Raw genomic sequence first — 137,385 nt, 5'->3', positions numbered from 1 at the left:
AAAGCCACAGGACGTAACAGCCTCAGACACGCTCAAGAGGTTCCAAGAGCTTCAGACAGAAGCGGGTTTCCACCAGCAGCAATTCCTGGGCAGAGGCAAGAGGGTTTTGTGGTTCGGGCTGCGGACGGAGGCGCAGGAGACCTGGCTGAGCCCAGATGCCGTGGTGGCCCCGGCTGTGCTGTGCCACGAGGGCTGCACGGGCCACAGCCCCGTCGTGGGGATGCAGGTCAGGTGCCCACAGGCAGCAGCCATGCCAGAGGGAGCCAGGCTGCATCCCCAGGGCACTGCCCAGCCAAGCCCCACCTGCCCGGGCAGAACATGGCCCCAGCCTGGTCCTCACCCAAGCATCGGCCTCGCACCCACCTCCCTCCCCTGCTCTGATCCCACCGGATCCTGCACCAACAGCTTTTCCCTGCCTCCCTCCCCCTGGATTTTCTTCTTTACAAATCAAGGAGCAATAACTAAAAATGTCTCTTTCAGCTTGGAGCTAGAGGTCTCTGACCAGTAGCTGGGTTTAAAGCAGCTCCTCTATCTGCCAGACCCTATGGAGTACCCAGATCTTTGAGAGTCCTACCAAAGCCGGGGCACATAAAAGCGAGTTTAGTCACAGAAACAAATGTTTCCTTGGGATTCCTGAGCCCAGACACAACCAAGTTCCTTGAGGGTTTTAGGCCTGGCAGGACTCCTCCCTGCATTTCACATCTTTGAATCATAATATCCCACTGCTTTGATTCCTCGGTGGGTTTCCAGCACCCGCCGGGGCCGGGAGCACTCGCAGAAAGGCACTGCCATTTCTCCTGTAGTTTTGCAGAAGCTGCTGCCTTTCCAGAACCAGCACCCTGCACCCACATCACGGAGCCCCCGAGTTCGGTCTTCCCTTGCATCGGCTTTGTCTCTGCACAGCGACACGGGGACACACAACCCTCCTCGCCGAGGGGAGCTCGGCTCCGGGTCTGCTCCAGCTGTTCCCATTTCAGCCAGACAGCCTGCAAGGTGGCACATGCTCTCAAGCTGCTGGAAACCCTGCCCCGTCTGAAGACCCTTCTCCTCGTTTCCCTTTGGTACCTGCACCCCAGAGCCGGCGGCAGCTGTCCTCAGCCCCCGGGCGAGTGTGACCAGCCCCCGGGGCACCCCAGGGTCCGTGTCGCAAGGCAGCGATGCTGGGCTGCCCCAGAAACACACCCTCGAACCCCCAGATGCATTTGGGATCATCCAAAGGGCTGCCGTTGGCACAAAGCCGGGCAGTTTGGCAGATACAGCTCTAAAGAAAAAGGAGGGGGGGGAACTGGTGGAAAAATGTCCCCTCCAGCCCTCTTGTTGAATTAAACCACATGTATATTTTTAAAATACAGAGGAAAGGAACGGCTCTCCAGCACATGTTCGAGAGCAGAGTCTTATTTCAGAGATTTCAAAAAATTAGTGGCTGAATGCTGAAACAATATAGCCTTTAGATGAGGGCATTTGGAAGTGATTAACGAGCCTGAACTCATGCGTTCAAAATAAAAAGTTAGTGCCTCACGCTGGTAACAACTGTCAGCTACTAAAAATCCGAGGAGGGGGGAAGAAATCAAACTCAATCCCGCACAATCTAATGCTCCAAATCAGCAGGAGACCCCGAGCAAGCCCACCCGCCCGCTCCCATCGCCTCCAGACCTCGTGCTCGGCCCCGTTCTGAGGAGGGGGCTCAGGGAGCAGAAACAAACTTCCCCACGTCTCATGTCCGAGATATTAAAGAAAAATAGATGTTTTGAATTTGCTTCCGTAAAAAGAGATGTTGGTAACATGACCACCATCTGGGAGCTTAAAATGAAACCAGGCTGTTCCTCCTCTGCGAGGAGCAAACCCGGGGGGCTGGCAGCCCCCGTCACACACCGCTGGGCCCAGAGGTGCCCCAGTGATGGCAGCCCCGGGCTGAGCAGCCGCTGTCCTGTCATGGGACGAGGCCCCGGCCTCTGCCTGCGTCCCTCGCCGTACATTCTCTCCCTGCCTTAGTGAAGACTTGCCTGTTTCCACAGCACCCAGAAATTCATGGCATTTAGAAATCAGCCCAGGATTTTCCACCCTTCTCATTGTTCTGTTCTCGACTCTGGATCACACGCTGCTGCGCTGGTTTTTCCTGGCTGGGCGATAGTCCGGAGCGAGCGACAGCGCGCTCACACATGTGCACTGGCAGTGCCATGAGCTGGGGAGTCCAGGGTACGTGTCACATCCCCGGAGCAGACCAGATGCTCTGGCAGAACAATCCCAAGCCCTCACCAGCTCAGCCAGACCCAGCTCCCTGAAATCCCCACCTGCCCCCATCCCCAAGAGCCCCTCTGTGCTGCACAGCCTCCCCTGCCGCTGGAGGGGGAGAGAAGGGGCTGCAAGGGACCCCTCAAGGTCCACGTCCAAGCAGAAGAGTGTACAGTAGGGAGCAGGAGTTGGTGCTGCCAGGAGGAGAGAGCACAGCGAGCTCTCAGAGCCGGGGGATGCAGCCCCTGTTAATCTGCTAAGGCTGAGGCACGAACAGCTTGCTTAGCCGAAAGGCACCAAATGCCATTCTGACTGCACTCGGGAGCATTCCTGAGCACGGATCATTATTATTATTATTTTCTTGTTTCTTTAATGACATTGAACATGCTCCAAGACCCTTAATCACAGAGGAGATTACAGCAGGCTCCCGGGGGGCTGATGAATGGACTGAGGAAGGCCAAGAATAGCTGCGCTGACGGCCGTCCTGCCAGGAGCGGCCTTCGAGGGGAGCAGAGGGGGCAGCCCCTTCCCTGTACCCCAGGCAGGAGGGACTGCGGAGGGAGCAGCCCCATCCCCACACCCCAGGGAAAGCGACAACGGAGCATTTTGGTCCCACGGCTGTTCCTGTCACCGAGGACACGCCGGGGTGCCGCAAGGGCTGCCCCGCCAGCTGGGGAGAGGTGCAGGTCCACGGCAGCTCGTCCACAGCCGCTTGCCCCGTCTAAAACATTTTGGTGCTTTGAGCACTGTGTTGGGGACAATTTTCATGTTTTGGAGCACGCTGTAAAGCCAGCAGCAAGTCACTTCCAACAGGGTTAGAAGGCAGCGAGGGAACAGCTTCAGAGCCCCCCTGCTCCCCAGACCAGCCCTCACCCGCTCGTGTGGGAACGCAGGACTCGCTCTGCGCAGAGCACGCGGCGTTTTCCCTTGATATCAATCTCATGGTTTATCCCTTAATTTTGTAAAATAAAAAAAGATGAATATTTTAAATGAAATATATTCCTTTGTATGACACAAGGAATTATGAATTGATAAAGATTTCCTGTTATCTTATAAAATCTACCACACCAATCCTTCAGCGAGGCCGTGCCCGTAATTGCAAGCAGATGTCTTTCTCTGCTGACACATTAAATAGAAGCAGAAAGACCCGCTGCTATCTCCCATCAACAATTTGCACTAAAGCAGAGAACAGATTTCCACAGAACAGGGCTGCTGGAGGAGAAGGGAGATTAAGTTCCCGAAGACCGGGCGTCTAAGCATTACACTGGAACAAGGCAGCTCGGGAAAACAATGAACTGTAAACAGTCCCTAATCCCAAAGTAACCAAAGGCTTTTGTGAGGGAAAATGAATGTGCTGAAACTAATACTGCCCGAGCCCGGGAGAGCTCGGAGACTGAGGCGAGATCATCTCGCTGACAAGTCCTCTCGTTGGCTCTCCCCGAACGCCGTACGTGCCATACCGGCTTTGGAGCACATGCGGAGCCGGGCGGGAGAGCACCGCGGCCCCGAGGACAGCGCGGCCGAGCCTCCTCCTGCCGGGACGCTCGCCGGGTCCCCGACCGCCCAGCGCGGACCCCGGGATCCCTCGTCACAGGCGGTCACACTCCCACGAGCCCACCGTGCTGCTGGCCCGGGGTCTGGCTGCTCCAGCCTCCCCGTTAGCTCCGTTCCCGGTGACCGATGCGGCTCCCGGGCCCACGGGATGGGGACACGGGGCCGGAGGCTGCCCCGTCCCGCGGCACGGCTTCGGGCAGAGCACAGAGCCCGGCTGCTCTGCTGCAGCCCAGGAATTATCCACAGAAGTGGAAGTGACAGGGTGTTTAGCAAACATTAAACCCAGGAAGCTTAAAAGGTCTTCCAGGATTATTAAATAAACATTTGGGGTGAGCGAGAGGAAAGAATACAAAATGGTGAAGGAATTGTAAACACCGTGGAGCAGGCGGTGAGGGGCTACACTGATTCAGCTGGGCAGCACAAGGCTTAATAATTAAAGTAGTATCACCCATAATTATGTGTCTGCTCTCCAGCAAGCATTAATTCAAGGGGAGGGACTTTTATAAACATTTAGCCTGATATTAACATTTTATTAAGATCATTTAACATGCAGCTTTACACTCACCATCCCAGCCTGCCCGCAGCGTGCCAGCTCAGCAGAGCGGGGTCAGCAGCAGCCCCCGGGTTCTCCCCGCTGTCCCGGGATGGGAACGCTGTCATTGAACCCATGCTCAGCCCCGGCAGCCCCCGCACACAGGGTCAGAGGTTCCTGTCCCACACACAACCACACATTAAATTACCTCGGAGCTTCCACAAACAAGCTCAGCTTTCTCCAAATCAGTTATTTACCCTTGTACAATAACAACAGACACTGTCTGGGCTGGGTGTGATCACCCACCCTTGAGGACGACTGATTTAAAGGCATCACATTTGCCTTTGCCTAAAGAGGTTGCTGTTCATTATTTGAGGGGTTTAATGTAGTTCTGAGGACCGTTCATGGGAGACTGCGCACGTGCTCGCTAGCCTGCCAAAGACAAATGCCCTGATCACTTCTTTTCAAGTAACAGCTGAGATACTCTCCATCATCCTTCTGGGGCTATAATTTATTTATACACAACACTACGCCTCCTAGTAAATTAAGCTCTCGGCCACATCAGTAACTCAAGAGTTGGAGAAAGTCAGACTGAGGTAGTGAACTGCAAAAGCAGAGGTTGCTAATAGTGTAATGGGCCCCAAGCTGAACTGAGCAAAAGCAGCAGAACAGATTTAGTAACCGTACCGAGGTACCTTCACATTTAGGGTTCCTGGTGACGGCTCCACCAGGGAGCACCCGCTTGCCAGCAGCAATGGACCCAAACACGCACACGAGCACCTAGACAATCACCTCTGGTTTTACCACCTCTCCTTCCTACTACTGCTTGTGAAACACCCCGCACCGGGGCACAGAGTGCCCTCTCTGTATCTGCTCTGTGGCACGTGCCCCTACCCAGGACATGGGCTGCGGTCTCAGAGCAGCCCATCCTGGCCATAAAAATGCGTAAACTTTGATTTGTACAGACCAGAGCCCATAGAAAAGGTCAGCAGCTTGGTCCTCCAAAGCACAAGTCAGGCCTGGCACCGAGACGAGCTGCAGGAGGGATATTGTCGCTGTAGGTGCCGCCTCCCTGCAGCCAGAGGCACATCCCCTGCCTCAGCCCCAGCACTGCATGAGGGACAGGTCACCATCTAGGAAGCAGCCCGCGATATGGCCATCTCACTTTTTGCCCACGTTGCAGGGAACGATCACAAGGTCTCACAAATGCAGCTGGGACAGGCAAGGCAGAACATCTTCCCCAGGTACACGCTGGACCAAGGCAGAGTGCACCCACAGACATCACTTGTGCGATGTCCCACCCACCAGATCACCAGACTACCTTCTATTGCCCCCAACAGACCTTCCTGCTGTAAATTGGGTCTAACGAGCACAAAGCCGGGGGTCTCAGACAGAGCCGCTCCCTGCACCCCAAGGGTGGGAGCGGGGAGCTGGATCCCAGGGACCGCAGGCAGCCCCAGCCCGCGCTGGCTGCGTCAGGTACAGCTCCTTCCAGCCACGTCCTGGCTCTCCTCCTCCTCCCTTCTAGAGGAAATGCTTGGCAAACATCTCCTGTTTGTCTCTGAAGGAAAAACCTCACAGGCAGCAGCGGGTTTCCCGGCTGCGCACATTTCTGCAGAACAGTGGGACTGTTTGCCGACCGCTCGCGGCTCTGGGGATCTTGGCAGGCTGCGAGCGAAGCCGTGGCGCGGCACAGTGCCGATGCCCCCGCGCTGGCGAGCGGAGACAGACCCATCGCTCTGCTGTGCCGAGAGGAGACGGGGCCAGGTGTCCCCCGGCGCTCGCGGTCCCTGGCACGCCCCGCACCGGTGGCAGGGGCACAGCAGACCCTGCTCCCACCACGCAGACAGCGTTCTTGTGGCAGGCTGCCGGGCCAGAGGAGATTCCAGCCTCCGGAGGGAAGGTCTGGAAACAAAGTCCTCATTTTCCAAAGGCTGGGAGGCATCCGCGGAGCGGCCAGCCACCCTGGCAGGTTGGTCTGCGTGGCTCTGCTCCCTCCCTCGCAGCTCCCCAGGACGTGGCTTTTCTTCGGGAAGCCACATGCTGCAGGGTCCGGGAGCGGAGCGAGCACAGAGCAGCGCTTCCCACGTCCACGTGCCCTCCTGCGGCTCAGGGCTCGCTTTGCCACTGGTGGGACCTTTGCATCCATCTGTTCGTGACGGATCTTTTTTCCACAGAAGTGTCTGAAAGGAAAGGAACCATTTCTCTCTCGTTTCCTGCTCTGTTCATCATCTCAGGGCATTACAAGCTCCCTGTTCGTGCTCTGTACGTCTCTCCTGGCCTGTGCTTTGCGTGGCCACACGCAGAAAGATGTTCCCTGCTTTGCAGGGGTTTGTCTCCATATTAGAGCATAAACATCTCCCCTGTTTGCGAAAATGAACTCTCTGCCACTCCTGGAGGCCGTTAGATCCTCGGTCAGGAGTGTGAAAAGGGAGAGTCGGCGTTTCGCAACGCCAGCGTGTGCCCTAGCAGGGGCTGAGGGTCCCCAGAAGGGAGGAGCGCTGATGCGAGTCCCTGCGGATGGGGCAGCAGCTCCGCGCCGGGGCCAGCCAGCCCCAGGAGTCATTTTCCCTTCCAGACACTGTCACCAGGCTGGCCAGAGCAGCTGGGCTGCGTCACCCTCTCATCCTGCACAACGTTAATACGGCTCCACATCAGACACACCGGGCTGGTATCTGCTCTTCTCCAGGAGAAGAATCCTCCCTCATTGCTCAACTGTTCTTTCCAGCCTTGCATTTCCCAGCAGGGGTCAAAGCAGAACGCAGACTGCCAGCAACGTAAAAAATTAATGGAGGGAGGGAAGATGACTTTTGTATAGCATGAAAGAAAACCATATTTGTTTATAACTTAACTACAAACCGGAGGCCAGAAACTCAATTAACAGGCAGTACTGAACAGAAGGAATGCTGGAGCAAACAAGATAAATATTATTGGGAGGATAAATTGAGTCACAAGAGGAGGATATTTTATTTTATGCAGGATTCATACTTCAGACAAGCCCAGGCTGCTAGCAAGCCTGAGCATCCTTGTCCTCCCAGGTTAGCTCCTGCAACCCTCACACAAGTCAGAAGCAGTTTTCCATGGGGGACAACCCAAAGACACGATACATGTGCTGCTGAGCATCCCGGTGCCCTGGGAAGCAGCCCAGCAAGACCCAAGCATCACCAAGTCTCATTCTCAGCCTCCTCAAATAGTGAAACTTGTTTCAGAGTCAGGCCTTGCTCCCACTGAGCATGGGAGCCTAAAACAAAGTATATTCAGGCTTCAGATGCAGATCAGCAAGGAGTTGAAGCTCTTCCCTAACGTGAGGCATTTCTTTCCAACCCAGGAGTTCAGCAGGACCTGAGCAGGCACCGTGCTTTGCACGGCCATAACATCCCTGAAAGTATTCACACAGACAGTGGGTACATAATATAAGCATTAAATTCAGCCCCCATTTATTATACAGCAGAGCTTCAAAAAGCAGCAGGTGCACCCAAGATGGCACAATCACATCCCACAGTTCCCACTCTCAGAACAGCCTACAGCCCCCAGCAAGGCAAAAGGGGAGGTTGTCTCCCAGCAAAAAAGGCATGGCTTAGTTTAGACTGAGCACTTACGCAAATGCTTGTAACTTAAACTAGAACTCGCTATAACAGTCGCTATTTGAACTATTTATAATGTGAAATGTACCCATGAACTGCACAAACACCAGCCTCTCTGCTCCCAGGGCATGCCGAGTCCGCAGACACACAATTTCTGATTTAAGCAGCCTCTCATGCATTCATATTTCAGTAAATGTCTGCTTGCCCCTCCGTGCAGCCCTGCACAAGCATCGCTCCAGTCTCAGGTGCTTTCCCCGGAGTTTACACTTACACATTTCAGGTTTCAGTACACTTTTCTCATCAGAGAGCAAAACAACAAACACAAGGGCAGCAAACGCACCCACATGCAATAGTTGACTGTGAGACTCACTTTCTACACAACCTAAAGATACTTCAAGAACTGCCAGTTTCCTTTTCTAGGCAGATGTTACTAGAAGCTAGTAAAAGAACAGAGTTTGTAGATTTTCAGTAAACTGGCTGCCTGCATCATTTCAAACCCACCTGATGCTCATGCTTCGGTTAGTAACTACAGAAGACCCAGCAGTAAAACACAGCAGCAGGAAAGCACAAAGCAGAGAGCCAGCCTTCACCCCAACTTCTGAACTACCCCAGACACCAGCTCCGGACTGGGAAAAGAAGGAAGCCCCACGCAGCAGACCCGAGGTGCTGACCTTACCTGCTCTCACGGCGATAATGCTGCTGCAGCCATCATCTCTGGTCCGAAGTGCTGCTGGAAGAGGGCTTGCTGCTTCCCCTCAGCTATTTAACCTCCCACGTGCACCTGGGACCGCAGGGCATTCGCACCACCTGGCCATTCCTCACCTGGTGGGTGGGTAATTACCTTGATCAAAATAACCTGAGAGCCGAAGCCAGCACTGGCTGGAGAGGGCAGGAGGTGTCCGGGTGTAGCAGCCAGCTACAGCCACAGCAAACTTTCTCGGAGGTCACAGGGAGGCAATTCCTGCAGACAATGCTCTTTGCTACCAGGGCGTCACTGCTTTCCTTTCCTGGCATCCGTGTAAGCTAAAATGAGCCTCAGCTAGTTGGTGTACAACAGGGGTATTTAGTGGGGAACAGCTACGTAGATAAAACACTGTAATCCAGCAGTACTAATTCAACAGGAGACTTTTCTGTCTCTGACATTGTGGATCTCAGATTTAAACCTTTACATCCTCCCTTGCTAGACAAGATGCCGTGTCTCACAAGGAGCCAACGCACCGGGGCCCGGGGATGTCAGCACCACCTCGAATGAGTAACGCAATTGATACGGAAAAGGCAATAACAAAAACAGCAAGGCTGCCAAGGGCTGAAGTGGCTCTGAGCACACGTGAACTGGTTTGCTCTTTGATTTGACGCTTCCCGCTGAAATATGTATTTTTAAAATAGTAAATCAACAGCCCGTTAGGCAGCAGGTTTCTAGAGGTGGCCAACGGGACACCCACCAGCAGCCTGGGCAACAGCATGAAAACCCCAGCGCAATTACACGTTTAAGCATCTCTTTCAGGCAAAATCAACCCCTCCTCCGCGTTGCCGCTGGCTGCGGAGGAAAGCCCGTGGGGGTGGAGGGTCCTGCCCCGGGCGCCGTCGCTGTCGGTGCTCCAGACAACCGGCCTCTCAGCCCAGCGCGTCCCGACTCTGGGCCACGACCCGTTTCTGACCAGGCCGGATTTGTCAGCCATCCCCATCGTTTCACCTCATCGATCTGTGATGTTAAAGCCTATGGTTTATTTATTTCTTTAACTCACTGATAAAGCACATTATCTACAATGATTAATTTTGCATCAAAGAAAAAACACTACTACAAATGGTGGTCTAAGACAACCTAGTGGGACTTTCTACAGAGTTCACGTCCTAAATCCATCTCTCTGTTAGCTGTGAAACATCATTCCTCAGCGCGCTTGGCTTCTTCACAGAGTTCTTCCACAATCCAGTCCGCAGCTCTGTCCCCACGTGGGGAATAAACAGCACTCCCAGGCTAAAGAATAATTAATTTACCAGCTTTGAGTGGGGTTGGTTTAAATCTCAAAAATGAGGATTTGTTATTTCACTTAACTGCAACACAACAGGATTATCCCAGATTGCAAGATACGCATTCTCTCAGAGTGATCATGATTGATGGGAACACTGAATGGAAGCAGGATAGTACAATTAATGTGGAGCAATGTGGTCTATGGAAAAGAGAACTTGTCCAATTAACGGAATAATGAATTTCAGCTTGGTCGATAAATGTAATCATTTGGATACAATATTCTTTGTCTTTCATAAACTATTTGACCTCACACTAATATGACATTTTGATTAAGGAAAAAAAAAACCAGAATGGTACAAAGCCAAGTTGTCACACATCAAACAGACAAAAACCTAGAAACTGATGGGTCCCGCAGGGCTGCAAAGAGGGGAAGGCAGAGACGGTGCATGTCCCGCGGCACTCCCCGGGGGCCAGCTCTCGGCCCTGTGCAGGCTGGTGCTTCGCCAGCAGCCCCAAGGAACTGCCAACACATCACCGGTGAAGCCAGGGAGCGACCTGAGCTGGAGGAGCCGGCCGGCTGCCGGGCTGGCCAGTGAGCGGGTCGCCTTTCCCGTGGCTAAAACCGAATCAGGGGTCCGGGCACGGGCAGCACCGGCCGCGCGTGCACGGGAACTCTGCGGCGCAAGGCTGAGGCGGGAGGGTGGGGGACGCCCAGCCCAACGCCGCGGGGGCCGGGGCACGGCTGGAGGCATCCCCCCTCTGCCGCCACCCCGCTGGGGCTGCTGCCCATGGCACCGGGCAGGGCACGGGGGCTCACGGGCTGCGGAAGGGGCAGCACGGCGCCGGGCTCAGGGGGCTTGGCAGAGGCCAGGGCAGGCGTCCCGGGGGAAAGGGATCCAGCCGATCAGGGTATCACAAGGACCCCGGGGTTAAGGCTTAAACTAAGCAGGTTTAGACTACAATGGGATTTTTTTACAGTGAGGGCAATTAGCTATTAGGAGGTTTTATCAGAGGCTGTAACAGGTTCTCCACTACTCGTTTATTAACTTTTATCATGAGGATGGGATGTTTTCCTAATTGGCCGGCTCTGGTTCAAACAGGAACTAATTTAGGGAGATCCTGCAGCCATGGAGACAGGAGTAACATGGTCACAAGGGTCCCTTCTGCAATCGTGTAATCTCGACATAACTGCACACCCCTCCGCTTGCCCTCTTTACCTGGCAGCTGCTATTTAAATGATGTACATATCGTACAGCAACAGGTCTTTGGATATCGTGGATGTAAATCACATGTGACCTCAGCGACCGTTTGGTGCACACGTGTCACACTCGCACGCCCGGGCAGCGGGGAGGTGGGAGGGCTGGGGTCGGCGAGGGAAGCTCCGAGGAGCACGAGGGAGGAGCAGGAGGGCTCGGCGCCAGCATCCCCGCTGCGGAGGAGCGAGACCGAGCCGCCGCGCCAGGCTGCACAAGGTCCAGGCAGCGGCTCTCCCGCCGCCCACCCCATCACTTGAAGACGGACGGAAACGTCGGGCAGTCGGGAGACTTCATCTTCTTCATGAACTTCTTGAACTCTTTGTTCTTCTTGTCCCACTTGTAGATGGCCGTCAGCAGGTACTGGGTCTTCACCTGGCGGCCCATGATGAGGAAGTAGTGGCCGAGGTTGTCCAGCTGGTGGCACGGGCAGTCGGCCCCGTTCTTCAGGAACAGCACCAGCTTCTTCAGGTTCTTCTTCCGGATGGGGCCCAGCTTCAGCGCCTTCCTCTTCCGCGGGACGATCATCTTGTCCCCGTTCTCCTTCTTCACCTCCTTTATGGTCATCTTCAGAGCTGGAAAACAAGACAGAGAGAGGGGAAAAACAAAAGGACTCCTGAGCAGCCTTTGCTGGCACGAAGCCTCCGCTGAGCGAGGCTGGGGGCGAGGGGCACCGGCGCCCCTGGATGGCAGCAGCGCCCTGCCCAGCCGCAGACGCCCAGCGACCCGCTCCGCTCCCCCGTCCCCCCGCTCCCCTCTCTGCGCATCGCCCCAGCAGTGGCTCGGCTCGCTGACTGCGACACGAAAACCCTCATACCCCAAGCGGCCCCATCCCCGCACCCAGGAGAGCATCGAGGTAAAACCCCGACGTCTCCGCCCCCCGGCCCCAGCAAAGCACGCCGGGCGCTTTTCATTCGAGAGGGAGACTCGTCCGGCCAGCGACACGCTCTGTGCTACCAGAAACTGAGCAAACCAGGTGATTTCCCTGCTCTAGACGCACGGAGAGACTCTTGAAAGGGCCATTTAAAAGGTCAGCTTGGCTTCTCAAGCATTTGTTTGCAGTCACTCCCGGCCCTCAGGTGCCTGTGAAACACGTTCCCAAGCTGACCATCTCCGCGTTCGAGCCGTGAAGCCCCCGGCAGACAGCGGCGCCGGCGGGACCCGCGCAGGGGGCAGAGCCGCGCGGAGCAGCCACACGCCTGCGCCTTCCCCGCAGAACGGGAGTTAACCCGATACAACTTCCACGGAAAATATTTTCCTATTTAGGTTCAGCATTTTCCCAAGTTAATCGCAACCCAAATAAAAATAAAAAAATTAATGTTCCTTTGCCACAACCATGAAAAGGAATTCAGTATACATGGGAAAACTGATGGAAATGTGTTGTACATTAAAGCATCGCTTCTGTGCCATTTGGCTCTGCCTCATTTTCGGGGAAAAGCACATATGGCCAAAAATTACTAACATATTTCCATCATTGGGGAGTTTACTTCAGAGCTGCAGATAAATAGTGCTCGGATAGGTGATTAATTGTCTGCTGTCCCTGCTCACTGGGTCCACACAGCAGACGGCATCGGAAGCCTCCAGCTCTGCCAGGGATACGGGTCCCCGCAGCATCGTTCCCTGAAGTCTCGCTCTGCTGGGACCTGCAGCCACGAACACACGTCGCTTTCTGGAGGGCAGCTCTGCTCACGAACAGCAGCAGGACAGGGCCACGGCAGCCTTGGGAAGGCGGCGGAGCCTCTGCATCACCTCGCGCTCCCAGCCACCGCACTGGTAACAGGAGCAACGGCATCTACCTGCCCGTGTGCCAAGAGCCCTGTCGTGTTATACTGTTACTGTACGAGAAAGTAATCCAGGGCTGGAAACCTGAGTGAAATCTTCATTCCATCTGTTTTCCAAATTCAGGATGTCGAAGGAGCTAAAGAGACACAAGCTTTAAGGAGCTAAAGATGCCGAACCAGATCAATTTGCAACAAAACTGGAAAATTGAGCAAGCGGTTTTCAGGCAGCTCAAGCTCCACGACATTGACTGGGCAGCAGCAGCAGCATCCCTCAATATGAGCCCCAGTTTCTTTGCCCATTCTGACTTTGAACTCTTGCCCTAAGCACAGCGGTTGCCAGCGCAGGAGGAACGGTATAATACCAGTAATAAGAGACTTCTTCAAAATGTCTTGTTTGCAAATTGCTTTGCTGTGTTGCTGCAAGTTTAGATCCTTGTTGCTAGAGGAAGAAAGCAATTTGGCAGCTGGTGGAGCTGCTGTTCTGCTCCAAGTACTGTAGCCTACGGAAGACAAAGGGAGGACACGCGAGAGGGACAGCGGCAGCTCTGGACGCGCAGCTTAGCTTCTCGTCCCCCCCTGAGCAGAGGGGCAGATCCCAGCCCGGGGCGGTGCACCCCCGTCAGACCGAGGCAGGAATTTGGCCCTGGCTACAAACGGCTCATATCAGATGGCAGCACAGCTCTGCTATCTCCAATGCAGAGAGAGTGGGGAGCGCTGGAGATATAAAAATGTCTTTTTTTATTTCTACTAATATGAAACAGGGTATATGAAAGTATTTGCACACTCGGAGTGAAATTACTCTTGGCAGCAGCAGCTCCGAGAGCAGCAAAGGCCCCGCAGAGCTGGTTGGGGTCCAGCCTGACAAAGCACAACTCACGTTTCATCGCTTGAAACAATTCTTATTGACATCCCTGCAGCTCCAGCTTTCCAGTCCCACCCCAGCGCAGGGGAAGAGGGATCCCAGTCTCCCCGGCAAACTGGGAGCGCCACGTTCATACCTCCTGCGAGCAAAGCACCCTCCTTCCCCAGCACCAGCACCGGGGCTCCGGGCGCCGCCCCGCGTCTCTGAGGACCGCGCAGCACCGGGGGCTGCCGCAGGCCGGGACGTGCGAGCCCCCGCGCCCCGCTCACCGTGCCACCGCCGCCACTGTGCCCCACGGCCACCTCCGGCCCCTCGTTCAGCACGCGGGGGCCCGGGACCGGGACAGGCAGGGGCCCCGCTCGCGCACCGCAGGGGCAGGGAAGGGAACGCGAGAGCAGGGAAAGCTCTGCTGTTCCTTCAGCCTCATTGCTCCTTCCTTTGGAAATCACTCAGCAGGAGGAAACCTGCCAGAAGACACATTAGGGCTGTAATGGGAGAAGGCTGCAGGCAAGGAGCTGTCAGTCACGGGAAAAAACAAACAGCACGTATTGATGGTACTGCAGCCTCCAGTGCCGAGAGCGCCCGTTCAGCAGGATCCCCTCGGAGCCCGGGGAGAGGGCAGGAACAATAAATAAAATCACCAAGAGAAACAGAGAGAGGAATGAACTCCAGGGCCAGCCCAGCCTGCACGAGAGTAAGAAATAAGCCCTGGCTGCAGCCCAGGGAGGCTGGGGGAGGCAGCTGCAGGGGCACCGGAGGGCCATCGCCCTCCTTCATCCACCCATCGCTGCCCCCAGCACACCAGAGCGGCACCAACATCCGAACTGCCGCTAGCCCCCGCGCAGCTGGCCCAGCCCCCAGCGAGGGTCCCCGCATCACCCTCTGCTCCGAGCCATGGGCGATGCTTCTGCCGCCAGCTCCCCCTCGGCAGCCGGGCAGCCGCGGAGCAGCACTGGCACGCAGGCAGCGGCGCGGCAGCGTACCCCCTGCGTGCCGCGGGGACGGGGCACTGCCGCTGCGGCGAGTAACCGAGCAGCAAACCAGGAGCAGCGCTGGGAGCTGCATGCAGAGGTGCTGGGTCAGAAACGTTCCCCCTTTCCTGGAGGTACTTGGCTGGTGCTTCCAAGGAGAGAGCTCGGGCGGAGAAGAGGAGGCAGCCCCTGCGTGCTGCTGAGACAAAGAAAGGAGAAGCTGATCTCCAAGTGCCTCCGGCAGTGCCGACCCAGGTCCCCTCCACCGCAGCAGCAGGCAGTGCCGAGCGCTTTGCCAGGGCACAGCAGCACACACATCGCTCCCACCGTGTGGCTGCAGCTCGGCGAGCCCCAGCCGGAGCCGTAGGGACGCCGAGACAGCCATGGTGCTGCCGCCCCAGAGGCACCCTGCCCTCGCGGGAGCTGCCCGGCTGCTGGCTCCGGCACGGAGCGGAGCTGCCTCGCACCAGCGCTCGGGAGCCCAGTCACTGCTGCTCAAACCAGCGCACACCCACAGTCCTGCGGCCCACGAGGCTGGCCGTCCCCTGGCACTGCTCCGAGCCCCAGCACCTCGTCCAAGGCCCAGGGAAGAAAGGTCCCTTTTCTTCACAGTCTTGCTGCGTTCACCGCTGGATGCAGCTCTCTTCCTTCGCTGTCCTCGAGACCGACATCGCTGCCAGGGCTGTTACAGGGCCACCTCCCACCCTGGCACACAGCAGTGGTGGGCGAAGGGCTCCTCGCGTCTTGCCTGTAACAAGGCACTGGGGTGTAAGCAAAACCCACGTAAGGTCACTGCGGGAATCAGCGCAGGACCCGCCAAGAGCTGCCCTGCGCAGCACACGCTAGTTTAAACATTTATGGTACATGTCTGGCTTTGATGCGGATCTGTAACCTGTCAGCTGCCAGTGTTTACCTTGGTGGATGTGCATGAGAAATCCCAGTCTGAAGGGCTGGGAGTTTAGTTTAGTGCCGGATAAACAGCTCTCCTTGAGAAATCGCCCCATGACAGTAACTCCCCCAAGACTAAACAAAGATCCAAGGGCCATGCACTGTGCTTTGAGAAACTTCCTGAAGCCGATGCCTCCTCCGCTGGCTCCTCTCCACTGCTGGGACATCCCCAGGAGCCCCCGGCGCTGCCCTCCCTTGCAGGCTACAGGTAAGCCCTGTATCACATCTCTTCCCTTGCTCCAGCTCCCCAGCTGGCTACAGACCAGGCACATCTGGAGGCAGCACTACGTGACCCAGGACCCTCCTGGATGGGGAGGAAAAACACAGCGACAGGAGGAAGAAAACACCAAATGCAGCTGCATGAAACCTACACCACAGAAAACCCACACAGGTGAGCTTCCCCCGTGACTGGGTCCGGTGCCAGGGAGGAGCAGGGTAACATGTCCAAGACACAACCAACTTTCCGTTGTGAAGACCGAGTGACGGTTCACACGCAGCAGACACCAGCTGTGTCCTGCTCAGCTGCCTTTGGACTTCTCTACCGTTCTGGACCGACTCGGGGTAGGCAGGGGAGCTGAGGTCTCCTCCGCTCACTGCTCGTGGTGCACAGTAACACTATGTCTGGCCACTCGCCGCAGCCCTACCCAGGGAGCCGCCTGCCAAGAAATATTTCCATCCTCTGGACGCTGTCACCACAAAATTTCCCAATAACCAGCTTACTCTGTGTGCAAGTCAATGTCTCAAGCCGCTCCACCAAGGCCGTGAATACTTCTGGTTTGGCCTCTGCTCCCCGTTGTGTAACTGTCCCAGAGCACGGCGAGCATGTTTAGCAGCAGCGGCTGATGACAAGCATGCGGTTAAACTTGTATTTCCCTTCCCAGCACTTGCCCACCAGCAGGATGCCACCTCGGCTCTCTCCTCGCATGCCTCTGGGGAGGGGACAGGTATCGCAGCGACCCACCAACAACAGAGCCGCAGCTGCCACCCGGCAGCACCGCTCGCTCCTCCTCCGGGAAGGAGGTCCCCAACCAGAGCCCCTGGAGCGCGGCAATGCCTCTGCAGCACTGCAAGCCCAGGCACACAGCCCCTGCCCAGACCAGGGGTGCTGGTCCCAGAGGCCGCCTGCTCCCTCCCCGCAGCTCGGAAGCTCCCTCCAGTCTCTCCCCACGGATGCAGTGGGGCAGAGGCAGCTCCTCTTCACCTCTCACCCCACACCTGCCCGGGGCAGAGCTCAGAGCTCCGGCTCACCCACCTCGCTCAGCCCACCAGTGAGCAGCCCACCCCGCTCCCCAGCCGGGCTGCCGCGCCGAACGCGCACCTCTGGTACCCAACCCGCCTCGAAGCACGTGTGTTCCTGGGAAACTATTACATGAGCGCTCCTGTGGATGCTTTTCCCTGTCAGAAAAAGCCTGCGCTGAACTAAGGACTTTCGGCATTTCAGATCTGAGGAGAGCTGAGGACTCATTTCCAGAAGAGCCAGCGATACACCAAGGTGCAGAGCGGGTTTGGGTTCGCACAGCGCGCTCCGCACAGGGCACGTTCCAGCGCTAATCCCCGAGGAATGCACACCTTGTTCAATACGCCTTCAATAACCTTCCCGGAAAGTTACATACACCAGCGAGGATGTCAAAACCAGTTAATTCTGGGTTTGATCTGAGAAAGCTAATATTTTTCTCTGCGATACTTTTTTTTTCAAATGCAGTTCTGTTTACCTATGATTGTCTGACTCACTCAGTCATAATATACTTAGGACACATCTTTCAAGTAGTTCTGCATTTTATAAGCTCACTGCTTGGCCCTAGCTAGACAAGGACTGGCTTGAGGTTTTTACACCTAGACTTGACAAGAGCAGCATGACTTTGCTAAAAAGAAACCCAGCAGCACAAGCAATCTGGGGAAGGAGGAAGGTGGCTTGCTCCTTCATGACTGCAAGCGGAATAAGGGTCCATCCTACACATCACTCCTGTAAGCACACCAGAGCACAGAAGCACCAGGGTTGGGTTACGGACCCCATGGAGTTCACCAAAGAACAGGCACTGCCAGTCCTGCCCCATCCCCAGAACCACCAGCTGGTTCTCTGCCAGCAGCGGGGCCTCACAGCCTGCAGCACCATTGCTTTGGTGGGCGATCCGTGCTTGGGGGGCCTGTCCCGCACTTGGGGGGCTCGTCCCGCACTTGGGGGGCCATCCCGCATGGCGTTTCGCCAGGCAGGGCAGGAGAGACGCTCAGCACCGCAGCCGGCGCAATGCAGGAGCACAGGCACTGCTGTCTGGACCCCACTGTCCTGGTCCCCAACATCCCAGTCCCCCAGTGTGCTCGGCCCCAGGAGCCGGACACTTCCCAGACACATCCCATCCCATCCCATCCCGCCCCGCCGCCCGGCTCTGCGCGCCGACACTGACATCTAGAGGCACGCTCTCCCGGCCTCGGGGAAGGACCACGGCTGCCCGCGGGCGACACGGCCACACCGGCCACACAAGCCACACCGCTGGCCACACCGCTCTCAGGGTGGGCAGGGAAACACAGTGGTCCAGGCTCCAGCCCACGCAGGAGCCGCGCTGCCCGGCGCCCTCCAAAAAAGCCTCCCCGTGCCCCCAGCGCTCCCCCTCACCGAACTCGCTGGCACACAGGTGCTCCACAATGGCCTCCGACTTCATCTCGTTGTCGCAAGGGGGACACACAGTCGTTCCTGGCAAGAGAAGAGAGGAGGTGGTGAGCTCAGGAAGCGCCGTAGAGCCGGCCTGCCCGTGCTGCCAGGTCACTGCCCTCGAGGGGGGCATGGGCTCAGGCACCCTGCCACAGGGTCCCAGGTCCCAGCCCCGCGTGATGACACCGGGCCGGGGTCAGGAGCCACCCGCCAGCTCGCAGGGCAGCGCTGGCCGCAGGAGCCTCCTGCCAGCCCCGCTCTGGCGCTGCCAGCGGCCCCAGGGCCGGGCACGGGCAGGGGCGAGCAGCTGCCAAGAGCCGGAGGACAGCGCTGGCAAGCAGAGGGGTTTTCAGGGCCAGGCGCTCAGCTGAGGTCAGCCGCTCGCCACGGGGCATGGCCTACAGCCCACTGACGTTCCCTCCCAGCGGCATGCCAAGGGAGGCACACAGTGCCCAAACCCCAGCGCGGCAGGAGGACGGTGCCCAAGGACGGCTCACGCGCCGAGGGGCTGCCCTGGAGCCAGGCAGCGGGTTCGGGACTGGCACAGCCCAGCTCAGTGCAGGCAACCACCCCGCAGGCTGCCCAGGCACCGCACCGCAAGCCCCTCACCTCCCTCCCTGCCCCAGAGCGGCACTGGGTGGTGATGGACCCGCACACCTCTGACTGTGCCGCCCCCCGCCTCCAGCACACCCGAGAGCAGACGTCTTCTCTTTTTTGTTTTCGGCCCGGCTACACCCCGCAGCTCCCGCGGAGGAGAGCCGGCCCCGCGCGCCAGCACTGGCAGTGGCCGACATCCTCCTCTTGGGAAACGCCAGCCCAGGACATCTCACCGGGACCTATCCTGGGAGGGAAGCTCGCTTCACCCAGAGAACAAAAATCTTTCCAGGTTCCCGTCTCCAGCCGGAGCAGAGACCACCCGGCAGCACAGACGCACATTTGTGCTACTGGCAGATGAATTTATTGAGCCGGGAGATGCTGCTTCTGTTCCTGGTCCAGCGGAACGGAGGGCTCCTTCCCACACAAGGGAGTTATTCTCGGGGACGGTGCTGCAGCGAAACATCTGCCGGTCCCTGCGTGCAGACGGAGCACCCGCCGCCTTCCAGCCCTCAGCCAGGCCAGCAAAACCCACAGCGTTGCTGGGCAGAAGGGAGAGATCTCCCAGCAAGAGGGGTGCGGAGCCAGAAGGGCTGGCGAGGGAGCACGGCCACAACCCGCGCCGACCGCAGAGTCGAGCCTCCCCAGTCACAGATGCCCCGCGGAGTTTCAGGCGAGACATTTGTTTTCTGTGGCTTGTTCTTTCCCTCTCACCCCCTCAAATGTGTTCTGTGCCAAACGCTAACGCCGGGGTCACGCACCACGTCTTTATTAATCACACGTGCAGAGCAAGTGGCCCTCCAATCGCCCCGATGTGCAAGTCACAAGGCAACCTTGGCAGCACCCAACAGCTGACTTAGTCCCGCTCCCGGCACCTGCGAGAGCCACCATCGCCCGGGTAACTTCCTCTTCCAAAATCCTCACCTGCAATTGCCAACTTTACCATCCTAACTTAGAGCGACACAGGCAGAAGCCAGCCTTTGGGGACATGATGATGTCCCCAATGTTTTATTTTTAACATCAGCAGTCAGAATATTTCCATCCAGGCTGCGTATTTAACAAGCTCATGACGAGGGACAGGGGATTGCTGTCTGTCTCTGCTGCGGTGCCAAGAGTTAGTTACTGTGCTGGGACCACACCAGGAACGACAGCGGGTACCTGCCGTGCACTAGCTCATCTCCGCGCACTCCAGCGTGCAAAGCACTTCTGTGCCTCAGCAGCCAAAGTGCCTGCTAGGAGCCTGGCCGAGCCTACACGGGCCAGAAAACAATGTGAAAACCACCTCTGCATCCCCGCTATGAGCCTCCCACACAACCAAAGGAAAAAAAAAGAAAACAAAAAATGGAAAATAAGACTCATTGTTCCCTGGTGAAAACACAGGCTTTGTTTTAGCTGTGCTACAGCAGCCCCTGGGAATGCTCTGGCACAGCCAGGACGGCAGGGACGCCTGCATGGCAGGGACCCCCCTCGCTGCGGCCATCGCGCGTGGGCTGGAGGGGCTGCGGCCACGCTGGGCAGCCTCTGCCATGGGGCAGCGCGTCCACCCCCCCTTCCCACCGGCATCACAGCGCCCATCTGCCAGCCACGCTGCAGGCGCTCCTGCCATCGCTCCTCCGATGCTTCCCTGCAGCTCTGCTGACGCCCCGGGCAGGGCGAGCACTGCCAGCATCCTCACCCATGCACACAGCCTGCTGCCAGGCTGCCACATCCCTGCACCCGGGCCGAGCCCCCGGCACGCCGTCCCGTGCCGGCAGGACCCCCACGGCCTGGCGAGCAGCGGCGGGCAGCTGGTGCTCACCCCATCTGTGTGCCGGGCGGCTCCACACGAAGGGACCATCCTCCAGCCCAGCCCCACGGCAGCACGGACGTGCCTGCAGGGCTGCCAGTCTGCTTCCAGCTCGCTTTTTCCCTGCTGACCATTTCCTAACGCCGGGCTTCAGAGCCAGCTTACTCCAGGGGCAGGAGAAGGAATGTGTAATGCTATATTAATCTGCAACTCCCCTGATGCATCCTGTGGGCCCGCAGGCTTTACCGCCTCATGCTTAAGGAGAAAGGAATTCAGCAGGTCAGCTCTTTGAGAGGCAGAAACAAATTCCAATTTCGAGGTGTTAATAGGGAAAAATACTGAAAGGGCTCGTTCTTATTAGTGCCCAGAGAAAAGGGGGGACACTGCTGGGTTCTGACCCTCTTTGAATCCACAGGAAACGCACCCCAGTGCCCGAGACCGAAGGGGCTCCGGGAGCCGGCGCCAGGCACACAAACTGCGGGCAGGGTCCCCGGTGGCAGAGCCCTGGGCGGAGGGAAGGGCCTGGCACGCACAGCGACGAGGGCTGAACCGCAGCGGCTCGCCCGGACGCACCCTCACCTGCACGAGGCACCGGGCGCATCACCGGGTCCGGCCCCCCGACACTGCCGGGCGCGGGAGCAGCAGCACCAGCGCAGGAGACCCCCAAAACATCGGTTTACATTACAGCAGTGGTGGCAATTAGCTTTAAGCTTGCTCTGCTCACTCTAAGCTGTTCGGGGCAGGAGCATCCCAGCACACGGCGTACGCGGCACACGGAGCTTCACCGACCAAAGGTGACTCGGAGCAGGACGCACGCCAGATCCCTCTGCCGCAAACGAGCGCTGACGCCAGGATAGCCGGCACAGCCGAGGGCAGCGGGTCCAGCCCAGCAGATCACCGGGGGCCTGGCCTTCTCACCTTGAAGAAGCGTTTTCTAGCGAGATTGCTCGTCCGCTCACAATGAAATGCCCCAGCCGGTGCGACAGGCGCAGGGAGCTCAGCCTGGCACCGCCGGAGCTGCTGGGGCTCAGCTACAGCACGGGCAAGGGTTTCCCTTGAAACACTCCCAAGCAGCCAGGGGATGTGAAGAGGCTGCTTATACTTCTCCACCAAACGCTGAAGAGAGCTCACATTTGCACGACGATTTTAAAGACTTACTTTCTGTAAACATCCTTGCGAACAAATCGCTCGTTTAAAAGTGCTTGGGACGTAAGTTTTGCGAAGCCGTTTAGCAGGCAGGTTTATCTGAGGGGCTGCAACACTTCCTTGCAATACTCACCCAGCTCCGATTTACAGTTCGCTCGAAGAACAAAATCCACCCTAAAGCTTGCGCAGAATGAGGCCCTTCTGCACGCCAAGCAGGACCAGCAATAGGTCCACAAAGGACTCAAACCTGAGCTCATGTAATTCCTCGTAATAAAGTCGTTTCAGCAATGCCTGTGAACGACAGCGTGGTGCCCAAACGGTGCCCAAAGACTGTGCTGATGGGCACGTCAGCAGCACCGAAAGAAAGCAGTAATGTCCCACCCCAGTGCTGCTGTCAAGACAGGTCTGAAAGGTGATCAGAAAGTTAGTTGTTAAACTACACAAGGGAAAACTTAGCAGACGTTGCTCACCTAGAAGCCTGTTCCCAGGTCTTGGGTCACTAATGTCTCTAAAATGAATGACGTGCGAACAGCTCAAGCTCCGTTTCAGACCTGGGAAGGGGCAGCTCTGCAATGAGCAGCTCAGACCCAGCTGCCCCAGGAGCATGCTTGGCTGCAAGTCCCCGGGGAATAAAAGCAACCTTTGTACTCGCAACACGGGACATGACTGCGGTCTTGACCAAGGGTCTAGGTTCACACAGGACGGATGATTTTAGAGCCTTCCTGGAAAACAAAGAGCTTCCTCCAGCAATCGCATCAGGAAGCGCAAGCCACAGCCAGGCAGCCAGCGCAGCTGTGCTGCCGTCGGCGCCGCTCGGGGAGAGCCTGGGTCCCCGGGAGCGAGAGCAGCCAAACCTCACCCCTCGGCGCGGGCACACCCCACCTGCCCCTGGATGCCACCGCCAAGACACCACGGAGTTCCCCTGTACAGCTCCGGCGGGTGTCGAGCGCAGGCGTCCCCGTCCCACCCAAGCCATCGCTCCCCGCTTCCTTCTGCGTGCCCCCGTGCTGGCGCCTGGGGACACCCCCAGGGTGTCACCCCTCGGCTGCAGGATGCACCCCCTTCCCGCCCCGTAACTGAAGGGCTCCCTGAAGCACGAGTCCCGCTGGGACAAGTGGGGTAACACCGTGCAGTCCCCGGACGGCTGGGCAAGGGCTCCCAGCTGAGCACAGCGTAAAGCCTTTGTCTGTAAAGGTAACGGCGGCCGCTGCGAAGGGCGACCTTCCCTCCGATGAGCTCCGGACACAGCGCAGAAGCCACGGCAATCGCTCCGGGATCCCCCGCCCCTCAGCTCCCCTCAAGTGCCTGCACGACCCCCCCATGAAATCGGGAGTGCCCATCCCTTTCTACGAAGCTCCAGACGCAGGAAAGCACTGCACTCTTCTATAGCCCTCTGCCTTCTCCCTCTACAAATATCCCTCCTGCCAGCCCTTCAAAGCACTCTGATGCAGAATGCTGAAGCACACGAGAATATTTATTTATTTTAGAAGTTTTCAGCAACAAGCCAGACTCATTGCAACTGACACAAACAAGCCCATCTGGCACCAAACAGTGTAATGAAAACAAACATCACATCTACTTTCCCTGGTCCTTTCTTGGTAACTTTCTTGCCCCTCGACAGCACACAGCCCACCTGAGCGCAGGGGTGGATTCCACTGCACAGCAGCCACCAGCTGCCCAGCGCCTCACCCCAGGGCTGCTCGGGACGCGAGGCACCCGCCACGATTACTGTCACCATTTACTCCAGTCAGGCAGCGCTTCCTGCCGTGCGGGACCACACGTCCTATTGCTGCCAAGAACAGCCCCGCAGCAGTCGGGCTTGGCAGAGAAACTGCTGCCGGGCGATGCAGCACCTGCGGGATGGAGGGTCAGAGCCCTGGGCCATCGGGGGCCGCAGCCCGCCCCCGCTGCCTGTGCAGGGAGCAGAGCAGCCATGCACCCGCTGTGCCCCGGCACCATCTGTCCCTGGGCTTGGCATCGGGACAGAGGCGAGGAGCTGGCAGGACATCCCGCCTTCCTTGGGACAGGAGCCCTCACAGAGTGCCCTGAGGCTGGAGGAGGACTGCTGCGGAGAAGCGGAGCTCAGGTGAGCCTCCTCCTGCCGCAAGACCCCCTTCAGTCCCACACAGCCCCTCCTGGGCTAACGCCTGCCCCATCAGCTCAGAGAAAAGCACCAGGAGCGGGGCTGGAGCACTGGTCACACCTTACCTTTGGGCCTGGAGACCTCAGTGGCATTGGGAGCTGTCATGGCAATGCAGACGTCGTCCTGGGGAAACTGGTCACACTTGAGCATCTCGGGCCAGAAGAAGCCAAAGAACTGCATGACGGGCTCGCAGGAGTCGCGCACGGCCTCGCAGAGCCAGCGGCACGGGTAGACCGGCCGGTCCAGGCAGACGGGGGCAAAGAGGGAGCAGAGGAAGACCTGCGTGCCCATGTGGCAGTTCTTGTTGAGCAGCGGCACCCAGCTGCTCGCCTGGTGCTTCACCTCGGCCATGGTCTCGTGGTCCAGCAGGTTGGGCAGCACCATCTTGTCGTAGCCCACGCTGTGGCAGAGCCGCAGGTCGGCGGGGATGGCCACGCACTGGTGGGGCTTGGCGTAGAAGCGCCCGCCCGGGTAAGGGCCCAGGTCGGACTGGTAGCTCACGTAGTCGTACTCGCTGGCCCCGCCGCTCGCCAGCAGCCCGGCGGCCAGCGACAGCAGCGCCCGCAGCGCGGCCCCGCGGGGCCCCCGTACGCTGCCCATCGCCAGCCCACCGACGGCGGCCCCGACGCTGCCGCCCGCCGCTCCCCGCCGGGCGCCCGCTGCCGCCGGCCGCCCCCGGGGATCGTCCCCGGGACCCTCCCCGCGCCCCCGCCGCCGGCCCCCGCCGCTGCGCCCTGCTCGGGGCCCCCCACCCCTGACCGGGGCGCCGGCCCGCCGCCCCCCGCCCGATGCCCGCCGCCGGCAGCGGCCCCCCGTCGGAAGCCGGGCGCACGGAGCCGAGCCGAGCCGAGCCGAGCCGAGCCGAGCCGAGCCCCCCGCTCTCTCCGCCCCGGCCCCGGCCCCGGTCTGGCCCCGCCGCGCCGCGCCGCGGGTTTGTGAGCCCCCGGCAGCCAATCAGGGCGGCACCGCCCGCCGCGCGCTCGCCCGCCGGTGTCAATCAGCGGCCCCGGGAGCCAATCCCGCGCCCGCCCGGCCCGGCCCGCCCCGCCCCGCTCCGCCCGGGCGGGCCCCGACGGCGCCTCCGCGCCCGGCCGGGACCTCCGCGCCCCGGGGGCGGCCCGGGCCGGGCACCGGCGGCCGCGGCGGCCCCGCAGGCTGCGGGACAGCGCCCGGCGCGGCCCCCACGGCGCTGCGCAGCGGGGCTCGCCCCGGCGCCGGATCGGGCGCTTCCCCGGCCCCACCTGCGGCGCGGGCCGCGGGCGGGAGCGGGGCCGGGAAGGTGCCGTGGGCGGGGCTCGGGGGCACCGGGAGACCCCGGGAACGGGCGCGTGAGCGCACCCCACAGCCCCGCGCTGCTGCTTCCCCCGTGGGCACCCCGAGCCCGGCGGGGCCGTGCCGGGGACCCCGCCGCCGCTGGCACCGCGGGCGGCAGAGCCGGGGCAGCTCTGGGGGGCCCAGGCGCTCCTGAGCGGCTTTTCCAAGGTTGCAGATGTTTCTGAGAACCTGGACTGGACCGTGCAGACCTCATTTCCCTGTGGACAAATTCCAACAAAAACTATGGTATTTGCAGAAAAAAAAAACACACGGGAGAGAGAAAGAGTCGGTCTGTTTCTTAAAGGGGAATCGCGCCTGGGAAACCTGGCTCCAGTCCCGCCAGGAAAGCAGAAGCTGTGCAACAGCAGCACCCGCTGTGCCCACCCCCAGCAGTGGCAGTCCCTCACCCCCCACATCACTGCCAGCCCCTCACCACCCCTTGCAAGAAAAGGGCACGTGTAAAGGGGACCAGCAGCACTGCCTGCCCCGGGCCCAGAGCCCCGTGGAGGGGCTGCTCCCGGCAGCTCCTCGGAGCGGGAGCGAGGCCACGGCAACGTGACAGCCTGCAGCCACAGCTGCGCGTCCTGCTCGGAGACAAGCGGGAGACGCTCGGCACAGCGCAGCTCTGCTGGGGAGACGGGACAGGAGCGCAGGCCAGCCCTACTCCCCGCAGCAGGCAGGCACAGGCCCCCCAGGGCCTGCAAAGACTTGCTGCCCTCCAAAGCCGGGAGCTGGACACGTTGAGGTTGGTGGCCATGAACCCACCTGGGTGTCAGCACAGGCGCGGAGTCCTGCGGCCACTCCGTGGGCAGAGCAGGGTGCCCCTCGGTGCAAGCCAGGCAGAAGCAGCTGTCTGAGTCCCCACGTGCACAAGATCTGGCCATTGAGCAGCCCTGCTCGCCACACGTCCCCATCCAAGGAAGCTCTCCTGAGCTCTCCCTCCTCCAGACTCATACAAAGCTCCTGTTACTGCTGCTGCCTTTTGCTTAAACAGCTTGTGCTCTTTAATACAGGAACTACACCTCATTGAGAGGCGAATGGAAGAGGCTCTGCAGCCTGGAAGCGTGAAAGAGCCACTTTCACCTGAGGGCCAACAGAAGAGAGAAGCCAGTTAGCACCGCTAATGAAGTGGAGAATTCAGCAGTAAACAAGAGAAATCTTCACCATAAGGTGAATGAAAGAGGCAATTGGATGGAGCAGGCCCTCTCCTGCTGCCTGGGCTCAGGAAATGGTAGCAAAGCACTAATCACTGCACCAAGAAACAGCTGCAAAACGGACTTCTCATCCCTTAGGAAATTCTGACACCCTAGAATTTGCTTTTACCAAAATCAGTTTAGCAGCGCTAAAAAAATCTCGTTTTGAGAACGTAGAACATAGAGCAGTGTCCCAGTAGCGTGCTATAGTGTGGTACACAGAACGGGGCACTGATCTGCTGGAGAGCTGTTGGGCTGAATTTCTCTCAAGAATCTTTATTTTCGCCCAAGTGTTACATCCTCAGGTATGAGTCGCTGGTCCAGAAGATGATCCCTGCTCATCTGGGGCACTCGGAACTCTCCATTTTCGATTGTAAGAAAGACTCAGAGCCTCTCCGTTTTCAGAGTGGGCGTGTTGTACTTGGCAGTGCTGTAATCTTTCTGTTCCAGGCTGAGTAGTGTGATAGAAACATCACAGCTAGGCAGGCAAGACAGGGACTGGGGAAACTCTTGTTCGAAAGTTGGGGAGCTCTCCAAAGGCAACAGCAGTAACACTGCGATAAAACCACAGTCCGGATTCTGGTTACCCCCAGCTCAGCAAATACGACACGGGGCAAGGCCAATGTCCTGTCATGGTCACTCCAGAGCTGTGTGCCACCACAGACCTGCAGCATCCCACGCGGATTGCTGGGCCGGCTGCAGCCCTGACACACCGTACAGCAGCCGCTGAGCTCCAAGGGCTGCCCGCCACCGTTCAGCGCTCTTCATCTGAGCGGGGACGCTACCAGACATGAATCCATCCACGCTCAGAGCACGGGCGGTTCCTGAGCTCAGCCCAGGGAAGGTCTTTGCTGGCTCCCTTCTCTTCTGTATCTGATACCCACACGCACAGCAGCAGCACCTGTATGGGAACCCGAGAGTGAATCGCAAACCGAAACAGAATTGCCCAGAAAACCATTTTTTCTTTGTAAAAGGAGAGAGGGGGAAAAAAAAGAAATAAGCCAACAGCTCTGGTCTAGACCACTAAATTGCTTAATACACAGTATAAGGCCTCTTAAATAGCAGCTGGCCAAGAAAGGCTGCTCTTCCAACAAACCCCTTCCAAATTGGGCATTAACTTTTCTGAGCGAAGCCTGTGCAGCCATTTCCGTTCATAATTACGTAGCCCGCTGCTTCTTAAATCTCTGCACAGTCTCTAATGTCATCATTTAACTTTGCTTTACAGCCCTTTATTGCTGCCTCTCCCACAGGGGCTAACATACTCTTATTGAATAATGAGATGCTTTGCAACATGCACCGTTTTGGCTATCCCCAGCCCTCTCCTGCTCATTGAAAAGCCCAGCCCAATTAACAGTGCTTATTTCTGGCTCCATTGTTCGTCCCTGCAGCCTGCGGGACCACGGGCTCTGTCCCCCACCACAGCTCCGCTCACTGCAGCCGCTCTCCTCCACATCCACCCACGGCGGCCGCTCGGCGTTGAAGGGACGGCTGGAGGCTGAACGCCCCCGTGACACCCCCCTCGCCCGCTCACAGGTGCCCTCCGGCCCCTTCCCAGCCCCCCCAGGCCGCGTCGCCCGCTGGGCAGCACTGGGGGCTGGCAGGGCACGCTCTGCCCATTCAGCCCCGCGCTGGAATGTGCGTTTCCCTCCACGCCACCCTGGGGAAACAGGCAGGCGTGGGATAATAGAATATATTAGCCCTGAGCCCATTCAGCCCCGGGCTCTTTACGAACAATGGCTGCTAACTGAGCTGATTTTTGCCAAATGACTGCCTTTCGTGCATGAGCAGCAACGTGGAGCCCCCAAATAGTCCCACGCAACAATCCAGCAAGCGCTATTGCCCAGGGCCCATTGTTTTACTGCTGCGTTTGAGGGCATGGAGGAGTCACGGCCTTGCCTGCCCTGGCATTTCTTCCCCGGTTTCCCACCGCGGCACTAGTCCCATCTCAGCCCCAACAGAGGAGGCAGTGATGGAGGAGCCGAGACCGGCCGGCCACAGGCATCCGCCGTCCCTGCTTCAAGCGGGATGACGCGAAAACCACCAACAGCTGCTCCGCGCCAGGGCTTGCGCTGCCCCTCGGAGCCTGTGCCCCTGCCATGGAGGGGACGGAGGGCAGCCCACCCGCCACGTCCCCACACGGGGAGCCCGCCGTGCCACCCCTGCAGCAGGACAGCTCCCGGACACCCCCAGGGAATATTTGCTTTAGATTAGACACCCCCTCAGCCAGCGGAGAGCCGACAGCCGCTGCTGAGGAGGATGTTAGTTTTGCCGTGTTTGTTTTCCGGGTTTCTCAGGGGATGTCTCCGTGGTTCCAATAACACTGATGCAGCCAGGAAGGCTCCCTCGCCCCTTGACACAGGGATCTGTGTGGGGAGGTTTCGCAGCTGTGGCGACCCGCTGTGCTACCCCAGCCTGGTGCCCGGCACCGCCGGGGCTGCGGAGGATGCTTACACCGAGAGCCAGCCCGCGGTGGGGCCAGGATCAAGGCACACAACGATTCCAGCCAATGTCTCCCGTTAGTGTGAAATTAGCACCATTAAATGCTATAGCTAAACACAATCAACAAAGGGTTTACTAGCTGAGATAACATATAAAGAACTACAACAGCTAATGCCTTCAGCACTGCTGAAACTGACCGTCTGCCCTGCTCCCAGGAGGGAACTGATGGCAAATATTTACAGGGGCTTATAAATATTTATCCTGTAATAACTTGCTGCATTACAGCACATTCTTCTCTATGAGGCTCAGCTTTGCCCTGGACCAGGTGCAGGCTGCTGAGAGGGTCTGTAGCGTATATAAAGTTTGTCTGAATAACATACAGCGAGTGCTGGCGTTCAATAAAATAGCCAGCAGCTGAGCTGCCTGCGTGAAACGCGCTGCAAGTCATTCCTTACCCAACAAAAGAAAAATGTGGCTGGGGCGCACAGGTGTGCAGGCACCTCGGTGTGGGTGCAAACGCCTTCTGTGTTGCCAGAGTAACCTGGGGAAGTGCTGCGAGTCACCGGGGAGCTGTAAATCACACCGCCGGGCCGGTGTGACTGGGGCCTCAGCCCAGGAGCAGCCCCGCGGTGACCCAGCACACAGGGACCCTTGGCTGCTTTGGTGAGGACCCCAAAGGAAGGGAGCTGGAGATCTGCCCACCGCGAGGAAACATCTCACGCTTCTCACTCTGTGGTAATCCTCTGTCCAAGGTTTCTGGGGGTTCTTCGGACCCTCCATAACAAAAACCAGAAAATAAATGGGTTTGTAATTTTTCCCTGACTTTCCCCAAACAAAAGACCCTCTCTGCTTCTTCCCAGCCCTCCTCTGTGCTGCGTGATGAGGTGCGGATGGCTCTGGCGCAGGTGTCCCAGAGGGGCTGGGTGCCCGTGCCAGGCGCTGCCTGACCAGCGCTGCCTAACAGCACCACACGGCATCCCTTCCCCAGCCTCCAGGGATGATTTCTAGCCCTGCCACGAGCAGTGAACTCTCTTCATCTGCTGCCTGGTGCAATCCTGACTTGCTCAGCAGTGAAGAGTTGTGGTGGTGTTTCATTTGCTTGAAGGCCAGATATTTATCTTGCCTCTAATAATTTTCTGAGACATCCATCCACTTTATTTATCTTTCTCATGCTTAGTGATCTACAGAAGCATAAGCAGCCTTTGGTTTGGGAACCATGCAGCAATCCCCAAGCAGCACCAGAGATGGAGTCCTGAACTACTTCCCAACATGAATGAACAGCGTGGAAAGGCTCCATTGTGTATATTCTAGGTTGCTATTTTCTTAACCCTGTCTCATTAAGATGGATGGAGTTTCTGCTTATTAGTAATTTGGCAAGTTCCTCTTTGTGTACACCGTGCACTTCTCACTAATGACGCTTTGCTTCAGTGGTTAACAAAAGAGACTCCCAACACAGCCAGTGAAAACACAGCCACGCACTTGGGGCGCTGGGACGGAAACCCGATGTCCTGGAGATGCCGTTTGTGGAAGACAAGAAGCTGCCGGGGAACCCAGAAAAGGAAGAGCTGCTGGTCATAAAACCTTCCCTGACATACAAATAATTTTGGCCTAAGGACATTGGTTCTTTTTGATTTACACGTACAATTGCAGAGCTGACAGAGCCTATAACAGAGTGATTCAGAGCCCTTACACTGTTGTTCCTAAAACACGTCCGATGGAGATGAAGCTGGCACTGCTACTGCCTGGATTTACAGCTGGCCATTAAAGTATGTTTACAAGCCTTTAGTACAGTGTACACATCTGGTAAATCATTGATTGAACAAATAGCTCCTGGTGTCATGCTCCCTCTGTCAACTTTTTCCACTACTATGTTACTCAGCACAGAATCCTCTGCTCCAGACCCTGTTTTCCGCAGCGGGCGTGTGCGCGTGCCCGAGCGAGTGGCCGTGCGCGTACCTGGGCTGTGGCTGCGATCCAGACGCCGTCGGACACACACCTACACACAAACACCCACACAGGTCCCTGGCACAGCCAGCTGATCTACGCCTTACCCACACGCAGGGAAGCGGTACCACCTGCGCAGGACAGAGTCCCTGCTAGCTGTGTGATGGGCGAGGGATGAGAGAGGAGGCTGCGAGTGAAGAGAAGGCAATCAGCACTGTCTTTGCCAGGCTGTCGGCGCCCACCCGCCCGACACACGCAGCTCCTCGGCACTGGCCGGTGCCCCAGCCGGCTTCGGGCTGGGCTGGGCTGGCGGGCAGAGCTCAGCAGGGCACAGGGGATGCGAAAAGCATCCAGAGAGTGATCCTGCAACTGGAGACAAGACCCTGGGCCCTCACCAGCAGGCAAGATAAAGGTCCTGGATGAAGCCAGACCTAAGAGGACAGCTCTTCGCCTGCAGCCGAGCCAAGCGACACACACAAACGTCCCCCCAGAGCCAGGCTGCACGGGCAGCACAGGCACCGTCCCCCCACGCCGGCTGGGAGCTGCCAGATCCACCCTGGCGCCAAGGGCTCACACTGAGGAGCGACAGCCAGTGCTGGCGGGGCCCGGTTTGCTGCATCAGCACAGGCACAGTGGAAGGAAAGCAGGACGGAGGTGGGGAGCCGCGCCAAGAACGTGGTGGGAAGCAGCATCCATCTCCCCGGCACCGGGGCGGCACGGCGCCCAGCCCACACACAGGACCCACGCTGAAGTCTTCCTCGCAGCAGGAGAAAAATGCTGTGTTGGGTGTTTTACCAGGCACGCTGGTGCCCGGGGCTGGGGAGCAGGAGGAGCTGCGAGCCCCCGCCACGGCTCATTGTGCTCCTGTGGGAGCATCTGGCCAGCTGTGCAGTGATCTGTGGCCAAACCCTCGCTCCCCTGGCCACGGCGCTGGGCAAAGGCCAAAGGGTAAAGGGCAAGCCACAGGAGCAGAAACAAAGCTCGATCAGCTCATTCATGCAAACCTTTTCAGGAGCTTTTGGGTGGCTGGACAGACAGACATGGGAAAGCAGGACTCGCTGGCGTCTGCCAGGGCTCGGGCAGGTACCCACAGCGGAAACCCCGTGAGGGAAGGGGAATCGCCACAGAGGAGGGCAGGAGGGGAGGGGGGTCCACGAGCGCAGCTTGGGGAAGGCGATGCGGAAGGCAAGCAGGGGAGGGCTCCCTGCTGCCATCCCACTGCGAGCAGCGACCCGGGGGACGCAGCCTGGGGAAGCGCTGAGCCAGCTTCCACCCTGCCCGGGTTGCTCCTGCAGCAAAGAATCCGTTCCCCATCCCAGTCCGTGCTCGCGGGCACTGAGTGACATGGGGACCGGGAAAAGCCAGCTCAGAGAACCAAGGCAGATTCTCTCCTGGGCTTGTTGAAATTACATACGGGACAAGGACAGCTGTTACAAACAATTTTAAAACAGCAACCAAAAATGCAGTCAGATTTAATTGTTAGCAATAACCTCCTAAAACAGCAGCTGATTAGCCCGAGTGCAAACAGCTTAAAAGTGTCGGCGTGGTTTGTGGGATCCCGTGGGGTCTTCTGTGATTTTCTGGGGTTCCTGTAAAACTAATGCAAAGAAGAAACACATCCCCTGAGTCCTGAAGAGAAAAAATCTATTTCACTTCCCAGGCCCTGGCCATGGAGGAGCTGCCCCAGGAGGGCAGAGCACGGTGCTTTCGGCTCCTCTCTGCAGCCAGGCGGAAGCACGAGGACCACGGACCACCTGGGTCACCACCCCCTGTGCCCACGCTTGCCCTCCACCCTGTGAGCCCCCCTTCCCCGGGCAGAGCCACGGGACCTGTCCCGCTTCCCACCGTGACCCCGCACAGTGACCCGGGTGCCTAAATCAGCGTCAGTGCCTAAATCCTACTGCACCGAGGGAACTTCAGAGCATCCTGGAGGGTAAGGTCTTGCTTAAGCCTTTTCCCGAATAAAAACTTTTAATTTCACCAGAGAAGTGCCTGCAGGGCAGGAACAGCCCTGCTCACGTGTCCTTTCTTTAAGGGGTGGGAAAATGCGGTGGCTTTGCCCCAGGGCAGCTGTGCCTTGGGGTGGGAAGGGAAGAGGCTGATCACTCTCCCTCCATCCCTGTTGCACGCAGCCGGTGCTGGTGCCGGCTTCGCGGGGAGACTGGGAGATGTTGGCTTGAGGTTGATTTCCTGGGGCACAACAGCCCCTGTATTTCATGTTTTTAATGGGCTGGCAGGGCATCCGTGAGGGAGGAGGGGGAAATAGACTTTTCCTTCCCCCATAAATAATTTTATGGAAGATTTTAAGAGAGGTTTAAAGAAGAACCTCTTCCCCTGCTTCTCAACTGTACTGTGCATTTTAAACACTTTGTGGAAGGGAATTAACGCGGGCAGCAGAGCCCAGAGCTCTGCAGCAGTCCGTCCTCTGCACAGTGGAGATCCTACTTTTTCTCCCCTGCCTGAGAAACACAGGCCCAAAATCCAGTACATAAATTTTTTCTAACCTAATTCATTTTGTAGATTGATGGAGAAAATCCATAACAAATATTTATGACTTTGCAATAAATAACCCTCACAGAAGTTACAAAGAGCTCTGGCGAGTCTCAAGGTAACTTTCAGCGAGTTCCCGGGGTCAGGGCAGATCAGGATACTAAGTCTATAGTGTTTGAGCCTTTGGTTCATCTGTTTTGAATTATTGGTATTACTCAGTTGAGCAGCGCTCTCAATGGAGTAGCTGTGCTGTGATTCCGTGCCATATTTTATTTCTATGGTGGGAGAGAGGCTTCAATAATTATTAGTTGCACTCTGTCGCGGCCCACAGAAAGCCAGGCCCCAGCCAGCGTGGGTCAGTCCCGCGGTCCCAGGCAGAGCTGCACGGGCTGGAGCTGGAAGGTGTCCGTGCTCGAGCCAGACCTGCCCGGCACAGGATTCGGGGCTGGACATCGGGCGTTTTGCTGCCAATTCAAAACACGGACCTGCCGAGACGTCCCTTGCGAATGGCTCTGGTGCTGCCTACAAGGCGCTGGCGCAGCCGCCGTGCTGGCCCAGGCAGTGGCCGACGCTGCCGGCCGGGCTGGCCCAGGCAGAGCTCGGGGCACCGCGGGCAGATCCCGTTAGCAAAGGGATGCTAACGGCGTTCCAGCTGCGTTTGCTGGCTGCAGGGACGCCTGCCTGGGGAGATGCTGCACCCCAAAATGCTAAAGCCACGAGTCCAAAGCGAGGGGGCTGAGGCGTGGCGGTGAGACCGCACAGCCGAGGACCGCGTTCTCAGCCTCTCTCAGCCATTTACACTTTGCTTTCTGTTTCCCGTGGGATCCTCACCTGTTCACCTGTGCCGACCCCAAGGCATGCCCAGCGCTGTGCCGGGGGCCACCGTCTGCCTTCACCGCCATCGGACGGAGCCATCACCGGGGCTGCACCGCCGCGGCCGTCCGCCCTGCCAAAGGCAGCCAGGCCGTGCACCGGGCACCGCCGGGGCCGGCGAGGGGCAGCGGCACCGCGGCAGCACTCGCCCTCGCGGCACCACATGCCGGTACGTGGCACCGAGCCGCCGCCGAACCCCAACACCGCATCCCGGGAACCGGGGCCGGGGCGAGCAGGGAGCGAGCCCATCCCCGTCCCATCTTCGTTAGCTCTTAATCATCAGCGTGGAAGGGGAACCCGCCGGCAGCGTCGTGCTGCTCTCCCGGGCGCGGGCTCCTTTCAGGGCTTTCACAAAACGGGGTCAGACGTGTCTTCTGACCTGTGACCTGTCGCTTCCCTCCTCGCCGTAATTATCTAATACAGCGCTCTCCCTGCCAAGTACAATGAAACAATTTGTCACTTCAATTGTCTGTCAGTCAACACTGGGGCCTTTTCAACAGGCCAACACATGTTTTTTGAGAGCTTGTCAGCAAGGGCTGTCTGGCCAGGCACATAACCGTGGAAAATGGAACCTTTGTTAATTCTGGTTCTTAGAAAAGTAAATCCATTCACTTGCTTTTTTTCAGGCCTTCAGCTTGGAATTTGCACAAGAAGCTGAATTGCCCCTGATCCCTAAATGATTGGTCAGAGGATTTGCATGAGGAAGCAGAAATTAATTATTCTTTTCTTTTCTTTTTATTTTCTGTAATTGTGTGTTTAGAAATGAGATTACATTCTACAGCAGCACGAGGAGCTGGGGGGAGAATTGCTTTGCATTTGTTTAGCTCCTTAGAGTTAAGATCACCTAATCGTTTCAAGCATTTCCTAAGGTTCCCTCTCTCTTTTTCTGCTTTAACGACCAAACAAAGATTGTGCTACTTACCCGGGGAACTTTTCTGGCAGCTGAGCTCAGCAGTGGGAGCCAGGGGCTCATCTGCTGTCGGCTCGCAGGGCACAAAACGCATCCCAGGGCTCAGGGCACTGGAAAGCCTGCGGCGCGTTGCTCTGCCACGCCGTGGTTTCGCTCTATGGACTGGTACGGGGTCTGGTTCTCGGACAGTGGCCGCATCGCACAGAGACTGGAGCAGCCAAGACACAGTCCCAGAACAGTGTCTGCACCCTCCATAGGGCCCGGGGGAGCATCTCCCGCGTTAGACCCTGCGGTCTGCCTGGTAAAGCTTTTTCACTGCTGAGGTTTCACACAGCAGCTCCCTACAGTCACGGACAAACTGATAACCTTGGAATCTTATTCCTAAATATTTGATACAAGATAGATACCCCCATTTTCAGGTATTCATCGTTTTCTTAACATTGCGGAAGTTTTGTTTTTGGTCAGACATGGAATATTCTATTTGAAAGCACTGCAGAAATGCTAGATGGCCCCTACTCGATTACAAACGCCCTGAGTGAAAACCTCTCCAGATCTCGCTTTCCAGAACACTGCTATCCAAACCTAATTCAAACCATACAGGCAGCCCTGACTTAGAATCTTTCAAGCCTATAAAATGAAACAAATTGGCTTTCCAAGCATATCTCCCAATCTAAGCTATGCCCGTAAATTTGATTTGTCCTCTTGGATCCACACTGCATGAGGTGGCCTCAAAGACGCTTTGTTTCAAAGTCCTTCTGTCTCCTCCATGAGCCCCAAGTTTCTGCATTTGGTCACGTCAGGCTGGAAAACTCTGCGCTCACAAACAGCAAGGACTTGGTGACCCTCCAGCATCTCCGCTTCGCCGCGGGTTTCAGCAACAGAGGAGTGGGACCAGCGCAGCCCCGTGGCATGCAGGACCTTCGCCGCGAGCACCCCACGCGTCAGAGCGGCTGCAGAGGGTGCCCGGAGCACCCCAGCACTCTGGGCTGAGGAGCCGGCACGTGCCGCTGGCTTTTGCCAGAAAGATCCCTGCCAGTGCAGGGTTAGGGTCAGCGCCTGAGAGTCGGCCGGGCTTTTCTGAGCCTCGGGCTTTTGGGGTCCCCGTTCATCTGCAAACAGACTCTGGCAGCCTCCCCTTTCTCGTGCTGCTCCCGGCACAGGTACCACCGGCTCCCCACGGCGGCACCACGGCATTCAGGGCTCCCCGTGGCACCACTCCCGCTGCGGTCCAGTGATACCCAGCAAACGGAGACCTGGGGGTCAGAGCGAGGGAAGCCGGGGCCGCGGTGACACAGGAGACAAGCGCCTGCGGGCAGCAGTGACGCGCGGTGCTTCTCGGACCTGCAGGACCTGCAGCCTGCAGATCGCAGCTGGTTTGACTTACAAATAACAAATGCAATCCTGTTCTTTGTGCTTGTTTTTTCTTTGTCAACACAGAGCGAGATAGCCACCAATACGGGTTCAAATCACCTTCCGAGGCAGCATGGGGCAGGAGCCTCGCTGCCTGCATGGCCGGTCCGTGGGAACCTCCTGGAGCGGGGCCGGGGGCTCCTGCCAGCAGGGCTGGGGACACCCCCGCGGCCCCCGGGACATGCGGAGGGGCTGGGGGGCTGCGTGGGTTTGCTTTGCTGACCTCTGCGCTCCCCGAGGCGCTTTGCCTCCGCCAGCTCCCTGCCCTCTCCCAGCGCAGGGAACAGGGTTTCCCCTCCCTCTGCCTGCAGCAGCGGTGCAGGCCAGGATGGGCTCCTGAAGGTGCAGCCCCAAAAGCACCAGGGTTTTGTTGGAAGGCGCTGAGCCGCTCCGGGTCGGCTGAAGGTGTGCAGCTCGGAGACAGAGCCTGCGTCTCTCTCTTTAACTGAGTAATTTACTACTTTGCTTTATGATTTCACGCACGCTTGCTATATAATTTTAACAGGCTTATGCTAATTCACCATCTTTGAATAGGAATAAGCCTGTTAAAATTATGAACTACTTACGCACGGAATCATAAAATGCTGTAACGCAACACATGGATCTCTCGGAAACAGACAGGTACGTGATCAGTGTTTCCATGCTCAGCCTTCGTGCTCACATGGCAAACCCAGAAGATTCCCAGGGATTACAGCGTTTGCCGTCTTTTCTATTCCAAAAGAACAACAGTAGCTGTCTTTGCATGAACGTTCATTAAATTCCATTTATCTCCTTTCTTGATTCAGGTTTTCAGTTAAGCCAGGGCAGAAATACATTCTCACTTAGCACCTCCAGAATCCTGCTGCCTACAGGAGGCTGCAGTCGCCAGGCAGGGTAAGGGAAATCTATTCCTACACTTGCTGGGAGATAAGTAACTCACTCCATTGAAGAGTTGCCCTGAGCTCTTACGTTGTATTTTTAGTGTCTGATTCAAATACGTCCATGTCGGCAGAAGCCAAGCCTTTAGCCCCCAGTAAAAAGCAAAAGAAGGTTTTAGTGCAGAGGTGGAATGTATTTTTCTTAACCGCCCCTATGTTAACCATTTTCAGAGGAGACCAGATACGGGACTGAAGAATTAGCACATTTATCTAACCATAAAAATACCAGAGACATCTCCCATGTAGTAGCAATTATATTCCACTGTACAGGCTTCAGAGTTTACTACGAAGGCCAGCAGCATCTCAGACACCCTGAAAACATACTTTTTATGTTTTTATAAACTCTAGTAAAATTGTAATTGGATAAAACCTTGCATTCAAAAGCACATTCTTTCAGAATATTTTATATGCACATAAAACATCTGAGAAAACATTAACATTATGATCTTAACTGTTTGCACATTGGAACCAGCTAAAGGTTAGGAAAACGCCGTCCATCTGGTACAGTATTTTAAGCAGAATATTTCTGAGTGCATTTCCTTCAGAGCTCGGGCTCCCAGTACTGTGCAAACCCAGCTACGACAGACTGTGGACGTATCACGACGCACAGGCCAAGACGCTGATCACAGCGTTCACAGGAAGAACGAGACCGATTTGTTTCCACCACCCTTACGATCCAGTCCCCAAAGGAGGGACAACACCTGACGGTGTCACGGGGTCCCCGCAGCTTGCAGCACGCCGTGCTCGCTGGGACGCGCAGCCCGTCCCCAGCAGCCCCCAGTCCGGGCGGAGCGGGGAAGGTCTGCGCAGCGCAGAGCCCCGCTCGTGCTCGGGGCAGAAGTGCCGGTGAAAGCACAGCAGGGATGGGGAGGACAAGGTCTGGGGAAAGCCACGGGCAGTAGGGCGGTCAACAGGGGAAACCCTGACCGGCGAGGCTGGCAAGCCCAGGCTGCGGGGAGTCAGGCTGTGGGGACCCAGGCTGCGGGGAGCCAGGCTGCGGGGAGCCCAGGCTGCGGGGAGCCAGGCTGCGGGGAGCCAGGCTGCGGGGGAGCCAGGCTGCGGGGAGCCAGGGTGCGGGGAGCCAGGCTGCGGGGAGCCCAGGCGCAGCGGGACCGGGCTGGGGGACCTCTGGCTCAGGCGTGCGGCATGGGAGGGCCAGGGGCAGCCCCAGCCCCACGCTCCCTCATCTTCCCCCACACCACGCCACGGGACTGGACGGGGGGTTTCCTATGGCCTGCGCAGAGGTTGTTTGTTCAAGCAAACCCATTAGGTGTTTATTAGCCTTCATTATGGAGTGCTAGAGGGTTAATTAGTTCAGGCTGTTCCTGTGGGAGGGGGTAAGGGGCAGGAGGGAGAGGCAGGATCAGCAGCAGCGGAATATCCAGGTTCTGAGGGCAGCCCACCACCTAGCCTGGTTTCTTTTTTTTCTTTTTTCCCCTCTTTATCTCTTCCCTAAGCAAATTAGGAGTCTCATTATCACATCTGCAAACTGCTTAGCACAAGAAAGTGTGCCTGGGCAAGAAGAGGCTGGAGTGCCCAGCTCCTCTGCACAGCTCGGGTAGGGGACAGGGAGGCCGGAGGCAGGCGGGCAGCAAGGGTCCGCATCCAGGCTGTGGGCTCGAGCCCAGCTCTGGCTGCCGAAAGCCTCATGGGGCCCAGCTGGCCATGGCTGTGGCCAGCTGACTTCTGGCAACCTTTGAGAATGGCAAGTGCCTCTCCTGAAGGTGACGCCCCAGCAGCCAGGGCATCCTTCGCAGGTGTCCCCTCCCCGGCTTGCAGCCAGGCCTGGGCTTGGGCCTGGACACCTCCCAGGGAGCTGGCCAGAGCAGAGGTGTCCCTGGAGCGTGCGTCTGGGGACAGTGGCAGCACTGTTTGTCGTATTATACTGCTGCAAAATATCTGCTTTTGTCCAGAGCATGACATGGAGGCTCCTTATTACATTCTGTAAAAACTAAACTAAATAAATCATTCCTGTGTTTATTTCTTCCTTGTTGAATTGTGGTGCGGCTGGCACGGGACAACAAATGACTCATCGATCTCGGCACCGGGTGGGATGTAAGGGCGTTGAACCCTCGCAGATCAGAGAGCCCACGCAGGGCTCCTGCACCAACCCACCACTGACCGCCTCTCGGCCTGGACACGGGAAGACAAGGGGTGATGGAGAATGCTTGCCAGCCACCAGCAAGCTGTTTTGACAGTTAATCACCCTTCCATTAAGGCCTGAATTAATCTAGCTTCTGCTTCCAGCTGACCTCAGTATATACACATTTTTGTCTGTATTTATCAGAAACCTGCTCCCTCTGTAAATACCTACAGACCGTGGGAGAGGGGTGACTTGCAGCCTCACACATCCCCATCAGCCACGCTGTCCTGACACCTGCAAGCCCTTGTGCCAGCTCTCAGCCAGGCGTAACAGAATCCCTCCCTCCTGCCCAGGGAAGGCTGAAATCGACTTGCAACAGTGGAGAGAAATCCAAACCCAGAATTGCTTTGCTAGAAGGACAAGCCTGGATTCTTCTTCCTTGCCTACAACAGGGGTTAGTCCATCACCGGCTGCGCCTTGCACCTCTCTGAGGCAGCTGGTGCTGGGCACTGGTGGGGCAGCATGTCTGGAAAACGAGTCCCTGAGCCTGGGACCATGCAGCCTGGGCTGCCCCAGTCCTCACACATGGACAGCCAAGGGGGAAGCCGTAGAGCCCTCCCTGGCCACGGGGTGTCCTGCCACCCTGACCAGGGTCCTCTTACTGCTCAGTGGCCCCGCTAGCCGAGGATTAAGGGTTAATGTTTCTTGCTGCTCCAGTGGCATTGAATTTATCTTGGCCATCAAAAGTCCTCTTGCAGAGGAAGGACAATGCTGCACCAGACTCTGGTGTGATGTGAATGAAGCAGCCCGGCTCGGCCAGTGTGCAAAGGGAAATTGCAAATGCTGAAAACGTAGGGTTCGTGGAAGCCTGAGAAACTCCCAGGCTGGGGCCCCAGCTCTCTCAAGCCGTGCTCAGCATATGACCAGAGAGGGGTGGCGATACCCACCCTTGCTGGATCCATTCCCTCCCAGTAGCCTCCCCAGCCTCCCAGACAAATTAGCGCAGTTTCCACTTCAAGAGCAAAAAGACAAAGGTTAAATGCAAACAGAAACAGGTATCTTTAAAATGGCGTTGTGCTGCTTCCTCTCCACACGCACCGGACACCCCCAGGCCCAGTCTGCCACCCCTCTGTATGTTCTCTGCTTAGCCTAGCAGCCACTCCCGGGATTTATTTGCCCACAAACTCCACGGACCAACTTGGGGTGCAAGAGCCGCTCCTCTGAAAACAGATTTCTATGTCCCTTGTGACAGGAGCCACAAACATTATCAGCTTTTTAGCAGAAGAAAATGAAAAACTAGCAAAGGAGCACAATGAAGTAATCCCTGCCAGACTGAGCTCTGGCAATCAGGTACAAGATAACAATGGCTGTGGCCCTGCTTAATTATTTCTGCTCCGCCTAATTGGGAAAAAACAGTCATTTCCACTTAAAAGACACTCTGTGTGATCTTTAGGAGGGTGATTCCCCTGTGGAGCTGCAGCCTCCCCTGAGGAGTCAGTGCCTCAGCCCCACTAGGGCTTTGAAGAGGGATTCCCTGGAGGGTGGGCATCAGGCACTAGCATTTTCCAATTACTGTGCAGTGAAGTCCTACTCGGCAGGAGCTCTGCCCTGAAATCAAACCGGCGCTGTCCTGCACCCAGAGAGCTGCCGGCAGGAAGGGAGACACGCTGCAACTAGGTCTGCGCACCACTGGGTCTGGGCTCAATATGTCTCGCTTGGAGTGCCCCGGTGGGGGGTCGCGGAGTCCCAGGACCTCCCAGAAAGACTCCCATGGGCCTCAGGAGTGCTGGTCCAGACCTTGCTAATTGTATAGCAATTATGTACCCAATGTGCAAGCTCTCAGGCATCCAACTCCCCTGATACTTCCAGCACAAAGTTTAGAAACAGCATCTGCATTTTTGGGAGTTCAAAGGAAATGAAGCTCCCAAGGGGATGTCCACAGAAAGTCCGAGCTGTCTGCTCTTCTCCCCAGACCCCGGTATTGCAAACCCAGCTCCCAGCACGAGGCCAAAGCACAGTCCCCTCCTGCCCCGGCGAGGGGTGTTCGGAGGTTTATCCTCCTCGAAGCGAAGAGGACGATAGCTCAAGGCCATTTACAGCACTGCCTCCCGATGAAGGTCAGAAAGCCCGGCACATACTCACTGTGTGTTGCAACACACTTTCTGCCACTGCTGTGTTGTGTTTTTAAACAACAAACACAAGCTGAGGTGCCGTGGTCCTGCAGGAAAAAGCTGAACTCGCGTAGCCCGAGATTTACCGTTACTACATGTGCCCAAATTCGTAACAGAGGCTGCAGTCTCTGTCCAGGGGTGGCACTAGGGGACACGCAGGAAGGACAAAAGCCAGCTGTGTTGACAGGAAATAAAGTTAGTCCAGGAGGGTTAGACCAAGTCTGATGTGTGGAATCTCGGCGGCCTCCACCCAGACAGACCTATTATCTGTTGCTTCCCCACACCATCAACATGCCTCTGACCTGTAGATCTGGCACTGCCGACGCTCCACGCTCACCTCTCCTCCCCAGCCAGCCGCCTACGACAGCCATGCACTGCAGCCACCTGCACCACAGGACCCGCCTTCCCTCGTCTTTGGCAAGTCTGCGCTTTCTGGGGACGTTCAGCCCTTGCTCCTGGGATGGGTTACATCAGCTTTACCTACAGCTAGAGTCAAAGCCACAGACAGAAGTCTGGGCTAGGTCAAACTCTTCCAAACAGCTGCAGAGCCGAGAGGCCACTGTCACTGAAGGTAAGCACGATCACACGATTTTCCTCTTGCAGCAGTGTCGAGGTCTGTGGCACCGAGCCAGGACAGGCCGTCTCACACCGTGGAGGGAGAGATGTTTCAGCTGGTCTGGGACTGAAAAGGCACCAGCATCCCTCCGGGCTGCCAGAGCACTAGCGCTAGTACCAAACATGAAATGGCACCTCGAGAGGAAGGCTTGCTTGAGGCGCACAAAGGAAACAAGCGGTGAATAGCAGGGGATAGACGAGCCCTGAATGTGCTGCTGTTCCTCCAATACTGGCCACCGACTCTGTGCAAGTGCCTGCACCCGAGGGCTCCCGAGCCCTTTGCTCTGCTGTGCGCAGGGCTGCCCGGCTCTGCAGGCCCTTGGTTTATTACCTTCATAAAGCAAGCACAACATTGATTTGATGTGCTTACAATCTTTCTCTTGCCCATAAAAATGCAGAAAAGTGTGTTCAGCAAGGGAATAAAGTTGAACCCTACAGTTAGATACTGTGGCTGCTTCTAAACACGGGCCGGGCTCTGGAACAACACACAGTCGTGCTAAGCAGGGCCAGGTTACCCAGCCAGGAGCACTTTCTGTCTCTAAGAGCAGGAATGAGAGACCACATTTTACTACAAACATCTGGAATTTCAAATGCCCTTGCAACAGATAGCATCTGGATTGAATTCTCCTTCTATTTTTTACAACGCCTTCTTATTTATTAAATAATAATAGTTTATTACTGCATTGTAAAATTTCATAATCCTTTTCTCAGCAAGAATGAAAAAGATTCAGAAAAAAACAGGAAGTGCTTTAAACGGGATGATGCCAACAACTAATGAAGACGGGGCATTTCCTCAAGAGAGGTAGGTCAGCTCGTTTTTGCACTTGTGGCACTTGCCTCCGTGCACGTTTGCAGATGTGCCAACAAGTGCACCAACAATTCCTAATAAAATCTTGGCTCGCATCAGTTCAGAACGGCAGAACACGCTCCTCGCCCGCCCCGCTCCAGGACCCGTATGGGCTGGGTTGCTGCCGAATGCATCTCACGCACACGTGCTCAAGAGGGGCTCACAAGCAAGTTTTGAAACATTGGACATTTTTTATTTCCCAATTTAATAATTGCAGACCCAGACTGAGTGTTATTAACAGAGGTCCCATCAACTGTGACAGCAAGAGTTTTGGAGGTAAAACGTAAGACTGATTTAACCATTAAAATGATGTCTTTTCTCCCAGGCCTCAGCCCCCTGCTTTACCCAAAGTCTTTGCTCCTTGGAGGCGAGCCTCCTGGTCTGCACAGCAGCCGTGGTGTTCATGGGAAGCAGGTCAGGCCCTCCGCTCCGCTCTGACACTGACCGGCTAGAGATGGAGCATGGCCCAAGCCCGCATGTCTGGACTTGAGTTCATTCCTCCTTGGGATGCCTGGGAACTCTTCTCCCGTATATCATCTTCTAAGTGGAAGCTTCAGCAGACTGAGAAGGAGCAGCTGCAGTAAGCAAATACTGAAACTGAACATCCCAAATGCTTCGCTTCCCTTCCCTTTTTGTTCACCAAGTGATGGTTTCCCATAAGTGTTTAAATAAACGTGTCACTGATTAGCTAACTTCTGAACCTTGGAACAGTATCTCCTGATCATCTATGATTTCACAACTGCCAGATGAGAAAAAGACTCTCAGGAATGCTGAAGGCAAGAGATCAGCTTCATATGCACAAGCCAGAGTTAGGTACAAGGATTACACACCAAGGATCCAACCAAGACATGTTTCCTAATCCCAGCTGATGGTGTGTCTGTAAGACTTTGCTGCCACTGGACCTCAGCTCCTGTAGTGCTTCTCTGGAAGTACTTCATTAATTAACACATACGCTGAACAACTCACTGATGGCTTTTGCAGAAAGGCTTGCTCCTTGTATCACTCGTGTTAGCTCAGAAAATACTCGCCGAGGACTGTGCTGCAGCCCAGGCTCAGTAATTGTGCCCATAATTAGTGTCTGCTTTTTCCCTAACCCCATGGGCACAGCCTGCCATAGAGACCTCAGAAATCTTCAGTTAGTTGTATCATTCTCCAGTTCCCCTGGTTTCTGAATTAGCTCGGTGGGTGCTGTCATTTTTCAGGGGTTTTGTGGAGGCCATGGCACTTGTTACACTGAACAGGAGCATTCCAGCTCCCGAGGAGGTTCACCTTCGCCTTTATGTTTTTGTTAATTTAAAATGTTTTTAAATAGTGTCACTAGATCCGTAGGCCATTTAGCTGCAGCATGTGAATTTCCCACTGTCTAAAGAATTTTCAAACTAAACTCTCTTTGCAAATCTAATGTCCTGTTGCCACCACACACCCCGCTGGGCTCCCAAAGGCTATGGAAAACGTACAGTGCTTTTTCAAGCCCATCACCGCAGCTCTGAAGCTGCTCAGCAATGTAATGCTCTACACGCAAAGGGAAAAGACCTCAGCAGAGGGGTGCTGCTCACAGAGTCCCCATCTTGCTGCTCAACACCTCAAATCCACAAGTCCAGCCCTGTCCCCTGTAGTCCCCAGGCAGAAGGACAAAGCAGCTTCATAAAACGTTACACTAAGACACACAGAAGGAGGCAGTGAAACCCCACGGTGAGCCCCAAGGGGCAGGACATCACCCCAAACAGCGCTTGGCCTGGGGCCCAGGCTAACGTGCCAGCCCCTGTACAGCCCTGCAGCTGCGTCCCCAAGCCCCAGCCAAGGGCAGCCCAGCAGGGACCCTCCGGGCCTGCTCGTGCCTGGTCCGGCAGGGCTGGGGACAGCACGGGCTGGGGTGGCAGGCTGCCTCTGCGGGGTGAGGGATCAGCAACGGGGTCATCCCGCCCAGCCACACACCGGGCTGTTTCCCCCGCCAACTGCCCCCAGGTCTGACGACGACACACCTCGAACGGGAGAACAGAGAGGGGTTACGGAATCCTGGTTTGACATTGTCAGTAACCTCCCTTGCTGCTCACCCAGATTTGGCAAGAATGGGTTCCAGGTTCTCCTTAAACCAAATGATCTTTGACCCCCCTCATGCCTTGCAGCAGCAGGACTCCCGAGGCCGAAGGTTAATGGGCCTGGAAACGATCGCACGTTTATCAGCAAGATCGGCTCGGAACAAAGCTGGCGGGAGCGCTGTGCCGCTCCCCGCGGCTCGAGTTCCCGAGAAAACACCGTGAACTAACACCTGGGGCGGCAGAGGCCGAGGCAGCGAGGGCCTTCGGGGGCTGCCCGACCGCCCACAGCCGCTTCGCGGGCGCGACTGCGGCCTGCACGGCCGCGGGGCAGCGCGGGGAGGCGGGGCAGCGCCGGGCCGTAAGCTCCCAGGCGAGGGTCGGGGGAGGCCGCGGGGCCCGGTGCCCCCCGGCACCCCCCGCCCCGGCAGAGCCCCCCCGGTTCCCCGTAACCCCCCCTGAGCCCGCCCGCCCCTCAGGGCCCGGCAGGCCGCGGCGCGCGTCAGGACTGTGCCATGTCTGCCTGCGGAGGGGGGGCTGGACCGTACCGTGTGTGCACGGGGGTCAGGGCTGTACCATGTGCGCGGGACGGGGGGTGTCACGCGGGCTGTACCACGCGGTGCGCACGCGGGGTAACCACGCCTGCGATGGGAGGGGGAGTCGCCGCGCAGCCAATGGGAGGCAGCCGGTGCGCACACATGCGCAGACTCTGACGCTCCCTGCCCCGCGCAGCCGCGCCTGCGCACTGCAGCTCCCCGCGCCAGACGGCACTTCCGCCCTTTCCCCTACCTGGAGTCGTCCCGACGCTTTTGCGACAGCCGTAAGTGAGCGGCGGCGCCCGGCGGAGCGGACCGGACCGGAGCGGCGCGGTGCGGGCGGCGGCGGCGCGATGAGGCCGCAGCAGGCGCCCGTGTCGGGCAAGGTGTTCATCCAGCGCGACTACAGCGGCGGGACGCGGTGCCAGTTCCAGAGCAAGTTCCCGGCCGAGCTGGAGAACAGGGTGAGGCGGGGCGGGCCCGCTCCGAGCTCTCCGGTCAGCCCGGGGCCGCCGCCCGCCTGGCCGCGGCCGCTGGGGCTCGCAGCTGGCGCTGTGCGCGGCGGGGGCGGCGGGGAAGGGCCGGGCCCTGCGCCCGCCGGCGGGCCGTGGGGTGCGGGGCGGGCGGGCGAGCAGGGGGGCGGCGGCGCCCGGAGGTGCCCCGGCAGACCCGCGGGGCCGGCCGCCCATTCTGCGTCTTCCTGGAGCACAAACCTCCGCCTGCAGCCGTCCCGGTAGGTGTAGGACGGGGGTGGGGTTTGTCCCCCGTGCCCCTGCCCTGGGAACAGCTCTCCCTCCGGCGCTGTGCCGAGGCCTCATATGTCTTTAAGGCGGCGAGCGCGTTCTGGTCGTCACTTTTTCTTGCAGCCCTGTGCACAGCGTGAGAGGCACGGCTTCAGAGTTGAAAGGCATATCCTCCTTTGGATGTTGTTTAATTTTTGGCTTAAAAGTTTTGTTTGTTGTCCAAATGGCATTTCTGATCAACAGCGATAAGAAAATACTTTTAATTTGTAGCAAAAAGCCGCATGAAAAATAGTTAAAAATGCTTCTATTCAGTGTTAATGAAATGCTGGTGTTCTGTGCTTTCTGTAACCCTGAGGAAGGCAGCTGTCTTCAGCAGTAAAATAGAACGTGTTCATTATGTCAGTGAGAATAAAGCCGTGCGTTGTTGTACTGTGGTGCTTTAACACTGTCCTCTCTTGTGGAGCCCAGCCAGTTCTGCTGAGCCTGTTCAGTAGCCTCACAAGTACTGTCTCAAGTGCTTTCATTTTGTTTAATGCTGTCAGATGTAATATCTTCGACTGATAGCAAAACAAACACTCCTTGCTAACGCCTCTGCTTTTTCTCACTGCACTTCTCTTCCTCGTTTCTTTGTTTTTGTTTTGTATTGCTTTATTGAAAGCTTGTTTGACCAGCACTGTAGCAGCAGCAAGGCATTACTGATATTAAGAGTTAGCTCTGTCAATCCACTGCTCTTTTTAATCTAGCAGATTTCTGCGTGTGAATTAAGCTTTTTTTTTTCCCCCAGTTGAATTGCACATTGGTTATGTTACTCTTAATTGTTTTGTGTTCACATTGTGTTGGAATCCAGAGTTGGTCTAATCACTTGGCAGATATTTAACAAAGAACTACAGGTCTGTAAGTCAAAGCGTCCTTCAGACTTTGGCTCTAAACACTGGGTGCAAAGTGTGGAAGTGCAAATAAGCAATAAATGTAGATACCTGAAGATATTGGTGAGTTCTGAAATGTGCAGGGCATGACAGCTAAACTTGACTTCTCTTGCAGATCGATAGGCAGCAGTTTGAAGAGACTGTCAGGACGCTGAATAACCTCTATGCAGAAGCTGAAAAACTTGGGGGCCAGTCGTACCTTGAAGGGTGTCTCGCCTGTCTGACTGCCTATACCATCTTCTTGTGCATGGAAACACATTATGAAAAGGTGTGCTGCTTTTCTTTACCTTGTTACTTGGAAGGCAGTATGTCTCATAGACTTCACTCAAAGATGTATTTCTAGGTAGGATTTCTGTGACTTGCACCATTGTCATACAAATTCCGTAGACTCTGGATCTTGCTGCAGGGCGATTTCACATGTACACCAGACTTGTCTGTGTTAGTCAATGTGAGTAACGTAATGATTGCTTGTACTTCAGAGCAATCACACAAGTTCTGTCTCTAGTCGTGTGCCAGGTTCTCCCAGCGCTGTATCTGTGATATTGCTGGGGCTCTGACCCCAGTGTAGGGAAACCTGACGCAGGAACTGTGACTCCCGTGCTCTTCTGTTGCCAGGTTCTAAAGAAAATTGCCAAGTTCATTCAGGAACAGAACGAGAAGATCTATGCTCCTCAGGGCCTCCTTCTGACAGACCCCATTGAAAGAGGACTAAGAGTTGTATCCTTCTGTCGTTTCTTAGGTTGTCTCCTGGTTTGTCCATCTATGATGTGCTGTTTATCTCAGTATGGCACCCTCTGGTCATGCTTGATCTGTAATACAGCAGAATATGTGATTAGTCTTGTTACTCTCCATTGTGTGCAGTTCTCTGGTCAGATTTTAGTACATTAAGATTTGTCACATCAAAAGACAATGAAAATGCGGTATTGGAATCTGTCCTTTAAGACTTCCTTGAAAACGCAGTATGTATGAACGGAGTACTGCCAACACTGGATGCTTCCTCTGTTCAGTGACCTCTGAGAACGCAGTTTGTCCGATTGGAAAGAAGTGACCAACTTGGTAGGATAGAAATTGATAACATGAAAGCAAGACGTGGCTGTTGTTTAATTTGCAACCCTTGGCTCGGGTTCAGGTGAAGATCTTGCCATATGACAAACGAGCCTAGCACTTGCCCTTGGTTCTAGCATGGCTTATTTTAACCTTTTTTTCTTCAACTCCTGAACCACACTGCAGGCATTTCATCTAGATGTCGCATAGCAAATCTAGGGGTGGAATGAGTAACACATACCATTTTTGAGAATATTGAAACCGAAGCAACTTAAAACACAGAATGCCAATTAAATGTGTGCTAAGGCTAATTCCTTGCAGTTGGGTTATCTGTGTATTTGTCTAAATAGCTTGTAGCTGTCACCTACATAACTTCATTATTCTCAATATATTTTCCACATTTTTTTCTATGCACACACCTCCTGAAAAAAAAATTCAACTTAAGTAAAAGCATTTTCAGTTTGGTTAATGACACAATAGCTGAACTGTATAAGTGTTAACCTCTGTCTAGTCCAGAGCCTTTCCTGAGGTTCACCAGAAGGTGGCAAGGCTCACAAACCCTCCACGCACAGCATCATGTGTTCTTGTCAGAACAGTCCTGGGCTGGATAGACCACTGATCTGACCTGACAGGTTCCATTTGCTTTGTAGCCCTGAAACTAGTCTTGAAACAGCAGGTATGAAGCAGAAAGATCAAAGGTTCTAATATCTTAATGTTTTTCCACTTTTTTATTTTCTTTGTTTTCACAGTCTTTTTCTAGTGTGTTTCCCTAACAGCTTTTCTGTGCAGATTGAAATTACCATTTATGAAGACAGAGGTATGACGAGCGGAAGATAAAACTGTGGAGTCTCAGGTACGTGTTAACCTTATACTGGGTCAATCTCAACCTGTTTTCTGTGCTCAGAGGGGTAGATTCTGTCCTACTGAGACAGAATATTTATTCCACCACTGTATGTAATCAAAGGCTGTTCACATGAAACTTGCGTGGACTAGGTTCCATCTAGACTGCATCTGCATATATTTGGCACAAGCCATTCGTCATGACTCATTTCACAGCAATTACGCAGGATGTTTTCATAGGTGATGTGGGTTTTGAGCAATTACATAAAAGCTAGTTCTGTCAGTGTTCAAACAACTGAAATTTCTAAAATGAAGAATGACTTGTATCATTAAGTTCTAGATAGTTTGATGAATTGCAAATATTTATGGTCAGTAAACATCTGTTTTGAAGCAGTATAAGTACCAAAGCAAGCCTGATCTGGCGCTTTATTAGGTATTCATCTCCTCGACTGTAATGTAGTCATTTGGAGCCTGCACACTGTCCTGGATGGTCTGTTCATGAATGCAGCCTACATGGACTCCACAAAACGTGGACTGACTGTCTGTCTATCCTGTATAGTGGGTAGAGGATATGACTGCTCTCACCACAGCACGTGGTAACCCGACCTTTCCTGCTACATATCTCCTAAGAAAACAAAACATAGCTGTGTAAAGGTTTGTGTAGGCTTTTGTTGATTTTATTTAGTAAGTTTCTGATTACGAAACTTATTGTCTTGCAGATAGCTCAACAGTGGACTTGCTGTATCAAAGTTCCCCTACCTCCTACTTTAGAGCGTCATTCCTTTCTCTGCTGCCAGATCCACAGTGCCATCTACTACAAGGACTAACTTCCTAAAACTGCTCCATGTGGGGTGACCTAGCTGATCAGCATCCATTTTGTGGCAAAGTTTTAAGCGATGAGATCACTTCTTAGTTTTTTTCGAGAAAAAGCAGAAGTGGTAAAGCTACGTACTCCTCTGAAAGAAATGGGGCACTTAGCCCAGCAGAAGTCTAGTTTTAGTCACATAAGTGCAGTGCTGTTCCTCCCTAGTTCTTAAACCCTTCTTTCCTTACATCAGTTGGGCTTTGGAAAGCTACAAGTCAGAGTTGGGAATTTTCCAGAAACGAGGCCTCCCCTCCAGTTCAGTATTGGAGTGAGGGGATACACAGTGCCTCTGCCTGGCGAGAAGGGACTCAAGGCAACGAGCATTTTACGTTTCCTGTGCTGGTTCTCGTGGAACACCAGAAGGCAGTGTGTTACTAGTTTTAATGTTTTGGTTGTTCCTAGAAGGGGAGGAATATCTGGACTTTAATACTGGTGGTTTTTCTACTGCTGTATCTGTGCTGTTATTGCATCTGTCAGTGCTCACCAGAAGAGGGGGTGTCTATTCATTCGTAAAACAGTAAGTACAATAAAATGGATGCTGGACCAATAAACATAACAATTCCTACCCTACTCTGATTAATATGTGAAGTGTAAAACTGTTTCTTTATGGATTTATTATATATAATTTATAGGAAAACATTGATTTGACAAACTGTTAGATGTTGTGTAAGATGGTTTCTTAATTCTCTCTGCTGGCACACTATTGAAAAGTAGAACTGTGCATTATTTAGTATCCCCCATGCATCGACATTCCTCAGCAATACCTGCAAAAGTAAAGTTCCTACAAACCAAGCTGGCTTAATATTTTTCTCTTACCTCTTTTTCCCTTTTCAAGGCAAGGATGTCCTGGCTTAGGTTCTGAGCATCATTGTCCAATTGTAGAAGGAATTAAAGAATTTAGAAAAGGAGACTTATGCATACCAGATGGAGTGTTTTGGCTTTTGGTGGTGCTGTAGGTGCTAATACTGGATCTGAAATTCCAGGCTTATTACGCAGCCACTGATTTTTTTTTTTTTTTTTAGATTTAATATTTTAATTGTATAAAACTTGTTTTTTCTAAACTGTGTTTGCCTTTCACATCTGTTGCAATATTGGCAGAAGTACTAATGGATTAGTAAATTTTTTCTTAAACTGCGTCCGTGTCGTATTTGATAGCGCTGCTTTCCTCCAGTAGCAGGGTCCTGGTTGTGAACAAACAGAGCTGGCATCATTTCAAGATCAGTTCCTAAACCACAACCGTTTTGTTCACTTCTAATATACCTTTGTTTTTTAGCGGCCCTTCACGGCTCCCGGCTGAGGGGAGGTGCGCCGCCGCCATTTTCTGGGCGGGGCCGCGCCTGCGCGGTGGGGCGGGGCCGCAGCGAGTGGCGGGAGCCGGTGGCGGGATGGCGGCGGCGAGCAGTGAGGGGACGGGGCCGGACTCGGACGGGGGCAGCGAGGAACTGGTGCTCACCCCGGCGCAGCTCATCCGCAGCCTGGAGCAGGTGGTGTGGGCAGGGGAGAGCGGCCGGGCCCCGGGAGATCTGGGCGGTGACTGGCAGCTGGGCCTTGGGCTCGCTGGGGGACATTTGGGGCGGCTGGGGGCCGGCCCCGGGGCTCGCCGGAGGAGGCGGGGAGGGCCGAGTCTGCCCTCTCTCGGGGGGCCGGGGCGTATAGCAGGTGCTTTCCTGTCTTCTGCTTACAGTGCGCCTTCTTTCAGGCCTGGCTGAATGAGAAGTTTGCCCCAGAGTTGCTGGAGAGCAAACCTGAGATCATCGAGTGCGTGGTGGAGCAGCTGGACCACATGGTAGGTTCTTACGGGCTAAGGGTGGTACAGGCAAGCGCTGGTTGCCTGGCCTGGCAGATGCAGGCTTGGGTCCCTCTGGGATTGCCAGGATTGTCTGCTGTTCTGTCCTGTCCTGTTAAGGCTGTTCTGAGTGCCTCCTTTGAGCTTGTCTTGGAGAGGGGACTGGGAGATAGAAGGAAACAGTGAGCTTTGTGTCACCAAAAGCAGCTGCAGTCTGTTTTTGTGGGCCCCATGTACAAAACCTGCCTTCCTCTCTGTGTCTTGTTGTTTGACGTTCCAATCATTTAATTTCTCGTGCCTTTCCTTGTAGGAGGCAAATCTGAAACGGGCAAAGAGAGAAGACTTGAAGGTCAGCGTTCACCGCATGGAGATTGAAAGGATCCGTTACGTTCTCAGCAGCTACTTGCGATGTAGGCTTGTGAAGGTAATACTTGCTTGTGCTGCCCAGGGGATGAAAAAGGGTGACTGCAGGAGTGATTTTTACCCATGCAGTGCGTCCTGCTTCAGCAAGGCGCTTAGTTAAAGCGCACTCCCTCTCTCTGTGTCCTCTAAAGTGCAACCCAAAGGAATTCATTCCTTGGACACGCTTTTCTGTTGTGATGAAGGAGTATCACAGCATTGCTATGAGTGTTTTCTTACCTCATCTAGGCCCAGGATGGCACAATTGAATGCTTGCATGTTCTGTCTGGGTCCTGCCACGTACACACGTGGTTGTGCAGCTTGGGAGACCCCAGCTGACTGTATCACTTAATTCAGAGGCAGGTGTTTGGGCAGGTCTGTGGCTGCTGCGTACACCCATACAGTAGTGGACCACTGCTTGCAGTGAAAGCCTCTGGAGAGTGGGGATTGTAGGCACTGAGCTACTGGGAGAGGTCTATTTAAGTCTGTGGGATTTTGTTTCAATATCAGATTGAGAAGTTTTTCCCTCATGTCCTGGAGAAGGAGAAGTCTCGAACCGAAGGGGAGCCTTCCATTCTGTCACCAGAGGAGTTTGCTTTTGCTAAAGAGTGAGTATGTTTTGGATGCATCTCCCTCAGTTTTTATAGGTTATAAAGCTCGCCCTTGTGTTATGCTGAACAGTTCTTGAGACTGTTAGCCTCAGTCAGGTTGGCAGTAAGAATCACGGGTTTTACCAGGAGGTTTCCTTGTGGACAAGGAAAGAGCTGAAATAAAATAACTCTGGTAATGCTGAGCCAGTTACCAGGGCAAGCCCTTAGGCTTGCCTCTGGCCATGCCTGTGGGACAAAGAGATGTCGCTTGCTGGTGTTTTGAGTCAATACTCTCCCTGCAGATTTGTATTTGTTTAAACCAGTAAATGCTCCAATGATTTGTTTCAGGTACATGGCAAACACAGAGACTTATCTGAAAAACGTGGCCCTAAAACACATGCCGCCCAACCTGCAGAAAGTGTCTCTCCTAAAATCAGGTGAGTACATCCAGACTCCAGGGCAATCTGAAAATTATAGCGGCAGGGGTGTGGGGAAGGCTCTGGGGAGCATGAAATGTTAAGGGCTAGTCCTCCAGCTGGGGCTCAGCAGAAGCAAAGACAACGTGGTGACAGTGTCATAACACTGCTCTGCTGTGTGGTACGTGGCTTGGTGCTGCTGTCCCTTGGTGCTGCTGTCAGAGGATCGTGCTGGCCCCTGCTATCGAGTCTCGTCTTACGCTGAGGCAGTGCACACTAGTGCTAAAGTGTCTAGCATTCCCATTACTGGCCATGAGTTTGCTGTCCCTCGTACCCCTCTGTTAGCTCGGTGTCCTGCAGAGGAACAGAAGCGAGCGCTGAGCTTGTGCTCTGAATCCATTGTCTGCAGTTCCAAAGCCCAACCTGGACTCCTTTGTGTTCCTGAGGGTGCTGGAGCGGCAGGAGAACATCCTGGTCGAGCCAGAGACGGATGAGCAGAGGTAGGTGGGTGCTTCCCCATGCAGTGCATGTAAATAAGTTTCACAGAAGTGGTGTGGGTTGAAGCGGAACAGGAGAGGCAGCTTAACTGGACACCTTCTCTGGCAGAGAGTACACCATCGACCTGGAGGAGGGCTCGCAGCACCTGATCCGGTACAAGACCATTGCCCCGCTGGTGGCCTCAGGAGCGGTGCAGCTCATCTGAGGGGTGAGTGGTAAGTGCAGGGCCGGGACCGCAGCGACACCGGGGTGCAGCCGGCAGCTGACACCGGGGTGAGGCGGCGGAGCTCACCTGGGGCCACCCCTTCAGACATGGCGTGGCTGTGCAGGGCAGGGCAGCAGCGGTGTTGGAAGGGGTATCCTTGAAAGCATGCAAATAAACCAGCAGGACATCTTTCCCTCTGCTGGTGCAGAGGGCCTCATTGCCCCTGCAGCTCATCAAACTCCTAATTGCTTAGGACGTGGCTGGAATACAGCCGGACTCCTTTCTCTGGGGCTCCTGAGTGACAGCAGTCTGTCACAGCACTCCCTCCAATGAGGCTTTGCAGCAGCCTTGCCACGGTCCCCTTGGAGTCCTGAGGGAGGGACGAGTGTAGCTGCTGCCTCTCCGGATCCCAGGCTGGTTTGACAGCAGACGGGGACAGAGCGTATCTATCCTCAAAGGCGAATACAGCCTTTGCAAATAGCAGGGTGCTCTCTTTTTAAACCTGCGGCTGTGTGGTCGTTCCTGTTCCAGTTTAGCACTGTTCTTTAAATTAGGCTGTTGGGTGGAAACTGACTGACTGAATGGTGTGGCAACCAGCTGTGTAAACTCCACCTTCCCCCATCAGCTTTAATCTTGTCACAGGGTCTGTGCAACCCTGGATGTTGTGCAAGTGGCCAATTGCTCTGAGGTGAACCAGGGGATACTTCTGCACTGTCTTTGCCACGTGATCCATTGAGCAAAAAACATCGCACATAAAGGTATCTGCCTGAGCCACTTGCCCCCCATCCGCAAGCTGCTGACCTCCTACGAGGAGCTACAGGGCAACCAGGGGCACAGACCCCTCCGATCCTGCCTCAACCAGAAGCTGAGCACAGAACCTGAGCACAGAACCTGAGCGGCGAGATAGCACCAAGAGCTCCAAGGGCCAGAAAAAGAGGGACCTGTTTGCAGACATGAAGGGGGCTCTCGCTGACAGCTGTCTGCTTCTCAAAGAATGAGGAGGACCTCTGTGACTTGCAGCATGCCCTGTCTGACCTTGCCTGCTTCTGACCTAGGCTGCGGGACTCACGCCCAGAAGTGTGCGGGTATGTGCTGGACTTCCCACAGCCCTCTGGACTACATGGTTTTCTGCAGCCACCTACACAGCAACCTTGTCTGCCTGGAGAACTGCCTGATCCAGGACCGTGCCCTGTCAGGGACAGTGAAGGTCAGAAACATCGAGTACAAGAAGAAAGTGACGGTCCGCATCACCTTTGATGGCTGGAAGAGCTTCTGGCACATCTCCTGCCAGTACATGCATAGCACATATGGCTCGGCTGACACAGACACCTTCTCTTTTGAGCTTGCCCTGCCCACGCCATCCGTCTCCCACAAGGCCACAGCGTTCTGCATCTCCTTCCAGCACAGACAGAAGACCCACTGGGACAACAACCACGGGAAGAACTACATGATCTGCCACGTAGGCATGATCCGCCCTCCCTCCCAGGCCGTGAAGAGTGCCAGTGGGGCCTGGGAGCACCTTGGCACCTCCCAGGCTGCCGTCCTGGTCCTGTGTCACCTGCAGAGCTGGCGGCGACAGCGTATCAGTAGGAAGGCAGTGTGGGGAGAGGTGTGGGTCCCTTCCGTGTCCCGACTGTGCTATGAGGGTCTTCGAGGAGGCATCAGCTGCAGAAGATGCTGCTCACGGTGGTGTTAGCTCTTCCCTGTGTCTGCCCTGCTGCTCTGTGGGCAGCTGCCGGTCTCCGTGGAAGCTTTGCTGCTGGCTCCTGCCATAGAGGTGGAAGCTGCTGCTTGGTCTAACTCCCGCCTGTAGGTTCTCGAGGGGAGTGACAAAGGAAGAGCTGCCGTGCGCGTCTGTGTCCAGCGGCCGCTTCAGGTGGGGGCCAGCCCCGTGAGCTGCGCGGGTCCTGGTGCTGCCCGAGTGCCTTGTGCGGAGCTGCTGGGGCGGGGGCGCGCACCCCCCCTGCGCCGGGGGCTGCCGGGGCTGCGACAGTGGCCTGCCGCCAGCGGGGCCTGCTGCCCTGCCGGCCTCCTGCTGCGGGCGCTCCCCGAGCCGCGGGCCCGAGGAGGGCTCAGCGAGCGGGGGCGGCTCCGGTCGCTGGTGCTGTAACGGGGAGTAAATAAAGTGACGGTGCTTCGTGAGTCCGTGTGCCTCCGCCTGTACCGCTGCCTCCGCCTGTACCGCTGCCTCCGCCTGTACCGCTGCCTCCGCCTCCACCCCTGCCTGCACCGGGGCGGCGGCGGGCGCCCTCTGCCGGCGGCGCGGGGCGGCGGTGCGCTGCTGCGGGCGCGGCCCCGCGGGCGGCGCGCTGACGTCAGTGCACGCAGCGCGGGGCGGAGGCGCGCACGGCACGTGGCAGGGGCGGAGCCGGGGCCCGGCGGCGGCGGCAGGTGAGTGCGGGCCTGGCCCGGTTCGGCGGGTCCGGCCCGGTGCACCCCCCTGCTACTCCCAGCCGCCCCGCCCGGGCCTCGGGCCGCCGCCCCCCGCTGCGCCCGGCGGGGTCGGGGCGCCCGGGCAGGGCCTGGCCCGGCCCGGCAGCGGACCGTTAACCGACGCCCGCCTCGGGGAGCGCGGCCTCCCGGCGGCGGTGCGGGCCGCGCCGCAGCGCCCCCCCCCGCGCCGGGCGTGATGCGGCCCGGCCCACCGCGCGGCGCTGCCGCCCCCCGAAGCCGCAGCCCGGCCCCGCCGCTCGGCTCGGAGGAGCGGAGTCGCCCGGGCTCTCGGGGCGCCGGCACGGCGGGAGCCCCCCCGCGAGCACCCGCGGCCTGGCGCGCGCGCGCCGGGGCCGAAGGTCGCCGGGCCGAGCCCCGGCCCCGCCGTGATTCGCTGCGCTCGTGGGCCGTGCCCCGCCGCGCTCCCGGTGATGCAGCTGCGAGCGCCGCTGCTCGCCCGGTCCCGCTGCGCCGCGGTGCGATCGCCGCGCCCGCCGGGCTGTGCCGCTGCCCGGGGGCGCCGGCAGCACCGTCCCGGCGTCAGCCCCGGCGGTTGTCGCCCGCAGGCGGGGCTGCCCGCGGCTCGTCACGCGTGGCCGCGGGCCGTGCGTGCTGCCCGCAGCCGGTGACGCGGTGAGGGAACGCAGCACCCGAGCCCCCCTGAGGGCCGCGGCTGCCGGCTCGGGTGGCCGGTCTGACCAGTTTGAGCCCTGCTCCTGCGGGTGGCAGCTCTGGCATAATGGGCAGTTAGGCACGTGGCTGCCGGGCTGCCCCTCCCAGGACACAGGCGTGCGCGTTCCCTTGAAGCACTAACGATATCCTCAGCGTCACTGTACAGCAGTGCCACGCCAGCAGCTGGAGCCCACTGTGCAGGGGAGCAGGAGGATCTTCCCAGATTCTCCTCTGCTTTTCTGTGCCCGTCGGGTACCTGTTAAATCCCACCCTCAGGCTGACACTCCGAGGCCAGGTGAAGGTGGTATCCCGAGGGAAATCTCCCCCGAGCAGACTGCTCTTTTTACTAGCCTCAGTTGGCGTTGCGCATACCCGTGCTGCAGAGGATGTCCTTCCCTGGAAGGGCTGCAGTGCCAGGCATTTGACCTCTGACTAGTCCCCGTGCCCCAACAAGTTCCACTTTGGCTAATCATCAGCAATAATTCTCCCCTTGGGCTAACTTCCTGCGCTGAACTGTTTGTAAAGCTGCCCTGCGTGACCGGGGGCGTGAGATGTGTGTACGGGAGCAGAGGAAGTGATTCCATCCCAGGAATCTGGTACCTGGCTAGCTCAGTGCTCTGGGATGCCTCTGAAATGAGAGAGGCGATAAGATCTTTGTCATGAGGAAGGGCTTTCTGTCACTCCATTGGCTCCTTTCCTGTCCTTGGGACCTGATTGCAGTGTCCTGTGCTCTAGGCGTGGTTCTGGACAGGTCTGCTCAATCTGAGGTGTGGATGGTATGAAAATACAGGACGAGTGGCAGCAGGGGGTGATTCCCAGGCCTGTGACAGTGCCAGGCAGTAGCTGGAGTGCCAGTCCGAGTCTGCTGTGCCGCAGGAGCTGCTCTGAGTGATGTGACCTCAGCCAAGCGCTGCCTTCCAGGTTTCAGAGCCCACTGTCCCTGGCCTCCTGCCACCCTCTCTGAGCTGACGTCTCTCCGAGCTGCGTGACTTGCCTGACTTCGGTTTCTCTTTCCTCCACTAGTGCTGGTGGCATGTGAGTGCCTCGTCTGCCAAGAAGCCAACTCGCTGTCTGAAGAGCTTTCCAGGGACGCAGGCTTCATTTGGGTCTGTAACGACCCTTCAGCGTGAGTGGATGCCAGGGGCCTCTGGAATTAAACTTGTTCCAGGCGTCATGCGAGGATCTGCGCTAGCGCCTGTGCCCTCACGGAAAGAACAATAATAGCTCCGCATACGGTAGGCTCCTGCAAGTGCCAACTCCCTCGATCTCCTCCAATGCAGGCTCAGGGATGGACTCCACCTTGTCCCTGTGAAGAGGCTCTGCGTGCTCTCAGCAGCCAGAAGGGGATTCTGCTGCCAGCTCCTTCACAAGCTGCCCCACAGCAGGACTTGCTCAGCGGCGCCTTGGGAAGATATCCATTCGCGCCGGTGTTTCGCTGCAGTGCCCGCTGCACGCCCATGGAGGAACCCGTGCGCGTGTTCCATCTTTGAGCTCTTTGGCCCGCGCTGTCTGAACTCACCTGGGCTCCTGGCAGACTGCTTGCTTGTTTTCCCAACTGCTCTCCCAGATCGTATTGCGTCCCCTCTCTCGCAGAGCCCAAAAAGGATGTGAACTTTGGAATGGGGTCTGTGAGCAGGCTGTGGACTCGGTGCGTGGGTGAGACTGTTGCTGAATAACAGGAGGACTGGTTAATCGCTGTGGGCAGCCTTTCTGTCTGGCTGCAGGGCACCAGCCTTGCCTGGGCCCTTCACCATGTTCCTCCTGCTCCCCTTTAACAGCCTGGTTGTTAATCTCTTGGGGATTTCCATAACTGTCCTCTTCACTCTGCTTCTGGTTTTCATCATTGTGCCAGCCATTTTTGGAGTCTCCTTTGGCATCCGCAAGGTTTACATGAAAACATTATTAAAGATTTTTCAGGTAAGTCATGTTTTCAGAATTTTCTGTGTGTTTACAAGGGTCTTGTCAAGCGTGGTCATGCTAGGAAGAGAGGCTTTTACCCCTCAGCAGAGCATTGCAGATGACTGGGGTGGGAGGTTGGTTTGTTGGTGACACGTGCTGGTGCCAGGTGACCCGTTTGGGCCGTCTCAGCCAAATGCAGTTTGCTTGACCTCTGTTCGTGGGCTGTTTTTTCCCTGCAATTAATCCAGTATGTGTTCAAGTAAAGTAGCAGGATAGTGTGGCCCATAAGTATGCAATAGTACAGCGGGATCTGTAGATGTGCTGAGAGGTGTGTGCTGGGATGGGTTAATGTCGCAGGCTGTTACAGTTTGATGTGGAAAGAAGCCAAAAGGGGTGTAGGGTGTGACGGGAAGGGACAAGGCTACAGTCAGCGGGCTGCTCCTCTCCAGCACATGTTTGGATGAAGTAAAAGCAGGAGGTAAGGCAGGACTTTCTGTACTGCAAGCCCCGAGGGGTCTGTGGCCAGAACCCAGAGCTCTCAGCACCCTTCTGTTCCGGAGTGCTGCCCGCTTATCTGCTGAGCCCAGCAGCCGTGTCTGGACTTGCAGCCTCTGGGGATGACCAGCAGCCCTTGCTGACCCTCTTGGCACGGGGAGGCCAAGTGGAATTTTCCAACTTGGTGTCATGCTGTTCCCTTGCCTGCCTTTGGCAGACTGATTTTATGGGCTGTCTCACAGCCAACACCTCTCCTTGAAGCAAGTCCCTGGTGAGACCAGAATTTTTGCCAAACTCCTAGTAGATCAAGCCTACACCACCTTACCCGGGCAGCCCGAGCAACAGGGAAAGGGATGCCCTGTGCTCGATAGAGAGGTTTTAGGCTCTTAAATGTGGAGTGAGAGCTGTTAAAGGATTTAAGCTACAGCTACTGCTGTTTGAACAGGGCTGGTCTTCCCCAGGAGTATCTCTGTACTGGGTGGCTTGGGAAGGCAGCCCTGGAGCTTGCAGTGTTCAGCTCTTTAAACTCTGTGTCCTCCCAAAAGCCTGAGGTGTGAACGGGAAGACCCTGGGCTTTGTGAGGTGCTTCGTTAACACAGATGTCTGAAGACCTGACTTCAAATTTAGTGACTGGACTGGAAGAAAAAATTAGTAAGAAGTTTGGTTTATCTGAAATGGAACTCTTCACCTTGTTCTCATTTTTTTCTTTCTTCAATCAATTCAGGAACGTTTAATCTCAATACCTATTTTGGTGTTTAATTTTTAAACTATTTTTCTGAAAAGACTTTGAAGTCTGTTTCAGCTTTTATCAAAGAATCTTTGTGGTGGGAGGGCAGAGCACTCTGGCAGAACTGCTCACAGATTTGGTGGAAAATTCACTCACTAGGCTTGGTCATTCAGAATGGTACTTTTGGGGAGTGCTATTCACACAAAAGATTTTCCCAGCTCTAGAGGCCAGCGTTGCGAACGTCCCAGCCAGAGCTGCGGGGCTGGGGTGGTGGCTGCACATCTCTTCTGGTGGTGAGGGAGACCTGCCTGGTGCTTCCCAGGTGGGAGTTCGGGTTTTCTGCTGCCACAGTCAGGACAGAGATGTACTGGGCTGCAAGGAATGCCTTCTCCGTGGGCTGCCCATCTCCTGCTGGGTCAGAGCTCCTCTTCTGACTTCTCCCGGGATGGCAGTGTCTAGACGATCTTCTGCACTCCTGCAGTTCCTTCTACTGGCAGAGGAGGCTGCTAGGTGAGCCGGACACTCCACATGCAATTAGCATTCCCACATCGCTGCCTCCTGATCTGATGCTGGCATGGGCTGAGATCGGGATGTCCTGAGTTCCCAGCAGCTTCCCCTTCTTCACAGATCCATGGTGGAGCAGCGAGCCTGGAGCAATAAGCGTATTGTACACAAGTCCTCCCTTAGAAGCTGGTTCTCCCAGGCCTGTGAAATGCAGAGGAGTGTGAGGCTGAGAGGGTTACTTGGAGGGCAGGCAGGAATCCAGCCTGCAGGTTTTGCTGGTGCCTTTGAGAATTAGCTGAGAGGTTTCTGTGGCTAACAGGTAGTCTGGGCACGGGATTTGGCAGCCAGCAGCCAGAGGGCTGTCTGAGGGTGCTGCTGTTTTAGACTGACTGGAGAGCTGAGAAGCAGCAGCAGCTGTTAGCTGAGTCGGGGGGGGAAGGATCCCATCCCAGCGTCAGCCTGATGTTTTTAGCAGCAGCCTGAAAACACAGTCTCTGCTTTGAGCCTGGAAGAAATGAGCATTGAAAAATAGCACCGGCCCCGTGGTCGGCTTCCTGTGCTGTGCTGTGGGCCACCCCAGCAGGACGCACGGTCCACCCGGAGGCTGTGCAGTGGTGACCACGCACCAGGTGCGACAGAGCCTACGGGACACGCAGGCTGCAGAAGATCATGCTGTGCCATCTCATCACTCACAACTTGCAGAGCTGCACTCCTGCTTTGGCCCCATCTTCTCCCCTTAACCACGGTCTTCCCCGGAAGTCGACTGTAGAACAGGGGTAGTATGAAGTGGAGCTACAGGCCTTGTGAATCTTGCCTGTCATGTGTGTCTCTTGCAGTGGGCGACACTGAGAATAGAGCGTGGTGCCAAGGAGAAGAACCATACGTTATACAAACCCTATGTCAATGGTAAGATCGTGCCCTGCGTGGGTACATATGAAGTTCAAAATTCTTTATGGGAGATGGGGTAAATGTGGGGTCTCTGAGCAGCTGAAGTGTGCTGGGAAGCCTTTTCCGTGTAGATGGATTGGAGGGAGCTGTGGAGAGGTCCATTTCGTGGGGAAGGGGAGGGAAGCACCCAGGGAGTGCTTCGTTTCTAGGTAGTTGGGAGGACTGGTTTGTGCCTGTCTGGGCTGGAGACAGGATGGGGGCCCTGTGGAGGGCGGGCGAGGGAGGGCCCTGGTTCTCAGCTGCCTTTGAGCGGACAAGTCGCGCTTTGCTCAGAGCTGCTGCTGCCTGTTGCAGGTATCATTGCGAAGGAGCCCACGTCGCTGGAAGAGGAGATCAAGGAGATCCGCCGGAGTGGCAGTGGCAAAGCCCTGGACACCCCTGAATTTGAGCTCTCCGATATCTTCTATTTCTGCCGCAAAGGCATCGAGACCATCATGGATGATGAAGTGACCAAGAGGTTCTCAGCTGAAGAGCTGGAGTCCTGGAACCTGCTCAGCAGGACCAACTACAACTTCCAGTATATCAGCCTGCGCCTCACTGTGCTCTGGGGACTGGGTGTGCTCATCCGCTACTGCTTCCTCCTGCCCCTCAGGTGAGTGCTGCTGCGGGAACCTGCCTGCCAAGGGGGTCCTGGGGGCCTGTTCCCACTGCAGCAAGTGCCCCTGGTCTCCAAGCCCCTGTTAGACATGACCAGGAGAGACAGGCTACTTGACGAGTAGGGCCTGTGGCCTGCTTTTGCTAGCGTGTAGCTTTTGTCTTTCTGCAGGGTAGCCCTGGCGTTTACTGGCATCAGCTTGTTGGTGACTGGTACTACAGTGGTGGGATATTTGCCAAATGGAAGGTGAGTTCATCTTTGAGAGCAGAGGGGATGGGGAGCCCCGTGTGCGGTTTGAGACCTGATAATCCTGAAGTTTTCCTGCAAGGCCTGTCTGTTCTGCCAGCTGCAGACAAGGCAGGTGGTCCTGGCGTCTGTAGCCTCTCAGGAACAGACACCCTGTAATTTTAAACAAAGGGCCTGTGTGAGCAGTAAGCCCATGGCAGAGCACTCAGCCCTGGGCTCTGACAGGAATAAGAACAGAAAAGAGCAAAGGCCAAGTTTGGTTCTCATGAGTTAAGAATCAGTGGTCATAAGCTGACGGCAAAACGCAGGACGAGACGTATTTCTGTGGGAGAGAGGTGAAGCCTCAGTTGGACCTCACAGCCTGGGGCAGTTGGGCTGAGTGGCACCATTACAGGGGGGATTGTAGAACTGGGGGGTGATGGTCTCTGTCCTGGGCTGCAGGTGTAAGGAGTTCCTGAGCAAGCACGTCCACCTGATGTGTTACCGGATCTGTGTGCGCGCCCTCACGGCCATCATCACCTACCACGACCGGTAAGGAGGCACCGTCTGCTGCAGCGTGCCCCTTCCCACTAGCTGCCCCATGCTGTGCCTCTTGCAGGCCTCGCACTTCATTGCTCTGTCCTCATCTGTACCTTTGGTTTGTATTTAGAGAAAACAGACCCCGAAATGGAGGCATCTGCGTGGCCAATCACACGTCTCCCATTGATGTGATCATCCTGGCCAGCGACGGCTACTACGCGATGGTAACATCTGCACCCCAGCCCCAGCTCTGCCTGCCAGGGCCTGGCTGCGTGCGTGGTGGGAGCAGCAAGCAGATTGCGTGGGACAAGGAGTAGGCAGCAAGAGGCTTTTGAGCATGCAGAGCTACTTTTCCCTGCATGACATCGCAGGGCACTCTCAGACCCTGTGCACAGATACCCTCTTATGCCTGGCTTTCCAGCAAGCTTGGCCTGGGACTCAGAGCACCAGGGGTCCCTGGGCACTGCTTTGCAAGTAGAGCTCTGGGGTTTGCTGTCCATGGCAGAGCAAAGCCCTTCCCCAGCTGGACCTACTGCCGCTTGGGGCTTGCTACATCTGTCCTTCAGTCAGAACCTGGGACTTTTCCTCTCAGCCTTTCCAGGGCAGGGGTAGAAAGATAAACTTCAGCTTGGCTGTGAAGCTGGGAGCTGCCTTGGCCTTCGTGTGTCCCCAGGTCTTGTAACTTATGTCTTCTTGTCCTGTTCAGGTGGGTCAGATCCACGGAGGGCTCATGGGTGTGATACAGAGAGCCATGGTGAAAGCTTGCCCCCACGTCTGGTTTGAACGCTCTGAGGTCAAAGATCGTCACCTCGTTGCCAAAAGGTGTGGTTGGTAGCTGCAGGGGGAGGTCTGGAGGCTGGGAAAGGCGGGGGGCTGCCCACTTCCCTTGGGTGAGGGCGTGCTATGCCTCGTGCGTGTTGGGAGACTGTGCCACTGTTGCTGGCACCCAGATGGTCCCCAGTGACTGCAGGATAAGGACTGTGTGCTGGGTGGATTGCTAGGGATAGCTTCTGTGCTAATTGGTGACACTCTTCTATTTAGGCTTACAGAGCATGTCCAGGACAAGAGCAAACTGCCCATTCTTATCTTTCCAGAAGGTGAGTTGTGGAGCAAGGCCAGACAGCCGCCTGGTGGAGAGGGCACACTGGGACAGCACCGCACCTCTGTTCCTTGCCTTCTTATGCAGTGAAGGGCCTTGAGACCCTTCACTGAGGCAAAGGGGACATTGCATCTTTAGAGCTGACTGAACCCTGCATGTGGAAGTCAGATATGTGATGTCCCGGTGACACACCCTGTGCACTCAGAGAGCAGGGTTTGGAGCGAGTGTTAGGGGGAGTTGCTGGGTGCCAGTGGCCTAGCCCTTAGGTGTATAGTTTAGACTTTGGAACTGACTTGCAAGGGGAAGTTGAGAAGATTGTGCTTGCCTCTGACAGGAACCTGCATCAACAACACGTCTGTGATGATGTTCAAAAAGGGGAGCTTTGAAATTGGAGCCACAGTTTACCCTGTCGCCATCAAGGTACGATGGGCAAACATTCTTACAGCACAAGGAGCCCTCTGCGTGAGAGCTCAGTCTTGGCAGCCCAGTCTTGGCACTGCTGGGTCAGCACCTTGGTCTGAGGGCATGGGGAAGCTGAGGCCACTCATGTAGTGCTCTGGGAGGGCTGGCCTGTAGCTGGCTTGGGGTGGAACTCGGAGCCTCGGGGAGGGTGTAGCCACTGCCTGACTTTCCTGAGCTCTTCTGCCTCCGTAGTATGACCCGCAGTTTGGAGATGCCTTTTGGAACAGCAGCAAGTATGGCATGGTAACCTACCTCCTTAGGATGATGACCAGCTGGGCCATTGTCTGCAGTGTCTGGTACTTGCCCCCAATGACCAGGCAGGTAAGTTGGGTGAACCTGACCTACCTGATGTGCTGCCTCTTTGGCCCTTTGCTCCTGCTGAACAGTGTTATTTCGCCACAGCCTGAAGAGGATGCTGTCCAGTTTGCCAATCGGGTGAAGTCAGCCATTGCCAGGCAGGGGGGCCTCGTGGATCTGCTCTGGTGAGTCCAGGCAGGCTTTTCTCTTCCTGGTGCCAGGGGGGTCCTGGTTTGTGCTTGTGGGCTGTAGAGATACGTTTGTGTCTTGCATTGGGCAGATTAGGCCTATGGAGAAATAGAAATACATCTTGCTTATGACCTCCAAAACTGCTCTTCTGTAGCAGAGACCAAAGTCTTTGCTTCTGCTGTGTGTGTTGGGCACCAGGGCTTCGTTCCGTGGTTCCAGCTTGCACTGGGGTGCCCTGGTTCTGACTTGATGCTGCTCAGCAAAGTGGGTTGAGCTTGGGAACTTCCTTTTCCAGGCACTGAGATCTTCAGAGCCTGGGAGGCAGAGGGACTCTGCAGGCCGTCTGCTGCAGTGGTATCAGAGCAGCTCACACTGACAGAGCTGCCGTGTTGAGCACGGTGCGGGGCATGGGTGCAGCTCCTGGCAGAGCAAGTTCTGAAAGTAACTCCCCTTGGGGACAGTTGTTGTGCGGTGTGCCCTGGCAACGCCAGGTACAGGTGTAGCTGTCAGGCTGTTGCGGGAGCTCCGACCTGCACTGAGCAGCCCCAGCTGAAGTTTCAGACAGCAGCGCCTGCAGCTCCTCTGATGGTGTGACTCTCTCCCCAGGGATGGAGGACTGAAGAGGGAGAAGGTGAAAGACACATTCAAGGAGGAGCAACAGAAACTCTACAGCAAAATGATTGCAGGCAACCATGAAGACCGGAGCCGCTCCTGAGCCCTCTGCCTCTAGCACGAGCCAGGACTGCTCTGAAGCAGCTCCGAACCTTTGGACTTTGGCTACTCCGGAGCTGTTGGACTTACTCTTTCATCCTCTGGCTGTTCTTTCCCAGAGGCACTATTGCTGCCTAGAGTCGTTAGGCCCTGGGCAGCTCTTGGCAAAGATGCCTTCTTGTTACTGTTACAGTGAAGCCCCTTGCAGGGGCAATATTAAATGAAACACTTATGGTGTCATATGCTCCCATATGGTGTTTACAGGCCCAGGGGGAGGACTGGTGTGTTGATGTGCGTGTGTGTCAGTCACAAGTCTCCCACGGCACAGAAACTGGTGAGCTGCGCTGAAATTAGCTGCCTTGACAACCAAGGGAGTCTTCACGAGCCTGCACCTCTCACGTCTGCAGCACAAACCCCTTAGGAGCAGTATGTGGTATCTCAGGCCATTTCCAGCTTTACTTCCAGAAGGAGAAACCTTTCCTTTTCCTTTCGCCACCCTCCTGCCACAGCCTGACTCAGACCATTGCTTCTCCAGCAGCTGAGTAACAGCCTCTGTGCTGGGGCTCCTCAAGCGGCGAGGATCATCCTTGGAAGCCTCCCTCTGTCCCCTGGAACTGCAAGCTGCCAGGCAGTTGTCTCTGGTGTGGCAGGCGGGGCTCTTGAGGAAGCCTTGTGTGCTATGGTGGGAGCCCAGGGTGGGTAGGAGAGTCTGAGACTCCACGGGTGGGGCAGGAGATCCCCTTTCAAATGTCTCCTGAGGGAGAAAGTGGGATCTGATCTTGTGCACCAACATGCACGTATATAATCTCAGCTTGTTGCAAGGAAGCTGAAATCTTGTGCTGGAGGTAGTACCCCTTTCCCTTTCAGCTCTGCAAGTATATTATTCAGTAAAACAACTTGCATTTGAGCATTCATCCCATGTACTTTCCCATTTTCCTTATGTTCCTGCAAATTCAGCACTTCGTTGGGTCCTCTGCCTGCTCTTACAAGCAACTGCTGTTTCACTGCTACCTGCAGAAGCCTGCTTGCATGTTCCAGAACGCCAGAGAAGGCAATACCTAAGTGCCTCCTTTGTACCCCAAGTGGTGTTGGGGGAGGGCATCTCCTGCCCCCCAGGTCAGGACAGCTATTCTGTAAGTGTCCTTAAAGTGGAATTTACCTGCACCAGCCACCAACATGGATTCAAGGTAGTTTATGTCCTGCTTGTTTTTACTTGGGTAAAAGACCATTATATTGAGAAAGAGAGAGACAGAAAAGAAAGGAACAGAGAAAGAGAGAGTCCAGAAACTCCCCTAAGCTTTCCCAAGAGACATAATGCACATGCCCTCACTTACCTTGTTCAGTTCTGTGAGGCCTCCTTGCTTCGCAGTGTTGGTCGCTTCAGAGCCTTTCAGTTGTAGGTCATAATCAGCTGAGCACAGACAATGTGCGAGCAGGGTATGCACAGTTGTCCTCAGAGCTGAGGAACCCCATTTTCCACCCACCCCAGGACCATCAACTTACACACAAATAAATTAAACTGCTCCCAGTGTGACACCTGAGAGGGGATGGTCTTACAGCGATGTAAAGCTACACTTAACAGCACATGATCTGTTAACATACAGTTATGGGAAGTATTTCTATACTGAATTGATTTACCTTTGCTTCTTGTAGTGCTCAGAATATGATCCTTTATAAATGCACACACAGGGACACGTTACCTACGCAATCATTGCATTCAGCTATCAGTGATGTGTTACACATGATCACTGTTAGCACCCAGCCTCACCGAGAGAAACCAGGCTGTTCTTGTTTGGTGATGGAGACACCCTCGTTGGCCCCACGCTCTTCACTGTTACCCCAATGTCCTGTTCTTCTCTTCTGCCCGACTTCAGCTATGGCAATTGATCTGGGGGGAAAAAAAAAGAAGCAGAACCCGGTGTCTTTTCCTTTCCACCTAAGATAACAAAACAAAAGCAGCTGGAGCCAAGCAGGAGATCGTTAACAACATCCACAGGGCTGAAGTGTATTGCTTACACTCCTGTGCTATGGATAGAAGACAAAACGACTGCTGGTTACTGACAAGTCTCCCAGTTACCTCGTTAGGAGTTTGTTATGGCATCAAGGGTCTATTCACCAGCACTTTGGTTTACTAGTTTTACCCAACTTATTAGGTACAGCTCTTGACACCAGTTCAATCCTCCATGTGTTAACTGATGGGGCTGTTGCTTTGCTACTTAAACAAAAAAAAGCAAAGCAAAGCACAACGCACATCTCCTTGGCAGCTGTTACATTTATGCAGAGTTTTTGACCATCATCTTTTAGTTGTATAAGAAATGCTGGGCATAGCACAGGCTTTATGGGAGTTAACCTGTAACGTGGTTAAGCCTCGGTTACCCAGCAGGTGTGTGTAGAACTTGCCTGTACCATTTAATCATAACATTTTCCGAGCTGTATTTGCTCCAGTTCTTGCTTGAGCCACACGCTTGCCCAAAAAGCTGCTGCTGACCACCACGGCAGCCTGTGGCCAGGGGTGATGGCCTGATCCGTGCCAAGCTTTGCCTGACTGAGCTTTGCTGCTCTGACCCCAAGGCTTGCAAAGCTTTTCGCTTGCTCAGGGGGACGTTTGGACGGAGACCCCCTCGCTGTGCCATCGTCTGGAGGGTGCCCCGGCCCCAGCGAGCCGTGGGGTGCCCAGGCAGTGCTGTGCGTGCCCCTTCCCCACGTGCTGAGCTGCAGCTGGGGACGCAGCCCGGGCCGGGGGCACTGCTGCCTGCCTGTCCCCGCTGCCTGGGCAGGGTCCCCGGGCGCTCCTTCGCCTTTCCCCAGGCAGCAGCTTGCCCCCGAGCACTCACCCGCACCCTTCCCCTCCTCCAGGGCTGCACACCCCGAGCTCTCAGCTCCAGGGGGGTACGGGCACTGCCTTCAGGCTGTGCCAACACCGCTCTACAGCCCCTGCGACGTGGGCAGGGGCTCTCCCCGGGGCAGGGGGGTGCCTGCAGCAGCACCCCCTGCACCCCCTGGGCGCTCGGACCCGGCTGTGGGTGCACACAAGCCTTCTGCCCACAGCTTGCTCCCCCGGCCCTTGTCACAGGTGCTGTGGTGATGTGCAGGAGCCTCCCCAGCTCTGTGGGACCTCCCACCACCCCACCGCGCTCGGGGACCGTCCCTGGCAGCCCCGCTGATGCTCAGCAGCAGGCAGGGAGCTGGCTGGCCAGGTTAGGAGGCACATATCCATCTTTCCTCGGCTCCCCCTCCCCGTGCCCCCAGTCAATACGTCTCTCTCCGATGGGAAAGTTAATAAATTTAGCTCTAGATTAAAAGTATCGATCATTTCATTTGTAAGCGATAAATAACCGGGGGGAGTGCTGGGCGGCCCGCGGGGTAGGGGCTGCCGGCTCTGGCTGCAGCAGCCGTGCAGCCCGCTGGGGCCGGGGGCCCTCATATGCATTCTGCCTGGATGCTGGCATTGATTTGCTATTAGTCTCCACGCACCACCCAGTAGCACATCATTCCCAGAGCCGCTATTAATGGCCTTTTGATAAATAATCACTTGTAAGTCAATAAATTTTTATTAAACAGTGTGGCGCTTTGATTTATGAAAATCCGACGGGGTTTGTCTGGGAGAAAAGGGATGCAGAATTGAAGCGGAGCTGCTATCCATCTGCCTGCCAGGCTGCCCTGCCTGCGCTCGCACCCACACGCCCCCGGAGCCGCCGGCCCCGAGCTCGGCCGTGCTCTCGGTGCCACACACTCGGTGCCATGCTCTCGGTGCCGTGCACTCCGTGGGCCCCCTGCCCACACGCCTCAGGGCTGCCCAGCCCCAGGCGGGCCCCAGCCGTGGGGCACAAGGAGGGTTGGGGAGGGCAGAGCTGGTGCTCGCCGCTGACCGGGCTCCGCGCGCCCTGGTGACCCCGGCGCTGGCGAGGGACCGCTCTGCTGCGGCGGCGAGTGGCCGGCGCTGTCTGCGTGGGGAGCGGGATGGGGAGCAGCAGCGGGCAGAGCAGGCAGGACAGGAGGGTGGTCCTGGCCACGGCCCCGGCCCTGCGCAGAGCAGCACTGCTCGGGGGACCCGTCCGGCTGCGGGGATGCACGGGGCAGCCAGGCTGCAGCTGCGATTTGTCACTCTCCCCAGCTACAGCAGGGCCTTTGCCACCTGCTTTATTTGTCTCCCAGCCCTGACGTGGCATCAGACAGGTGTTAAACTACTTAATCACTTTAAAATTGTTTTAATTTTCTGTTTTGTATTGATCTCCACAGCACCAATTAATCAGCTCACTGGACCAGGCAGTTAGTACATTAAAAATTGTCAGCCACGCTGGGCAGCTTAGAAAATGTCAAAAAAATATCCCGACAGCAGCCCCTCACTTCTCCTGCCGAGCGCTGGCTCTGCCCACGGACGGTGACGTGGCTCTCCCAGCCCTGCCACAGGGCATGCAGTGTCCGCCCAGCCCCGTGCACTGCACTGCCCGTGGGACCTGGCCGCCCGCGTCCTCGCCAAGGGTCCATCAGCTCTGCCACCCGCTGCCATCCGTCCCACCGAGGCAGCAGAGGGGCTGCGTGGCTGAAAGGGGAAGCGGTATGAGTCCCACGCTCGCTGTGGGGCTGCAGAGGGACCTATGGGCAGAGAGCAGCCTTCCCTAAGCCCCGGGAAAGTGCTGCCGAGCAGTCAGGGATCCTCGCAAAGTGCCCCCAGCCCAGCACGTGGCAGAAAGTGACAGACTGGAGAGGACATGAAGCCAAAGGTGGGCCTTGGGGCCCAGGCAGACGGGTCACACGGTGACGGTCTGCAGCCCCACACCACAAGGCTGGTGCTTGGGGCCGCTGCAAGGCCTCCGTGCTTCAGGGGCTTCAGCCATGCCCAGGGGTGGACCTGGCCACCAGCCTGTCCTCAGGTGCTGCCTGCGGCCACAGGGTAGGGCGCCTTAGGTTGCAGCCCCCAGCACCTCCTCCGTGCCTGTGCCACGCTGCTAATCAGAATATGGTGGGCCGGCAGCACCTTATCTCCTATCGATTTCCTCCCAGGACACGGCCGGTCTGTTTGCTCATACCTGGCTGGCTCTTAGCTGGCTCTCGGCTGAACAACCAAGGAGCCTGCTGGGCCCCCAGCAGCATGCCTGTGCCAGCAGGACCCCCTTGGGCACCCCGAGGGGCTGGGGACAGAGCCCTGTGCGGCACCCACCGCTGGCGTCCAAGCGCTGAGCCACAGGGAGCCAGAGCAGGGGTTGTGCAGACCCACGTGCACACGCATGTGCGTACGCTGCACGGGGCGGGGGGGGGCCACCAGGGTGGCAGGCAAACACACCGGGGCTATCGATGCCACATCAATCCTGCAGGCCCGACAGGTGAATGGGCTCTCACTCACACCGTTAAGATAAATGATATTTATTTGCTGCTAATAGGTTCCAACAAGAGGCCCCGACGAGTGACTTTTGAACCAGCACCTCTTGCTGCCGGTGCACGCCCAAACTGGGGGAAACCCTGGGAAACGTCCCCAGCGCTGCCCCGCTCCTGTGGGCTCTTCCTGCCCCACACACAGCACCACAGCCGCGGCCCGTTCCCCTGCCTGGCACGCAGACCCTGCCCCACATGGGCTATCCCTGCCCCTTCTCTGGCCCAGCCTCACGAGGGCACCCTGGGACCGCACGCCCACGAAGCAAGCGCTGGCACTTGGCTGGGGCTGGGACCTTTATTTCATCAACGCCGACAGCACGGCCACGCCTGACGCTGACCGTGCGTGCTGCTCCCAGCCCCGTGAGCCGTGATGCCCGGGCAGAAGCCTCCAGGAGGGGGGGTGGCAGCCACCCCATCCCCACAGCCAGGCATCTGCCGGGTGTCACCCCCTGGCAGGAAGCAGGTGGCCGGGCCGGGCGCCCCATGGCGCAGAGGGGTGGGCTGTGCTGGCACTCAGCCGCTGTGCGTGCCCAAGCCCAGCACCGAGAAGGCCGCACGGTGCTTCCTCAGCAGCAGCCGGATCTTCTCGTCATCCGAGTCGGGGTCCAGGGGCTTGTTGTACTCGTCGTCCTCAGTCTCAGAGGCCACCCGCTCTCCGCCAGAGCCCCCCGCCCGCTGCGAGGACGAGGAGGGCTCCAGAGCACTCTTCTTCCTCCATTTGGTCCGTCGGTTCTGGAACCAGACCTGCCGCCCCACAGCCCCGGCTCAGTTAGCAGCCACCGCACCACGCACCCCGTGCCATGCAGGGACCAACACTCACCTTCACCTGGGACTCAGTCATGCCAAGGGAATAGGCCAGCCGTGCTCTCTCCGGACCTGCCAGGTACTTGGTCTGCTCGAAAGTCTTCTCCAGAGCGAAGATCTGGTGCCCCGTGAAGGTTGGGCGGGTGTGCTTCTTCTTGTGGATGCTGTCGGCCAGGTGAGCAGGGGCTGCGGGAGAGGAGGAGTGAGGCGGGTGAGCACCCAGGCTCTCTGCACGGCTCTGGGCAGCTCTCCCCTTCCTGAACGCAGCACCAGCACACCCGCCAGCCCCCAGCGCCCACAGAGTCCCTCCATGCTGGTTCCCCTCTAAATTAAAACCATATTCTGGCTTCAAGGCTTCAGCCCCATTCCCGGAGGGCTGAGCTGCGCTCTGTGCGGGCCCCATAGGGCCAGAGCCGGGCTGTGCATCATCTGCTCGGGGACAGCGCTAATTTGTTGTGCTGAGAGGGGAAGGGTCGTTAGCACCAGGGCATGACCCCAGAGCCACATAGCACTGGGAACACCGTGCCCCCATGCCCCACACCTTGCAGGATGCATGACGGGAAGGCAGGCAGAGCTGGTCGCTCATAGCTGTGCCAGGGGTAGACAGCCGAGCTGCCTGACCCGTCAGCTCCAAGAGCATCGCCTGGAGAGGAGGGAAGGGGACCGCGGCTGCAGGTGCTGAGCAGCTGCACCCAGGCCCTGTCCCAGAGCCTCCCGAGGGTCCCCATGGGACAGCGGGTGCCCCCATCCTGCCCACCCTCTGGCACGGCAGCAACATGCTCTGCAATCCCCCTGCCAGCTCTCCACCAGGCTGGCATTGCTGCCAGCCCAGGGCCGGCCATCCTGCCCATCTCTGCCCCAGGCTGGGCTGGGCACTGACCCCAGTGAGGCTGCCAGAGGGACGGGGATCTCCGGGATGGTGGGCTCTGCCTGTCCTTGCCTGGGGTCTAAGCAAAGAGTTAATCTCTGCCATTGGAGCTGCCCCTGCTCTCGAGCAGAAACCTCTGCAGCAGGTTGAGGTCTGGTTCTGGTACCGGGGCCATTCCCACTGTCCCGGGGCAGCCCTCAGGGTGACCAGCCGTGCCTCACGCAGGGCAATGGAGAAGACATGGCCTGGGCAGCTGCCCCGCGTCCCTGCCCCAGTGCCGAGGGGTCGGAGCTCTGCGGGGCGCCCGCTGCCTGCAGCACCCACCGCCCCCCGCCGCCCCGGCCCCGCGGTACTTACGGCCGCCGCACTGCCGGCTGCCCCGCCAGTCTGGGGCCGCCTCTGCCCAGCAGCTCCGGCCCCGCGGCAGGTACTCGCCACCGGCCTTGGGGAGAGCCCCCACCTGGGGCCCGTAATAGACGCCCGGGGAGCTCAGTCCGTTAAATCCGCCCGCATGGGGGTAGCTGGGGAGGAGGCTGCTGCTCGGCGTCGCCGCAGGCCGGCTGAGGATGTCGGAGATGCCGTGGGGGGTGCCGGCGGCCAGCTGGGCGCCAAGCCCAGGGGGGCCCAGCTTGTAGAAGGAGCTCTGCACCGAGTACTGGCAGACGGGCGCCTTGGCCTCGGGGAAGGGGCCCAGCGAGGGGCCGTTGAGCAGGAAGGTGCCCGGCAGGTTGGCGTCCATGGCTCCGGCACCGAGGTGGCTCTCAGAGCCCAGCTCCCCGGGGCTGCGACGGCCGGCCCATCCCCACCGGCCCAGGCGTTACAGGGCCCCGGCGTCAGCCCTGGCCAGCCGGCACCTGGCAGCGGTGGGGGGCCGGGGCGGGCGGCCCTGGTGACCCCGCCGAGGTGGCACCAGCCCCGACACCCAACTTGGCTTGGGAGAGCCAACACTTCTCTGATAAAGAGGAGGCTCATTAGCATGCGGGGCCCCCATTGGCCGGGCGGCTGCGGGAGGCGCTCCCATTGGCCGGGCCTCCGCGGCCTCGGCCGCCATTGGCTGCGCCGCGGGGCCAGCCGGGATTGGCCCGGCCCAGACAAATTGCGCTTTGAAAGACGGCGGCGGGCGCGCGGCGGGCGCTGGACAGCGCCGGGAGGGGCGGGGCCGGGCGGGGCGGGGCGGGGCGGGCCGGGGCCGGGGCGGGGCGGGGCGGGAGGGGACAGGTCGGGACGCGGGGCGAGGCGGGCGCTGCGCCCCTCCGCCTCCTCCGTGAACGGCAGAGCACGAGCAGCTGCCGGCCCCCACGACTGGCCCCTGCCCTCGTGGCAGCGGGGTACGGGCAGAGGGGACCCCCCCCCCCGCCCAGCGACGCATCCCGGAGCCTCAGTCTTCCCCCCCACCCTTGGAAAAGCAGAGACAAGACATGGTCTGTGTTGGTTTCTTTATTAATTCATAGTCTGATAGCTGGTGTACAGGGAAATGATCTATCCATCAGGGGCTAAGACAGGGAGATCCAAAAGGCTTGTTTCCATAACAATTAAAAAAAGGAAAAAAAAGTAATTTTTAAAACTTCTAGAAAGCTTCTAGTGTGCAGACTGCAGCATTCTCTAGGCTCAGTGTTGGGTGCAGCCTCCCTCTACCAGCCCTACGAGCAATCTGAGCGCAAAGCAATGTCACTGCAGCTGCCTGGCACGGTTGCAGCACAGCACATTCCCTAAGGCAAATACAAGGCCAAAGCACAGGACCCACACACAACTCTACGGTGATGCTACGGAGTCAGCTGTCACAGTGGGTCTAGGGAGGTTATTGCACACAGCAAGGGTGATGGATGGAGAGTCTGTGCCTGTATGGCTCAACTTTGGGGTGGGGAAGGGGCTGCTTCGCTCTCCAAGGCTAAGCTGGGTCATTTGCTTTGCTGCAGCTGGGCTCCTTCTCAACTGCAGGGGAGCCAGGGGCTTTCCCAGCAGATGCGAACCCACTGCGAGACAGGGCTGCCCTGCCAGGGCCACCGTCGCGTGGCCTGAAGCTGCAGGTGGGCTCCTTCTGCACATGGCCAGAGAGAGCAAATTCAGGCCCTGTGAAACAGGTCCGTGGCCGCCTCCAGGGGAAAGGGCAGGGGGTCCCCACCCCACTGTGCTACAAAGGCCAGGCCCCCACATCAGTTAGGTAAAGGACAGATGGGGACACGGGACCTACTGCCACTATCTGCATCCTGCCCTCCTGGGGTCAAGTACTGTAGCAGGTTCAACCTACTGCACACCCCGGAGCCACCCGGGCAGCCCTGCCCCTCGCTGCTGTCCTGCTGGAGCAGCCCTAGCTCACAGGGTGTCTGCTCAGCCCAGGCTGCTGCAGCAGGGCGTTTCACCTGGCCAAAGTGCAGCCACGGGGGAAACAGCCCCCGTGTCTCTGGGGTTGGTCCTGGGAGGGTCAGCATCCACAGGGTCACCAGGCTATCCTCTCCATTTGTGCCCCTGCAGGGAGACCAGGAGACCCTGCAAAGCCCTTCCATGGGGTGTATAGCACAGGGCTGCTGGCTCCTGCCAGCTCCTGGCTCATCTCCTGAGCAGATATTGTGCTGAGCAGAGCTAGGCACAACCCCACGTGTGGCACAAGCGTGCCCTGTCTCACTACCCATCCTTCCTGGGCCCCAAGCACCTCAGCACAGGCCTACAGCTTCACCCCAGCTGGAGCCAACACAAACTGGGGCTTGCACCATGGACAGGCCCGTGGGACTGCACCTGTGGGCTCCTCTCTCTCTTCAGGCCAGGAAGGGACTGGGCTCAGCTGGAGGGGCGCAGGGCAGGGGCAGTCTGCTGCCCCTTTACTCCTATAGCCTCCTAGCTCCACTCACCAGAGCTGCTCATGTACTCCCAAGGTTTTGCCCGTCCTGCAGCCTGAAGAGGTATTTGGGAGCAGAGCTGTTAGTGCTTTGTACATACTGCTAGAGTGTCCCTAGGGGTTTGCATAGTATTTATTGGTTCATATACACAAGGCTGATTGCTGTACAGTTTACACTTTCAACACAAGCAACGAGCTCAGTGCTCAGCCCAGAGCCCTGCCCTGGCAGGAGACGTTGCACGTGCTGGGGAGAGGAAGGGCAGCCCTGCACCAGCCCCTCTGCCCAGGGCAGCTGTGCTCCCTGCAGCCCTCCCCTTGCACACCCCCTGCAACTGCTGCCCTCCCCATAACCCAGCACTCACTGAGAGGGATGAGAAGCAAGTCCAGCAGAGGCAGCACAGGCGATGGGGGGGTCAAGCCCCTCTCCTTCCATGGTGAGCAGCGCCGTGCTGCCCCAGCTTCCCTCTTGCAGCTGGAGCATGGGCATGGGGATGCAAAGGCGCGAGGGTGGATTCTCCTTCCGTCTCATTTTCTGCCAGTCCAGCTCTTACCTCCCAGAGGATGCCCCTGGTGTGTGCTGCTGTCTCTGGGCTCCTGGCAGCAGCGGGGCAGGGACGGAGGCTTCTCCGTCAGTTTTAAGTACTGTAGCTCATGCGTCTTGCAGTCAGTCAGTCATGCGGATAGGACGGTAAGTATGTCTCATACAGAAATCATGCCATTAGCCTATAGAAACATGTACAGCCAGCCCTGCTCCCCTCCACTCTCTGCTTTCCTCTCCTCTCTTCTCAGGTATGTGTCGGAACGTGTGTGGAGTTCAGTGGTTTGGTGTTGAGGTGAGATCCTGGAGAGACACAGAGAGACAGAGATGGGATTACCAGGCATTCATGGTGGCACAGCCAGGAGAAAGGGTGGGGCAGCCATATACACGGCTGCCAGGTACACTCCCAGACCCTTCTGCACCCTGTGCTTGTCCCACACGCACTCATCCTGCCCAGCCACCACAAGACAAGTTTTGGGGGTGTCAGGGAGACAGAGACAGAGCACCAATAAATGCCCTGCCTGGAACCAGCAGCAATGGCATAGATGGTATTGGTGGTGCTGTCCCAGCTGCAGAGAGCAGCAGCAAGCAGAAGCTGAGCTGCACCAACGGCCACGTGGCAGTGGGAAGCAGCTGGGAGGGCTGCTGTAGGTTCTGAGATAGAGAAGGCCAGCCCTACGCTCCCAGCCTCAACTAGGGTGATTGACTGCGCCTCACTCTCATAGCAGTGGGGAAGACCCCATACATCCCTAATGCACACCCTGGGCCACTTTTGCATGCTACAGAAAACAGTGAGATCAAAGCAGGAGGAGCACCGCCCCAGAGAGAGAGGCAGAGCCACGGGCTGCCTGGGGAGTGGGGCAGGCAGTAGCTGTGGGGACACAGTCTGCATGAACATGTGTCCACAAGCACAAGCCTCTTGACTGTCATGCACCCACAGAGAACCCACTAACACAGTGGAGAGAGGAGGGAGAAGGAGGACAGATGGACACAGCCATGCAAGTAGAGCAGAGGCCAGAGGACCGACCACCCCTGCTTGGCAGCCTCCTCCCTGGCTCAGGCAGTGCCGGGCAGCTGGGGAGCACGCGTGCAGAGAACAACGATGCAGCTGGGTCCAAGAGCACTGTGCCAAGCACCCTGCCTTGAGCCTGGTCTAGTCCCACCCAACAGGGAAGGCGGGGGGAGCAGGGAACGCACAAGACTCAGGAGATTACCCAGTGCTCACACTGGGAATCAATGGAAGAAATGTCCTTGGCCAAAGACAGGTCCCCTGCCCTCAACCCCTACAAACATCATGTTCCTGCACCTCGCCACTCGTGCACCCCTGCTGCCCACCAGCAGATCCCTCCTGTGCCACAACGGGTGGCTGGCAGTGGCAGTGGCAGCGGGAGTGCTGTGGGCAGAGGCAGCAGGGCATGGCCCAGCAGAGCTGTGACACCCCTCAGCTGGCTCACAGCTCTGCGGTGCTCAGCTGCACCCCGTGGGAAGGGAGGCAGGGGGACCAGGCTCCAAGGGCTGGTCTCATCTGCCACAAGGCTGCACAGTTAGTGCTCGTGCATGAAGGGGACAGCTCTGCTCAGACCCCACGCAAACGCTCTCCTCTCCCCGGAGCAGTTTTGGACAAAGATCGTCCCTCTGCTGTAGCCCGGCATAACTAGGAGTAATCCCCCCACGGCCCTGTCGCTGGGGACCCTTACCCCGTGTTCCCAGGATGCCGTGACTGCAGCGGCAGCCCCTGGCACTGTGGCCGCAGGGGAGTGCTGAGCACAGAGCACAGAGGCTGACCCAGCAGCTGGCTGGAGCATCGCTGCAGAGTGGGGTACCCCATGTCCACTGCATGCAGGCCCTGGGCCCAGGACCAGGTTAGCAGCAGGGGCACACCACTGCCCACCCTCAGCACAGCAACCCCTCTCTGCAGGCCGACAGCTGGGCACAGCCCTGCCACACTTTCCCCAGGAGGATGTGCATGACCAGCAGCTCAGTGCAGGCAGCAGCATGAGGAGCTGGGACAGAAGGAAGAGCAAAGGTGGGGTTACCTCAAAAGAGGCCATTTGAGGGGTCACTGCTTCCCCCTTTTCAGGCTGGCTCGTTTCACTATCTGAGCCCCCATCCTGCCCCCGGAGACCTCCGGTTTCGGGACACGCACTTGCACCTCCTCCTGAGGAAGCTGCAGGGGCAGGAGGCAGGACATCACCCAGGCGAACAGACAGACATACAGAAGAGGACAGGAGAGGGAAAGGCAGAGTCAGTTGGCAGAAGACACCGAGCAAGAAGATTGGTGCAGTGGGCAAGAGCTGCCCCTGGAAGCCTTAGAGGGGAAATAGGAGAGGAGAGCAGGGCAGAAGAAAGGACAGAGGGTGGCGGAGCCCCAGAGCCTGCGAGTCCTGCAGAGGCGGTTCTGGCCCCGGGCAGGGTGCCTGCAGGGCAGGGCTATGAGCCACACTGTACCTTGGCCCCCAGACCGTCCCTGTGCAGGACGGAGTATTTCATGAAGTGATCGTCCTCAGCCGCCAGGTCCTGGGGCTCCTGCAGCGAGTCCTCCAGAATCAGCTCCTCCTGCTCCTGCCTGTCACCCGCGTCACCAGGGCCCAGCTGACGCACCACCTTCCGGATGACCTGTGGAGAGCCGCACAGCTGGGTATCACAGCTAGCCCCAGGGCACCGTGCCTCCCTCCTTGCCCAGGCTGGCCCGGAACCGCAGGTGGCATGCAGCCTCTGTCCCGTGCACAGGGCCTGGCCAGAGAAGTGCTGTGACCGTAACTGAAGACGGTGGGACACGGGTGCCCTGCACGGGCCCCTGGGCTGCAGGGAGGAGCAGGGCAGCCAGGACAGAGGGGAGAGGGGAAAGGCTGCAGCATGCCCTTGCCCACACCGTGCCCTTGATCACTCACCTTCTTGGTGATGATATTGCCTTGATCATCTGTGAACTGCTCCTCAGTCACCTGCTCTCCAGGGAGATGAAGGACTTCGCTCCCCTGCAGTGACAGGAGGGATATCAGGGCACGTCAGGGGGCTGAGGGGAGTGCCTTTGCAGGCAGCACAGTACACCTGACATGCACCCCACAGCCTCTGTCTCCCTGCCCCATCCCTTCACCGCTCTCCTCTGCATCTGCCCCGGGGCTGGTCTCGCGGCTCCCTGCTCGTTACCTTCACAAGGACACGCCGGCGGACGACCCTGGTGGAGAGAGCCTCCTCGTCATCCGCCAGCCCCTGGCTCTCCCCGAGCTCCTTGTCCAGCTCGCGGTGGGCGTGTTTGAGCAGGAAGCGGACAGAGCCCCTGACGATGTGCATGACGTTCTGGCAGCTGACCAGGAAGAAGGCCAGCAGCACCAGGGCGATCAGCAGCTGGGCCAGGAAAGCCCACATCCCGCCTCAGCGCACACGGCCGCACGCCTGCCCCACGGGTCTGAGCCCGCCGCTCAGCGCCCAGCCATGCTTCTCTGGCTGGGACGGGCAGAGCCCCCGGGGCAGGAGCCGCCCCGCGGGTCTGCAGCCTGCCCGCGGTGCCCCGGCTCTGCGGGAGCACTGCTGTAACCCTAGCTGCCGCAGCCCAGCTGGCTGTGGGCGGCGAGAAGGGAGCGGGCAGGTGGGGCGTCCTCTGCGCTCACAGCTTGTGTCAAAGTCATGGGGCCAGGACTGCGACAGCACGCCCTGTCCCCAGCCAGGCGGTGACCAGGACAGCCCTGTCCCCCTTCTCCGTCAGCTCACCAACAACCAGTCTGCCTGGCTGTGGTGGGAGGGCAGCGTGCAGTCCTCCGTCACGGGACAAATGAAGCCCCAGGCAGGAGCCAGGGGTTCGGGGTGTCACTGGCATCGCACGTGACTCTGGAGACACGCACTGCAGAGCTGAGCAAACGCCTCCAAGCATGTCTGTGCTGCTGGGATGGCTGTGCCTGCCCTGGCCGGGGAAAGGCGCTTGCCCTCACCTTGTACCTGCCGGCTCTGTGTGGCCGTGGCAGGATGCCCACCACCCAGCCTGGCCCCCAGACCAGCTCTATTTCTGGCTCCAGCGGGCTGTTGGGCCAGCGGGCAGGGCAGATACTCAATAAGGAAGCAGGCAGGGAGGCTGGCTGGGTTATAAATGGAGAGCAGGAGCTCAGGTATCAAGCACAGCAGGCTATTCTGGGCTGAGAGGCACCCCCAGGGGCAGGGAGCAGGAAGGATGCCAGGAGACTTGTGCCTCTGCTAGCACCCACTCTGCTCGGCTGGCCTTGCAGCAGGGTCAGGAAAGGGCTGTCCACACGGTCTCCACCTCCTGCAGGGCTGGGTCCCCCTGCTCTTACCCTCACCTGCCCAAAGAAGCGGCTGTCTGCCTCCTCCTGCCAGCCGCCCGTGGGGTGCTGGGGCTGCCAGTCGCTGTCCTCTGTGGAGCTGACCCGCATCAGCTCCACGGCCGGCACCAGGACCTGCTCTTGCTCCTGGCCCTGGGCCTCGGAGGCCGTGGTGTGCATCAGGAGCAGCCTTCGGGTGACCCCCTCCTGCCAGGAGCCCGCTGTCAGGTCCTGTAGGCAGGAGATAAAGGAGCCTTCTGCACTCCAGTCCCTCAGCCTGGGCACCGGAGAGGGACAGGGACAGGGAGAGAGAGACAGAGAGAGAGAGGCAGTCAGCTTTGCCGTGGAGTGCAGCACCCTGAGCACCAGCCTACCTCCGCAGGCACACCTGTGCCGCCTGCACCCCGCCGGCACTGGGCTCCCCGGCTCACGGCCCTGCCGGGCGCCCGGCACAAGCAGCACAAAACGCAGATGCACAAAGGGCACAGGCCTCCTCCCTGCCATGCTCCCTGCCCACCCCACAGCCTCGCGACCCGGCTGCCAGGGCCTAAGGCACCGCTGTGGAGCATTGCTGGGCTCTGCCAGGGACCTCACGGGACTGGTGCCACTGGGAACGTGGGAGGACAAGGCCAGGCTGAGATGGCGCTGGCAAGCACGACCTACATGCAGGGCCCGGCTGTCTGCCTGGGGTCCCTCCCAGGTGCTCTGCAAAGAGTCCCCCAGAGCATCTCCAGAGAGGTGCAAGGCACTCGGCCCAAGCCACTGCTCTGCCCGCTGGGGATGCCCAGGCTCCAGAGCTGGAGACCAGCAGCGAAGCAAGCAAAGCTGGGAGCTTATTGCAGCTGGCCCAGCACAGGGCAATAGCTGGTGAAGCAGTTCTGCTCCCCTCCCACGGCCACCCCAGCACCCCAGGCCACAGTACCTGTCTGCGCTCTGCTCCACAACGTGGCTAACGGTAGGTGATGCTGTGATCCTGGCTTGCACCTGCTGCTGAACTGAAACAAAAGAGACTTCACTCTCCGAGTCCTGCTCCCCGGTCCCTGGCTGGCAATCACTGGCTGGCATCTTCCCCTCCAGCCTCTGCCCCTCCTCCTGCTCTAGAAGGTCAATCAGGCCATTCATGGCGTCTGAGTCCACTGTGTCATCCTCAACCAGGTCCATAGAGCCCATGTGGTCTGGGCCATGCGCGTCTGCTAGAAGCTGCCCTGGGAACCGGCCTTCACTTGTGGCGTCCGAGTCCTCGGCCTTGCTGCACTCCAGAGAGGAGTCCTCAGCAGTCACCAGCGAGGGGGTGAGCCCCGAGGACCACACCTGCATGTCAGACATCTCCATCAGGGCGTCCTGCTCAGTGGCAGCCATGGGGATAGCATCCATGATGGCCACCTCATTCCAGTACTGGTCGGCTCGCAGCGGGGATGGCAGCGTGTAATGCAGGGAGGAGGGGGACAGCAGCTCGTCCTGCAGCGAAGCATAACCTATGTGGACAGACAGAGGTGACATCTCCAGCAGCTGTCTCACGCACGCACAAGCACAGTGGGGCGAGAAGGGAAACGGCCTCCGGGAGGGTACCTGCCCCAAGGACAGCAGTGGCCATGCCGCAGACCCCAGTGGCTGGCTGAGCAGGGCTGCGCTCACAGCACCTGCTGCCTTTGCATGGTCCCTGCAGGTGCGGCCATGCCTCCCTTCGAGTCCTGGGGCTGGTTCTGGCAGGCCTTGGGGCTGCCTGCTCCCCGCGGGGAGGACTGGCTTGGGCTTCCCACGGGGATGGACATGACGCCCCATCCACACTGCAGGACACAGTGCCCTCTTTGCTACCCAGCTCCATCAGCCCCCAGGGCCCTGCCCACAGTCCCCATCCAGCACCAGCTGGCTGACGGTCAGCCTGGAGTTCAGGTGGCCAAGTCTGGCAGGCACTGACTCCCAAAGTCATCCCCTCTCCACAGCGCAGAGGAACAGGCTGGAAGTAGTACCATGAGCAGGGAAGGATGGCCCTGGTACATGTCATGCAACCCCGAGGCCCTCTGGGATGCAGCCAGGGCCCTACAACCCTGTTGGTGTCTCTGGAGCTACAAGCAGTTGTCATGTCCTCATCAGCCAGGGCCACGTGCACAGCCCAGGCACACCGATGCAGACTACAGCCAAGCCCAGCACTCCCACCCACACAGGTGGCTTTGCTCAGCCTTTTTCAGCTCTGAACCACTAGCCCTTTTTCTGCCCCCAGAGATCAGCAGAGAACCTGTTATACTTCCCAGCAGCCAGGAATTGCTAGCCACAGCCGAGGCACAGGGGACAGCTGGGACCCCCAGCACAGAAAGGGCACCTCTCCCCTGTGCGGGTGCCTGGCTGGGGGCAAGCAGTGCAGGGCCAGCGAGGGAAGGAGAGCAGGGCAGTGCAGGAGGAGAAGGCCTGGGGTGGCCTCCTGCAAGCACAACAGCCATGAGAGGGACAGTCGCTGGTGACATGCAGATGCTGGAGCAGGACAGGGCTCCCGGGGGACTCAGCTGAGGCGGAGACAGTGGAGACAGGCAGTGGAAGAAGATGAGAGAAGGAGAGGCCAGTATGAGCTCAGAGGAGAGAGGTGACAAGAAGTGACCTGCAGGAGTGCTGCGCCTGACGGCGCTAGGTGGCATGTTTGAGAGAGCAGAACAAGGGGAGAGACAGAGAGGGAGAGAGAGATGAGCCAGTGCTGCACGGGCAGCGCCACAGTGCAGGGCTGCAGCAGCACAAAGCGCTGTCCCTGTCCTGTGCACTGGCACATGCTGCAGCTCACCCCGGCCGTGTCCCCGCACCCAGGCTCGCTCCGCCTGAGACCCAGCCCGGGCACACCGCCACAGCCGGACAGCCAGGACCCTGTGAGCCTCCTGGCCACCGCCCAGCCTGCACAGCCAGAGGCACCTCTCACTGGCACATCGGGACAAGGCACATATGTCCACCCCACCTGGAAAGCTTCTGAGAAGGCAATATGGCAGGGCCAAGCATCCTGCAGCATAAGCCCCAGTGAAGAGGCCTCGTCTGTCTGCAATGCCTTGTGCCCACTGAGCTCCCAGCAGGCCACCGGCGCATCCTGCTCAGGCAAGATACCAGCCCCGAATCGTCCGCACGGACTCTGTCCCCAGGGCCCTCCTGCAGTCCCTGCCAGAAGCCGGGACTCACCATTCATCTGGGACGTCGAGAGGGAGTAGTCTCTGTCCATGTAGCGCCAGCTGCCCTTCAGGCTGCGGCTCTGCCGGCCCGAGCCCTCCAGCGTGTTGACGATCTCGCTGCGGTCAATGTTCCTCAGCGCCGCGTATAGACTCTCAACTGCGGGGGAAGCCAGTGCCAGCAAACTTGTCACTGCAGGAGCACAGCCATGCCCCAGACACCCTCCAGGCGGGCAGGTGTGCACGAACCAGCAGTGTAAAGCCAGCCAGTGACCCCCAAGCACGCACGTGCTGCTCTGCGCAACCAGCCCTGCCACCTCCACGCCTGTAACGGCACCGCAGATACTCACTCTTGACACTCTTGCCCTCGCGGCTGACCCAGAGGTTGAGTAGGGCTATGCTCTGCTCCAGCAGGGAGTTGGGGTTCTCCACACGTATCCTGTTGATGTCATCCACCCCAAACTGCAGCTCACGTGCCAGCTCTGGGGGAGACACCACATCTCAGCATCATACCCTCCGGCACCCACCGCCAGCTCTTGACCCAAAAAGGCTGGGGATGCTGTGAAGGGCTCAGCCAGACCCAGCCCAGAGTCCCCCACGTCACATACAACTGAACACAGCAGAATATGCAGGAGCGGGAGCTGGAACGGGGCAGAGGTTGAAGCCCCTCTGCCCAGGCTGGCTGTGACCAGCGTAGCAGTGTCTCATGCTAACAAGCACGGCTACTGCCGTTGGGTGTGTGGCTGCAACGACAGTGCTGGGCCTCCACGAACCACAGCAATGTGTACGACTCAGAACAAAACCCTAGTCTGTGAATGCACGCACAGCTGCAAGAAGGTCCATTCCAGTGCCGTGGTATGCTCACAGTCTAGCAGAAGTGCTGGGAGGCCAGGCCAGCCTTCCAGAGGAGCTAGTGCAGACTGTACGCATACCAGCCTCATCAGGGCCCAGCTCCCTGGACAGTGTAAAGCATATTCACGCCACCCTGCAGCACATTTCCAGCCTTCCTAAGTATCAGCTTTCTGAGGAGCGCTGTGCATCCTCAGAGCCATCAGGTGTGGACTCACCGGCCCAGCTGAGGCCCAGCTGTTCTGCTATGTCGACCATCTTCTGGTCTGCCTTGTCCATGCTGCCTAGAGAGCCTGGAGGAGAGAAGAGGGGGTCGCAGCTTCAGCTGTGCAGGGTTCTGCACTGGGGTGGGGAGGGGAAACGGGTGCTAGCTGTGGGGGTCTCGCAGCCCAGTAGGCACAGCACTGCCCTGCAGACAGGACCAAGGAAACCCTCAGGGCTAGGGAAGCTGCCACGAGTGCAAGCACGACAGGGTCAGCCCAGCCTTTCCACTGGGCTTGGGCACCCCAAGCGCAGGTGGTGAGCGGGCTTGAACAGCCCCAGCAGGCTGCATACCGAAACTGGTCTCGCTTAGGATGCTGTATCGCTCCCGCAGAGACAACGGCGTCAGTGTCCTCCTCCTCTCCTCACTGCCACTTCCCTGTGAGAGTGGGGACAAACCAAGGGGTCACCAGCTTGAAAAGAGGGCAGCAGCTCTGCCCTGGCACCACTGCTTCTCCCGCAGCCCCAGAACAGCATGGCATGGCCACGTGGAGCAGGTGAGGAAGAAAAGCTGACAGCGAGGGCTGTCTCCTGCACCTGGGGGAGGGATGGGCTCCTGCCACCCCCCTTCCAGAGGTGCCAGAGACCCAGCACTGACCTTGGTGCAGGGTGGTATGCTGATGTTCAGGTGGCAGAGCACATGCTGGAGGTCCTCGTATTTCATGGCCTTGCGCAAGAAAGACAGGGAGCCGCTGGCTTCCCGGCTGCTGTCCCGAACCTGAGCACCGAGAGCCCGGTTAGGCGGCCTGGCACAGGGCAGGCGCAGGGGCCCCAGCTGCAGCCCAGCCCTGCACCCTGCCATTACCTTGATGGGGATGGCGAGACGATTCTCCCGGAAGGACTGGAAGAGGAAGGTGCGGGGCTGAGTGGCCTTCTTGACAGGCACCAGGTTCCCTGAGAGCTCGACGTGCAAAGGCATCCCCTCTGCCACCTGGCAGGGAGCAGAAAACAGGCTCAGACCCTGTGCAGAGCTGCTTCTCCTGGACAGGGCAGGTAACCCCAACTCTCCTCCCCAGGCCAGGCTCCTCCACTGGCGTCAGTCTCCCCTCGCTCCCTGCTGCCCCCCACGCATGCTGCTGGGGACAAACCTCAATGTCCCTGCTGCGGGCCACCTCAGTGAAGTTTTCATGCTGCTCTAAAGTCTTGTCAACCTTGTCATCAGTCATGCAGTAGCAGCGCAGCCGGCCTTCCCGCGCATCATTCATCTTGGCAAACACCACGAATTTGGCCATGTAGGGCACGGCTGTCAGCTCCTTGTACAGCATTGTGGCGAAGTGCACGGCCTCGGCTGTGCGTGGGCAGTCGGCCAGCCAGAACCTGCGGGAGGGCTGGGTTGGGGTGCTGCCAGGCAGGTTCCCCAGTGGCACCAGGAAAGCTGCCCCCCTCCTCACGACACCAAACTGCACCGTAGAGGGTGCCCCAAGAGCTCTGGGTACAGGAGCAGCCCCATCCGTGATGGGGACCCACCCAAGCACAAAGAATGGCCCCTTCCCTCTGCACACCCAGTTGTGAGTGTTGCCTGACGTGTGCCAAGGCAGCGTGGGAGTCTCAAGGCTGGAGGCAACTGCCCTGCACGTGGAAATGGGGCAGCACCACGATGAGCACAGGGGCAGGAGGCTCCTCCTGGAACAGGCTGCACGCCAAGAGGGCCCGAGGAGCAGCATATGTCCCCAGATGAGCACATGCTCGCCCAGGGCTCACCTGGCAGACACGTTGGTGGTAAAGTTAGCACACTCGTTTTCATAGACCAGCTTCGTGGTGCCTGTTATGTCTTCCCACTGGGCTTGGGCTGTCCCTCCTGCAGCAGAAAGCGAGGGTGAGCATGCTGCCTTTCCATAAGCCTGCGGTCTGCTTCCCCCAGGCATTTTCTCTCTCCACTGCCATGACCTGTCCTTAGCTCCCAGGAGCTGCATCCCACAGGGGACAGAAAGCATAGTGCACGGCAGGGGTTGGCAGCCTCACCGATCACACTGCAGAGCAGGCGCAGGCTGGTGGTGTCACCCTCGCCGCTGTCTCGGGGATTGTCCTTCCAGGACGGTGGCAGTGGGATGCGGAGGCCGATGGGGCGGTGGAACTTCCTCCGGCGCGGCTCCACCGTGACGATGGGGCTGAAGGTCGCCTGGTTCCCCAGCAGCTTAGTCACCAGCTCATCGGGCACGGGCTGCGCCTGCGAGCAGCACAAGCACGGGCATCAAGGCTGGTTTCCCCTGGGCTGGGGCATAGCCTGGGCCTGCTGCCCGCCCCTGCCTGCAGGAGCCCAGCTGGGCCCCAGGCCAGGCTCTCCGGGGCTCACCTGCAGCGCCAGCCTCACTCTCTTGGTGACAGCCGTTTCTGGGAAGGTGGCCTGTACCATGGGCACCAGCGTGCTTTTCAAACACCCTCCCTCGGGGCCTATCAGATCACAGTCCTGGCAAATCCGGGACATGACCACGAAGTAGAGAGGGAAGTCGGTGGTGATGATGCGGCAGACCCTCTTCTTCTCCAGCTCCTCCAGACTCTCCAGCTCTGCAAGGGCAGCACAGCCATCAGTGCTCACACACCAAGCCCACGGCTGTCACGCACCACCTGCTCTGAGCTGCACTGACCACGCCACGCTCAGCCCCATCCCACCGCCCAGGCCAGCCGCTGGCCTGCCTGTGGGGAGCCGCATGGTGCTGAGCCCCCGCCAGCCTGGCACGCTCACCCTCATCCATGCCGTTGAGCAGCTGGTCCATGTAGGCCTCCTCATAGCGGTTGCGGTGCTCCTTCCAGACAGAGCCGTTCTCGCTGCGCAACACCACCAGCTCGCGGTCTCCGCGCCCATATGAGGCAAAGTGCGGGATCTCCACAATGACGGGGCTGCAGACAGCGGAGGAAGGGTGCTTGCACCCACGCACTGCCACCGGGACACGCAGGCAGCAGATGGCCCTGGGCAGAGCACCTGCTCATGCTGTACAGCCGCCGTAGGACGAAGGCAGGACTGCTACACCCCTTTCTCTGGGAAACGGAGCTCTGTGCCCAGCAGGCCCATGCTGGTCAGGCCTTTTCCCACCACAGCACAGCCACTGCTCCATTATGCTGGAATGACCCACCCCAAAAACACGCTGTGCCTGGCTGGAGGCAGGACCTCTCCCACACCAGACCCCCAGAAGCAGAGATGGGCAGAGGTCTTGCCCCAGCTGGCAGAGACTCCAGAGGAGCCTGGATCCGTCCCCAGTCCTGAGGGATGGCCCCAGTGTGGGCAGCCCCATCTGCTCTGTTCCCAGCTGTGCTCACCTGAGGAACTGGGCGCCGGCGGGCCCCAGGGCGATGATCCGGCTGGCCAGACCCTCCTCCTCAGCCAGCGGCGGGGGTGCAGGCAGCTTCTGGGGCTTCACCAGGCGGCAGGTGATGCGGGTTGGGGCGGCGCAGGCGCGGGTTGGGATGACCACACGCAGTCCGTGGTGTCGGCTGCCCCGCATGGAGCCGCCGCGGGCATCCACCATGAAGCTCACCAGGAACCTGGAGCGGGCAGAGGCATGGGCAGGTAGGCATCTTGCAGCCAGCTCACATGCAGAGCGTGCATCTGCCACACGGGCTGGGCACTCACCCTGTGTGCACAGGGCTGGCCACTGGGCTGATGTTATCCGAGGTCTCGGTGGCGGGGCTGCTGGGGATCAGCGAGTCTTCGTCGAACTCCTTGGATGGCTGTGCAAGGCAGGAAAGAGCCTCCATGTGCACAGGGTCCTATCTGGGGGTGCTGAGCCTGCCCACTCCTTCACAGTCTCACAACCTGCCCTCACAGTCCCGTACCACTGGGTCCATCCCCACCACCCACCCCACATTCTGGCTCTGTGGTGATGAGGGGCTCCCCTCAGCAGGGAATGCGGCGGGGGGGGGGTGCTGTGGCAGGCTGTGCCTCATGCTCACCTCCTGTGGGGACACCGAGGGCGCATGCAGCAGACTGACTTGCTCAGCTTCTGTCTCCACAGGTCCTACCTGCTCAGTCTCCTCCGCTCTGGTCACCACAGTCTCAGGTGGGATGCAGGGGACTTGCAGGACAGCTGGAGACTCCACCCTGTCAGGAGAGGGCAGTGACAGCCACTGAAGTGGAGTCCCAGGGCTGCTGGATGAAGGCAAACTCAGCAGCAGACCCATGTCCTGGTGCAGGAACAACACCGACTAGCTTTGCCTGCTATGCTAGCCAGAGGGGACTCAGTGATCCATTCCTTGCCCAGAGCTGTCCCTGTCCCGCTGGTACCCCAGCCCAGCACCAGGCTGGCGCTGTGCCCTGTACCTGCTCCCTCCCCACCATCCAGTGCCTCTTACATTTGCTCCAGTGTCGTCGTGGTCACAAACTCCAGCATCTCCCTCTTGCCCTCCTGGTCCCTGGGATCGAGTGTCCTGGGCTTTGGTGTGACCAGTTCCTCCTCTGGAAACCAAGAGCTGGCTCAGCATGCGGAGAGGCAGAAGGACAAGGGAGCACAGACATCCAGACTTTGCCCCCATCCCTCCTCAGGGCTGGAGCCAGGGCCCATCTCTGCTCCCACTGCTGGCCACACACACTCGTTCCCTGGGTCTCAGCCAGTCACGGGGTGGCTTTGCCCTCTGACAGATGGGGTCTGCTGGAAGGGGCAAGGCCTGTGCCACAGACAGTGGGACAGGAGCTGTGGTAGCTGTCAGGAGCCTTGGCTGCTAGTTGACACCTTTCCCACAGCACCGAGCACAGAGCAGAGCCTGTCAGGGGCACCCTGCCGTCGGATGCTGGGGACAGGAGTGTAGGCAGGGCTGGTGCCCTAAAACTGCTGAGTGCATCTGCGCTCCCCCCTTGGAGGCACAAGCCCAGTCACACTGCCTGCTGGCCCAACTAACACCTGCTAAGGAGCTCGCCAGGGTTCGGCTCTTGCCAATGCCCTACAGGAGGATGTCCAGCACCTCCCAAAGCAGGGAGACAGCCCCAGCAATGGGGAGGGGACCGTAGCAGCTCAGAGACCCTCGAGCACTCAGGTTCATCCCCACCCTGACCAGGATGGCACGGGGCGGTTGTGGAGGGGCACCAGAGTTTGTCACAGAACCAGACTCTTCCGCCTATCGGGGACAGGGCCTGGGGCCAACAGGGAGCCAGGGCTCCCCCGCAGCGGGGGGACGGCCCCATTCATGCAGTCACACCGCAGCAAGCAGCACGGACACAGATGGGCAGGGCGGGATGGCAGGGCCTGCGCTGGACAGCACCAGCCCAGCGGCAAGGCTCAGCAGATGGATGTGGCGTGCGGATGGTTAGTGGCCATGGGGTGAAATGGGCCGTTATGCTGGGGCAGGGGGACACATTTCATACCCATTACTGTGACATGAGCAGTGCCTGCAAAGTAAGAAGAGGCAAAGGTGAGGTCTTGGTGGGAGGTAGCAGGAGTGGATCAGCTGCAGCCAGGATGGGAGCTGGTACCACCCCACGGCGCAGGGCACTCTGCATGCCCAAGGGTTCTCCGCACACTGTCCCTGGGGCATGGGACCATGGAGAGGTCCAGGCACATCCCTCCTGCACAGGGCAGGGAAGCACCTGAGCCAGGAGGTGCCACCCCAAGAGTCTGGTGGGCTCCCCTCATCCTCTCCACAAGACCACTGTGGGGCTACACAGTTCCCCCACCCTGTCTGGCAGGAACAGCAGTGCTAGTCCCCGGGGCTGCCACCTGCCACACTGGCCCAGCTGGCAGATCTCTGGGATGGTGTGACCCAGCTCCGGCCCCTCACCTTCATCCTCTGACACGTCCAGAATCTCGTCTACGGTCTCCGGGAAGCTCATGCGGTGCTTGTCACCAACTGACTGCGGGAGCAGAGCGGAGTCAGAGGTGGCAGCCCTTCACTGCGCAGCCACCTGCAGCCCCCTCCTCACACCCGGGCTAGGCACCCAGCTGCCAGTGCTGGCCCTGCCCAGCTGCACTCAGCAGACCTTTGCCTGGCTGTTCCTAGCCCCAGCCCTCCTCCACAAGGTCCTGGTCCAAGTCCCCAGGGGCTCACCGGGATGTCAGTTTGCTCTGTGACGATCTTGAGCACGTCTGTGACAGAAATGTAGCCAAGCCGCTTTGCGATGGCCAGGGGAGTGGTGCCGTTCTGTGCAAGGAGGAAGGACTGGGTCAACAGCAGCTCCAGGGAAGCCCGGGCAGGTGCCCAAGCTCGCCATGGGGCAAGGAGGTGCGGGCGAGTGCCATACTCACTGTGCTGATCTCATTGGGAGAGGCACCGTGCTTCAGCAGCAGTGTCACAACGTCGGTGTGGCCCTGCTGCGCTGCTTGGTGCAGAGGGGTGTAGCCCAGCTGCAGGGGAGGACAGAGGGTGCTGCTATCAGTTCTGGGAGTCTGCTGCCCCAGAAATGCCCCAGGGCTTCACACTGTGCTTCATGCCTGGAGCACCAGGGCAGCTCCTTCCTTTCTGGGGTAAGCAAAGTGCTCTGCAGAATGCAGCACTTGCCCGGGGTTGTAGGTAGACTACAGCAGTTTCCAGCCATGGAGACAGGAGGGTTTGGAGCAATGTGGGGGGAAGAAGTGGAAGCAGGGAGGGAGGCTAAGCGTTCCCCATCAACCTGCATGCTGTTGCCCGGGGCAGAAGGGTCCTTGGAGCACAGGACATCTCTGTACCTTAGTCTTGGCATTGACGTCAGCCTGGTGCTGCAGCAAAAACTTCACCAGCTTGATGTTCCCATAGTGGCTGGCCACATGCAGCGGGGTGTAGCCCATCTGAAAGACAAGACCAGGTCTCAGTCTGCCCTCAACAGTGCTTCCTGCCTTTCTGCCTTGGGTATGCTCATCCCATGGGCAAGCCCCCATGGATGGAGGATGGGGGACACGTGTGGGTGCTGCTTGAGACCCTACAACCAGGGCAGAGGGCACACTGCAGACCACACCCCTTTGTGCCCGGGGGTACACGGGCAAGCTGTGGGAGTAGGCAAGAATCATCCCTCCAGGGAGGTGGGGGGAAGAGGAGGAAGAGTCTCCAAGACACGGACAAGATGGTAAGGATGCCTGCGAGAGGGAAGACTTGCACAAAGAAAAAGAAAAGCAATGATCCTCCTGGAGCAGGCCTAGAGGTAGTTCCCCGACATGTTTTTCACCGCAGCCATGGTCAATGCGCTACTTTACCCTGGTCGTTGCATTCAGTGTGACACCGTGTTTCACCAGAACATCAGCAACCGGCACATGCCCCTCTTGGGCCACGAGATGGAGAGGAGTCAGGCCGCTCTGCAAACAAGAGGACGTCTCAGCACAGTGGCAAGGCCATCAATGCAGCTCTATCAGCAGAGACTCTCTAAGTCAGGTCTCCAACCTGGCAAACTGACACTGGGCTGTTGGCAAGCACACTGCTGCCCAAATGCAGGGAGGCACCAGGGCCTGGACTACCACCCTGTCTGCTACTCCCTGACGGGGTGTTTGCCTCCAGCCTGGCAGGACGCGCTGGGACAACTTACCTTGTTGCCTAGGTCGCCATTGGCTTGTTTGGAGAAAAGCAGTGCCACCATGTCCGCATGCCCCTCCTGGGAAGCCAGGTGTAGAGGAGTGACTCCCTGCACAGACTCCGCGTTTGCAGAAGCCCCATACTGCAGCAAGCTGCTGGCCACCTCCATCTGGTTCTGCTTGGCAGCAATGTGCAGGGGGGTGTACCCGTTCTGCAAGGAGAGAGGCTCATTGCAGCGCTCGGCCCCTGCCGAGCAGACCAGCAGGGACAGAAGGGGCCACCTTGCCTCTCCAGGCCAGGCCTGCCCTTCCTAGTTGCCTCCAGAGCTCAGGGACACAGGCTCACACCCGAACCATCTCCCTGACAGCAACTAGCCCTGACGCTGAGGCCAAATCCCATTCTTCCAGCCAAGTCAGCACAGGGGTTTCAAAGACCACCTGCTTCAGGTTCGACCGGTATCGGCTGTCCTGGAGCTCTCCACACATGAATTTCTACAGCAGCGTTCAGCCACCTGGAGCTGTGAGAGGCCAGGGCAGACAAGAGACCTCCTAGAACATGTCTGGCTGAGGTGTGGAGCAAAACTTGCAATATGCAGGATTAGTATTCAGGCAGAGGCTGCAGGGCCTTGAGCACTGCCTTTGCTGCCACGCTGCAGGAGCAAAGCAGCTGGCAGACGCACTCTGCCCAGGGTGACGCGCAGGCTGTCAGTGACGCAGACCAACGGGGGATTGGCGCCGGTACCGGCTGCTCCCGCTGCCTGCCCAGCACGTCTGCCGGCAGCCTGCGCAGGGGGAGAGGGGAGTGCCAGATGGGGAGGGCCTGCACCAGCAGCCACTTGTCTGTTCTGAGGATGCAGCTTCTGCAAACAATGTGGAAACTGAGGCTGCTGGTCTGCTCTTTGGGCAGATGTTCCCCACGTCCAGGCAGAGCGGGGCGACTCACGAGCTCATGGGTTTTCTGACTCACTGCTTCATAGCTGCATGCAAACATTCATGTGTGGTTTCCCAACCTGCCAGACTGCTGTGCTGCTCAGCAGGGCTTGCCATGGAAACATGTCCCCAAGCAACAGCCACAACGCTGCCAGCAGGGACTACCCCTGACACAGCCCGTCTGCTGGAACAGGACGACCGCCCGGCAGCCCTGCCTGCCCCACGTGCTGGCGCAAGGCTCGGGCAGTGATGAGCAGCAAGCGTGGAGTGGCTGGTGTGATCGGTCCCTTGTACACTCCCTGAGTGTCAGAGTTGAGGGGCAATGCTGGCCCCAGGCTGGCATGCATTGGACACATGACACACCCCCACATCCCCAGGGCCATGCAGTCCAGCCTTACCCAGGCTGAGCTGTGCGGGGAGCTCCCCTTGGGAAGCAGCAGCTTGACGATCTCCAGGTTGTTGTGGTGCACAGCCACATGCAGCGGGGTCAGGCCGTTCTGGGGAGGGGGAGAGGACACAGACAGGTGAGACAGAGCCTCTCCCCGTACCACATCACTCCTCCCACTGCCACAGGAGCAGCACTCACCTTCCCTGCTGCATTGGGGTGAGCATCATGTGCCAGTAGCAGCTCTGCCACATCCACCTTCCCATACTTGGCTGCAACGTGGAGAGGGGTAAATCCTTTCTGAGGAGAAAGGCAGCCCATCACAGGGTGTACAAGGATGAGGAGGAGAGCGCTGGCGCGTGCTGCGGCATAGGAGGAGGCTGCCCCTCCTGTGACAGGGACACAGTGCCACCAGCCTGCCCAGCCTTGGCCCAGCTGGGTCACACCTTCAGCAGCAGTGGCCATAGCAGCCTACCTTGGTCATGCAGGTCTGCAAGGCCCCCTTCTCCAGCAGGGCCAGGGCCGTGTCCACGTGCCCCTCTCTGGCAGTGATGTGCAGGGGTGTGTGCCCCGCTGCTGTGGCCAGGTTGGGGTCGGCGTTGTTCTCCAGCAGGAGTTTGACCATGCCTGTGTGGCCAATGCGTGCAGCACAGTGCAGAGGAGTCTGGTCATCCTGCGAGGGAGGCAGAGAAGCTGTTTTGGCAGACCTGGACCAGTCTCTTGCTTGCCATGCCAAAGGAGTCCCAGCCCTTTTCCTGCTGTTGCACAGCCCCTGGCAGGCCAGGCTCAGGGCAGGCAAGAGCGAAGAAACCAGCACTGGCTGTTCCCAGAGCTGGACTATCGCACAGGTTCTCTGTATCTACCTTGGCCTTGGCGTTGGCTTTGGCTTTGTTCTGCAGCAGGTACTTCGCCACATCCATGTGCCCAGCTCTGGCTGCCATGTGTAGAGGCGTCTCCACTTTCTGCACCAAGGACAGGATAAAGCGGTGAGGCCGTAGGAGGGGATATGCCTTCCTGCAGCTGTTTCCCTGGTCTGAGCACAGGAGAGCAGTGCCCACAACCTTTTCTGGCCCGTACCAGTTCCTCTTGACAGCACAAAGTGAGGGGCAACAGGGATTGCTCAGGAGAGTAGAAAGAGCAGGACTTGGGCAATCCCCACCTCCTGCTGGATCCCACATGCTGAGTTCCCACAGCCCCAGCCAGAGTGGGACTCACCACATTGGACACATTAGGAGAAGCTCCACGCTGCAGCAAGGTCTTGACAATAGGCAGGTGCCCCATGAAGGCGGCCACATGCAGGGGAGTCAGGCCGGACTATGGAGAGAAAGGGGCCAGGAGTCAAGATGGGGGCTGATGACCTTGCCAACATCTCTTCCTGCCCCCTCCTCTGCCTCCCCGGGGCACGCTCCAGCACAGAGGCAAACTCTGGGTCCCCAGCCTGGCCCCAGCAGCCTGGCAGGTGAGCTGAGTGGAACATGGAGAGCTGCTGCCTCCCCTGCAGTCCCCCTGCCCCACAGGGAGCAGGCTGTGGGGAGATGCTGCCAGCCTCAACAGGACCTGAGCTGCAAAGAGCTCTAAGCCACAACGAGGAAGGTGCCTGGGTACCAGCAGAGGCAACAGGGCCATCAGCCCCTGCAGCACTGTCTGCTCTGCGCAGGCAGCAGCAGGAGAGCTGGGGCCGGGCTGCAGCCCACCTACCTCCGTGACTGCGTCGATGGAGGCACCCGTCTTCAGCAGCAGCTCCATCACTCGGATGTGGTTCTTCTTGCAGGCGATGTGGAGGGGTGTGAAGCCATTCTGCAAGTGGACAGTTATTTGTGAGAACAGTCTCCCTCTCCCCCGCCCCAGTCTGCCTGCCCCTCCTCACTCACCAGGGCTCGGGAGTTGGGCTTGGCCCCCTTCTCCACCAGCAGCTTGGCCACCCGGTGGTGCCCGCAGTGTGCGGCCACGTGCAGCGGCGTTAGGTGGTCCAGGGTGATGTCGTCGATCTCGGCGCCGTACTGCAGGAGCAGGCGCACGCAGTCCAGGTGGTCGCCCTGCGCTGCCATGTGGATCGGCGACAAGCCGTTCTGCGACCGTGGAGCAGGGCCTCAGGGCTGGGCCACGAGGGGGACCAGGCATCCCACCCAGACCTGCCTCGCTCCCCTGGCCACAGCTCTGGGGCAGAAGAGACAGCATGTTCCCCAAGGTGCTACCAGAGAGGAGCCCCAAAAGCCCTCACTGAGACTTACAGGGAGCAATGCTGAGCAGAGGGCAGGGCCTGAAGAGCTGCTGCCATGGGGCAGGCTGTCCCCAGGCCATCCCCTCTCAGGGCTGGTCCCTTTAAAGCACGCAGCCCTCAGGCAAAGGGCTCCAGCTAGGGCCAAGGAAGAGGTTGGGAAGCTCCTGGCCCCTTGGCAAGCCAAAAACTCAGCCCCAGCCCAGCCACAGGTGGCATCCAGCAACTGTGCACAGCTTGTTACCCTCCCTGTGCTGCCCTGGGACCTGGCACCAAGCACAGCCCCACAGAGTCCCATGGGTACCTTGGTTTTGGCTTGAATGGGAGCCCCGTGGTCCAGCAGGATCTCTGCAATTCGCACATGTCCATTGCGAGCTGCACAGTGGAGAGGGGTCAGCTCATCCTGATGAGAGAGAAGGGTTCAAGGGCTCAGCATGGGCAAGGAAGGCCAGGGCTCCTCTCAGGCAGGAGAGTAACAGGGACTTCAGACTTGTTTGCAAAATAAGGCAAAACCGAGCCTGCCCCCAGGGCACACCCACTGTAGCCATGCAGCCTCCTCTCACCTCTGCATGCACCAGCAAAAAACCTGGTCCATCTCCTTAGGGCACCAGGGACCCTCCCTCACACACCCAGCAAGACGTTCACAGGGTATGCACAGGGCAGTGCAACACTGCAGTGCTCCCTGGACACAAGGAGCTCGGGGAGGGAGCATGTACTTGCTGGTGATTCAGAAGCGGTCTCACCTTGGTCCTTGTCTCTATCTGGGCCCCACGGTCCAGCAGCAGCCGTACCATGATGATGTTGCCCCGGCGGGACGCTATGTGCAGGGGAGTGATCCCATTCTGACAGAAGGAACAGCAGACTGTTAGAGGGAGCAACCCCTTCTCTTTCCCCCGCGGGGCTGCAAGGAGGCATGGGACGAACAAAGGACAGAGGGCAGGGGAGAGCTACATCTCTGCCCAGGGATGGCACAGGGGAACAGCTTGCTTCACAGGACTGGGAGAGACGGTGAGCACCTGCTCCTGCCTGCAGCTAAAGGCTGTGGACAGAAGCTGCGCAGAGCTCACAGGAAAGTGCCATCTCACGGATTTGGCTGCACCCATGGGACTGGAAGATGCAGCCAACTGCAGGGGCTATAAGCTCTGCCCCGCAGCGACAGCACCAGGTTTTCCTCAGCCTGGACACAAGGTCCCAAGAGCTTCCAGGGATGCATGGCTGCATCCGACAGAGGGGAGACATAGTAGAAAAGGCCCACACTGGTTATTAATGGCAACTCCCCAGACACGCATCAGCGTGCTACCTTCTGCATGGTCCCACCTCACCAGCATACCCTGGCAGCTGCTGCTGCACTAACACGGAAAGGGGGCACAGCATCCTCCTCTGGTGCTGGAGCAGTACCAGTACCAGCAGCCTTCCCACTTGGCACTCACCTGGGGTGTGAAGTTGACACTGGCTCCACGGTTCAGCAGTAATTGGGCCACATTGAGATTCTCATAGTGGGCTGCAATGTGCAGGGGGGTAAATCCAGTCTAGGGAAAAGAAGGAGGGATCAGCCCAGCCAGATACATGCTCCCTGCTGAAAGGATGGATAAATACAGCATACCAAGCTGCCGTTCTCCCTGGGAATATGGGAAAATTCCCAGAGACCGGATGGGAAAGCCACACACCTTGGAGAGGACATCAGCATTGGGGTCATTCTGCAGCAGCACGGCAGCTGTGCGAGTGTCATCGTTGCGGGCTGCAATGTGCAGGGCAGGCAGCCGGACCTTACCCTTTGTCCCATAGTTGATAAGGTGAGCAACCACGTTCTCATGCCCTTGCTGCAGAGCCACAGCTAGTGGTGTGAAGCCGTCCTGCCAAGGAGAGGCAGATGAGAGGGGGGAAGCCAAGGAGCCATGGTAGCACCTGGCACATCCAACAGCAGCTCCAACAAGCAGGGCCCTAGGGTCCTCCCCAAGGATCTCACCTCTGTGGCTACATTCTGGTTGGCTCCATTTTCCAGCAAGAACTTGACAACTTCCAGGTGGTTTTCTTGCGCTGCCATGTAGAGGGGTGTGAAGCCTTTCTGCAAACACAGGGCCATGCACATCAACACAACTCTTCTAGTTTCTTAGGCTCCTTGCAGACTTACATCCCATCAACACCCACATCCCCAGCTCACTGAACTGGGGCAAAAGTATACACAGTGTGAGTGGGAAAAAGGCAAAAACTGGCAATGGTGGAGTAATCAGAGAGAGCTGGAGCCCAAGGCTCCCCACATCCAGAAACAACCAGGGGATGCTTGACAACAGTCAACACAGGAGACACTGCCTTCCACTCACTGCCACTACTCTCCCTTGCTTCAGGGACATTTCTCCCACCAGGCAAAAGCTGAAGAGCTTGCAGCCCCACCAGGCCCAAGAAAGAGAGAACGAAGGAGGCACAGTGTGCAGAGCTGCAGAGGTTGCTGGAGACCTCATGGCTGTGCCAGCTAGGCATTGGCCGTGAGCCCTCCCAAGATGAGTTCAGTGTGCTTGTGTGTGCTGCCATGGACTCCCTCAGCAGAGAGACCATGCTGGTCTCCCCATATCCCTCGAGACTTCCTCCCCAGCACTCGCACACTTGTCTTCTTTCAGGAGTCTGGCAGAGCAATCCCTGCCCCTGAACAGGACTAGAGAGAAACTGTAAAGGGCTGCTGAAATGCCCATGGCTGGGCACAGTTCCCACCGTGAGGACACCACCATCATGCATGCTGGGTGCTTTTCCCACCCCAGCCCAGGCCACTCTACCTGTGACTGCGCATTGACATTGGCCCCGTATTTCACCAGTTCCCGGACCACGTCCTGTTGTCCAGCCAGGGCAGCAATGTGCAGGGCTGTGTTTCCCTTCTGAAAGACACCACAGGGCAGCGCTCAGGGGCTGAAGCAGCCTAGGATGCCGGGGAAACATGGGCCTGACGTGCTAACACACGTGCAAACAGAGCAGCTGGCCAGGGGAAGCCTGTGGGGCCACACAGCCCTTGCTCCATGCCCCAGCCCTGCTACAGACCAGGCAGCTACCCTTCACATTTGCTGGCCAGGGAAAAGAGTGATTTCATCTTTCCCATGAAGTTACTGGCAGCAAAAGCTGTATGCATTGTCAAACTCCATGTACCTCCAGCACCGAGAGACGAGGAGGCAAGGGAGGATGGGGGAGCTGAGCTGGCATTCTTCCGGCAAAACTGCAGTGTGCGCCCTGGTAGCCAAGGCATCCCAGCAGAGCTAAGGGATGATAAGCAGGCTGGAAAATGCAGACACAGGCTCTTCAGACTTGTGCCTTTGGGTGGTATGGCAGAATGCCAGACTCTGCTCCGCGCCCTGAGCCCTGCCAGAGCACTGGGCAGGTGGCAAGGCAGGCCCCCTCCTGCTCTCACAGCCCTTCAGACAGTGCTGGAGGCTGCTCGTTTGTCAGCCCTGCTTGCTTGTGCCGTTGTCTTGCTTGTCACCGAGCAGGAACCACACCCCACCATGGCAATGCAAGGAGAGAATGATAAGTTGTTTACGGAGCACCAGAGCTCTCCAGGCTTGTGACAACGGTACCAAGGTCATCTCAGTGTTGCAGCATGCAGAGGCTGCCCTGGGACAGCGAGGGCCAACCTGAGCCAGCAGCCAGTGCTGGGAGGAGATATGAGTAAAGACAGCACTAGCACATGTTGTGGCTTCTGTTACTCCCCTCTTGAGTTCACAGTAGCCCCCATGGCCCCAACAGGGGGGGGCATGGATGGAGAGGAACCTCCCACCCACCTGGAAGTGCCCATCAGGGCTTTGACTGTGCTGAAATCAGAGCCTAGTCCCCAGGCCCCAGCCTAGCAGCACTGCCTCCAGCACAGCCCTTCCAGACGCTGAAAGCAAATGGCGTGATTCACTGCTCAGCTACTGCTGGTGTGCCTGGCAGCAACGGCAGGGTGTGGAGTTGTGACTAATGTGACCAGACTCCCTTGTCCTCACCTTGGTCATTGTCTCCAAAACGATCTCCTTGTGCAGCAGCTCCACCACCATTTTCACGTGGCCCTCCTTGGAGGCGAGGTGCAAGGCATTAAGCCCGTTCTGGAGGAAGCAAAGGCAGAAGAGGGGCATTAGTCACCTGCTGGGCTGGGGCTCTCTGGGGAACCCCCTACTCTGAGCTCCTGTGCAGACATGACTGTGGGCACTTGGCCAACACTGAAGAAAGTCCAGGCTGGTGGGAGCAGGAGCCGTTGTCTTGCCCTCAAGCCCTGCACTGGCATCCAGCACAACAGCCATGGATAGCTTCACGCTGCCAGGGCAACTGCAAGCAGCTGAATGCCGAGTTGCTGACTGATGCTGGAGGTTTCTCCATGAGCAAAACATACAGCCCCCGTAAATGACTTCCTATGGACAGGAGGCACCACAGATCAGTGTGTGTGTGTTTGGCACCACAGGCACTGTTTCAGTCCTCCCTGCTCATGACATATCCCTGATGTCAACTCCTGTCTTTGCTCAAGTGACTTTCCTTGGGGTGCCCCTCCCTGTGATCGCCTGCCTGCAGTCAGGCTTTTCAAACCTAAAGCATAGAGCTGAGTTTTTTGTGTATGGCCCGGAGTGAGGATGCACCAGAGCTGCTGTGCAAGCGTGCATACAAACCTTAAACTTTAACATTTACACAGACAGAAGTGCAGTGAGAAGCTCTGCCTGGGGCAATGATTTGGTTAAGCGGTAGCCAAATTTAATTCACAACAGTTCAGGAGCTTCCAGTCCCGCAGCTGGCTTCCTCCTGGCTTTGTAGACTGCCTACCAACAGCCCTATGCTGCAGCCCATGCTCAGCAGAGGGTCGGCTTTGCTCCCTCAGAGTTTAGCTGCAATAATGGGTGCAGAGAAAGAGTCGGCTGTGCCACTCCTAAGCTCAGAGTTCCAGGAAGCTCCCGGACAACTGAAGTGACTTCTCCGGAACATCTCTGCATGTGCCCCAGTTTAGCTCGCCTTTTTCCTACACATGGAACCTGGCTGGCCAGTGCCCTTTTAGCATCCCTGGGCTGTCAGAAGGAGGTGTCAGGCCAGTCAGCACCCTAGAGGCTGCTAAGACAGCTTCTGCTCCCTTATTTCTGACATCCTTTTCTGCTTCCCAGATGTCAACAAAAGGGCTGGGATATTTGCTGACAAAGAGGTTAAATACTTGCAGGCAATTTCAGATGTCACTTTTTCCCCATAAGGCAACATTCCCTTGTCCCTCACTTCTCCCAGGTGGATGCACTATGTTTACTCACCCCTACACAATGCCGTCACATGAAAGAGAGACGCCAGCTCCCTGGGAGCACACAGTCCTGCCCAAGTGCTCCACCTCCCAACCATCTGTTTCCTCTCCTGTAGTGTACTGGAAGGTCACTGCACAGACTTGCTTCATCCCCACCCAAATATAGGTAGGGGAGGAGAAAATGCCCGGGGAGGCTCCAGTTCCAGCCCTCAACACTCCAGTTAAACTTAGAACAGCTTCAAGAGTGTTATCATACTGAAAAAAGGTTTTCCACCCTCTCTCACTCAAAGCACTCAACTCTGATTACAGCACAAAGAGCAAAAACCTAAAAATCCACAGGCTTCCTCAGCACACTAACTCCAAAGTCCCTAGAGCCTCAAGCACAAAAGGCCTTCTTCCAAGGGAAAATGAAGTGGGAATGCTGCAACACCCACAGAACAGAGCGACCGAAAGGAAACACTCCCCAACCAGGCCTGGCTACGCTGAGCCCATTGCCTCGGTCAAGCCCAGCTTCTTTGACTAAGACACACCTACACAACCCCATACAGATGGTCACTGACACCCTTACCTTCGTGAGCTCACAAGTTGGATACATGGCCGCAGACACACACGCTTTTTTCTCGGTTACACTCACGCAACAAACGCCTGGAGTGCAAGACCACAGATGCTCGGTTGCTCTCCTCAGCACGTACGCCCTTTTATGCAAGGGATTCATAAATAACCTTTTGAATGCTGAAAACCTGTGTGGAATCATTATTCCCTGGCCTTACAGCATTAAGTACAATGTTTGCAGAAGATCGTTTCCCAGAGGCCCATCGATATTTCTGCTCCAGGAACAATACAGGCTGTTTTGCACATTTGCTTTGGCTCGACAGCTCATCTGACCCAAAACCGGCACAGGATGTGCTTAATTTGAAAGGTGCGGTATTCCCCTCACTAAGTGCCGCAAACACTTCCCAGAAATCCCAGTTGCTGGCTGTCAATGTGACAAACGCAGCCCTACAGAAAAACACAAAAGGCAGGACTTTGCACTGAGCCTGTACCAAAGCAGGGCCCTGCCCTGACTGCCCGTCAGGACTGCGACTGGGCACCCCAACAGAGACTGTCTCCTGCCACCCGTGTGCCAGCACAGCGCCGTTCCCCGCTGGCGAGGGTCCTGGCAGCAAGGTGCACTCATCCTCAGGCCTCCAGCTCCTCATGGATGAGACGGGAGCATACAGGAATTCGAAACACGAGAGAGGGGGATGATGAAGACACTGATGCAGATGGCAGCAATGAAGGGGATGCAATCGGCGGGATGAAGATCAGATGGCATGTCAAGGTCTCTGCACTTGAGTAAGAATACAGGGCCTGTGGGATAGGTCTGACCACATATATCCCTCTTTATTCTATACAGGACATGTGAGGTTGGACCTTTCCCACAGGTCTGATATTCCTCAGAAGGAAACCCCAAAGTGCCATCTAACTTCAGGGAGATGGCAGGAACCAGTGCAAAGACATCACTGAAAGAAGTGCCTCATACTGTTGCAAGCACGCGACCTGCTCCGTGCCGAGTGCAAGCCAAGTCCTGCAGCCCAGTGCTAAGAGTGTGTCACATGGCCTCTCCTCTTTTCAAACCCTGTACATCTCCAAAATGGTTATGGGGTCAGAGCCTCTAACCCACCACCAGGACCCCATGGGAAAGCTCATCTTCAAACGACTCTGAAACTGAAAATTTTCTACCTCTTCTCCCTCCAAGACCCCTCTGATCTAAATCCCATATGTCCCCACACAGCCCCAGGACAGAAGTCTTTGAGAGAGTATCTGGATGCTGATTATGAATGCATAATCCAGATAATACAGCGATGAACAAAATGAGCATCTCCTGAGCTTTCCCCAAACTTCACCTAGTGTCCCAGAGAGGAGAATGCAAGCTGCAGTGTGCCCAGGGGCCTGCAGAAGCCCAGCATCCCTGCACCATACCATCATTCATAAAAGGAGAAGGTGACATTTCCTGGGGGAACCTGTCTGCAGTAACTGCACTGGCCATGGCAGTGCACAAAGCAGTAGGTCTGAACTATGCTTGGTTTGGGGACTTGATACTGAACGAGGTGAATATACATTTGAGCTACCTGCTGAGTCAGCCTCCCCAGCATCACTACTGCTCTGGAAAGCAGTCGACAGTGCAGTCTGTCTGTCCCCCCCCTCTCAGCCCAAGCCCCCTGAGTCTCTCCCTACAGCACCTGCCCTGATTCAGGCTGAGCCACTTGCATTTGGCAGCTACACAGATACAAAATGTTCTGTCGATTATGTGCAAACAATTCCTCTGTGCCTGCAGCTCTCCTTTCCTGGGGCAGACCTGACTCTGCTCTGGGCTAGGAGGGGCTCCACCTGCCCAGCACCTCCCAAGCCACCAAGACTGGCATTTTGCAAACACCCCCTACTTGTGTTAAGCTGCAGCTTCTGCGTATCTGAAAGCCTGAGCATTGCAGGCAAGGGCAATATCCCCAAGAGTGGTTCCAGCAACATCTCAGCCACTGTGCTATACTCTTCACAGCTATCTGCTCTGCCCTCTGATAAGCAGCTGAGCCCCTTCCATCTGTCTCAGCTGCTTGTCATCCTAAAGGAGCCTCACATCTCCCTCTCTGCTTATCTGTTAATGCCCTTTGTTATGCTCTAGCCAGTACTGCCAGGCTCCCCAGATGTTTATAGCTATTGCTGCCCTCCCTGCCCCAAAGACAACTGGTCCAGATCTGCCTTCTGGTCAGCCATTTTTCCTCCCCAGCGTAGGACCTGATTCCACCCAGCTCAGCTGTGGAAGCCTCCCCAGCTAGGCACCACTCTCATGCTGCAGCCTGCCCTGCATGGCCTCTCCCCTGAGCTCAATTGTGGCTAGCAGCTCCTGTGCCAGCTGCCTGGCACAGGCAGGGACAAGGGGCTGCAGGCTGCCTGGAGCCTGCCAGGGGGTGGTGCAGGTGAGAGGAGGATGGGGTCTGCCAGGACACTCAACTCCACACCCCAGCATCTCTCCACTGTGCTGGCAGTCACGGCTTTGTGCTCTGATAGGTTGGTGCACACCTACCCCTCAGCTGGGCATGCCACAGCTCTGGAGACATGTGCCTGGAGACTGCAGAATACCTTTACAGAGCGGATCATCCCCAGGAAATCACCACCGCACAGCCAAGTTGCCGTTGCACTCCACCTAACACAGCACCTCTTTTGTCTCACCCCCAGACGCTTCATCAGGAGCTAGGCACAGGAGAGGAGTGGGGCCAGGACTGGCAGCCTCTCCCACAAAGTTTTTACACTTCCTCTGCCAGGCAACTTACTACCAGCCAACTTATAATGTGCTCCATGGCAGGTAGGACTGTGGGATCAGGGCAGGTGCTCCCAATCAGCTATGCAGAGCATAGCAAGTGAGCAGCCATGCTCCATCCCATGGGAGCAGTGTAAGGAAGGGGTATAGTGACTGTCACTGGGCCTGGGGGAGCCACCGCATGTCACATTTTCACATGAATCAGAGATGGTACCAGAAGCCCTGTGGGTTTCACCTACCTGGTTACAGGTGTTAATATCTACCCCATTCCTGAGGTGATCTAAGGCTTTGTCCAGATTCCCGGATCTTGCAGCTCTCAAGAAACTGGTTGCAGCATCCGCCTTGGGGGAAGAAAGAAAAAGCATGAGACTCAGGGTCCCCCTGTTCTCCCCCATCACCAGCACAGGGCCAGCTCTTCACTCAGTTGCAGAGAATATGACTGCAGAGACCAGGCAGAAAAGGCAGAGGTGGGGCAGGTCAAGGTGGGAACTACTGGGACAGACTGAGGTGCCCCAAATTAGACAGGAAAAAGCAGGGCTGGGACCTGGACTCGAGTGAAGAGCATCCAGATGATGGGGCAGGAGAGCCACGTGAGGTCTGCAGCTCGTCCCAGCACTGCGGGCAGGGTAGGGAGGAAACTCTAAGGGGACTCCTGCAACCATGGCAGCCTCCCTTGGCCCAGGAATTGCCTCTGTGTCCTGGCTGAGAGAATGCGGTGATGGACGAGGCCTGGCGTGCAGCTGTGGTGGGCCCACCCCTGCTGTCCTCCAGAAACCGCTGGGGAGCCGCAGCAGTGAGTACCGGCACCAGGGACGATGACCCCAGCTGAGCACCCTGCAGCCAGGAAATTCGCAAAACTCTTTTCCAACAGAAACAAGGCAGCGCCTCCCCGCACCACTAAAACACAGCCACCCCAGGCAAGGCACAGCAATACTTCGAGCAACGTTATTTAGCAGTATAAGGCAGCAAATGAAGACTATGGGATGGCTCACCAAAAGCTGGAGAACAGGGTGGAAATGCAGCGATGTGGCTCTGTGAGGCTGGGACCTTGGGCCGGTAACTACAAACTGGTGCCTGCTGGCTAGGTCCAGCCCAAAGGGCTCTCTGCAGCAGAGCCGTGAGACAACCATCCTAGGGGTGCAGGACACACTCCTCTGCCTTCAGCTCCAACAGAAAATCAGAACCCCTCTTGTACCACTCACACTGGGACTGATGAAGGGACCTCCTGTGCTACGAGAGCCTGCATCCTGCCGTCCCATGCCATTGTGTAGTGCCCACAGCCTGGCTGTGGGGGAGCACCCAGGATTAGGAAGCTCCTGGACAGGAGCTGGAAGCAGCACGGCCCCAGAAGACAGCAGTGGAGTCAGACCTAGGCAGGATGATGCACCATGTGGGTTCAGGGCTCCTCTCTGCCCTTCTCTTTGCAGCCTCAGCCATTTGCGTTTGGACTTTGGAGCAGCAAAACTCAGCTGCCTTCTGCTCTCCTCCATCTGCCTCCCCCAACCCATCCTTTCTGCCCAGCCCTCCTACCCCAGGGAAACGTAGCCATGTCCTGGGCCCATTGCCCTGCTACCCCCTGCAGAAGGCAGGCCCACAGAGAGGGTGTCCTGGCCCCCACGGTGCCAGGCACACCCTGCAGAACTCAGCCCGGGCTCCCGCGGCAGTGGCCAGGTGCCATGGCCCCTTCTGGGGCAGCCCATGGGGTCAGAGGGACAGGTGGTGGAGGGCAGCACCACCATGCCCCTGTCCCGGCACGCAGCCTCCGCGTGCGGGGTGAACACGTGCTGATCGCATGACCTCCTGTGCCAGCTGGCTCCGCTTGCTACCACCTCAGAGGAGAGCCCTGTCCACTGGGAAGAGCCCCCAGGTTCACAGCAGAGCTGCCGGCTTTGTGGAGGGCTGTGAGCACAGAGGAGACACGACATGGTGCCTCAGTGCTCTGCTCGTACAGGATGATCTACTCTAAGGGGCAGAAGGCAGCAACAGCTCTGTGCTTAGAAGTGCACGTTTGCGCTCTGAGCCCTGCGTGCTGTCTGGAGTCTAGCGAGGAAACACTGAGAGCTTCAAGCAACAGTTTGAACGCAAACAGCTTTTCCAACTCCAGACCCTGCTAGAAGCCTCTGCATCTCAGGTCAGGATCAATGACAGGGCAGCACCTCAGCTATGCTGCTGGCATGCCAGCCAGGGCACAGACCTTCGACAGCAATCCCCTTGGAAAGTCAAAGCACAGCTCAGCCAGGCTCTCCCACCCATGGGACACACATGGAGCTGTGAAGATTAAAATGGTAAAACTCTACAGGCTCCAGCAGCAAAGGGGCTCCCGAAGCCCCAGCACACCCAGCAGCAGAGACTACAGGCAGAAAGCAAGCAGAAAAGCAAAGCGGAGGTCTCTGTGGGCACGAAGAAGTACATTGTATACTCACAGCCACTTCTGGACCGGACCTGCCCTTTCGTGCTGCCATAGTCCGGCACTTCAGCTGAAACCTGAGCCTGGTGTCCCCTCTCTCCCTCCTTGGTTATCTACTCCCCAGCTTTGAGAGAGCCAGTAAGTTACATCGCGCTCTATCTAAAAATACAGGCTCCCTCCTCGCTCCAACGCAGACCCCGCAGCGATCGCCAGCCGCTAATGGAATTTGTTCGTTTTCTCTCCATTATTGTGTCAGACAGGATATTTAATACCAAGCCGCCTCCGGAAAGCAGATGACTGCTGCCAAGTGCAGGGAGTGGGTCAGAGCTGCAGGTACCATCTTGGGAACAGCAGAGAAAGATCAGCTCCACAGACATGCCCAGAAGTCTGGCATTTCACAGGTAACTCCTGCCACAGAGGAGAGCGGTCACGGTTCGCTCCCAACCCTCTGGCTGCTGGGGGCCAGGGCCTTGGAGAATGTGCTGGGGCTCGAGTGCTCCAGAAGTACCGCCCTTCTGTTCCCCATGCTCAGCAAGCGCCCTTCAGAGATGCATAGAGAGATGCAGGGCATCAGGCACCAGCAGCCAGACAACACACGCAGCCAGAAAAGGGATAGCTCAGCTCTAATGGTAAAAGCAGAGGAAATAGATCGGCACTCATCTTGCCCTTCTGATGTCAGTGTGCATGTTGGGACTGCCTACCTATCACTCGGGGCGTTCGTTCACAACAGCTTGCTTTACTTCAGGGTGTCACAGAGATCAAGACAACACTAGATTAGCCAGGGAACTGAAGTACAGGTTGGGTCACTGCCATCTCCTGAATTTCAGCAAAAGGGAGCAGCGACAGCAAGAAATGCAGAGACTCTATGGACACAAGTAGATGTGCATATCAAAAAGATACACACACACATCCCAGTCAGCGCAACAGCGATGTACCCAAACACAGACACACACACATATTGCATAGTTACCATCCACTAATAAGCACAAAGCTTAGCATGGGCATACTACATGCACCCCCCCCCCCCGGTATTTGTACACACACGCACAGGCAGTCACTTGCTATCCACGTGCCCCAGGATCTGCAGCAACTGCTTCTAGGTGCAGAGTCTGCCTCTACTAGTTTTCCTTTCTTTGGAGTTTGTAGTGTTTCTTTCCATTCTCCTTTGCCTTCCTCGCAATTTTCCAGGAAGGAGCTATTCCAGGGGAGAAAATAAACTGCCTCACTTGCCATTGCGTACCTCTTGCACTCTTACACGGCTGCTAAATCCTACACACAGATGTCATGCTCCACAGGCTTGTGGACATTCAAGCTATGAAGTGTCAGGCAGCTGCTCCCAGCAATTCCCCGAGGGAGAAGCCTCACATCTGGACTTTGCAAAGTGCTCCAAGACCTTCTAAATTAAAAAACACAGCACAGCACAGTGGACTATGCTTCTATTCTCCTTGCCTTTCTTTTCTTTCAGGAAAAAGCTCCCCTTTTTTTGCTGACAATCTAAATTTTTCCCTTTCCCTCTCCTGGCCCTCATTAGTAACTTCCTCTGTTCCTATTCACAGGTGTCTTCCTGCTCTCACAGCTCACAAAGCATCACTGCCGCCAGATGAATGTCCTAGCCTCTTCGCCCCAACGTGAGAAGCCTGGATCTGACCAAGTCCATTGCATTGTAGCCATGGCTAAGGCAATGAGCAAAGGGGAAGTTCTGCCAAACCAGAGGCTCAGGCTGGATTTCAAGGGGTGCAGTCAGAGGTTCAGTAATCCTGCTCTGTCTTCTGGCTGTGGTCAGAGTCCTGCTTTAATCTCTTCTGGCAGTGTCTCGCTCTCACTCCCACCCAGGGAGGAGTTCCCACCAGCTCCTTCTGCACATCACTGATAAAGGAAGGGAGGGTCTCACATTGCGTCCTCCTGTGAAAGGTGACCATGTACACTGTCCTTGGGGCAGGCACCCTCCTGCCAGCCCTGGCACTCGTGTCTTCCAGGCCTAGCTACTGGAAAACACTGCCAGTGAGAAGCAGCAGGCTTTGCTGCATGAAAAGCTTCCTATGGCTGCTCTGCAACAAAGATCTTGAAAGCAATTACACCCAGTTACACCACTACACATCCTTCCTGCTGTCTCATGAATTTTGCCACTAATGATAACTCTGCATCTTCAAACTCTCCTGTCTCTTTTGTATTCTTTGGAAGCCATGTGCTCCTTCCAGCAAGGAGCTTAGCAGCTCCTGCTCCGCACACTGCAGGCACCTGTTTGCAGCTCCATTGTTCTAACACTCTCTCAAAACCCCTTATCAAGAGCAACATGTGCCACCCTTTCTCTGGGATACATTAGGACCAAAGTCAGCTGAGGAATCTTGCAAATTGGGATGTGCAAACTGCATGAACAGCAGAGAAACAGCAGCAGGAGGGCCACAATCCCTTCCGAGAGGCATGTGCTGCCGCTAAGGGGAAAGCAGAGTTTTGCCATTTGGCCCTGCCTGGGGGAGGCAGCAGCAGCTTTTGGCCCTGCCAAGCAGACACACTTCCTCCTGTACATGGCCAGTCTGCCAGTGAACAGGGAGAAACAGAGCCAGACTGACGTGGAGCAGAGGACAGAGTAGGTCCAGCAAGGAAACACTTGGCAGGCTGGGCAGCACACAATCACCACAACAACCAAAGAGCCCCAGGACCTGCAGTGAGATGCAAACCTGAATCCTGGCCCCAAAGCCATATATTGCTAGGGGTATCCTACCTAGATGGTGTGGAAAGGTCCGACTCACATCTAGGAGGTCATCTGGTCACTTCCAGTTGCTAGTGCCAGGGTGCTGGAACCTAAGGTCAGCCCTGCCAGCTGGGGAGGTAGTGCAATAAACTTTGCAACAGCCCTTGACATTTGCTTTGACATTTCTTTGCTCATGTGGGCTTGTGTCCAGTAGCGGGCATGACCCTCACCTTTGAGGCATTATTTCCAGCAGAGACAGCAAAACCTTACATCAGTGTAGTGGTTCACTTTTAAGCAATTGCCCAACCTAGCGGATTCTCTAGAGCCAGAGCTCATTTGGATCTCCCTGCCTTGCAGACATCAAGTGCCCGGGTCTGCAGGTGATAACCTGGATCCTTTCTCATCAGATGAGAAGAATATATCAGTCCTGGAAACACACTAAAACAACTGCTAAGATTAAGAGCAGTCAAAGATGGCACCTAGGGTCTCTCTAAGATGATCAGGGAAGATCAGGAAAACTGAATCAGAGATTCAACTCAAAATGCCCAGAAACATAAATCACGCTGTCCGCCTTACAGGAACTTTCTCTCCTATCTGTATTCACACAAACTTGACACTCTCAGTGATACCTGCAGTGGAAACAAAACCCACTGGCAGGTTTCTGCCTCCTGAGTAGAAGACGGCATTCAGCAGAGCACTGCATCTCCAGGGAGGCCATAGTGGCAAAGCCTCAGGCAGGCAGCCAGGGGAGCACAGAGAACAGGCTACCAGGCACATACTGCAAACCCAGATGAAAGACAAAAGCAAAAGCATCGAGAAAATTAATCAGATAAAAGGATAAATCCATATGCCCAAATTCTATTCTCTCATCATCCTCATCCCCGCCCACATGATTTAAGACAGATAAATCCATATGTTCAAGTTCTATTCTCTAATCATCCTCACCTCTGCCCATGTGATTTAGGACAAGTCCACAGATCTTAATAGGACTGATAAGAGTCAAGGCACAAGAGGTCATCTCTGGAAGGCATCTGCAAGCGAGTTTGATCTCATTTCATGCACCAGCCTGAGTAAACCCTTTGTCCATGCTCCTTTCTGCTGAGCGGAGATTTCACAATAGCCCCAGGCCTCCGCAAGGCATATACCACAGAGGCCAATGGCTTATATGCCCAGCAGAGATCCCCAGACCAGAAGGCAAGGGGGAGCCCAATCCTCTTGCAGTAGGTGAATCGGAGCATGCAGGAAATGAAAGATCTGCTCATGTTCCTGTGGCAAGGGGCTGACAGAGCTGGAAGAGAACTCAGCACAACTGTCAGAGGAGAAATCCCAAAGCAAAAGGAGGGCCCCTGGCCATTTTGTGGGAAGGGAGGCAACTTGTCAATTAGCGTTTTGAAAGCACTGAAGAGGGGGCAAGCTTTCAGGCGCAGGCACCAGACTGGCCCCTCCATCACGTGCAATCCTCCATCATTACATACGAGTAATTAGCTTTCAGAAAGCCCATTTTTATGCTCTCTTAACAGGAGAGGTAGTTCTGGATTGTCACTGGTGGTGCAGTTCAGGGCCAAGGTTAACTCGGTCCCTGCTGAGCATATTCAGATATAGACATCACCTGCGTTGCCATTTGGCTCCTTCCTTCCCCCCTCACAGGTCCCCTTTGCTAGCTGCTGAAGCTGGAACTGGTTCAGGACTCTGAGAAGGACTGATATCAGAAACAGCTTAATCTGCATTGAGCAAGGACTTGGGACCTGCCCCTGCACAGCAGACTGATCCTTTTGATAAGGATCCCCTGGTGCTACAGCCTACAGAACTATGAAAGCTTGCCTCTGTCAGTTCCCACCTGCTACTAATGGAATTTCCTAGTAGCAGCATCAAGATCTTTTTCTGTCATTTGGAAACCATCACTTCCCCAATGAAGTACAGTGCTGGGTCACACAGCAATGAGTGGAGAGAGGTCCAGAGGTCTTAACAGGGAGCTGGAGACCAGGACATTGTTCCTTTCACACAGAGTCAAAGCAAGGCAAGAATTAACACAGCTACTGCTCCTGCCAGCTGAGGCCACACACACTCAGAGGAAAGCTGTCACTCTCCTTTGATGTTAGCAGGAGCCTCTGCTCTCTGCATATCTTGAAAAAGAAAAGCTATTTTTACCTCATCAGAAAATATATAGACTGTGACTGAAGACAATACACAGGAGCTTTTTGCTCAGGCACTACACCTCTTCTAACATAACAGGGTTTACAGCTGCTGAGAGAGATGCAGCAGCACTGTAACTGCTTTTTTATCTCCTACTTTCCTAATGCACTTCCTTCCTTGGACAATTACTTGGCTCAGGCAGGTGTGTGCAGTGAACACTGGGGACTTGAGAGGGCTCTAGCAGGTTGTCAGTGCAAAGCGGTAAGCAGAGACATGCTCTGAGCCTGCCTGATGGAAGCCAGGGACTCACGCACACCTTGCAGACCAGACTCCAGCCTGCCCTGGGCTCTGGGCAGTGCTCTTGCACTCAGGAGATGCGCTGGAGTCCAGACCGTGCCATCAGGGTCTTCCCCGGTGCCATGTGGAGAAATTTTCTTCTCTTTTCTAGTGACGCTTATAAACTTTTCCTAATTTCTGCAGTCTGTTCTGACTCATTCTCTACCTCTGCTTCAGCAGGGCTAGTCCACGCCTGCTTTGCCTGCCTGCACGAGCAAAAGCTCTGGGAACGGAGCTTTCTGCTAGGATCTGCACGCTGTGAGGAATCGCAGTAGAGTCCCTGCACCACGGCTGCAACAGACCTACTGCTAGCAGCGTTCAGCCAGGCTGGTCTGGCCAGCGCTGGGGGTGCAGCCTCCGGAAGCCATGCAGGGAAGAAAGCATTGACAGGAAAGCACCTGAAGCACAGGCAATATATCTCTGCCAGCTGATCCCTGGTGAGGACACGCGAGCAAAGCCGTAGCAGCACAGCCACCTGCTCCTCAGTAGAGCTAGCACAGCACTGTGCCTAGGAAGAAACGTCATCCTGTGCACCTGTCCCAGAGCTTCGGGTGGGTAAAATAAGAAAGATGATAACACAAAAATCAACATTTACCATTACAATTCCACAAAGAAACAACACTTGGGGGCACTTCCCTTCTGCCAACAAAGCAGCGGTGAGAAGGACGAGGTGCGCACAGCACCAGAGGGACCTAGCCATTCTGGATTCAATGCCAGGCTCTGCCACTGGCTCCCAGAATGGCCTTAGGCAAGTTCCCAGTGACCTAAGAAGGGCAGCAAACCCTTCCTGGCCATTCTATGGTCCATTTAGCTGCAATCTTTTGGGGACAAGGGCCGTTTTCTCTGGACCAGACTTAAGTTCATGTTACTGACCAGGATATACCTAAACTCCCACGTGCAAACCGACACCCTGAGAACTGACCTAATTCCTCTCCCCCAGTGCTGCTCAGTGAGCCCCTTACCATGCCCAAGTACTCACCCTCAAGTAATGCAGGCGTGGCATCGCTGCAGGAGAAAGTCACCTCACCCTGGACAGCCAGGGTCTGCAGCTCTGATCAGCCCACATTCACTGAATGTGGCAGCCAAACCAAGTGTGAGCAGCCAGTCTGGAAGAGGTTTATCAGCAGCAGGACTGCACCCTATCACCACTCACACTTGCCTGCCTCCATGCCGGCACAACAGGGAGGCTCCTGCCTGGAGTCTGGAGATTACAGGTTGTCCCACGTCAGGGGCTTGGGGAGAGCTGCCAGGCTGGACACGAAGCATTTAGTGAGTGTCATACCCAAGGCACGCTTGATTCAAAACATATCTGTGAGCTGTAAACAGGGAGGAGCCCATGTGCGTGAACCCTGCTCTTCAAACAGTACAAGGGAAGATTAAACTTCAGAAATAAATACAAAGCAAAATAAAACAGCTCTGTGGCCAGAACCACTCCATCTCTTGGTTTGTGCTGCACAAAGCAGGCTGGGCCAGAGGTAGCTAGCAGAAGACCCCAGATTGTTCACTGGTCTCTGCAGATCTTGGCTGGGCACAGTCCCAAATGAAGGACACCAAGATGGAACTGAAGTGGCAAATGAGATCTAGTGACAGCAGCTCCAGGCCCTTTGCAGGGCCTGGAGCCTACTGCAATACAACGAACGCGCCCCTTCCCCCCTTCTACCTGCACTGCAGACTCCTGCTCCAGCATCCCTTCAGGAGATCCTTGCTTGCAGCAAGAAGGCAAGGGGTCCACAGTGGTTGGTGCATGCCCTCTCTGAAAGACACGCAAGGGAGTCACACCAATTGTTCAAAGGAACAGACCTCCTGGAGACCGCTCCCGTCCCACCCTCTCCTCGTGCTCAGGCTCAGGGTGACATACCACAGGGCGATGCTCACCTGGCACTCCTGGCTGGCAGGAGGCATCCTTCTGCTACTGTTTTGCTAACCCCATCTAGGATGCAGACACTAAACTGAGGCCATCTTGACAAAGCACTGGAGGATCGCAGGGGAGCCGCACGGCTTGGCTTCTATTTCTAGCTACCATTCAGCTGGCCCTTTTTGCCAATTACAGGTTCAAGGCGGCCAAGGCACTTCCTCCCAGGCACTGGGGCCAAACCAGTGAATGCAAGGCTGTGAGGTGGTCACACCTGGAAAGGCCTGGGCAGCATACAGATAAATATGAGAAAAAAACAGCAGCTCTGCCAGCTGTATCTCCCTAGGGAACGCCTATAAAACAGCCCAGCCCACCACTGGGAAAGAGTCGATCAGCTGAGAGGTGGGAAAAGTAGATCAAGAGAACCTGTTAGGATGGAAAAATGCTTTGCATTACATAGAACTGAGATTTTTTATACTGAGTAAAGGTCACGTTGAAGCATTAGAGCAAAGCAGAGTCCTTACCTCAGTCTAAGGAAAACACATTCCCCTTGTCCAGTGCAATTCAGCACTTCCCTGGAAGTCTGGGATCCCTCTGGTATTTGAGCTATAATAGACTTCACCTCCAGCTAGAGCTCAAATGTTAATTGTCAAAAGCACAGGCACTGCAAGTGCTGGCTGGCACATTACATTTGCTCTAAAAAGTGTTGCTGCTCTGAACCTACAAAGCAACATCATCAATGTCTCAGATCCTGCTTTTTTCTCCCCCCCTGCATAACTGCATGTCCTGAATGCAAATACACATCCTCTGCACCCTGAAGACAGGGCCTTACCAGCCAGAGCTTATGAGCCTATTCAAAGTTCCTGCCTCAGCATAATGCAAACTTTCTCCAGGTCCTGCAGCCACCGGGATAACATACACACTTGACAAAGCCCTAGAAACAAGACTTGTGCCCTCCAATACATTTGGGCTTACCTCCTACCACACCTCAGGGAAAAGCAGTGTAAAAATGCCCATGAGATTGCTCCACCTGTTTGCTGAATGGGTGCCCCCCCACTTCTGTTGCGAGAGCTCTCTCAGTCAGGGACTAGGATTTACCTTTGATTTGTGCAGCCTCTGGCACCAGCAGCAGTGACTTTCACAAATCCATTACAGGCACACTCAGGGATGGGATAACCTCTGGGGTGGCAACCCCTTTGGCTTCAAGGGACGAGCAGTGTCAGACTGGCTCAGTCCTACTGATTTTCAGCTATCCAGTGGTGCCACGTCCTCCCCATGTGGGTGGAGAGGTGAGCCTTGCACAGTGGAGGAGGGGACATGGCGCTCACCTTCTGGCTGCAGCCCAGGATTCCCTCATGCACATCGTACACCCACAGCCACAGCACATCTGAAGGAGGGAAACCCTGTGACTGTGTGCAGAGCAGGAAATACCTGCGGTTACTGTGGGGTGCTGTAATGGCAACCACAGAGTGCTTTGGCACATGCCTACACGTCACATGGTGGGTGGTAAGAAAGAATTGCCCCAGGTCCCCACCACTGAGGCAGAGCCCTTCTGCAGCTGTGAGAAATGAGAAAAATGCCTAAATCCAAGAGCCTCTGACAGGGCTGTTTGCAGGTCTGAGCTCCTCTGAGCGACTGAGAAACATTACCAGCAGGCACGGTCCTGGCAAGCCTGGCCAAGCCACAAAGCCTTTGCTCCCCCACTGAGATCTGGAGTTTTGCCTGCAAATAGTCCTCCAGCAACTTCTCCATACCTCAGAGGAGGTGCCTGGAGGCAGCAGGAGCTCAGGTCACTGAGGTACCCCAGGCTATCAGTAACATCCACATGGGCTGGCAGATACTGGACTGTAGCAGACCCACAGATCAGCAGCTGAGGCAGATGGGCATATCACAGGGCACTAGATATCTGTCTTGAGGCAACTGTATGGAGCTCACAGGTTAATTCTACTATCAGTCACATTTCTGTCGCTCTAGAAATGAAGGCGATTGCCGGAGCATGAGCGAACAGTCCTGCAAGGTAGCAGGTACGTGCCTGCTTCCTCCCTCCCCCTGAAGAAGGGGAAGAACTGAGCGCTTTGCATTGAAATATGTAATATACTAATAACCATTTCTTTCCTTGGCTGTTTGTGGAGCTGGTGCAGGCTCCATCTCTAAGGTAACTGGTCTCTTTGCTACATTAATTGTTGTCCCTTGTTAATCATGTTTTTCTGAACACTTCCCACTGATCCCTCTACTAGGTCTCATTAATTCATTACCACCTCACCTGAGGCATCTCTGAAGTTCCCCCTATCTAACTGCAGACAAGTGAGTTGCATGTGTCAGTGCTGAAAACTAACACCCTAGAGCAACTTGTTTTACTAGCAGTTTGTCACTGTTATCTTGCCTGTTATACCTAACAGTAACATCTTTGACACAGCTCACAGTTCTGGAGAAACCAACAGTGTGGGCACAATCCTGTCTGAGAAATCAGAGCCTGGAAGAGCTTGAAAAATAACAAATACAGCTCTAATAAATTAATAGCTCTTAATCCCAAGAGCTCTTTCCATTTCCATGGAAACACCTCAAAAGACTAAGGTCTCTGGCAGTTCCTTAACACTTACCTGTTTCCAGAGCCTGAACTGAGATTGGCTGGGTTACTCATTCGCTAAGATTTTATACTGTGTCCTCTCCTTAGTGACATCTGAGCATATCAATGTCCCCTTAGAGGCCTCTAAGATTGTACAGGTCAGTGTCACGTTGCACCCACAAAAGCTAACACAGAGTTAAACTGGAGCTCTGCAAAGGGAAATTATTTACAATGGATACAACAGGAATACTCTCTAAGAAAGAGCAAACTCATGTTGAGAAAAGTGGCCAAGAGTTACAGCTGTCAACTCCCACTTAGGCCACTGTGCACCCCCATGGGCTTCAGGGGATTTCTGTGAGCCAGGGTTCCAGTATTGTCTTAAGTGCTGTTCCCTGGATGCTATAATACCTGTCATACCCACACGAAAAATAATTTCTCCCTCTGCTGTCCTGAGGTGGCTCCTGGGATGAGACTCGGCAACCCTGGTGCCTCAGTGCCACTGCATTCCAGGTTTATACCCGAGATAAAAACATTTAATTCCAGTAGCAACCGCAGACAGTCACTGGGGCAGAGAGAAACTTAGAAGGAAGAGGAGGTCTCTAAAGAAAAATACTTCATCTACAAAGAGTTTTGTTTTTTCAAGATACAAAGTTCTGCCTCTGACCTTTGGAGAAGCTCTTTAATTGCACTATGATGTAGCTGTGATGGAATGCAAGGCTCCTTCCTCTGTGTTGTTATCTTCCATGTAACTAGAGAAGTAATCTCCGTGCACCAGACACTTCACTGGCTGCTGCTAGTCTGTCCTCAGCTGTTCTTTTCCTTTCAATTAAGGGAACAGGGAGTGTAGTGTGCGCAGCAGAGAACATTAAACACATTACCTTGGAGAAGAGTAAATAACTTACTTTAACAGTGGGCTTCAATATTTTGAGGAAACTGCGTGTGCTTTTGCTCAGGGAATGAAGTGCAGCCCTTCCTGCGTTCAGCAGTTTGAGAAATGATGCCAGGGCTGAAGTCACTGAAGGAGAGTAGCTCCTCTCTGAGCACTCACTGTGCCCTCCCGGTACAAGGACAAAAGTACGCTAGGGGTTCACCTTACTCCAGCACGTCCCCTTTCTGCTTACAGAGGAAAACACTCCCTGTGCTCCTGTCACTTGCTGAGGCTCCAAGGAGCAGCCAGGCTCCCTGGTTCTGGTCAACAAGCTGTTGTACTAGGAAATGTGAATGCAGTTTTAAAGTTGAGTCAGCAACAGAAGCTGAATAATTTAAATCCTTAGCAATTCTGCTGCTGCTGCTGCCCAGCCACGGATAATGGAAGGTACTCAGATTCACGCAAGGAGAGAGCTGGGATGAAAAACAGTGCCGCTTGTCAGGCTGCTTCCTCCTGTTAAAAGAGAACAGCAGTGATGTAGGCATAAATAAGCAGGTAACAATGCTCTGCAGTGCTGAACCAGACACACTGCTGCTCAGAGCAGGCAGTCCTCTGAGCACAGCAAGGCTGAGGCTTGCTTTCCTGGCGCATTTGTGGCTTCTGGCACAGTGATCCATAATTTCCCAGGAAGTCCATAGGAGCTGCTGATGCCTCACCTCTCAGACAGCTAATCCCTCAGCTTCCAAAGTGCTGGAATCATCAGCCCTGAGCAACAGGGAAAGCACATGAAAGGTCCACACCGACACCTGCTCTTCAGCTTTCTGTCAGAGGAGGAGCTATGAAATGTTATGTGGTGGGAGGGGGACAAAGATTTGCTATGCACAGATTTTCCAGCCCTTGCTCTCTCCCTAGTTGCCCCTCCGGAGGGAAGGAAGCCAATTTACAAGTACTTCTCCCCAAATCAGTCTAAAAACCAGCACCCAGAAGCACGGGACAAATGAAAACTTGCAAGAAATCCAATGGACTGGGTTTGCAAAGCTCAGCAACTAATAGGCATAAGAAGCCTCTCCCCATCATACCCCTGATCTAAGAAACCGTTTCAGGGTCATCCATCAGTTCAGAACTACTTGAGCTGTGAGATTCCCAAAGTAAATACAGAAATACAAATTGAATAGATGTTCTTCAGGTTGTTTCTTGAACTGTGCACTGTTGCCTCCAAAGGCATGATTCTGGCGATGAAGCAGCCTGTTCTTTTACTCCAAGGGACAGCTGCCCTGTGCCAGCATAACTAGAGTTTAGTTCCTGGAGAGGAAGCAGTCTGAGCCCAAAACAGGAACGTTCAGGCAGCCCTTTGCCCCTCCCTGCATGCATACTGAGCACAGTCAGCTTCATAGCTCAGCATTTGGATGAGCCAGGCAATGCAAGTGTAAATCTCATCACACTGATTTATCTTTTTATACTCATTCAGGCTCAAAAACTCAGGAAGTTAGATTCACTGAGTGAAGACATGAAAGAGCTGCAGAGCTCCCAAAGGAAAGGAATATTCATGGCCCATTGTTTACACTATGGCTTAGTTCTGCGCTGTCCTGGCTGCAAAGATTTCTGCACAAAGTGTTCAGCAGCCTCTGCATCCAGCTCTTCTGTCCAGCAGACCAGAAGACATCTCGCCTGCAGGATTAACATCCACTGTTTTTCCCCCTGTTAGAGACCAGGCCGCTCTGAGAGTAAGAAGCATCACCTGACTCAGCCTGACACCAAACGGTTTAGTAAACACAGGCCTCAGAGAAGGCCTCGGAGTAGGCCCTAAAAGGCCTGCTCTGTGAAACCTTTAGACAGAATCAACTTTCCTTTCAGTAAGTTTCCTTTCAGCTAAATAACTGCACTTTCTGAAGCTAACTGCATGTTTTGCAGACAGGGTCTGCTTCTAGGACTGATAACGCTTAAAGTTATAGCTATCACTGACTCTTCCTTGCGCTTATTCTTAGAGGATCCAAGGTCTCTGTTAAATTCCTCACTAATTACAAAGAAGGGCCAAAGACAAACAAGACTGTGAACAACATCTTTGTAGTGTCTTAAAAGACTTGATTCACAGCCCTGGAGCCAGGAGAAGAGATAAATCCTGTAAGACCCAGAACAGGATCTTCGCCTCGGAGCCACCTGCATGTATCAACAGAAAGGCCTCAGCCACGCTTGAGTGGAAGCAGGGTCACACAGCAGACAGCACAACTATGGGGGATTATGACCCCCAGAGACCACCAAAGACCCCTTCCCCAATTTAGTACGCATGCACAAAGACATTACATAATGTATTAGCATATGCTTAAGGTTTTTTGGAATGGGTGGGCTTTTCTCAGGAATTATATGAATATTCATTTTTCTATAACGTATATAATGAGTGTGCTTTTGTCCCTAGGTGGACATGTTAGGTGGAGCGATCCTCCATGTCCCTCGGCCGAATAAAGTAATGCCTGCTCGTTAATGCTAAAACCCAGCATTAAGGAGTTCTATTCCCGATTTCGGTGACAAACCTGAATCTGAAAAATCTCAGTTCTGGGAACTAAGAGTTTGGCATTATGCCCACAATATGGGCCAAGGGCAAATCACTTCTTAATTACTGCTTAAGGTGCAGATTTTTGCTTTCACTCAGGCAGGTACCAATCTGAAAGATGTAACAAGACCCTTATCAGGCTGCAGTTAATCCACCCCACCTGTTGATCCTATTGGATCCACTGGCCCTGCTGTAACTGCAAGATTATAGATTCACTGAGATGCCTGAATGTTATGCCTATTTGGGGATCTCAAGATGGAGAGATATCCAGCATTTGGCCATAGTGCATGCCTGGAGGCAGTGTAGACTGACCTCCTGCGAGAGCAGATGAATGCATAGTCCCCACCTGGCAGGCTGCACTCTGCTCCTCTTGGAAAGAAATCTTCTGCTCTGATGCTGAGCATCGAGCAGGAGAGCAAGAATTCAGATCTCACCCCACACTTTCAGTGTACCTTTATTCTCAGCAGCCAAGAGCATCTTGCTCAGTCATGTTAGTTCAGGCAGTTTGGCAAGAAACCATTTCTGTAAACCTCTTCAGATTTGTCAAAATATTTTCTTCTAGGCTTGGACCAGCAAGAAAAGCCTTCAACCTTCAGACACTCTGTGAGGTATGCAATCCTGTCACCTGCTTCTCCGGCGGACCTGCCAGGTTTCCAGAGTTCTGCACAAAACTCACAGAGGAGAGGAGGAAGTCTCTGTTTTAATATTCACAGCAAGAAACAAAACTAGCTGTACACCTGTGATTTGACACAGTCATTCTCTGGAGTTTGATGAAGGGCTCCGATATCAATAACAAGGCAGGAAGGTTTGCACCAAAAATGAAACTAATTCCAGTTGATGGTCACACCACAGTAAGCTGCAACTTGTTCCTCTGGACAGACCCTGCATGCAGCTGGGCAGACTTAACAAAATGAGGAGGATCAGCAAGAAGCTTGGTGAAATTATAAGTGCAGCCCAGCCATTTGTAGGCAACATCTGTGACAGCGCTGTGCTGCAGGTTACCATGAATTTGTGGTCACAGATTCAAGGTCCAGTCAAAGGAAAACAAGTCATGGGAGGTCTCCATTCTCTGCATATCTCTAACTGATCTGGGTCTAAATATAGACGCCCCCCTCCTGGGAGCTGGATAAACAACTGGGTTATGCCATCAACAACGAAGTCTATAATAGGCATTGCAAAGAATATGTGAAAACTATAAAGTGCTAGCAAAACCCGTTTGTCACTAATATTTGCTCCTGGGGATTGTTCAGAGCAAGTCATTGAGATTATGATGAAATAGTTATACTGCAGCAGCTCACAGAGCAGGACTTGTCCCTGCTCTTCTGGCACCCATGCAAAAAAAAAAAAACCCTACCAAAAATCAAACACACACACACCCCAAACTGAAGGAAAAAAAAAAAATCCTAACCCAAAACAAACACTGACCAGCACAACAAATGCTGCTATATTAACAGGCCCAAAAGATGCAATTGTTTGCAGAGAGCAGCTCTGCAACATGTTTCCAGCCTCTCAATCCTGCTGTCCTCGCTCTTCCTGAAGGTTTAATTCAAGCCTTCTGAACTGAGAAGATAATGCCCTGAGGTCTGGAGTGCAACTGCACATTCCTACTCCTTCACAGAGTCCAGTCCTGTACAGACATCTAAGAGCTTGGAAGCCTGTGCCTCTGTTCATCACCTTGCTGAGCAAGCAAAGGAGCCAAATGCTTTCTTGGACACATATCCATCCATGTTGTGATGACTACATGCAACTTTTTGTCATGATTAGCTCTTCCAGATACCATTGATTCATTTATTTCTGGAGCACCCTTGGCATGCCTGGATAACCTGATACGAACATTACAGCAAGAACACCACCCCACACCTCTGCATCCTGCTCACAGCACAACAGCCTGCACTTTTCTCCAGTTACTGCAATGCTCTGAAGAATAGTTTGGCAAATCTGCAGAAAATACACTTGAAATCTTGAAACCCATGAGCACCATTTAAGGGTAATTAATGAATGATTCAGAAGAGACGTGCACATTTCTGTTGTATGCCCACAGCTCTGCTCTCACTGATCACCATTTAGGATTATTTCATCGCACAGTAGCTTTTCCGAAGGTCTAATTCAATTACATAAGATGCCTCTGGATGAGAGAAGCAGCGTCCCAGAGTCCCAGAAATACTCACTCATACACTACTTTGGAAAGTGAGCAACTCTGCAGAATAGGAGTGAGGATAGAGCTCCACTGACCTAGCACAGCTAATGAGTCTCACTATTGTTCTAAAACTGAAGGAGATCAACTATTTTATTTCTCCCAGTGGACCTTTTTCACTGAATGTCTGCAGTATCAGCACTTTTCCTTGGCCTCAGCAGTAAAAATCTGGGAACAAAGACTCTCTGGAACCTGGCCCTCAAAGCTCTGTCAGCTACCATACAGGAGAAGTGGAGGTGTTTACTGCTGGAGTCGAACTTTCCTTGCCACCTGCAAAACACCAGTGCAACCGCTCCTCTTCATAGCCTAGACGAATCCTCTGGAGAATGGGATCTGAACAAATCATACTCTCTCCAGCTCTGCTCTTAAAGGTGCCTACCACACACCTGCAACTTGAAATCTCCCACCAGGACAAAGCTTCTAGTAGTCACCATCCCTACAGCACAGGTACAGACAAAACTATCCTATCACTGGACATACCAGCTGTGCACTCTGCAACATAGCAGCCATGAACCAGGCCTGATATATTTGCAACATCTTTGCAATGGCTCATCTCCCTACTTCTTAGGATAACATAAGATGCTACAGAGTGAAGGCTGGACCTCTGTGCTGCAGCACTTAGGTGCCCACACCAGTGCTAACCCCACCATGCCGCAGAGGGCTTTTCCAAAATCTCTCCCACAAACCTACCCTATGAGCCTCACTTAGGCAACTCTTGTTCAGAAGTCACAGAGCTCCCACACAAACAGTTTCTCTTACCACTGTTTCCCTAACCCAGTCCCCACCGATTCTCCCCCAACACGTACTGTAAAAATGCACTCAGCTACCCCCATTTTGCCCAGAGAAGTTGTGGATGCCCCATCACTGGAAGCGTTCAAGGTCAGGTTGGACAGGGCTTTGAGCAACCCAATCTAGTGAAAAATGTCCCTACCCACGGCAGGGGTTCCTTCCAACACAAACCATTCTGTGATTCCATGATTCTGTGATTTTAGAGACAGGGAACTAAAGCACAGGTGGAATTGAAAGGGAGCGAAAATGAGACCAGAGAATAGTGTTTTCTGGATCAGCTTACCTGCTCAAAATTACCTGCTTTCCTTTATCAAACCACCCAGCTGTTCCTGAGTGCCCACCACCACACCCCCAAAGGGCATTTGCTATGTGTGTGTCAGAATAAGTCACACATGCCTGTCCCCTCAGCAGACATTGGCTGGAGATGCCAGGATCACCCAAAAGAGAAATGCTCAAAAAACAGCACTGAATCCCCAGGAGCAATTTCACAGCAGATAATAAGGAGGATGGGGCATTTTGCCAAGGAAACACAGCTTGACAGACTAATAGTGAGGGACAACAGCAGACCCCTTGATCATGCTGCTGTGGCCTGCTGCCCAGCCAGGCCAATGTCATGTTTTCACAGTGTTTAAAGCTCAGCTTTATGTTCACTCCTGGAAATCCACTGTATCCAGCATGTGCGGAGCTGCAGGGGACAGAAGAGGCACCTGAGGCAGACATCCCGAGGGCAGGCTCACCATAACAGTGTTAGGCACCTACAGAGTCAACACTTGAAGCAGGGCTTGTTGTCTCAGCTCCCTTGAGAGTCAGTGGAGAGAAACAAGCATTTCTAAGGGTATAATTCAGCTGACCTACTTCCACATGCAGTGCAGCATGGGAAGGACTCCCTCCTTCTCTCCCGGACTAGAGGGAGCTGAGGTGAGCAGTTCAGACGCAGAGGTCTGCATCACAGCACCCCTAAACAAGGGCAGACCGTCCTGTTACATTGCAAGAGATCCACATGCCACTGGCAGCACCAGGCATGCTTGTGCCCATGATGACACTGGACGCCGGACTGTGGAAAGCAGCCCTGCTCTGCCCCAACACACCCAGCAACATAATCCCATCCCAGAAGCATCCCAGTCCTCTCAGCTGCTGCTGCCATGGCAACGCCAGAGAGAGGATCCGCCAGCCTTTGATGTGCTGATCTGTTTATAGCATGCAAAATGCCATTCAGAAGCTGGGGAGCTGTGTGGAGGAGCACCTGACTGCCCTGAAGACGGAAAACTCTCCAAGGAGCAGGGATTAATGGACACTGGCAGGCACCGCTGCCATCTCCTGCCACAGCAAGTCATTACCAGCATGCTGTTGTTTCTGTGCTCCAGCTCACCCACGTAGTGGAGTTTAATATTTAACATCAGACAAGCTGCTGTTTCACGGGGTAATTTGGGTTATTAATAAAAAAATCCCCCCTCCTCCCCACCAATGATTCAAAAATAAGATGCTGTTACTCCAGGTTATCAGTGCCAGCAGCAAGTGCTGGGAGCTGAGCACCACAAGAGTACTAGCCACAGAGCAGTTAATGGGGAATCAGGAAGGGCTGTTACAGGACACAGAAAAGCCAGCAGAGCCAAGTAACATGCAGCATAACGCTGTCCCCATCTCCCACTGCATCACAGGCAGAGAAGGAAGTAATTCCCAATGACAAACAGGCTGTGCAAACCACAGGGAGAGCAGGCTGTTTGATCCCTTCTCCAGCAGCTCACAGAGATCCCCTGCACTGCAAGGACACCTCCAAGCTCAGAAGGACTGCACAATTGCTTACCTTCAAAGATGAAAACTCCTGTAGCATTTAGCACTAGGATTCCCAGAGGCTTTGCAAAAAACCAATGCTGTCAGTGCCAGGAAATGCTAGACACTGACCCCTGCGTACCATGTGCCCTTACTGAGCTACCAGCTTAGGGTGGTTCAGTATAATCCAAGAGGCTCTGAAATATGAGGGCACAGAGGAAGATCTGAAACATTTGATGGGGTTTTATGCTAGACTTCTGACAGAATTTGCTTTACAACATGAAACCTGAAGTAGGCGTGTACAGAGAGGACACCTATGTCCTGCACTCTGCCATTTCCACCACTTTCATGTCAAGACTCAGCCTACTCCACAATCGCAGTTTCCCCTACATTCATTTGCCCTCTCGCTAAAGCAGTGTTCCCACACCCAGAGTAAAAGGAGGCAGCCTTCAGCAGACCACAGAAATGCTATAGAGAGCTCAAGGAATTGGAGAAACAAGGGACTTGAAGGAAGCACAATGCAATTACCTGAGAAAGATTTTGGCTGAACAGAGGAATCAATCCACACACATGCATGTACACATACACACTTTCTTGGGAAAAGCATCACAGGATCTTTGACAGCAACTACTGAGGATGCTGGATACTAGGCTCACAAAGGCAGTTCAACCTAAAACCTTTAGATTTCCTCCTTTTAACTTCTTTGAGTATAGGGGGAATCAAAGTACCTGCTTTAGAGTGAATACTCTGGCTGTGCATGCCTGTGAATGCAATTAAAGTAAAGAAGATCCTATTAATTATTTCCTATTTTGGCATCCTCAAGTTCTTTTCAAAAGAAAAGAGGACTCATTTTTACCTGCCAGCAGGGAGAGATTGAGAAACATCTTTTGGCCAGGATGCCTACTGTGGCAGAGACATGGGAGCACACTGGTTTCATTACAGCTGCTTTGCTGCATTATGTGCTGACCGTATGTTACAATAGATTTTTTCTGTCAAGAACAAACTACAGGTTCATACGTGGTTACTGGGCACCCTCCATTCTGCTCTTCTGTGTGCAATGCTGCATTTATTTCCAGCAAAATGGACAAAACACACTACCTCTGCAGAGACAAAGTCTGTTCAGACTAAAACTCCCAATATGCAATGCCTCTTCCCAGTGAAAGGACCTTATCTCCAAGCTTCATGAGGAAGTTGCTTCACTATTGCAGCTGTGAGGAGAACCTCTGGATCAGCTTGCTCCAAGCATCCTCACAGTACTCTTAGCTCTAAAGCATGACTTTAAAGCAAAGTGAATTAGTGAAAGACGCTAGCTCCTCTGCCCAAATATCTGCAATTTACCCACAGTGTCTGTGGCAGTACAAGAAAGGCAGAACAAACGTCCCTCATGTGGCCCCTCTGCTGCTGCTGACGGTGGTGCCACATGGTGTGTTGAGAGGCCCCATAGGGAGGTGCTGCTGATCCCTGCCCAGATGTTGTCAGGAGACAGTGAATGCTGCTGCCTCACATTTTGGATGGAGAGACAGTGATCTTGCCTATGCCTTATTGAGCTGCTGCTGGCCTTGGAGAACACCTCTGGCAGGTCCAAGAGGCATATCTCAGCATTGGCGGGGATGAGTTCACAGGTTTTGAGAAGTTTTGCTGATACAGTACTGATGGGCAGCAGATATTTTATACTTTTGCCCTGCAATACTGCAGCTCCTCTTACTGCAATCTCAGCCCTGCAGCCATTTGACAGCAGGCTTGACAGGAAGCATTTTTCCCAGCACTCACAGAAAGGGGGTCAGCCTGCTGACCATCATGTTGCTCTTTAACAGGAGCACATTGCTATGCATCAGTGCGGTGGCACGTCCAAGCTGCGCGTAAAGAGAGCTGCCATGCCATGCTCTGCTGAGCAATTCTTGCTTGGACCAAATCTACTGTCACTGCAAGCTGAGATGAATCTGCCAGGAAAAGAGCTGAAGAATGAAAAAGCTTAGAAAATTATAGCCTGCAAGCCAAACTCAGACCCCATACAGGCATCTCCTAGAGCTGAAATACCCCCACGCCAAAGACTGGCCCACAGATATAACTTCTGTTTCAGCATTAAAGATGGGAAACAGAACCATAATGCTCCTCACGGCAGCAAAAGCAAGTCCAACATCAAAAGCCAGTTAGGTAAGTTTTCCCTTTCTGAGAACTCTCTAGCACACCACTGTCACCGAAATCGGGAATAGAACTCCTTAATGCTGGGTTTTAGCATTAACGAGCAGGCATCACTTTACTCAGCCGAGGGACATGGGGGATCGCTCCACCTAACATGTCCACCTAGGGACAAAAGCACACTCATTATATACATTATAGAAAAATGAATATTCATATAATTCCTGAGAAAAGCCCAACCATTCCAAAAAACCTTAAGCATATGCTAATACATTATGTAATGTCTTTGTGCATGCGTACTAAATTGGGGAAGGGGTCTTTGGTGGTCTCTGGGGGTCATAATCCCCCATAGTTGTGCTGTCTGCTGTGTGACCCTGCTTCCACTCAAGCGTGGCTGAGGCCTTTCTGTTGACACATGCAGGTGGCTCCGAGGCGAAGATCCTGTTCTGGGTCTTACAGGATTTATCTCTTCTCCTGGCTCCAGGGCTGTGAATCAAGTCTTTTAAGACACTACAAAGATGTTGTTCACAGTCTTGTTTGTCTTTGGCCCTTCTTTGTAATTAGTGAGGAATTTAACAGAGACCTTGGATCCTCTAAGAATAAGCGCAAGGAAGAGTCAGTGATAGCTATAACTTTAAGCGTTATCAGTCCTAGAAGCAGACCCTGTCTGCAAAACATGCAGTTAGCTTCAGAAAGTGCAGTTATTTAGCTGAAAGGAAAATTACTGAAAGGAAAGTTGATTCAGGCCTTTTAGGGCCTACTCCGAGGCCTTCTCTGAGGCCTGTGTTTACTAAACTGTCTGGTATCACCACCACCCCACACTCCACTCCCCATGCCCACTACCGGCCTGAGTACTTTCATCCATCACAAGGCAGATGGAGGGGGGAAAGAAAGACAGACAGAAGGAAAGAGAAGAAAAGACAGAAGGAAAGGAAACCACAACACCCCAAAACAAGAGAAACTCCATGCAGAGATTCGCAAGTCAAGGACACTGGATTATTGAGGTTTCGCATCTTATTTAAGAACACACTATTTACTCCTGTAACCAAATCCGTGAACGTAATTTACAGTAGAACATTATTGATTCAAATAGCAGAGTAAGAACATGGAAAAGGAAGAGGTGCGCATATGATCGCAGCACACAGTAAAACCTCACACTTCAGTCATCAACAGAGTACAGCTGATTCCCAGGCAGACCAAAGGAAGATCCCTTTACTCTCTCCCCTCCCCTCAGATGAGTTGAAGAAAGAGCTTAGTTAGCATCTCATCTCTGCCTAGAGCTCTGACAGATGCTATGCAGTGGAAGCAAGGTACAGCCCAAAGCAGCCATTTCTCTGCTCTATCACTACAGCTTGAGTGACACCTGCAAAAAGAGGGACAACTGACTTTTACGAATTTGCCTTGTATTGCAATATTTTTTCACAGTTTTGATACATTGCATGTTAAGATTTTGCTTCTTCCCACCAACTAATACGAGGTGTTAAAAGGCTGGTAGTTTCTGAATATTTCCATATGCTGACAACACCAGCTTAACTTTTTTTTTAAAACATTGTAGAGAACAATGGAGTGAAAGGGACTGGCTTGTTTTGGTCACTCCAGTTCCAACAGCAAAGCCAGTCATGTTCAATGTCCATCCAAAGCACCAGCACAAGAATCTTTCTTTGCAAACTCTTAAGTCAGAGAGACCAGGCACGCAGCATAGCAGTCTATAGTACCTCCAGCAACAGAGCCATGGCATACTCCAGGAAACAGCACAACAACCTCACCACAAGAACCTCACTTTACCCAGAAGGCTGCTAGATGACAGCAGCTAGCAGGCTGATGGTACCTGCCTTATGAAATTGCCCACGACCCTCTGTATTTGCACAAGAGATTCCAGGGTCTCTGAGTGCCAGTCACAACAGCTAACCTGTAAATGACAACTTAAAGCTGGGCTATGGAAGAAACTAGCAGCTACTGCTCAGCAGAACAGTTTCTCCAAGCAGAGCAACGTATGCATGCTAGGGCACAGCTCAGGCCTGAGAGGCAGTGCCTGCAGCTGGGGACAGAGGAAGGAGAGCAAGCTGCTGAAGTATCTGAGAAGACATTGAGTTTAACAGCAGCATGTTTGGAAGTGGAACAGTCAAATGCTTGGAAAGCCTACTACAGCGTTTTCCACAACATCCACCCAAGGCAAGGCTCTGAGACCCTCTGTGACCACAGGCTGGTTCAGTCAATCAAGAGAGCTGTGCAGACAGCTTAGTCCCTGTGAAGTGACAGCATGGACACTACCCTTTTCTCTTTCCCAGTACGTCCCTTAAAATAGATGACAGACCCTCAGAGTAAATCCTATCCAGCGCATTAGGATGCCAGGCATCTGTACCGCCTCAAGGTCCATGAAAGCGCCAGATGACATGGGAGTAGAATTGGAACGAGAGCTAGACGGAGCAGTCACATTGATAGGTCAGTGTCTTTGCTGCCCATGGCCAGCAGTCAGATATCTGCACAGCGCTCAGGGGGGCATCCACAGGAAGGGGCAGTATCTTTCCTATCTTCAGAGATGCTCTGTGCAAGCCGGGAAGTACAGTGTTAAAGCTGAAACTGTCCTTAGCTCACCCCACACCTGTCTGTCTCACCCACCAAAACAGCACAGTCTCATAGCATTTATCTTATTCTTTGCTTTGTGCTGTAATCAGCAAGTCCTGGGAAAGACACAATGCTTCCCATTCCAGGCACGGCATCATGACAGAACTAAATGGACTCTGAATACACTATGCATTTCCTGCAAAGTATCTGGAAGCCTTAGTTTTCTGGACAAATGACACTGTAAAAAGGTGAAAATATTTATTATCCTTTTGCAGAGACCATCTGATTAGTTAAAGATCTAACATAGTTTATATTCTGCAAAGGATTTCAGCACTCTGTTCTCTGCATTTCCCATTTAAAAGGTCCAAAATATGCACATGAATGCACCCTACAAGCCCTGAAAGGTCCTGTCACCACAGTGCAGTGAAGGACCACAGCCTTCTTTTCTGCTTGTTGTCTTGCTGCAGTACCTTTTTGCTTAAACAGGAGTCTTCTCAGTGACCTGGACACGCACGCACACACACGAACACACACGTGCGCACACTCTCTCCTTCTTTCCTCATCTCTATATAAATATAGAAACCTCGTCTGTTTTCTAAATGCTCTCCTGCTGCTGCATTCTCTCCCTCCGCCTTTCAAGACACTTCAGTGATTACCTGCTGCTTTGTTTCTGCTGTAGATTTTTCACTGAGGCTGCAATATTTTGAAGCCATAGATCTAACATAGTCCCCTACGTTTGCAACCTCTACACAGAAATGTATGGCTCTGGCTTAATGTTTCACCCAGTCAGCAAAATTTGGTTTGCAAATAGGAAGGGAGCTTGAATTTTGCTGCTGTTTGCAGTGTTGTGGCTCAGAACATGACATAGTTCAGCTGTGAAAGGAAATGTGAATTTTCAGATGATTCTGCCATACTGAGCAGTCCCCTTATAGAGGGGAGGTGTCAGGAACTTCCCTGCACCCAGGAGGTTGCCCTCTACTCATCTGAGATTTTAACAAGGCTGGTCTATCCAATCCAGGGCTAACATTTTCAGAATCTACCCTCCTGGCATTTTGAGAGCTGGAGGTGAGGACTGCTAGAGAGATATAAGTAGGGCAGGGAACTCAGAAATCTCTGCAATCCTTGACCCACCCTTCCATCACGCCCCCAGTGATGCTGCACCTTTCCAGACCAGCATGGAGAGGGTACATTTCTGAAGAACCTTGACATACTTAGACAATTAAAACAAATTAGCATAATTCAGACTAAACTTCTAATTTTAGCACTCTGTAAAGCTGCTTTCCTTTGAGCTCAGATCTAGCTTGCTGTATCTCAGCTTCAGCACTCTACAGGCAGCTTCCTACCATGAATAAACTGAGCCCCACAGGCTACCAAGCACAGGACTTCCACAAAGGGCACTGTCCTGTGCTTCTCACCCTCCTGAAGGCACTTGCTCTGGAGAGGGCTCGCTCCCTGCACACAGCGGGGGCCGTGCCTGGGCAGACACCTTGGCCAGTGGACCAGGCGCTGAGGGTAAGGCACAGTTTGAAAGAACTTGCTCCCGAAACAGATTTCTGAATGCTACAGGGTTTCAAACGTTGCTCACCTCATTCCAGTACCTTGATAACTGGTGGGCTCACTGAGCACAGATAGATGCCGTTATTACCTGAATAATTTAAGAGCCTGTAGAGCAGCAGTGCAGAATGGCGCCAGCTTCCCCTCAGTGCCTCCCCCCATCAGCGAGTCCCTGCATCAGCAGGGTCTGCTCTCCCCTGACATCCCTCACATCCAGATGCCCGTATTCTGCTCCTGTTCTACCCGTCAGCCGCTCCTCCTCCCATCACGATGCTGCATTTCCCACCTGCCTGTAAATGTCAGGAAAGGACAGAGGCACAGGCTCTAAATTGCCTTGCTAGCTAAGTACTGTTCACTTACAACTTACTTTAGTATTTGTGGACCACTGTTTACTGGGAAAGGGATGGACTTCCCAAGTCAAACACGGTTCATTATATATTAGCTGACATTATCTGAGAGACTAGGCTCTCTTGGCACCACATCCTGCAAAGGGCAAGGCAGACAGTGAAAGAAGAAAAAGGTAAACACCAGAGAGGAATTGCTACCGTATAAATGTTCTGATTTTTCTAATTGGGCCATTTGAGAGAGCTCTTGATCTGTGCCCACTGCAACAAACCATGCTCAGCCAGAAACTCCTGTAACCTCCCCACTGTGAAGGAACATTGAGATCAGTATAATTTCTGCATTGCCGTTTGCCTTCCTGCACACAAATATGCCGTGCACTGTCCTCTGCCATCCCTCCCCCATACTTAATGCAAACACTGGAAAGAAAGTACAAATGCTGGGAGCACAGATGCTCCCATTATAACCAGTGCATGCTGCATTGCAACCTAATAGAAAAATGCTGGAGGGTGATTGTGAGCAGTGGCGAGTGAAATTGGACAGAGTTTAGTCAAAGGTAAGTTTGAAACAGCCTCTTTGTCCTGCTTACTCTGTACCAGAGAGACAGAGAGATGGAGTGGAAACCATACTGCGTTGTGAGAAAAATGCCCCCTTATAGGCCTCAGACAGCAGAGTAGTACAACACAGCATAGCACTGATGCTTTTTAAAATCCTGACAGTATTTCCATTTGTACAGGACTCCAGTGGCAGGTCAGATAAACAGCATCAGAGGAAGTCATCGTCACACACAGCCCCTGTACTTCCCAATCCAGCCTCAAGCAAGAACTAAATATTTATTAAGCTTCTATGAATCAGAGGTCTGAATCTCCTGACAGTGCAGCCAGATGACGTAATCCTCCCCAAATCCTGGTGGGACTTGCTTCCCCAACAACATTGACAGGGCTTGGAGTGTCACAATTACCTTGTAGTCACACAGAGCAGTTCCACATTGGCGCACTGGGCAGAGGTGGGGGTGCAAAACCTCCACATTTGCTCCATTCCTCAGTGCACCAGGTCACCCATAAAGGGGCTCATGCTTTGCCCCAATTTGCCAGCAGCTGTGTATACAGAACACCTTCCCACCTTTACACACTGGACATTTACAGCAGAAAAGATTCAACACAGTACTGCTGCTTTGAACCTAGCCCACACACACCCCCCACAGAAAGATTTAAGATGGCCCTTTGCTTTGCAAAATCCTTTTGAAAGCCTACATAATAGCTAGATAGTAAGCGATTAAGCCCATTCCTAGTCACACAGTTTAATTCTTTGTCTACTCTGTCCCTCTGTTTACATTCAGAGTGGTAAAAGCTAGAGCTTCCTTGAGTCTCAAAGGCTTTGCCTGTCCTGATATCCCATGCCCCTTCTCCCTGCCACTGCACAGTAGCATCAGGTTCTAGGCAGAAGATACCAATTCCTTTGCAGAAAAAGTGCCTCAGACAGAGAGTACTGACTCCAGACACCCAATCCTGGCTGCAAAGAGCTGCCAATACCTGGACCCTGGCTGGAGCATCCGGTGTCCTCATCGCCTCGCCTAGTGCTGATCTCACATGGTCCTAAAGGTGCCTTCTTCAACGCTGTGCCACGTGCCAAGCTGGTTAACTTCTCAGGGAAGGTGCCTGCATAGTCATTGGTCTTGCAAGGCAAGGAGAGGCAGGAGGAGTTTTGGCTGATGGAACCGACAAAACTTGCAGTGGGAGAAAACAGAAGTTGCAGCTGGAGCTGTTGCTCTAGGAACAGGCAGCGAAAGGAGACAAAGCAGCTTTGTGCTCTGAGACTCTTATGCGTCATGGTCCTTTCTCTTGCTGATGAGCTCCAGCTTGCAGGTTAGACACCAACACAGCCCCCAGCAGCCAGTGAAGTCCTGGGTGGCTGACAGCCATGTCACATCTTTGGCAGGACCTACTGCTGGAAATGCTAAAGGATGCAAAGCTCTCATGTCCCAAGACATAACATCAGCTTGCATGGGATGAGAAGAAACTTGTTCTGGGGCTGTCATCTCCTCCTTCTGGCCATTTCTGCTGCTTTGTGTCATGCTAGCACTTCCTTGGATCACAGGTTACCCCTCTACTAATAATTTGCATTGCAGCGGTGCATGATGGGCTCAGTCATGAATCAAGACTGACAGGCTGCACTGTACAAACACAGAGCAAATAAACAGCCTCTGCCCAAAAGAGCCTGTATCTGTGTATGAAGCAAGAGACAACAGGCAGGCAGAAGTGGAGGAGCAGAAGGACCCAGTGACACAGCAGCGGATTCAGTCCATTCCAGTGGCCAGTGAAGGAGCCTTTCGAAGGAGAGGCCTTTTGCATAGACATGACACGAGTCCTGTGCACTCACAGGGCACTGACAGACACCTAGGCTAACACAGATTAAACCCCACAACTGCTGCAGCAAAACAGAATGAGAAACTCCAAAACATTCTGGTCGCCCTCAGCTTGGCCCCAGGCAGACTTGTACGATAAACCACTACCACTAGGGACACTCAGGCTTTGGGGACGGGGCAGAAGAGGGAGCTGGCCCAATAGCAGAATCTCCTGGTTTGGTGGTTCTTCACACCAGAACCCCTTTACAGCCCTCTGGCAACATAACAGACAAGCTGCTCTGTCAGCCTTGAGTAAAAGAGAGGCCCTGCAGGGAAAAGCCCTGGGCCTGCACACAGCAAGCAGTTACCATTGAAGAAGGCAGCATTCGACACAACAGTTTGGCAGCTGAAAGACCCCACACCCAGCTTCCTAGCTGCTATCTGCAGACTTCGCATCTGTCCTGAATGCGTCCACTGATGTCCCCCCGATTAGCTGCCCTCCGCAGACACAGACCCCTCCTGGGCTGCCCTGGTCAGATGGCCCGACATTAAGAAAAGCAAACTTCCTTACACCCAGCTTTGGTCCCAAGAGGAACAGGAGGGTGAACAGGGGCTCTGCCCACGCTGGCCACAGTCAAGGAGCTGAGAGGCAGGCAGGCCTCCCTTGCCAGCGCCTTCCCTGGATTCACTGCTCAGGAAGGGACAGATGAAGATCAACTCCTCCTCAGGACCCCAGAGCCCTGCTGCTTTCTGCAAGGAGACCTCGCTTGGTGCTCCCCATGCTGCGACAATCCCAAATAGTATACTAACAAAAGGCTTGCCGATCGCTGTAAGGTCTATCCCATCCCAGGGAAGCAGACCCCTGTGGGTGTACTCAATGGTGCTTCTCCAGCTCCCTCGCTTGCGTCACTGTGTGTCTCGGCAGCAAGTGCAACTTGGGTCTCTCACAAGGAGCTGGTGAGAAGGTGCCCTCTCTAGTACCTTCCACATGAGGAAGTCCAGACACTTCATCAAGACACATGTACACTGTGCTTCTGGGAGGGGGGACCAGAAGGGAGGAGGATGGTTTTCTCAAAGACTCACAGAGTGAGCCTTCACCAGAAATAGGGATGAATGAAATCTGGGAATTCCAGTGTCCATGACTAGCCCAGGCAGCCTGAACCAGCAGTTGTCCAGCAGCGTGGCAGGAAGAATAAAAGCCTGAGGGCTGACTAGCAGTGCCTGTCCCCAGCATCTCAGCAAGACTCTTCTCAGGACTCTCAGGGCACAGCTATTGAGATGCTCCAAGCAGCAGAGCTCTGCTGTGAGGCTCTTGCTCAGAGGGGGCACATGGAAGTCTCCAAGTGTTTGCTAAAGGCAGCAGAGAAGCCCATCTAAGACATCCCTGTATTGCAGCCTCCTCTCCTCTCACACATATCCTTGATTACCCTTGGTTTCACCTCTCTCCTCACTGCCTCTGCATTAGTGCACAGCACATAGACCCTCAGGCCTTGCTGTACGAACATCCAGTTCAAAAGGTCTTCAAGGGGCAGCAAAGCTATCTTAGCAACATGCCTGCTCCTGCAGGAAGCTGGCGGCAAGAAAAAACTGGCAGTGACTTTCCAGAGAGGTGCTACAGCTTGGAACAGCTGGTGGACCCAAGGCTCCAGCATGTTGGCGTCAGCAGAGGGGAAAGACACCTCTTCTCACTCCTGAACCCTAATCACCTGCTGCCAGCAAGCAACATGCCTTTGCTGGGAGGGATGAGCTGTGTCCCACTCACAAATACAGCCTGCCCTAAGGTGCAACACAGCTCACAGTCCCCTGCACAAACCTGCTTTCTCTGTTAGCAGTCTGCTCCTGCTGTACCACGGTTTCAGTGTTCTGGCAGAGATCAAGCAGGGCATGGAGTCAACATCAAAACTGCTCCTTCACTAGAGAAAGGGGTGGGGGTCTCTCGACCCTTTGGCTCTGCAGACACAGAGCAACTCTGGGAAACTGCACGAAGCTAGAAGCCATCAATTTTATCTTAGAGATCAAATCTGTTACGGGGCTGAGTGAATCTCTTGAACTGCAAAATCCCTCACTTCCTTTCTCCCTTCACCAGGCTTTTTTATACCCCCTCTCCCTAAGCTGTTGGGGCAAACAGCAGATTCCTGGCCCCAAAAGTTGTCCTCTCCTTGGCAGTCTGTTTCTTATGCTGACTGCACATAGATTTGTACAGGGACCAGACTGCCCCTCTGTCATCTACCCCCCCTGCCCCAAACACAAACAGCACTCACTGCCACGAGTACAGGCATCTGGATATAGGGCCGCTTGCCCCAGTGCCACTGACCTTTTTCTTCCGGTCCCGAGAGCGGTTCCTGCGCTTGCGATTGGATTCTTCCTTCTCCTTCTGCTCCTGCAGAGCCTGAGCCTCAATATCTTTGATTTTCTTCAGCTGCTTAGCTGCTTGAGCCATGGCCGGTCAGACTGCAGTTCCCTCCAGAGCTCACAGCTGCACTTTCCACACAGCACCCTCCAGTTCCTGGCCGAGAAAGTCCCTTCCCCTAGCTCAAATGCTGTCGACCCAGATGAGTGTGAAATCAGTAACAAGAGGAAAATAGAAAGCAGTCAGCAAGCCCCAAAGGGCAGCCAATGTCTCCAGCTAATTGCTAGATGGAGTCTGGGACACCTTTATAAAGCATCAATAATCCTAAATCCAGCTGTTCCAGAGGTTCTGTGCACCATTGCAGCAGCCCCTGACCGCCCTGGCACATCATGCAGAATCCTCCTTGTGGGACAGGACACCGGGCTGGTGCTGTGCTCCCTCCCTCACTGTCTCTCCTGCAGTACAAGAAGAGATGCAGGCAGTCAGCCACAGGAAGGAAAATAACTCTCAGCAATTAATGCATGATGACAATAGAGAAACAGTGAAAAAAGAGGCTGATGCATTTCATCCCGACTTCTGGGTTCTCTGTAGCAATGCATAAGGAACAGTCACCTGCATGTAGTCAGTCACTGGCTTTACCACTGCAGTGCTGCTGAGGCAGGCACATATTCCGGTCTCCAATTTTCTTCCTCGCAGTCACTCTCTGTGCAGCAGCCGCATCACTCGCTCACTCTCTAGGTTATGATTCCAGCTCCTTTCATGGGGAGCAATAGGGAATAGCTGCATCGGTTAGGAGGCAGGCAGCATCTCTGCTCAGAAAACAGCCGATACTGCAAAGGATGTGCCAAGTACTGGAGCAAAGTGCAGATTAACAGCATCCTTCCCTCCCCGCATCTCTCCACTGAATGAGCAGCAAGGGGAGGGGAGGGATCTTGGCTGTGAAGGGGAGACAGAAACCAAGGGCTCAGTCTGCTCTTTGGCTACACAGCACCAGTGAAGTAAACCAGGGCCACCAGCTCCTGCCCATCCAGGCATCACCAGAACTCAAGTCCTCTCTGAGGATCCCCAGTCAAGGCTCCTGGAGGGTCAGCCACCCCTTCTCCACACACATCTGTACCCTTCACCTGCAGCTGCCTTCCAAAAGCACAAACAATTCCATGCTGGAGGCCGGGGATCAGGCCTGGAGGTGTAACTGTGGTTCCTGCACAGGGCACCGGTGTGTGAGGGGGCCAGGACAAAACTGTGGTGCGCTTTTTGGTGGTGACCATAACATGACCTGCAGCAAAGTGTGCTTTACTACTCAGGCACTTCTGAGCAGCCCTGCCTTTATTAGCTTAATTCTTGTCCCTCAGAAAAACTGTCCCTTATATGCAAACCCACGGGCAAAGCACTGGAAGAATTATCTGCCCAGGTGGAAGCCCTGCACATGCTGCACCTTTCTGGCACAGTCCCCCCCATTCCAGACAGAAAGGGTCCCTTCTGTGTCAAAAGCAGGGAGCACAGCTGAAGTTGTCACCCTAATTGCGCCTCTTCCACACAAGCACTTTGCAGGCCAAAGGAGGCAGAGGCCAAACACAAAAAATGACCTGTGGTCAACAATAGGCATACAGGAGGCGAAACAGTTGTCACAGTTAACCATAATACGCTGAGAGC

At 55.7% G+C, this 137,385-nt stretch overlaps 6 protein-coding genes, 1 long non-coding RNA gene and 1 pseudogene across 19 annotated transcripts; 5 read left to right on the top strand and 3 right to left on the bottom strand.

The window, feature by feature from the left end:
• Positions 1–9,696: 9,696 nt before the first annotated feature.
• SFRP1 (secreted frizzled related protein 1) lies at positions 9,697–24,602 on the bottom strand. The gene is made up of 3 exons (XM_068421482.1): positions 24,068–24,602; positions 18,298–18,375; positions 9,697–11,699 (listed from the first exon to the last, which is right to left on the bottom strand). The coding sequence occupies exons 1-3, from the start codon at positions 24,600–24,602 to the stop codon at positions 11,377–11,379; spliced, it is 936 nt and encodes a 311-aa protein (XP_068277583.1). The 3' UTR covers positions 9,697–11,376.
• A 21,474-nt stretch (positions 24,603–46,076) lies between these two features.
• Positions 46,077–51,287, top strand: GOLGA7 (golgin A7). Its single transcript, XM_068421523.1, has 5 exons — positions 46,077–46,244; positions 47,565–47,717; positions 48,065–48,166; positions 49,283–49,346; positions 50,053–51,287. Exons 1-4 carry the CDS (start codon positions 46,134–46,136, stop codon positions 49,328–49,330), a joined length of 414 nt encoding a protein of 137 aa, XP_068277624.1. The 5' UTR covers positions 46,077–46,133; the 3' UTR covers positions 49,331–49,346; positions 50,053–51,287.
• A 195-nt stretch (positions 51,288–51,482) lies between these two features.
• GINS4 (GINS complex subunit 4) lies at positions 51,483–58,254 on the top strand. Of its 7 annotated transcripts, none has more exons than XM_068421519.1 (8): positions 51,483–51,682; positions 51,898–51,984; positions 52,295–52,408; positions 52,894–52,991; positions 53,322–53,410; positions 53,799–53,889; positions 53,996–54,102; positions 58,221–58,254. In XM_068421519.1, exons 1-7 carry the CDS (start codon positions 51,584–51,586, stop codon positions 54,090–54,092), a joined length of 675 nt encoding a protein of 224 aa, XP_068277620.1. In that variant the 5' UTR covers positions 51,483–51,583; the 3' UTR covers positions 54,093–54,102; positions 58,221–58,254. The 7 variants fall into 7 exon arrangements, with proteins under 7 accessions (XP_068277620.1, XP_068277619.1, XP_068277617.1 ...); XM_068421518.1 differs by lacking the exon at positions 58,221–58,254 and adding an exon at positions 54,735–54,824 and having other exon boundaries at positions 53,996–54,095; XM_068421516.1 differs by lacking the exon at positions 58,221–58,254 and adding an exon at positions 54,735–54,823.
• On the top strand, positions 54,835–56,237 carry LOC137675278 (protein phosphatase 1 regulatory subunit 3C-B-like; annotated as a pseudogene).
• Positions 58,255–58,949: 695 nt separating the features above from the next.
• Positions 58,950–66,128, top strand: GPAT4 (glycerol-3-phosphate acyltransferase 4). Its single transcript, XM_068421515.1, has 12 exons — positions 58,950–59,114; positions 61,659–61,728; positions 62,065–62,362; positions 62,537–62,611; positions 63,053–63,142; positions 63,261–63,354; positions 63,837–63,952; positions 64,172–64,227; positions 64,564–64,649; positions 64,884–65,012; positions 65,094–65,173; positions 65,784–66,128. The coding sequence occupies exons 1-12, from the start codon at positions 58,950–58,952 to the stop codon at positions 65,890–65,892; spliced, it is 1,368 nt and encodes a 455-aa protein (XP_068277616.1). The 3' UTR covers positions 65,893–66,128.
• Positions 66,129–71,263: 5,135 nt separating this feature from the next.
• Positions 71,264–73,845, bottom strand: NKX6-3 (NK6 homeobox 3). The gene is made up of 3 exons (XM_068421512.1): positions 73,291–73,845; positions 72,082–72,251; positions 71,264–72,005 (listed from the first exon to the last, which is right to left on the bottom strand). Exons 1-3 carry the CDS (start codon positions 73,670–73,672, stop codon positions 71,775–71,777), a joined length of 783 nt encoding a protein of 260 aa, XP_068277613.1. The 5' UTR covers positions 73,673–73,845; the 3' UTR covers positions 71,264–71,774.
• A 510-nt stretch (positions 73,846–74,355) lies between these two features.
• Positions 74,356–135,822, bottom strand: ANK1 (ankyrin 1). Of its 7 annotated transcripts, none has more exons than XM_068421583.1 (44): positions 135,697–135,822; positions 104,523–104,624; positions 99,727–99,825; positions 98,530–98,628; positions 97,728–97,826; positions 97,429–97,614; positions 97,192–97,290; positions 96,505–96,603; positions 96,066–96,164; positions 95,415–95,612; positions 95,242–95,340; positions 94,759–94,857; positions 94,407–94,505; positions 94,019–94,216; positions 93,745–93,843; positions 93,557–93,655; positions 92,243–92,440; positions 91,917–92,015; positions 91,416–91,514; positions 90,996–91,094; positions 90,799–90,891; positions 90,532–90,604; positions 90,119–90,142; positions 89,113–89,215; positions 88,783–88,861; positions 88,394–88,491; positions 88,081–88,305; positions 87,509–87,663; positions 87,119–87,330; positions 86,788–86,992; positions 86,527–86,623; positions 85,914–86,142; positions 85,631–85,756; positions 85,424–85,543; positions 85,120–85,204; positions 84,783–84,857; positions 84,066–84,197; positions 83,729–83,875; positions 81,498–82,050; positions 80,594–80,852; positions 79,196–79,279; positions 78,753–78,920; positions 78,341–78,471; positions 74,356–76,607 (listed from the first exon to the last, which is right to left on the bottom strand). In XM_068421583.1, exons 1-43 carry the CDS (start codon positions 135,820–135,822, stop codon positions 78,364–78,366), a joined length of 5,844 nt encoding a protein of 1,947 aa, XP_068277684.1. In that variant the 3' UTR covers positions 74,356–76,607; positions 78,341–78,363. The 7 variants fall into 7 exon arrangements, with proteins under 7 accessions (XP_068277684.1, XP_068277687.1, XP_068277685.1 ...); XM_068421586.1 differs by lacking the exon at positions 135,697–135,822 and adding an exon at positions 112,831–112,935 and having other exon boundaries at positions 88,714–88,861; XM_068421584.1 differs by lacking the exon at positions 135,697–135,822 and adding an exon at positions 106,707–107,093 and having other exon boundaries at positions 88,714–88,861.
• On the top strand, positions 106,342–108,841 carry LOC137675466 (uncharacterized). The gene is made up of 3 exons (XR_011049960.1): positions 106,342–106,828; positions 106,947–107,091; positions 108,247–108,841. It is a non-coding gene; the product is annotated as an uncharacterized lncRNA (long non-coding RNA).
• Positions 135,823–137,385: the final 1,563 nt, after the last annotated feature.

Source organism: Nyctibius grandis, chromosome 33 (genome assembly GCF_013368605.1).
Source record: "Nyctibius grandis isolate bNycGra1 chromosome 33, bNycGra1.pri, whole genome shotgun sequence".
Classification (NCBI taxonomy): Eukaryota; Metazoa; Chordata; class Aves; order Nyctibiiformes; family Nyctibiidae; genus Nyctibius; species Nyctibius grandis.
Note: the sequence above shows the minus strand (reverse complement) of the source record. Positions and strands in the feature narration are given on the sequence as shown.

Bases quoted from the DNA above. Each gene is read 5' to 3' on its own strand.
- SFRP1 (XM_068421482.1), bottom strand. From the start codon at position 24,602: ATGGGCAGCGTACGGGGGCCCCGCGGGGCCGCGCTGCGGGCGCTGCTG. The intron at 18,376-24,067 runs GTAAGGTGTGAC...TTCTCTTGCCAG, and splicing joins TGAGGTCTCCAGGCCCAAAG to GAACGACTGTGTGTCCCCCT. The intron at 11,700-18,297 runs GTGAGGGGGAGC...CTTGTTTTCCAG, and splicing joins CCTGTGTGCCAGCGAGTTCG to CTCTGAAGATGACCATAAAG.
- GOLGA7 (XM_068421523.1), top strand. From the start codon at position 46,134: ATGAGGCCGCAGCAGGCGCCCGTGTCGGGCAAGGTGTTCATCCAGCGC. The intron at 46,245-47,564 runs GTGAGGCGGGGC...CTTCTCTTGCAG, and splicing joins CGGCCGAGCTGGAGAACAGG to ATCGATAGGCAGCAGTTTGA. The intron at 48,167-49,282 runs GTATCCTTCTGT...TTTTCTGTGCAG, and splicing joins TTGAAAGAGGACTAAGAGTT to ATTGAAATTACCATTTATGA.
- GINS4 (XM_068421519.1), top strand. From the start codon at position 51,584: ATGGCGGCGGCGAGCAGTGAGGGGACGGGGCCGGACTCGGACGGGGGC. The intron at 52,992-53,321 runs GTGAGTATGTTT...GATTTGTTTCAG, and splicing joins GAGTTTGCTTTTGCTAAAGA to GTACATGGCAAACACAGAGA. The intron at 53,890-53,995 runs GTAGGTGGGTGC...CTTCTCTGGCAG, and splicing joins CCAGAGACGGATGAGCAGAG to AGAGTACACCATCGACCTGG.
- GPAT4 (XM_068421515.1), top strand. From the start codon at position 58,950: ATGTTCCTCCTGCTCCCCTTTAACAGCCTGGTTGTTAATCTCTTGGGG. The intron at 63,143-63,260 runs GTAAGGAGGCAC...GTTTGTATTTAG, and splicing joins ATCATCACCTACCACGACCG to AGAAAACAGACCCCGAAATG. The intron at 64,650-64,883 runs GTACGATGGGCA...CTGCCTCCGTAG, and splicing joins TTTACCCTGTCGCCATCAAG to TATGACCCGCAGTTTGGAGA.
- NKX6-3 (XM_068421512.1), bottom strand. From the start codon at position 73,672: ATGGACGCCAACCTGCCGGGCACCTTCCTGCTCAACGGCCCCTCGCTG. The intron at 72,252-73,290 runs GTAAGTACCGCG...CCTCTCCCGCAG, and splicing joins CAGCCGGCAGTGCGGCGGCC to CCCCTGCTCACCTGGCCGAC. The intron at 72,006-72,081 runs GTGAGTGTTGGT...GTGGGGCGGCAG, and splicing joins TGACTGAGTCCCAGGTGAAG to GTCTGGTTCCAGAACCGACG.
- ANK1 (XM_068421583.1), bottom strand. From the start codon at position 135,822: ATGGCTCAAGCAGCTAAGCAGCTGAAGAAAATCAAAGATATTGAGGCT. The intron at 92,016-92,242 runs GTAAGTTGTCCC...TCTTGTTTGCAG, and splicing joins ATGGCGACCTAGGCAACAAG to AGCGGCCTGACTCCTCTCCA. The intron at 83,876-84,065 runs GTGAGTATCTGC...CTTCCCCCGCAG, and splicing joins CGAGGGCAAGAGTGTCAAGA to TTGAGAGTCTATACGCGGCG.